At 36.6% G+C, this 144,179-nt stretch overlaps 3 protein-coding genes across 3 annotated transcripts; 2 read left to right on the top strand and 1 right to left on the bottom strand.

The window, feature by feature from the left end:
* Window positions 1-13,748: 13,748 nt before the first annotated feature.
* On the bottom strand, window positions 13,749-33,690 carry LOC143228846 (uncharacterized). Its single transcript, XM_076460237.1, has 7 exons — window positions 33,386-33,690; window positions 31,637-31,661; window positions 31,325-31,373; window positions 21,469-21,558; window positions 20,641-20,719; window positions 20,110-20,276; window positions 13,749-19,719 (listed from the first exon to the last, which is right to left on the bottom strand). Exons 1-7 carry the CDS (start codon window positions 33,447-33,449, stop codon window positions 19,612-19,614), a joined length of 582 nt encoding a protein of 193 aa, XP_076316352.1. The 5' UTR covers window positions 33,450-33,690; the 3' UTR covers window positions 13,749-19,611.
* Window positions 33,691-59,472: 25,782 nt separating this feature from the next.
* Window positions 59,473-123,652, top strand: LOC143227984 (cubilin-like). Its single transcript, XM_076459336.1, is given in 25 exon segments — window positions 59,473-60,873; window positions 64,759-64,876; window positions 78,578-78,787; window positions 79,127-79,255; window positions 80,433-80,678; window positions 82,851-82,967; window positions 83,713-83,964; window positions 84,840-85,142; window positions 91,521-91,766; window positions 94,516-94,890; window positions 102,564-102,938; window positions 103,496-103,873; window positions 106,578-106,952; window positions 109,132-109,263; window positions 111,237-111,476; window positions 112,092-112,211; window positions 114,630-114,923; window positions 116,418-116,867; window positions 118,082-118,234; window positions 119,925-120,066; window positions 120,068-120,174; window positions 120,973-121,106; window positions 121,298-121,300; window positions 121,303-121,546; window positions 123,217-123,652. Coding segments are annotated over 25 exon segments (6,828 nt in total). The 3' UTR covers window positions 123,501-123,652.
* Window positions 123,653-132,664: 9,012 nt separating this feature from the next.
* Ptpa (Phosphotyrosyl phosphatase activator) lies at window positions 132,665-134,917 on the top strand. The gene is made up of 2 exons (XM_076460236.1): window positions 132,665-132,800; window positions 133,199-134,917. The coding sequence occupies exon 2, from the start codon at window positions 133,276-133,278 to the stop codon at window positions 134,230-134,232; it is 957 nt and encodes a 318-aa protein (XP_076316351.1). The 5' UTR covers window positions 132,665-132,800; window positions 133,199-133,275; the 3' UTR covers window positions 134,233-134,917.
* Window positions 134,918-144,179: the final 9,262 nt, after the last annotated feature.

The following is a 144,179-nucleotide window of genomic DNA, read 5'->3' as shown; positions in this document are numbered from 1 at the left end:
AACCACAAATAGCAAGATGAGCGACTAAAAACATAAAATATTTAACAGGAAAATGTGGAATGACCAAGTGTGGTATACAACTGAACTGAGAAACGATCACGTTTATCGGTCTGTGGATTTCTGAAAAGATTACATTAATAATAAACCTTGAATTATAATTAATTTTCAGCTTACCTAACTCACTAACAGATGTCAGGAAGAAATGATTTTTGAGTCTTTCCTTATGGATGAAAATCGTGACTACCACGGGCTCGGAAAGGCTGTTCAGCAACAGCGGTCAAAACTCTGGTTTATATACTGGACTACACGAGGTCATTTTGAGATTCACTTCCGCATCGCTGAAAGTTGAGGTCAGCTAGAGTTCAGACTCAAGACCAGACTGTTGAATCACGTGCTTTTCATACAAACGTGCAACATTATGATGTGCTCTTAGATTCTCTCCCTTTCTCTTATAGCGGTGTTTTCTGAGAGGAAATAAATATAAATCAGATATTTGTGGTAGCTGTGCTCTCGTTCACTCTTCTCGCCCAAGTCTCTCTAACTTTTTGTTATTTTTTGTAGTTCATGCTTTCTATTAGAAGTAATACTTACAATCGTGTCTTTAAATTATAGAGCTGAACATTCTCAGCCAGTCGCTGAGAAAACACTCTCCGTACTTTGGGACTAGAAAACAAATGGTCAATTCTCAATATTCAGCAAGATGGTCTTATTTCTAGTGGATCGGTTTTAAAATGGCGACAAATATAAGCAGACACCTTTGTGTGGCAAAGACTCTGAAACAAACAATACAAACGTGTAAGTTTGTTTGTTGGGTACAACGTCTTTTAAGTCATTTAACAAAACCTATATAAGTCGGTTATGTCGATAAAACCTACTTGTAGAGTCGAAACGTTGTTAGCTCCTTTACATAGTGCTATCTCTATCCATACCATCCGTTTTTACATATACAAACCGATATTCACAGTTTCGAGATTAAATTATTCTGACCAATTCACCTTTACAGCACAAACCCTAAGTACGAGACACTGTTAACAAAATAAGACAATCTGCAAACATGATGAACCTTGGTGACATAGTTTAATACTGAGAGTATCGATGCCCCCAAAGTGCAGAGCACTGGCAGGTCATTTCGTAGCTTTGTGCCACTAGAGCCACTTGGGAGACAGAACATAAACAAGAGTCCAGTGATGACGAGAGAGCCCACTTGTAGAGAAATAAATATATATGTAAAAACGGCTGGTATGGGTAGAGAAAGCACCATGTAGAGGAGCGAACAAAGTTTTGACCTTCTCCGGTTATTGTCAGTTTCACAAAGAAAAAAAAGAAGTAACTGACTGAAAGCTGACCTCATGTTTGAAGGGGGTTGTGTAACTGAGTGTAGGAATGTAGAGGGCGTGCTTATATGTTTGATTATATGTTAATATAGGTATAAAGGTGTTCCTTTGTATTGGTTTATTTTGGGCTTCAGTTGTTTTATAAGTAAGGCTTCTTTAATTTTGCGTTTGTTTATGTTTGTTTTTTTATTTAGTGTTTGGGTGTTTTCTATGGTTATGTTGTGTTTATTTGATTTGCAGTGTTCAAAAACGTGTGAAGGTGACTTTCTGCGTTCTTTGAATCTGGTTTCCATTTTTCTACTTGTTTCTCCAATGTAGAAGTCGTGGCAGTTATGACATTGTATTTTATAAATAATGTTGGTGTGGTGTTTGTCAGTGTAGTTTTTACACAGTATAAACCTTAGTTTTGTGCCTGGTTTTTGAATAAATTTGGTATTAACTGGAATGTCATATTTTGTTACTAGTTTTTGCCAAATATTGGTTATTTTTCTGCTGATGTCAGGAATATATGGTATGCAGCAGTATATGGTTTCGTGATTTTTTAATTCGTGGGATATATTTACTTTTGTTGGTTGATTTTGCTTTCTGTCTAGGTGTGTGTGTATAATGTTTTCTACGGTTTGTTGAGGAAACTTATTGATGTTGATGAAGTATTGTTTTATTTTGTCTAATTCATCGTTAATTTTATCTGGTGAGCATAGTTTTATAGCTGTGCTTATTTGGTTTCTCAATATGTTGAGTTTTTGTTTTGTTTCATGTGCTGAGTTCCAAGAAATGTATAGTCCAGTATGGGTGATTTTTCGGTTGATGTCTGTTTTGAATTGTGTGTCGGTTCTTGTAATTTTGAGGTTAAGAAATGATATTTGATTGCTTTCTTCCTGTTCACATGTGGAGTTAATGTTCGAATGTATAGAGTTAATGTGATTGAAAAAATTAAGTGTGTGTTCTGTAGATTTGAATCCCGCAACCGTGTAATCTACATATCTGTACCAGTATAGTGGTGGATGTAATGCTGTGTTAATTGCTTGTGTTTCAACTTGTGTCATAAAAATATTGGCTAGAACTGGTGATACTGGGTTGCCCATGGTCAGGCCATTTGTTTGTATATAGTTGTGGTTGTTGAACATGAAGTTTGTCTTTATTGTGGTGAATTCTATGAGGGTTGCTTATTGGTTGCTGGGAATGTCTATAGATGGGTTAAGGTTTCGGATATAGAGTTGTAAGGCTATCTTGCAGGCTTCAGTGGTTGGAACTTCTGTAAAGAGGGATATAACATCGAAACTGGCCATTAATGCTTTATGATGAAGTTGATTTAGATTATACTTGAAATTAAAAGAATCTTTGATGAATGAGCTGGCTTATGTTACATATTTGGAGAATGCCCATGCTGTGTATTTACCAATATTGTAATTAAACGATTCATATGTGAACATTATTGGTCGTAATGGACAATCTGGTTTATAAGTTTGAATATATATTTTAATAAAACCGAATAGCACGCCTTACTGATACCATGTGGCAGCACTGTCATGAAACAAACTAAAGTTAATTTTAATGGTTTGTGGCTCTAATTGAAACGTTGAAAATAAAATCTGACAGGTTTGTTGTAACGGAACGTATTATCATTCTCATTGGACAGTTCTTGAATTTAATTTTTATCTGTTGTTTGTAAAGTAAAGCATCCATACTGATATTTGTAATTCTCTAATTATTTAATTTGTTCAGAAGCCAAATTCGTACTCATCTCCACAATAGCAATGTTCAACCTAACACTAATATTAACAAAATGTACAATAAAACGTGACACAAGCTAATCATGTACAAATCATTGCTAATCTCGTTCTATGGAGAAAACAAAAAAACTGTTTTGTTTTGTTTTCATCCTTTCACGTGCCACACGTGCTTCTAACCGCAAAATGTCGTATTTCAATAAATTTGAAAACAACGGTTCCTAGTTTTGATCAAAACAAAAATCTCAAGGTTAATGACACTTACAGGGTCAAAGGATGATGAACTCTACCTAAAAGCCAGCCCAGTCTTGCTGACCAAAGTTTCTAGAAACAGTGACCCCCAACTAACAGGTTGATCTCCAATGGAATTTCGCTTCTTAATATAAAGTGACTGTTGTCTTAAACGATTTTTTTTTTTTAGTTGTCAGTTTCCGAAGAAACATAAAGTTTTTATGTGCGTTTACAATAGAGTTTTATCTATAACTACGGATTATTTAGTGTTTTAGAAACATGTCTTATATTACATATATATTAAATAGTAAATACGTTACAATATATAAGATTAAAATCTGGGTTTCGATACCCGTGATGACAAGAACATCGATAGCCCATTGTGTAGGTTTGTGCTTAGCTTCGAACAAGAACATCGATAGTCCATTGTGTAGGTTTGTGCTTAGCTTCAAACAAAACCTTATGTGCAAACGGAAGAGAAACTTGTAGGCTTCTTCTCAACGATCAGCAAGACCTCTTTCCTTAAAAAGTTGTCTTGAACGTGTGTTTTTTATCACGACTCAAATCTCATTTCATAACTGACATTTTATAAAATCATGAAATATAAATATATATATAAATGATGTATAACACAAAGAGCAGAAGAGACACATACATTCCCATATTTTCAGTTACTTTAAATACACTATTAATAATTATGTTAGATAGGCTTAGCTCTAACTACCTCCTATCTATTCTACAACAAAGTTAGGCACTGTTAATGTAAATTAATAACCATCTTTTACAAGTGTGCTTCAAAATTGTTTGAAAGAAATGGACAGTTGGAAATCAGAATAGCATTTAGATCTTTAAGAACTTTTTACATTTCTTAGATTTTGTCAGTATTCGAATTCTTCAAATCTTACAATACCTAAGCTTCATAACTTTAAGAATTTGTTTGTTTGTTTTTGAAATTCGCACAAAGCTACTCGAGGGCTATCTGTGCTAGCCGTCCCTAATTTAGCAGTGTAAGACTATAGAGAAGGCAGCTAGTCATCACCACCCACCGCAAACTCTTGGGCTACTCTTTTACCAACGAATAGTGGGATTGACCGTCACATTATAACGCCCCCAAGGCTGAAAGGGCGAGCATGTTTTTGGTGCGACCTGGATTGGAACCCGCGATCCTCGGATTACGAGACGCACGCCTTAACACGCTTGGCCATGCCGGGCCAACTTTAAGAAGAGCACATATTATACTCGCACGATACTGAACGTCAGACTACATCGAGAATTATAGATCAGAATTGTTTACGAAGTACTTTGTTCATAAACCTCATAAGCAAGATTAGAAAAGAAGAAACGAAGAATTGCTTCTTATGAAAAACTTTTAATAGCTGGATATGAAAAGAAAAAATATATATTCAAGACTTAAGCCTAACTAGGATTACTGTGTGGAATATTGAAATCTAAGTAATATTTCGTTTGTTCTGAATCCACAACACATTGATCTGTTACAACAAAACCTTATATACTAACCAATACTATTCTAAGTCTTGGTCTGATAATAGTTATATAATTTCTGGACCACACAAAGTCATGTGACTTAATAATAACTGGAATATTTCTCATTAAGTTTAGTTTGTTTTGAATTTCGCGCAAAGCTACTCGAGGGCTATCTGTAGCCGTCCCTAATTTTGCAGTGTAAGACTAGAGGGAAGGCAGCTAGTCATCACCACCCACCGCCAATTCTTGAGCTACTCTTTTACCAACGAATAGTGGGATCGATCGTGACATTATAACGCCCCCACGGCTGAAAGGGAGAGCATGCTTGGTGTGACGCGGATTTGAACCCGCGGCCTTAGAGCAAATGCTGCAAGCCTTAAGGCAACAATATTTTGCCCTAACTGCACTAATGTTACAAAAGCAAAATAATACAAAAATGGTGGCGTAGTGATAAGTTGAACAGTTTTCTTTCCTCTTCTTGTGAGGTTAAGTTTCCAGGGCGACCCTTATGTTAAAGATAAAATTTTCGTTTGTTGTTTATATGTTATAGTACCTGAAAGCTGTGTTATTAGAGGCTAGACAAATTTCTACCCTTAAGGTTGATACAGATACTTGTATTTTTTAGCGCAAAGCTACACGTTAGGCCTTCTGTTCACCGTAGAGAATCGAATTACGAAGTTTATGTTGAACTTCCAAGAACTCACAAGCAGAGGAGAATATGTCATAGGTCAGCATCGCTACATTTGACATATCCATAAGTAGTAATAAGGCTCCATACTCGTTTCAAAGGAAATATAAAAACTTATTTCATTAAATTTACCTTTTTGTTCATACAAAGGAAAGGATGTTGACCTTTTTGTTCATACAAAGAGAAGGATGTTAACCTTTTTGTTCATACAAAGGGAAGGATGTTGACCTTTTTGTTCATACAAAAGGAAGGATGTTAACCTTTTTGTTCATACAAAGGGAAGGATGTTGACCTTTTTGTTCATACAAAGGAAAGGATGTTGACCTTTTTGTTCATACAAAGGGAAGGATGTTGACCTTTTTGTTCATACAAAGGGAAGGATGTTGACCTTTTTGTTCATACAAAGGGAAGGATGTTAACCTTTTTGTTCATACAAAGGGAAGGATGTTGACCTTTATGTTCATACAAAGGGAAGGATGTTGACCTTTTTGTTCATACAAAGGGAAGGATGTTGACCTTTTTGTTCATACAAAGGGAAGGATGTTGACCTTTTTGTTCATACAAAAGGAAGGATGTTAACCTTTTTGTTCATACAAAGGGAAGGATGTTGACCTTTATGTTCATACAAAGGGAAGGATGTTGACCTTTTTGTTCATAAAAAGGAAGGATGTTAACCTTTTTGTTCATACAAAGGGAAAGATGTTGACCTTTTTGTTCATACAAAGGGAAGGATGTTGACCTTTTTGTTCATACAAAGGGAAGGATGTTGACCTTTTTGTTCATACAAAAGGAAGGATGTTAACCTTTATGTTCATACAAAGGGAAGGATGTTAACCTTTTTGTTCATACAAAGGGAAGGATGTTGACCTTTTTGTTCATACAAAGGGAAGGATGTTGACCTTTTTGTTCATACAAAAGGAAGGATGTTAACCTTTATGTTCATACAAAGGGAAGGATGTTGACCTTTTTGTTCATAAAAAGGGAAGGATGTTAACCTTTTTGTTCATACAAAGGGAAGGATGTTGACCTTTTTGTTCATACAAAGGGAAGGATGTTGACCTTTTTGTTCATACAAAAGGAAGGATGTTAACCTTTTTGTTCATACAAAGGGAAGGATGTTGACCTTTTTGTTCATACAAAGGAAAGGATGTTGACCTTTTTGTTCATACAAAGGGAAGGATGTTAATAATGCAAGAAGTTTTGCCCCCTAGTGGCTCAGCGGTGTGTCTGTGGACTTACAACGCTAAAATCCGGGTTTCGATACCCGTGGTGGGCAGAGCACAGATATCCATGCTTAATTCAAAACAACAACAACAACAACAGCAAGAAGTTTTATTGTGACCGTATATAAATGAAGACGATCAAAAGCTGTGTCGGATCTGCACTGAGTTGTAACAACATAATCTGGTAGAAAATGAAAGTAAATTGAAGACTAGATAATTCAGACGTTCTAGAAAATAAAGTTCCAGATTGATTTGAAATTCTTTAAAACGCAGGTAGGGTTTATAAATATATGAGTTGCAATATATCAGAAAATTTGTAAGCATTGTAATAGAAGCAGATTATTGAATATTCACAAAGTTTGATTTATTTCTGGTTTGTTTTATAAAGTCTTATAGTTTGGTTTGGTTTGAATTTCGCGTGACGCTGTACAAGGGCTATCTGCGTTAACCGTCCTTAATTTAGCAGTGTAAGGCTAGAGGAAAGGCAGCTAGTCCTCACCACCTACCGCAAATTCTTGGGCTACTCTTTTACCAATGAATAGTGGGACTGACCTTCACTTTATAACGCCCCCACGGCTGAAAGGGCGAGCATATTTGGTGTGACTGGGATTCGAACCTGAGATCCTCGGATTATGAGTCGAGTGCCTTAACTACCTAGCTATGCCAGGCTAAAGTCTTATGTCGTGGTTAAACGTTCCCCCTTTGAGACAATGGCAGAAGACGAACTAACGAAGTTAAACTGTTCTGTCAGAGACGGTGAGTTCAGGCTGTTTGGGAACCGTTTTAAAATAAAGAGTTTAATTCTGTTGAACATGCCAACTTTCTGGTTTGTTTTTAAGAATCCTGGTATTCACGTTTCAATTTTTTTTTACAGAACTAAAATTCATTACCCTACGAAAATGTTTTTTGACGTATTTATAAAGTACTCATTGCTGAAATAAAGTCGTTAAAATCAACCATACTTTCCATTTTAAATTTGTATTGTGCTTAGTTTGAATTTCTTCCATTTTGTGTACCAAATAAAAACAACAAACAAGCATATGAAAATTCGACTGCCCCTGTAACTCCTGATAAACATATTACTTAAAACATCACAGATCGCTTAAATATAAGCTTAGAATTTTTTAAAATACTTTTAACCTCCACTAGAGGACGCTAACACGCATTTTACATTGAAATTATATGGTGATGCATAGTTAAGAGAACGTGTTTGAGATCTCTCTTATTTGGCAGTTGGAAGATCTTTGGAAGGGTAAACAACAAACCACATTTGTTTCGAATGAATAAAAACCCACAGACTGGAGAGGTCGATATAAATCATAAAAACTGGATTTAAAGTTCGACGACAGACTTCAAATACATTTAACTTTCGAACCTATTTTCCTTTTTTTGTAAATGATTAAAACAAACTGATACACTGTTTATTATTTTCAAAAAACAATTCTGTTATATTCACCGTATATGACTAACTTAACTTATTATATTATATATTCGAGATACAAGCTCTTGCTAATTAAAGCTGTATATTACTCGGTTTAATATAAGAGATAGTTTTTTTGCGTGGATCATAATATATTACCAGGTCTTGTCTTATCAGGTACCAGCTACAGAAAACGAATTTGTCAATAGAAGTAACGAGGTATTCACGTTCTTTCGTCTCGAGATTTTAAAAATCAGTAATTAAATTTAATGCTCTACTTTAAAGCCACCTTTGGGTTGGTCTAGGCGTTATAAACTACACACGAACTTCGTTTTATAAGCTCCTTGGTTATTTATTAATCTATGTTCTCCATGACTAGTATAATTACATAAAATGTTATGATGAAACTTTTCGATTGGCACTCATGACAAAAAAATGGTAAAATGAGAAAATAATTTCTTAAAAATGTATTTATAACTTTCTGTGACGACAACAACGACAGTATAAGAAAGCTATATTATAAAACAACAAGTCTTTGTGATGCTGCTAAAGTCGACATTCACGATGAGTGCACGTGGTCATAACTTGAAATCGTAAAGGGTGCGACTGGGTTTATGAGTTGTAAAAGAAACGATAAATACAATAAACTATGAAAAGGTGGGGCAAAGACGATAATATAAAAAAGATAAAGAAGATAACCTATGGAAAGGTAAGACAAGGACGATAAGATGAGCAGGATAATGATAATAAACTATGAAAAGGTAAGACAAGGACGATAAGATGAGCAGGATAATGATAATAAACTATGAAAAGGTAAGACAAGGACGATAAGATGAGCAGGATAATGATAATAAACTATGAAAATGTAAGACAAGGACGATAAGATGAGCAGGATAAAGATAATAAACTATGAAAAGGTAAAACAGGACGATAAGATAAAGCAGGATAATGATAATAAACTATGAAAAGGTAAGACAAGGACGATAAGATGAGCAGGATAAAGATAATAAACTATGAAAAGGTAAGACAAGGACGATAAGATGAGCAGGATAATGATAATAAACTATGAAAAGGTAAGACAAGGACGATAAGATGAGCAGGATAAAGATAATAAACTATGAAAAGGTAAGACAAGGACGATAAAATGAGCAGGATAATGATAATAAACTATGAAAAGGTAAGACAAGGACGATATGATGAGCAGGATAAAGATAATAAACTATGAAAAGGTAAGACAAGGACGATAAGATGAGCAGGATAAAGATAATAAACTATGAAAAGGTAAGACAAGGAAGATAAGATGAGCAGGATAAAGATAATAAACTATGAAAAAATAAGGGAAAGACAATAAGTTCTCGACAATTGGACGATAAAACTGGTGATATTTTGCTGAGATAAATATGTTGATTTAAGACAGACAAGGTGATAAGATTTTATGAGTAAAGTTCTAACGTCAAAATATTCAGGGAAAAATAAGGAAAAGAAAATAATTTTTAAAGTGAAAGATGAGAACTATATTAAGATAAACAAAGGTCGACACACTTGTGAAGGATGAAGAGAAAGGGATGTAAGATAAACAAAGGTCGACACACTTGTGAAGGATGAAGAGAAAGGGTTGGAAGATAAACAAAGGTCGACACACTTGTGAAGGATGAAGAAAAAGGGATGGAAGATAAACAAAGGTTGACACACCTGTGAAGAATGAAGAAAAAGGGATGGAAGATAAACAAAGGTCGACACACTTGTGAAGGATGAAGAAAAAGGGATGGAAGATAAACAAAGGTCGCCACACTTGTGAAGGATGAAGAAAAAGGGATGGAAGATAAACAAAGGTTGACACACTTGTGAAGAATGAAGAAAAAGGGATGGAAGATAAACAAAGGTTACACCTGTGAAGAATGAAAAAAGGGATGGAAGATAAACAAAGGTTAACACACCTTGTGAAGAATGAAGAAAAAAAGGGTTGGAAGATAAACAAAGGTTAACACACTCTAGAAGAATGAAGAAAAAAAGGATGGAAGATAAACAAAGGTCGACACACTTATGAAGAATGAAGAAAAAGGATTGAAGATAAACAAAGGTCGACACCTGTGAAGGATGAAGAAAAAAGGATGGAAGATAAACAAAGGTCGACACACTTGTGAAGAATGAAGAAAAAGGATTGGAAGATAAACAAAGGTCGACACACTTGTGAAGGATGAAGAAAAAGGGATGGAAGATAAACAAAGGTCGACACACTTGTGAAGAATGAAGAAAAAGGATTGGAAGATAAACAAAGGTCGACACACTTGTGAAGAATGAAGAAAAAGGATTGGAAGATAAACAAAGGTCGACACACCTGTGAAGGATGAAGAAAAAGGATTGGAAGATAAACAAAGGTCGACACACCTGTGAAGGATGAAGAAAAAGGGATGTAAGATAAACAAAGGTCGACACACTTGTGAAGAATGAAGAAAAGGATGGGAAGATAAACAAAGGTCGACACACCTGTGAAGGATGAAGAAAAGGATTGAAGATAAACAAAGGTCGACACACTTGTGAAGATGATGAAGAAAAAGGATGGAAGATAAACAAAGGTCGCCACACTTGTGAAGGATAAAGAAAAAGGGTTGGAAGATAAACAAAGGTCGACACACTTGTGAAGGATGAAGAAAAAGGGTTGGAAGATAAACAAAGGTCGCCACACTTGTGAAGGATAAAGAAAAAGGGTTGGAAGATAAACAAAGGTCGACACACTTGTGAAGGATGAAGAAAAAGGGATGGAAGATAAACAAAGGTCGACACACTTGTGAAGGATGAAGAAAAAGGGTTGGAAGATAAACAAAGGTCGCCACACTTGTGAAGGATAAAGAAAAGGGTTGGAAGATAAACAAAGGTCGACACACTTGTGAAGGATGAAGAAAAAAAGGGTTGGAAGATAAACAAAGGTCCACACTTGTGAAGGATAAAGAAAAAGGGTTGGAAGATAAACAAAGGTCGACACACTTGTGAAGGATGAAGAAAAAGGGATGGAAGATAAACAAAGGTCGACACACTTGTGAAGGATGAAGCAAAAGGGATGGAAGATAAACAAAGGTCGCCACACTTGTGAAGGATGAAGCAAAAGGGATGGAAGATAAACAAAGGTTGACACACTTGTGAAGGATGAAAAAAAAAGGGATGTAAGATAAACAAAGGTCGACACACTTGTGAAGGATGAAGCAAAAGGATGGAAGATAAACAAAGGTCGACACACTTGTGAAGGATGAAAAAAAGGATGGAAGATAAACAAAGGTCGCCACACTTGTGAAGGATGAAAAAAAAGGATGGAAAGATAAACAAAGGTTAACACACTTGTGAAGGATGAAAAAAGGATGTAAGATAAACAAAGGTCGCCACACCTGTGAAGGATGAAGCAAAAGGGATGGAAGATAAACAAAGGTCGACACACTTGTGAAGAATGAAGAAAAAGGGATGGAAGATAAACAAAGGTCGACACACTTGTGAAGAATGAAGAAAAAGGGATGGAAGATAAACAAAGGTCGACACACTTGTGAAGAATGAAGAAAAAGGATTGGAAGATAAACAAAGGTCGACACACTTGTGAAGAATGAAGAAAAAGGATTGGAAGATAAACAAAGGTCGACACACCTGTGAAGGATGAAGAAAAAGGGATGTAAGATAAACAAAGGTCGACACACTTGTGAAGAATGAAGAAAAAGGATTGGAAGATAAACAAAGGTCGACACACCTGTGAAGGATGAAGAAAAAGGATTGGAAGATAAACAAAGGTCGACACACCTGTGAAGGATGAAGAAAAAGGATTGGAAGATAAACAAAGGTTGACACACTTGTGAAGAATGAAGAAAAAGGATTGGAAGATAAACAAAGGTCGACACACTTGTGAAGGATGAAGCAAAAGGGATGGAAGATAAACAAAGGTCGACACACCTTGTGAAGAATGAAGAAAAAGGGTTGGAAGATAAACAAAGGTCGACACACTTGTGAAGGATAAGCAAAAAGGATGGAAGATAAACAAAGGTCGACACACTTGTGAAGGATGAAGAAAAAAGGATTGGAAATAAACAAAGGTCGACCACTTGTGAAGGATGAAGAAAAAAGGATGGAAGATAAACAAAGGTCGACACACACTGTGAAGGATGAAGAAAAAAGGGTTGGAAGATAAACAAAGGTCGCCACACTTGTGAAGGATAAAGAAAAAGGGTTGGAAGATAAACAAAGGTCGACACACTTGTGAAGGATGAAGAAAAAGGGTTGGAAGATAAACAAAGGTCGCCACACTTGTGAAGGATAAAGAAAAAGGGTTGGAAGATAAACAAAGGTCGACACACTGTGAAGGATGAAGAAAAAAAGGATGGAGAAGATAAACAAAGGTCGACACACTTGTGAAGGATGAAGCAAAAGGATGGAAGATAAACAAAGGTCGCCACACTTGTGAAGGATGAAACAAAAAGGATGGAAGATAAACAAAGGTTAACACCTGTGAAGGATGAAGAAAAGGGATGTAAGATAAACAAAGGTCGACACACTTGTGAAGGATGAAGCAAAAGGGATGGAAGATAAACAAAGGTCGACACACTTGTGAAGGATGAAGCAAAAGGGATGGAAGATAAACAAAGGTCGCCACACTTGTGAAGGATGAAGCAAAAGGGATGGAAGATAAACAAAGGTTGACACACTTGTGAAGGATGAAGAAAAAGGGATGTAAGATAAACAAAGGTCGACACACTTGTGAAGGATGAAGCAAAAGGGATGGAAGATAAACAAAGTCGACACACCTGTGAAGGATGAAGCAAAAAGGATGGAAGATAAACAAAGGTCGACACACTTGTGAAGGATGAAAAAAAAGGGATGGAAGATAAACAAAGGTCGACACACTTGTGAAGGATGAAACAAAAGGATGGAAGATAAACAAAGGTCGACACACACCTGTGAAGGATGAAGAAAAAGGATGGAAGATAAACAAAGGTCGACACACTTGTGAAGGATGAAGAAAAAGGGATGTAAGATAAACAAAGGTCGACACACTTGTGAAGGATGAAGCAAAAGGGATGGAAGATAAACAAAGGTCGACACACTTGTGAAGGATGAAGAAAAAGGGATGGAAGATAAACAAAGGTCGACACACTTGTGAAGGATGAAGCAAAAGGGATGGAAGATAAACAAAGGTCGACACACTTGTGAAGGATGAAGAAAAAGGGATGGAAGATAAACAAAGGTCGACATTCTTGTAAAGGATGATAAGGACGGAAATGTTAAAAAGTAAGGAAATTAACATCGTTATAAAAGTGACAGTTTGTGAACAGTAAATATATAAAAATGCTATAAATTATAGTAAAGTAAGACCAAAGACAAGTTAGTTTTAGATAAGAGAACTTTAATATATACTTTAATTAAAGACAACACTTGTTTTAGGCCTTGTCGTAAGTCTCGTGGTAAGTTCCTGAACAACATGAACTTTTGTATACAGTAAATAAAGAAATACTTAAATTGTTCGAATCATCTTTAACACTAGTTTTGTGTAATGGTATGTTTAATTGAGATTACCTGGATTAAATGTTAATTATTTTCTTTAAAAAGATATATTCAGAACCAGCAGTCAGTATTTAGCTTAAATGAAATAAAAACACATTTAAATTGAAAACAAAATTTGAATTTTTTATTGAGTTGTTTTGCAAACATGAAAGATACTTTTCGGAAAAGTTACAAATTACATCATTTTCTAACTTACTCCTAACTATGTGTCTTAAACCTTCTTTATGGAATAAATGATAAAAGAAAAACATTTTCAAAAGCGTAACTTTCAGTTCCTCTAAAGAAAGTTAGGTTTACTTTAAATTCGAAATTTATGCAATTATTGAACAGTTATAATAACAGTTATATTTTATTTTAAAACTACAGACTTCAATGCTTCTCGACTAGCGTCGAATGGCTATGTGTGCTGTGGTTGGTCAGACCGTCAGGTTAACAATACGAGTTTAAAATAATATTGGTGTTAAATCTTTTAAAGTTATTTTATCTATTTTTCAACTCTAGAAAAAATGAATAGATAATTATAAACGATTAATGAAGCAACTGGATACTTTTTAGCAAGCTACGACACATAAAACACACACGCTGACAAATACTGATGTTAAACGTTTTGCCTTAAGGTAAGATAAAAAATAAAGGCTGGATGCATTTCCTTTATCAGCAGACACTGTGACACATACAACATACACTGTGTCAAGGAACGTTGTTCAAGATGTTGCTCTGAGGTTGGAGAGAAAACGACGTGTAAATTTGATTTTTATCCAATTAAAAATTATAAAAAAACATATAATTATAAAATAATTATAAATTACTGTTTACATCACAGGTTCAAAACTTCCTTATATGCTAAAAAAGCAGTTGATTTTGTTTCCTCTCTGAGTGGAAGTGGTGACACATAAAACTTACATACTACCAAAGAATAATGTTATTCAAAATCTCTCCATAAGCTAACAAACAAAACAAATCTATAATTTCCTTCATATAGAATAACTAAACCTTACAAATCAACAACAGGTATTTAGTTTAGCTAGTTAAATATTCACCTAACAATAATAATAACAAAAAACAGTATATTCATCAGTTTGACTTATCAAACAGACGTCCGATGCCCATAAAGAACCACTATATAATAACATTTATTCTCGTATCATAATAAAGCTAACGCTCGAATTTCCTATAAATAAGAAATATTTAGTTCTGAATCATGAATATTTTATACCTAATATGTGTGTGAATCACATTATGTAACAACTTGAAATACAGACGTATATATTCTCTCAAATACTTTTTTACTTCCACTGTTTTCTTGAAGATTTAAAGATATAAAAAAATGCAATCAAAAACGAAAGAAAACAATATTTAACGTAAGTTAAACGTCTACACTTGAAGAACAAATAATCATATAAAGTGTACTACAATGAAACGTGGACTGTTTTTTTTAAGATATCGTGAACACTCCCTAATGTCACAGTTGTTTGTTGCAGAATTATAAGGCAAGAAATGGAGTTTCGATATCCGCGGTATGGCAGAGAACAGGTAGTCTATTTCGTAGCACAAACAAACGAAATAAAATTATAAACGTTTCGTGTTAGTATTTCGTTGACGTAAGCAGGCGTAGTTAGAAAAGTCGATAGTACCCTTAGGACTATGGAATTTACAGGGTGCCAAATTTATATCCATTAAGCTACTCGTAAAAATAAGACACGTGAAACTGGAGCAGTGTTATGTAGCTACTGGTATCGTCTGTACTGTCTTACTCAACCTAGCAATCCAAATATGGCAGTGGTTAGCAGAGAGCTTGGTAATGAGGATGGAGAACACGTAGAAACAACAGAGAGATTGCTAGTGAGCATGGAGAACACGTAGAAACAGAGAGCTTGGTAGTGAGCATGGTAAACACGTAGAAGCAACAGAGAGCTTGGTAATGAGCATAGAAAACACGTAGAAGCAACAGAGAGCTTGGTAATGAGCATGGAGAACACGTAGAAGCAACAGAGAGCTTTGTAATGAGCATGGTAAACACGTAGAAACAACAGAGAGCTTGGTAATGAGCATAGAAAACATGTGGAAACAGAGAGCTTGGTAATGAGCATAGAAAACACGTAGAAGCAACAGAGAGCTTGGTAATGAGCATGGAGAACACGTAGAAGCAACAGAGAGCTTTGTAATGAGCATGGTAAACACGTAGAAACAACAGAGAGCTTGGTAATGAGCATAGAAAACATGTAAAACACAGAGAGCTTGGTAATGAGCATAGAAAACACGTAGAAGCAACAGAGAGCTTTGTAATGAGCATGGAGAACACGTAGAAGCAACAGAGAGCTTTGTAATGAGCATGGTAAACACGTAGAAACAACAGAGAGCTTGGTAATGAGCATAGAAAACATGTGGAAACAGAGAGCTTGGTAGTGAGCATGGTAAACACGTAGAAACAACAGAGAGCTTGGTAATGAGCATAGAAAACATGTGGAAACAGAGAGCTTGGTAGTGAGCATGGTAAACACGTAGAAACAACAGAGAGCTTGGTAGTGAGCATGGAAAACATGTGGAAACAGAGAGCTTGGTAGTGAGCATGGAGAACACGTAGAAGCAACAGAGAGCTTGGTAATGAGCATGGTAAACACGTAGAAACAACAGAGAGCTTGGTAATGAGCATAGAAAACATGTGGAAACAGAGAGCTTGGTAGTGAGCATGGTAAACACGTAGAAGCAACAGAGAGCTTGGTAATGAGCATAGAAAACATGTGGAAACAGAGAGCTTGGTAGTGAGCATGGTAAACATGTGGAAACAGAGTGCTTGGTAATGAACATGGTAAACATGTGGAAACAGAGATCTGATTACACATGTCACATCAACAGTGGACAACGTCAGAATCGGAATCGGGTGGTTCAGCTCTTGTTCAAAAACGTTTGTTCCATTTTTAAGAGTAAGTAGAATTTTATGAAATCTGAAATCTTTTAGCAAAAACAAAAGACAAAGAAAAAGGTCTCAGTATGTAAACAGGTATCGTAATGTGTGTGTACACAGAAGTAATAATATTTCCAATACCTTTGTACCCTCAGAGAGACACTATCAGAATCAAACACATGGAACTGTCTTAGACAATTCGCGGTAAGCAAAGTAAATAAATGCTTTGGGAGTCTTTGTAGGTCAAAGGTCAAGGCAGCTGATGGCCCATGTACCATAAAATGCATTTTGAGAATTTTTGACAGCTATGCTTCACGATCCAAATGTTAAGCGACGATTGGCTGGTTTGTAACAAATGTTAAGCGACGATTGGCTGGCTTGTAACAAACGTTAAACGATGATTGGCTGGCTTGTAACAAACGTTAAACGATGATTGGCTGGTTTGTAACATGAAGAAGCTGTTTCTCATTCGAAAAAAAAAAATTTAAATCGTTTCACGTAGGAACTGGTTTATAGGTTAATAAAGTATAGTAACGAAGAACTCGCCAAGTTATGAGCAGGTCAAGTTAATTTTTTGAGCTCAAACACGAAAATGAAGGTAAAATCTTTTCCGTGGAGCTACTCATGACAAGACACTACATAGTATGCTATCAAATACTATGATGCACGAATGTAAGCATCAACAGTACTCCACCACACTCAGTAGAATTGATGAATAGCTAAACCAATGTCAGTGCAGTCTACGTAACAAGGCGCTGACATACAGAAAATTATGACAAAAGGAAGGCGTGATGAGAGAGAAATCTATCATATGTAAAAGAGGCATCTCTTAACAAGCAAACGGCGGATCGTGAAAACCTAGACTGTCTGCTTTTAGTAGTTTAAGAGCTACTTTTGATATCTTAAAACTAAAACCTTCATATACACCAGCGAAGAGTGGTAAATTCATTTTGAAATTTTTAACTAAAAAGTCCATAAAAAAAATCTGCCTGTGTAAGGCATGATGGCAACACTCACTCCGGGAACGAAACATACAATGTTTCTGTCCATTGAGTTTCACACGAAACCACTTTAAGGTTACATGCACTGGTCGTCCTGAACTTAAAAGTAAGAGACCAGAGGGAAAGCAGCTGGTCAATACCACTCACTGCCAACTCTTGGGCCACTCTTTACCAACGAAAGGTGGGATTTGCCATCGCTTTTTAACGTCCCCACAGCTGAAATGGCAACCATGATCGGTTAAAGGGATTCGAACCCTCGACCCACATATCGCGAGTCGAATACATTCACCACCAGGTTGTACCAAACATGGGTTTAATGAAACTGCATATTAATTACATAACGACACGCACATATTCACACACGGTCCCCGAAACGTTGCAATCTCACACGATCAAGGTGCTGACCCACGTCATATGTTTTTGTAGGTGGCTTACCTGTTTGCCCACTTGCGATACCAGGTCGTAATATCAATAATATTAAGTGCGTTACTTATGAATTTGATCAACTGCTCTTTTTTGTTTCTCACTGAAATCACGCGTTTTCTCGAAAAAAATGAAAATTCACAAATAAATTTCTACCTAGTCCGCTAGATGGCTACAAATAATTAATTGTCGCGGTACAGTTGTTTAGGTAATTAACAACAGGTAAAGGGCTTTATGTTATAGCCTAAGTTACATACATGTTGTTATTTTTTCGTGTGTGTGTGTCATCATTTCCTGGGTGACCCATTTGATGGCAGTCCAGTCAAAAGCCCATGAATTAATGGTCTAATGCTTGCTTTAACTGTACTTACTGTGCCAAGGAAAAAACGTAAAAACAGGCATACTTTCCTAAAGATAGAATTAAATCAAAATTTGTAGTAGGAATTTAGGTTTAATACTTTTCAAGCCTACAAAAAAAATTGGGTGCCTCAGAAACACCTCTAGGGAGCTCAGAAACACCCCCAGAAAGTTCAGAAACACCTCCATGGAGCTCCGAAACTTGTGTTTCTCTTCATCCTCTGAAGTTATGCTAATCAAAGCAAAATTCTTAGCAGTAAGATACAAGCAGCCTGATTCGTGTTATATAACACAGCTTCTAACTACTATACTGCATAAACCTAGTTTTAAGTGCCCATAGAAGACAGTTTGGAGCAAGTACAGTACTTCTATTTTGTTATTTTTACTAACAACTGTTAAAATTTCGAAATAAGATTAATACGAACCAGTTCATCTACATTTTGCGTCGTAAAATTAACAACAGTTTTAGAGATAGTGAAGTAAACACGTTGTTACTGGAAAACAAAGTTATTCCAAATATTAACCTAAGCATCTATGATCTCATGTTTCGTACATTTTTCTTTTATTTTTTACCTTTATAAACAAACACATTGTTGTTATCCAAGTTAAAAGTGACCAACATAAACCAACACAGTGAAAATGTTTGAATGATTTCTAATGTATAGCTCGGAGGGGGAAGAAAAAGTATACAATTTATAAATTCGATGTCATAAATGTTGACTATCTCAAACCAATTCAATAAAAGTAAATATTAACCATTCTCAGGCTGTTATGAATTAACTGATGCTAGAATTTTGATAATCGAAACTATCCGAGTCGTGAGTTGGCTGAAGTGTCACGTGACAAGAATGATTAATCACGTGTTGTTGTTTTTGTTTGTTTGTTTGTTTCTTAAATATCTGGAACGAAAGCTTTCAGAATCACCTGGTAGTTTTTGAAACCATTACACAACTCTGAAGGGCCGGCATGACCAGGTGGGTTAAAGCGTTCGACTCGTAATCCGAGGGTCGCGGGTTCGCATCCCTTTCGCACCAAATATGTTCGCCTTTTCAGCCGTGGGGGCGTATAATGTGACGGTCAATCCCACTATTCGTTGGTAAAAGAGTAGCCCAAGAGTTGGCTGTAAGTGGTAATGACTAGCTGTCTTCCCTCTAGTCTTACACTGCTGAATTAGGGACGACTAGCACAGATAGCCCTCGTGTAGCTTTGCGCGAAATTAAAAACAAACCAAACCACAACTCTGCTCTGAAAAAAGGTTAAGACGTGACGTAGCCGGTCGTTACGAAACACTTTCACTTGTATCCTGTGGTTTTAGCGCCCTTACGATTGCAGGATCGTTCTTAAAACCTTTGCAAAACTCTTCGCAAGTAATTTTTCCGTCTTTGTCCTAAGGAAGAAAACAAATATGTACACTACGCCTCAGGTTAAGAATTTCAATCATGATAAGCAACCACCCTATAAAACTGTAAATGTTCAGAATTATTCCATAAAGTTACTTGTACGTAAATATTGTTATGTAAATTAAAATTCAAATCCACAAACACACACACACATACAAGAAAACATCAAGAAGAAATTGATAAATAAGTTAATTCATTTTAGTTAATTTTGAAACATAGTTTTGAAAAACTATATTATATAGAAGTTTTAATGAAGTTACATCTTATTAAAAACATTAAACCTGCAACCCGTATAATAATTAATTAATTTAAAACACACATTATTTTATTTTTGTTACATAAATAAATTTATGATGCGTTTAGAGTTTTAAAACTACCTTGTCTAATTTGTCAAAAAGTTGGTTCACTCGCCATTCTGGTTCATCGTTCTCTCCCAGTGAGCGATCAAATTTGCCGTGTAGCCGATAGATGGCGGTAACAATGTCGAGCATCTCACTGCGGCAGACGTACCCATCACTGTCTATATCATAAAGCCTGAAAGCCCCTATTAATGACAAACATAAATTAGATACGTTTTGAAACCAAATCTTACTCACCTGAAACATTCGATAAAGGATATTAACCAAAAACTTTAACAGCTCATAATTATAGAGAATTTGCACTGACGTAGAGAAGCCTATTTTGACAAATAAGGGTCTTGCTAATAGTAATTTTTCGAATTATTATGCACCGGTTTAATTTCTCATCAACTGATATGAAGGCGGCGAATTATTCGATATTTGGTCAACAATATTAGCTGGGAACGTTAACAGCCCATACTTATATACATTTTCACCCGACACAGCTAAGCCTATTTTGACGAATATGGAATAAATATATGTGAATAATTTTCGAATTATCTTACTTACAACTCAGTTTCTCGTCAATGGAACCGTGGGTTGTAACTGATAAGGCAGTGATGAATTCTTTAAACGTCACCACTCCATCCTGGATAACACCAAATCATAAAGAATTTACTAACATAGGACACCAACAGATAATGCTAAATATCACAGTTTTCAATTTCAACTTCTAGATGGCGCTAAACATAATGAAATGTTTATGGTTAACTCAACAGGAATTACTATTTTAATCTGTGCTCCTTTCTGGAGCACTAGTTTTTTGAGGGGTAAGACTTACAACACGTAAATACTCAGTAATTATTCCAAATATTTTAAATGTTATAATATCAGTATACATAATATATTCAAATAAAGATATAACTGTGCAGTGAGAGAAGAAAAAAAAAACATATATCATACATGCATTTATAAGTTAGATGTTGGATATACACAAATCTTTCACGTATTACGGGGCAATTAGTGACAAATATAAAAGAGGTAACACTTTTCTTTCCTCTGTCGATGTTTCTAACAATTATTACAGGGGTTTTCAAATGAGGAGAGAGCGAACACAAAAGTTTTCGGGGGCGTAGCAAAAATTCATTACTGTCACTGTATTCAGTGTCTTTCAGTGAGTTTCGGGACCTCAGTGAATAAGTGTTTCTGGGGGGCATTCTGTTGAGTAAGTTTGACAGCCCCTGCATTGAATAACACAAAATAATATTTCTAGAAATATAAAAACTTGCAAGATACTGACACCACAAAATTCCACAAAAAAATCATTAAAATAGAAGACTAGTTGTGTATATATATATATGTATATTATTTTCTTTTTTTTCTAGTTTGATAACTTACCTTGTTGACATCCAACACATTAAAAATATAGTCAACAAAACGGGACGGATTTCCAGTGGGAAAAAACTGACCATAAATTTTCTCAAAAATCTGAAAATAAAGTGTTTTCATCAAGAGATTTTCAAATACTTCATAAAGAAATGATTTTTACAAGAAATCTTGAACAAAAATCGATTTTGTACATTGCATCTCACTAGTTATTACTACAGGTTTTTATATGTAGTTTATCACAAAGACCAAGTATTAATTAATAATTGTATTTTCCTTTTTGAAAACATAGGTTTGGCATGGCCGAGTGATTAAGTTAGGTCGTTCGATTCACAATTTATGGGTCGTGGGTTTGAATCCCCATCACTGAACATGCTTGCCCTTTCAGCCGTAGGGACGTTATAAATGTATCGTTCAGTTCCACTATTCGTTGCAAAAAGAGCATCCCAAGAGTTGGCGGAGAGTGGTGCTGACTAGCTGCCTTTCTTCCCGTCTTCACTTCTAAATTAGGGACATCTAGCGCAAATAGCTTTCGTGTAGCTTTGAGCGAAACATAAAACACACAAATCAAACTTTGAAAATAATATAATGAACTTACGAACTTAAGGAGTGAAATAGAGGTAATTGTTGCATCATTTACCTCTAAAGGAAGCGATGAAAGAAATTACACATGAGTTACTTAGACACAAAATAAACCCATCTACAGCTAACAGGGCTTAAACCTAAAGAATATCTTGAAACTTCACAGAAACAAGAGGTTTTCTATGAAAACAAGGTTCCGATTTTGATGATAAAATACGACTAGCTTAACGTTTGTTCTCCTCGAATTATCTACCAATAAATAAATCTTCGAAAACCCAAGTAAAAATTAATAATTCACGCGTTAAAGTCAACAGACAAACAGAGAATTGTTGCGCACTGTATGTTCAAATGGGCCGTTTCTTACTCTAAACGCACATGTAGTATATTTCTTTATTTACACTGTGGCACTCTTTGCGAAACGTTATCCACTAGTAAACCTCTCGTGTTTCTTTTAATTTCGCACAAAGCTACTCGAGGGCTATCTGTGCTAGCCGTCCCTAATTTAGCAGTGTAAGACTAGAGGGAAGGCAGCTAGTCATCACCACCCACCGCCAACTCTTGGGCTACTCTTTTACCAACGAATAGTGGGATTGACCGTCACATTATAACGCACCCAGGCTGAAAGAGCGAGTATGTTTAGTGCGACGGAGATTAGAACCCGCGACCCTCAGATTGTGAGTCGTACGTCTTAACTCACTTGGCCATGCCGGGTCCCACTAGTAAGTAAACCTCTCGTTTTTGAAACACTTCCTAAAAAAGAATAGAGTTTTTATTCTTAATTTAGATGTACAATATTGTAATTATATATGTAAAAACGGCTGGTATGGGTAGATAAAGCTCTTTGTACAGGAGCAAACATTAAAAAAGGTTGAAACGTTGTTCACTCCTCTACATAATCAGTGATATCGAGAAAACCCACTTGTAGAGAAATATATGTGTAAACACGGCTCGTTTGGGTTGAGAAAATTTTTTTTTACGTATAGGAGTGAACAACGTTTCGACCTTCTCCGGTCATCGTCAGGTTCACAAAGAAAGAAAGAGGTAACTGACCGGAAGCTGACCACAAGAAAAAAAAAATTTTCTCAATCCAAAGGAGCCGTTTTTACATATATATTTCTTTACAAGTGGGTATGATATAATCGTAACAATAACAGCTCTTAAAATGTGCATTTTAAGTAAGCTAACATTAAGGTAAGGCTGTTTCCAAAGAATATTTTGATCCCAGTAAGAATGTTTTAGATTTTCGATGCTTAAATTTTGGTGTTTTTAAGCGCCTTTGCAATTTTGTTTCAACTCATGAAAGTGTGTCAATTCAATTGTACTCCCATTACACCGACAGGGCAATGACCGAAAGCTTCAAACGTAGCTATTTGTAATTGATGGCGGGGGGCCGGGGAGGGTTGAGCAACTTCTCATGAGCATTCGCCAAACACAAACACGTGATCATTGGGGCAGTTGTAACCCTCTTATGTAATATTTTTAGTGATATATAGCGACTCGAACCTTGGATCCATCAGTAAGCGGCCCGACATGTAAATGATTAGGTCATGCCCTGTTCTAGTTATATTCGCTAAAACTTCTAAGGAATTTGTAGGCAATCGGACATGAAATCAAACTAATACAGTTTGTAGAATATCACACGTCTGAAATTTTATTAGAATATTCAAACAAAATTTGTTTGGATCAAAATACCATTTCATTATTTAATAGGCCCCCCGCTAGTAAAGCGGTATGTCTCCGGATTTACAACGCTAAAATCAGGGGTTCGATTCCCCTCGGTGGGCTGAGCAGATAGCCCGATGTGGCTTTGCTATAAGAAAAACACACATTATTTAATAGTTACCAATATTTAATACAAAAAATCAGTGAAAATAATAGTTTGAAAGTATGAGGAAAGAGAACATTGAAAGAAACAAACTGTTATTCAAACTTTAATTGGCTTCAAGATTGGCATAAATTATTAAACAAATGAAATGTAATAATGTAAGAAACATAAATTGAAGGTATCTTAAAGTTCCCGTAAATCACAAAAAGGAAACTATGAAAATATGCATTGTTTATGAACGTAAAACTCATCAAACCCTTAACTCACCCCACCCCCCTACACTTTCTCCAGTTTAGGATATTATTTAGTCAAATGTAAGGTTTATACATTTGGAACTTTATAATTGCTACTGTGTCACTTTCCACTAGTCGTTTAATGCGTGTATTGTGTTATTCTAAGACGCTGTGATTATCCTGGCCCGGCATGGTGAGGTGGTTAAGGCACTCAACCCCTAATCCGAGGGTCACGGGTTCGAATCCCCGTCGCACCCCACGTGCTCGCCCTTTCAGCCCTGGGTACTTTATAATGTGATGATCAATCCTACTATTAGTTGGTTAAAAGAGTTGGCGGTGTATTGTGATGACTATCTGCCATCCCTCTGGTCTTACGTTACTAAATTAGGGATGGCTAGCACAGATAGCGCTCGTGTAGCTTTGCGCGAAATTCGAAACTAGCAAATAGAAACTGATTATCCTACCGATAAGAACAGTACTAAAACAGTAAGGAAATAAATGTAATTTGGATTAAATTCTGTATTATATTTTTATCTATTCCCCTGTTATTTTAGTTACTTTTCTTATCGGTAGCACCTTAGAATAACACAATATTCTCTTTCCTCTGCTCGGCAAGGAAGGAAAGTTTTACAGAAAAATTAAAATGTTTTACTTCATTTGTATAAAACAGGGATATTTTCTGTAGGCGTAAAAAGAAATACAAGGCATGGGAATTTTTGGAACAGAATGTGAGAGTTTAGCATTACGAAGAAAAAACAGTGTTATCTCTCCCGGAATTCATTTATTATTATGTCATCGAAGGTTATTCCACGGGTAGGCATAGGTTTTACAAATACTCGATGTGTTATTAAATCTCAACACAATATGGTACTCAACAACACATTTTTTGCAACACCTCCGTAAAAGAAATTTTATTATTATCAAAGGGTTTGTTTTAAATTTCGCGCAAAGCTACACGAGGGCTATCTGCGCTAGCCGTCCCTAATTTAGCAGTGTAATACTAGAGGGAAGGCAGCTAGTCATCACCACCCACCGCCAACTCTTGGGCTACTCTTTTACCAACGAATAGTGGGATTGACCGTCACATTATAACGCACCCAGGCTGAAAGAGCGAGTATGTTTGGTGCGACGGAGATTCGAACCAGCGACCCTCAGATTGTGAGTCGTACGCCTTAACTCACCTGGCCAGGTATCAAAGGGAAGTGACGTATTATAACGAGTGTTTCGAACGCTAGCAACTTAGCCCCATACCATAATTATTTTCATTATTGTAAAACCTATGTGCACGGTCACACACATGGTTCATGTGAAACCTTTCAAAAATCCGTGGTGTATATAAAATGTTAACTTATCTAAAAAGGAAAGGAAAAAGACACGTGTTAGGCTTAGCCTTCAGCTCACAACTTTTTCTTAAGTCTTATCACACACATACATGCACACACACGCATGAAAAAACATTACAATAGAGCTATAATCAAATTTAAAATACTTTTTCATTATTAGGACTAGTTGTTAACGTTAAGTCACAACGGATAATCTCTGTGTTCATAGCGACAAAATATTCCATCTATCCGACAAAATCTCGACGCTGATCCAATAACTAGCCAGCAGCTGTTGAAATTCGGTTAAGGATTAGGTGTCGTGTGCTTGTACCCACAACGTCTCAACTTTCACTGCCTTTTGCTCTCTGCAGTCGGATATAACTTTAAATTAAACAGCCCTAGAAATTCTAAAAAGTAAAACTACCAGCCGCCTCCAGCTTGCTTAAAAAATGTACGTATAACTGAGAAAACCCCAGCTACCTAAAGTTAGTCCTAGCTAGTACGCCAAATGAAAAGTCCAAGAAAATTATAGTAAGTGTAAGCGAAGGATAACCTTGAGTAACTAGCGACCTCTAAGTTCTCCACGAAGTAGTTTCCACAATCTAGAATTTACTTTTTAAAAAAATTTCAAATTTGTTATTAAGAAACGTGTTCAAAATAATTTTATATACTAATCTTGCTAACCATTAACGTTCAATTTATTTACTAATAATATAACAGTATTTATAAAGAATAATACTGTTGTTGCAAACTGTTAAAAGTCTTTTTTTCATTTAGCGTACGTACAAGTATCAGGCTTTTAGTTGTGTCTCTGTTTTCTTTTAACAAAGCCACATCGGGCTGTCTGCTCAGTCCACCGAGGGGTATCGAACCCCTGATTTTAGCGTTGTAACTCCGAAGACTTACCGCTGTCATGTGGTTAAGCTAGTCTTAATGGCGTGTTTTTAGACTAGAGTGGGTATTGTGTGGTTACAATACACTGGGCGTTCGTGTGGACTATGTATCATGTGGTTAAACTTGGCTGGGTGTTGTCTGATTAAACTATATTGAACGTCCTGTTGTTATAGTAAACTTTGTTTCGTGTGGCTAGAGTAGAAAGGGTGTCATCTCGCTAAAGTAAACTGGATGTTCGTGTGATTAGACTAAACTAGAAGTCGTGTGGTTAGATTGTACTGAGTGTCCAGTACTTAGAGTAGACTGGTTGTTTGTGTGGTTAGACTAGACTAGTTGTCGTGAGGCTATACTAGACTGATTGTCGTGTGGTTAGAGAAGACTAGTTGTCGTGTGGTTAGACTAGACTAGTTGTCGTGAGGCTATACTAGACTGATTGTCGTGTGGTTAGAGAAGACTAGTTGTCGTGTGGTTAGACTAGACTAGTTGTCGTGAGGCTATACTAGACTGATTGTCGTATGGTTAGAGAAGACTAGTTGTCGTATGGTTAGACTAGACTAGTTGTCGTGAGGCTAGACTAGACTGATTGTCGTGTGGTTAGAGAAGACTAGTTGTCGTGTGGTTAGACTAGACTAGTTGTCGTGAGGTTAGACTAGACTGATTGTCGTGTTGTCAGAGAAGACTAGTTGTCGTGTGGTTAGACTAGACTAGGTTCGTGTGGTTTAGAAGTTGCTGAGATCTAATCCTCTTTGATCTAAAGAAATGAGGGAAAGAAACGGTCTATAAGTGGTCAAGTTGGTCTGGCAATCAACCAGTAAGGGCTAGTATCATATACTGATGAGTCGTAGAATCATGGAATAAATTATGTTAAACACTTTTGGAAAAGTTGAGATAATATTATAATTTCTCCGGTCTACATTAACCACGCCCTTTCAGATCCAAGAATTTGGTTTATTGGTGAACCACAGGCAAGAGTTGCCCCAGAAAGAAGTTAAAAAAGCCAGTGATTGTTGATCTTTAGGGCTCAGCCATAAGAAAAAAAATACGGTTGTGTTATACGATCGTTACTTTCGTAAACTTTCTTATGTCATAAAATTTCTTTATATCATAAAACCTCTTTATGTCATAAAACTTCCTTATGTCACCGACATGTATTTTTACTTGAAGTCCATATATTTCATTCCTATGTTTCAACCTGTTGTAAGACTCAGTGTGAAAACATGACCAAAGAACTGTCTGAAGTTCAATATATCCATTTACGGTTTTTTTGTGTTATTCATTCAATATTAAAGAGCTGGTAACCAACAATTTCGGACCCACAACCGCTATAAATAGTTTATAAATGTGTTTTAAAAACCCATCGGTAGTTCTGGGGTTGATATGACCCGTCTGTTATTTCATAGCAAACATATATTGTGTGTCAAGTACCCTAACCACCTGGCCACGCTGAGCCCCTACCAAACTTAACTCTCTGAAATACGAGTGAAAGAAATTCTTTTTTGATCATGTGATCATCACAGATCTTACGTTTGGTACAACAGAAACTAGAAGTAACATTCAAGTTATTTTTATTAAGACATGAAACACACACCGTGCATTCGAAACAAGTCAATTTCAGTTATGGTTTCGCACGAATCGATATCTTGTGTTTCGTGGTACTGATACAAGCTCGTGTTCACGACGGTCACGTGCTAAGTACATGCGTTGTGAAACAATATACATATAGTCATTGGGAAATTTAATTTCTTAAACCAAATGCATGAATAAGCAAATTCATACATACATGTTGTACATACACACTTACATTTATATATAAGCGACTATATGTAGAGGGCAAACGCGACGCGAATTTTTAATAAAACGATAGCAAATCTACCGAGCGTCGTATTTTATCAGCACTTGATTTAACTCGCTGTTGGGAAACACGGAGATTAATAATATTTGCCGGAAATAATAAATCTTACGCATGATTCTCGATCTTCAGAGCTGCAGAAGGTGCCACAAGGCGCTAAAAATAGTCCCGTAACTCAAGTGTTTATAGTTCGTAATACGTCGCATTAAACTGACAAGTCTCGATACACGTGTTACACTAGCACAAAATCCGCGAATTTACAGCAATTGTACTGGTACTTATCACAAACTTGACAACCTTGAAAGAGTAACAGAAAAAAAAAAAGAATTATATTTGGAAATCTCGTTGTTTAGTTCTCGGTGAACGACATTTTAAAACCAATTGTAGATTCGTTCTCATCTAAATTCTTATCAGGTATTTTGGATTTGGAACGTAATAAGACAGGGGAGAAGAAACATCCTTCATTACTAGTGCCACTTAAGAATGTGGAAGATAATATGATTAGCTCAATTTCGCTTAAAACAGTGACTTACAACAAGAAAGAGTCATTCTGATTAAATCATCACTTCATCTTAAAACAGTGACTTACAATAAGACAGAGTCATTCTGATTAAATCATTTTATCTTAAAACAGTGACAAAGAGTAAGACAAAATCAATCTGATTTAATTACTTTATCTTAAAATAGTGAAGTACAATAATTTTGAATCAGTTTATCTTAAAATAGTAAATGACAAAAATATTGAGTCAATCTGATTGAATCAACTTATTATAAAATAATGTTATATAATAGGAGAAAAACAATATAATAAGCTAAATTTAACCTAAAATAATGCAATAAAGTCATGAGAGAATTGTAACAATAAAGTCACGAAAGAGTTGTAACAATAAAGTCACGAAAGAGTTGTAACAATAAAGTTATGAGAGAATTGCAACAATAAAGTCACAAAAGAGTTGTAACAATAAAGTCATGAGAGAGTTGTAACAATAAAGTCACGAAAGAGTTGTAACAATAAAATCATGAAAGAGTTGTAACAATAAGGTCATGAGAGAGTTGTAACAATAAAGTCACGAAAGAGTTGTAACAATAAAGTCACGAAAGAGTTGTAACAATAAAGTCACGAAAGAGTTGTAACAATAAAGTCATGAGAGAATTGTAACAATAAAGTCATGAAAGAGTTGTAACAATAAAGTCATGTAACTTTAAGAAAGATGACTGATGCAAATAGTGAAAGAACCATATCTCAGAAAACCAAGCAAAGTTTTGATAATATTACACATAAATAAAAGTTTCAGAAAGTCAGGCCACACATTCATTTTTAAACTAACTAATAAGTGTGCTGAACATCGAAACCACCAAAGTACAGAACGAAAGTGCTAACAAAATGTTGTGGTGGTTGTTTTTTATTAACTGAAAGCTCTCTCCGTTCTCTGTCCAGCACTGGTATAGAAACCCGGTTTCTAGCAATATAAGTCCTGCATGATAGAGAGATTGTGTTCGCAATATTAGAAAAATAAAAGTTAGGGCTAAAATACGTTCAAAACAAACGACTGTATGTTAGTCCAAGTATTTATAAGGTAATGAAGGATACAGAGAGGACTTTATGAATTACATATTCACAGCAACCATTAACGTCAACCACGAAGCCTAACATGTCGTCCTGTTTTGATACTGGACGTTGACATAAACAACAGTGCATTACGAAATAAATTATTAATATATTTTTATGACCGTCGTTGTGAAAGCGGCTCCAGAAGGAATAAATTCAACGACAATTGAAAAAAAAAAATCCGAGGAAAATAAACATGTTTTATAGTTTCAGTTTTGTTTTCCCAACAAGCCATCTCGTTTGAAGATATATTTGTATATAGATCCACATTCGGTCTGCTCCATTTTGCCTGATCAATATCTTTCCTTGTGGCCTGAAAGACGCTTTACAGAATGGGTACACAGAACGGCGACAGTCATGTTTTTTTTATATATAATAACGCAGGCAGAGTCTTGCGATGTTCGGTCCCAAGCTGGCGATTACCCTCTTAGCATCAAACAAGCATGCGTGATTCTCTTGTAGCTCTTTCGAATTATTACCCTTTTTAAATTACAGACTTCGGTGAATTGAGTACCGAGAATGTCGTCAAGATCGTCCTAGGCCGAATGACAGACTTTAGAACATCGAGATTGGACTCGAGAATCTCTGGTGACGTCACAGATGTAACTTCACAAGCTTGGCGAGTCAGCGTAAAACCACATGCTCAAAGAATTCACTAGTAATTGATGACGATTATAGACGTTCTAAAAGATTCTCTAAAGCGTGTAGAAGAGCACGCGGTGACCTTTTCTCTTTCAAAATCCTGTCATATATTCTACTGACTTCATATCAGTGCTCTCTATTTTCAGATTTGTACAACTATAGAGAAACGTGTTCATCGGCTCTCTCATTAAAAACTTTCAGCAGTACGAAAACATTAATAAAAATAGCCAAGAGATAAACCACTTATTACGTTAGGGCCCGGCATGGCCAACCGTGTTAAGGCGTTCGACTCGTAATCCGAGGGTCGCGGGTTCGAATCCCGCTCGCACCAAACATGCTCGCCCTTTCAGCCGTTGGGACTTTATAATGTGACGGTCAATCCCACTATTCGTTGGTAAAAGAGTAGCCCAAGAGTTGGCGGTGGGTGGTGATGACTAGCTGCTTTCCCTCTAGTCTTACACTGCTAAATTAGGGACGGCCAGCGCAGATAGCCATCGAGTAGCTTTTCGCGAAATTCAAAACAAACAAAATTATGTTAATATGGTAATTAAGATGTCCTGTGTAAGCTTTAAAGAGGAAACCCGTATAGAAATATCTGCACAGTAAGTTTACCAAAATTATTGTCTTTTCTTTAACGTCAAAAGCACGCCTATAACACACAACAACAACACTGAAGAACATTAATCGATAGAACCTTCAACAACTGAATAATGTATCTGCGAACGTAAAAGCATCAGGCATGAATCACATTTAGTATTATCGTTTTGTCTGAAATTTTGTATCACGTTTAGGCTTAACTTTTCTTTAACACGAATGTATTTTACTTATGTATTCTCTGCCTTGTGTTTCAATACATTTCTTTAATATCCAAGCTTTTTGATCATTTCATGAGTTAAGCCAATAGGAGCTTACCTCTTTCGTCATGTGACCATCTGGGCAATCTTTGACGAAGTCTTTATACCTGGAGTATGAAAGTGTGGCATGTCATTGGAATATTAAAAAAATTTACAAACCAAATCTTACACACAACATTTCTGACAAGTTATATGGACTTTTATTTCAAAACAACTGAGTCATCTTAAAATTAATCTCCTGAAATTACAGTTATAATAACAACATCAACAACGTGAAATAAATAAGTATATGTGCGTAGCTCTATAATGTGTATACGGCAAACTGTTGTTAAAATATATCACTTTTAAGAAAAGTCCGATGTCAACTTACCATTTCCGAAGTTGATTTGCTTTAACTGGAAAAAAACACAAAAAAACAACAGATTATTAAAACATTCGCATTGGTCAAAGTGCCAAATATGCTTCACAAAATATGTATGTGTGTTTTTATAGCAAAGCCACAACCGCCTATCTGCTGAGTCCACCGAGGGGAATCGAACCCCTTATTTTAGCGTTGTAAATCCGTAGACATACCGTTATACGAGCGAGGGACTTCCACAAAATAAAAGCTATACACTTGATCTCAGGCTGTTTGTTTGTTTGTTTGTTTTTGAATTTCGCGCAAATCTACACGAGGGCTATCTGCGCTAGCCGTCCCTAATTCAGCAGTGTAAGGCTTACAGGGAAGGCAGTTAGTTATCACCATCCACCGCCAACTCTTCGGTTACTCTTTTACCAATGAATAGTGTGGTTGACCGTCAGATTATAACGTTCCAATGGCTGAAAGGGCGAGCATGTTTAATGCGATGGGGATTCGAACCCGCGACTTTCAGGTAACGAATCGAGCGCCCTAACCACCTGGCTATTTGTTCATTACCTTTAATCTTCGCCACGCCAAAAAAAAAAAAAAGAACAGATTTAAAATGCTTTGATAAATAACTCTGAATTTGTGTAATACATTCACATCAACCAGCTAGGTCTTCCATTTTTAAAATGGTAACCACTTAATTAACTTAAATATTCCTATCTTCCAGTAGGTCTATTAGTGTATGACTCTAAAAAACGGCTTTAGATACCCATCGTGGGCACTGCACAGTTAGCACATTGGGTTACTTTCTGCTTAAGGCCCGCCATGATTCTTAATCTTGGGGTCGCGGGTTCGAATCCCCGTCACACCAAACATGTTCGCCCTTTCAGCCGTGGGGGCGTGATAATGTTACAGTCAATCCTACTATTCGTTTTTAAAAGAGTAGCCAAAGAGTTGGCGGTGGGTGGTGATGACAAGCTGCCTTTCCTCTAGTCTTACACTGCGAAATTAGGGACGGCTAGCGCAGATAGCCTTTGCGTAGCTTTGAGCGAAATTCAAAAATAAACAAACAAAAAACGTATATAACAACAAACAAACACTTGTACTGCTTACAGAGACGTCGATTTCAAGACAAACAATTTAAACGCAAAAAAGGAATATTACTGTCTCGAACAATAAATTTTAAAATTAATTTTTTTAACTATGAAATTGTGCCTAATTGTGAAGCTAATAATATATAATGTGTGAAGGAGTTATATAAATGTTCAATAGTTTTGTTTTTTTTTCCAGAGTGAGCAGTTAATGAAACCTTGCAATCAGAAGCAGAATATGTATTTGAACATTGATCTATAATGGACCAGTCAAGAATAAAGTGCTAAAAAAATAGTTGTTAGCTCATGGAAATAATACATCGTATTATTGAAAGAGAAAAAAACATTTATTATGAACCTAATCTACTTCACCTATAGTCTAAACTTTTTAAATTAAACTACTTTATAATTCTCTTCTAGAATAGTTTTTTTTTAATGCAGAGGGGGTGAGCATAATCGTTAATTTTGATTTGAATATCCAGAAATTATAATTTTTCAGAACTACAACATCTTATAGTTGTTTAACTTAAATTATTATTTTTCAATCATATAACACAACAGAGGTATAAACTATCGAATTCAAACCAAGATTAACGTAGTTTAAAATTCACAAAAATTCCGGTGGTCCTAATATCCATCAAAGGTACCAGTTGATTGGTAGAGAGACCGAGAGAGTACTTACAATGTGTAGACGATTCTAATTCCCGGAGGTCGTTTTTGTTTAGCTTACTCGAAGTTTTCCCCATGCTGTTGAAAATATACAAAATTTCCGCCCACGTAATGTTCACGTTACCATGTTGATTGATTCATTTAGGACTAATTAATATTTCACTTGATGACACCTCGCAATTAAACCTTACTCTTAGTGTTTGGAAAACAAACGCAATATAACTTATTGACAAGTTTTCATCGGCTCCACGCTGATCGAAGTTCTCTCAACGCCCTCTGTCACAAATCTATAAACACTCCGTTGCCGTGGTAACTCACCACTGTACGAGGTTTGTTGCGAAACTAATAATTCTAGTTAAAGAAACATTACCGTGTAGCTCGGTTTGTTGTTAAGCGCAAAGATACACCGTGAACTATCTGTGTTTTGCCCACCGCGATAATCGAAACCTAATTTTTAGTGTTATAAATACCCACGCTTTCTGCTGAACCTCTGGTGGTGGGGACATAACAGTCAAGTCAATTGCACAACAATTATATGAATATATTTTTCACGTTCTAATTGAACGAGCTACGAACTAAACACTTGGGATTTTGTGTGATTAAATTTGTTTGTACAATGTGGAATCGATCTTTAAGATGACAACCTTCTAGCTGAAAAAAATTAAGTTTATTGTACTGACATAAATTAGAACTTTTATTTGTGTTTTCTTTTTTTGTGTCACTTTTAGTGTATTGTTTGTTTGTTTGTTTTTGAATTTCGCACAAAGCTACTCGAGGGCTATCTATACTAGCCGTCCCTAATTTAGCAGTGTAATACTAGAGGGAAGGCAGCTAGTCATCACCACCCACCGCCAACTCTTGGGCTACTCTTTTACCAACGAATAGTGGGATTGACCGTCACATTATAACGTCCCAACGGCTGAATGGGCGAGCATGTTTGGTGCAATGGGGATCCGAACCCGCGACTATCAGGTAACGAGTCGAGCGTCCTAACCACCTGGCCATGCTGGGCCGCACACTTTTGTGTAAAAACCGGACCATTTGCAAGAAAGATCTAGTCATTAACAAACAAATGAAACAAAATATCAGTTATGGCTCTCACTTCGAATCTGAGCATCGCAAATTCGAATTCCATCACTGAGCAAGCTCACCCTTTTAGTTGTGGAAACGTTATAATGTGAGGGTTAATTTCACTTTTTATTGTTAAAACAGAAATCCAAGAGTTGTGGTGGGTTGTGTTGACTGGCTGCTTTCCTCTAGTCTGTCGTTTCTAAATTACACTCCACCCCAGTGGCACAGCGGTACGTCTGTAGACTCACACCGTTAGAAACCGGTTTTCGATACCCGTGGTGGGCAGAACACAGATAGCCCTTTGTGAAGCTTTGTGTTTAGTTACAACAAAACAATCTAAATTACGGACAACCCTCGAATAGCTTAGCTCGAAAGTTAAAAACAAACCCACAGATCCAATATTGAATATTTTGAAATTCTTCTTGGGAAATCGTGTAAATCAGTGGAAATAATTTGATTTAGAGACATTTATATATGCCCCCTAGTAGCTCACCGGTATGTCTGCGGACTTACAACGCTCAAATTCGAGTTTCGATACCCGTAGTGGGCAGAGCACCGATAGCCCATTGTGTAGCTTTATGCTTAATTCAAAACAACAACACCATTTATCTACACTTCCTAAATTAATGCTCTCGTCAAAAAATTAACTTTGTTTACTTATCACGAACTTGAGTAAGATAAAATTATTTTATTGTAAATAAACTAAATTACCGAAATATTCCTTTTAATAAAACAAATAAACAGGAATGTTTGTCAAAAAAATATATTTACACGATATCTAAAGATAGCATTTCGACTTTTAAGGTGAATTTTACAGAAAAAAGAAACCTTTGCAATCAAAAGAACTACTCATACTGATTAATTTTGCAGGTTCACATTTTTTTATAAAAAATATGTGCTAATAAATGAAACATAGAACTTGGTGCAGAAAGAGCCCTTTCTGAACGGCAATCTGAACGTTTTAGTTTTTACGTTTGCCGCTAGGAAAAGTACTGTGACGTAATAGTTGCCAAACAAACCGCCAATGCCAGCGCGTTGAATGTAAATAAACATGGCCAGTGTATACAGAGAAACAGAGGCGGAGTCTGTTTTGAATTTGTGTTCTGAACAGTGTTGAGTAGCTCCATATCAATTCGAACTTACTCTGAACGAACATAGAACAGTTACTTTTGACACAGATGTGACGCGTTCTAGTGATGAGGACAGTTCCACGAGCGAGAGCAGCGGAACTGTGAGTGATACTGATAGCGCCCAGGCCGGTTGCGAGTCGGTCATACCTCCAGTGGAAGAATGGTAAGCCTAAGTCATGACAACAAATATGGTCTGTATTATTTCACGTGCAATTTTAAGCATCTCGAAACCTGTCTGGTGTTTATAAATTATTGGTATCAAAGACTGGGTTTTATTTGTTTATACTTTGCCGACTATGGAAACTAATACTCGGCCCTTCCACAATCATTGTACCGGGTACTATGACTCGTAAAAAAATGAATTTCAATTATACGTCATAATTCTGTCTATAAAATCGAACTAGATGTAGCAATCTGAATAGTTAATTTAATATTTACTATAAATGTATAATTTATAGTAAATATTCCGTTTTTACAACCATAAGCAACGCAGTAAACCATGTTATCATAAAACAAACATAAAGTAGCAAATCAAGACAAAAAATAGTCTCACAAAGTATGTAATCCGAAAAAAGCACCGATAGATTTACATAAAATACCAGCACTGAAAGGAACAAAATGGTCGGCGCGCAACGAAGCGTGTTTGGCAACTATTACGTTATAGTTGTAAAACGTCACGGAAACAGCCGAACGACCGAGAGGAACTTGAGTTCGAGGAACCGCATATATTCTTTCATTTTTTGCTCAAAAATTAAAGTGTTTAAAATATGGCAACCACACAGGAATTATATCTAACCAACGTACAGTTTCTAAGGCAATTGTTAAACTTTTGAAAATTCACCTTTTACGAATAACTCGAGTCTTAAGCATGACGTATTCAAATCGCGTTGGTCGTAATTGAAAACACCAAAATGGATAATAGGTTAGGCTAAATAGTCCGAGAGGGAAAAATAAAAACTGTTTTTATGGCTATAGTGACATCGTATAGTTTCTGAAATTGGGCCGTGTTGCGCTCACTCATGCAGAACGGTAGTTAATAACACGAAATGTTCTAATTTCTGACGGATTTAACTTATTCGCTTCCTCTTCGATTGAAATACTTTCCTTCACCAAAATAGTCTCGTTAAATCACGTTCTGGGTGTGGCTAGCAGTGGGACTGATGCAAGTCATGTAAACTGTCATGTAAGCCGGATATTTTATATTTCAAAAAACTTTAAACAAAAAGATATACGTGATATATGAATAAAAGCCTGTGTTTTCTAGTTCGTCCAGGTTTTGTTATAACTTTTTAAATTTTTTTCTTTACAGTTTCCACGTGCAGCGGGTTACACTTCGTGCCTAAACAATACATGACCTTCGATTACTCTGGATATCCGGTAATGTTTCATGTCAGGTGGCGCTTGTGAATTTATTTACCTTTTCTTTTCCCTGCATCGTAATCTATATAAATACTTCTAATTAAGTTACGGTCAAACAGACGTTCACCTGAAATCACCTTTAAAATCTTTCAAATATTTATCTATATGTGTACCTAACTACCTATCTATCGATATATCTATCTTCATTTCTACCTGTTTATCTACCAACTTATCTATCCATGTTCCTGTTTACCTATCTATCCAGCTTGTTTACAAATGCACTTATCTCTCTATTTAGCTGTTTAGTTATGTACCTATCTATCTAAGCAAATACCTATCTATATACATGTGTATATATACCTATCTACCTTATATACATGCCTACCTACCTGTCTATTAAAACTGTGTACGGTTGACATTACTTTTTGTTGTTGTTGTGATTTTCTGTGAATGAAAACATTTGTTTTAAGATCCATTAACCGACATGTTTAAAGTTTAGAAGCAAGTAATAAAAGTCCGACATGGGCAAGTGGTTAGGGCACTCGACTCGCAATCTGAGGGTCGCGGATTCGAATGCATGTCACACCAAACATGCCTGTCCTTTCAGTCATTGGAGCGATGTAATATTACGGTCAATCTCACTATTTCTTGGTCAACGAGTCGCCTTTCCTCTGGTCTTACACTGCTAAATTAGGGACGGCTAAAGCAGATAGTCCTCGTGCAGCTTCGCGTGAAATTCAAAACAGAGAAGCACTAACTTGACTTAAATTTTAAATACGTTGAACGTATTATTTATTTCATCGGATCCTGAGACAGATCTTCAGGTCTCTCAGCATCATTAATATGCACATTAGAATGTTAAAAACGTGTTAATTCATCAGTATTAGACTCAGGTATTCCTCATCTGAAATCATTCCAAATAAAAATCATAGTGTGCAACAAATGTTTGATAAACGTCGTTTGGTGTTCAAAATTGTCGTTACTAGAAGCAATGAATACATTACTCTGGTGCAAATCCCATTTGTCAGATAAGATCTTAAAACAACATGAATTGTTTGTCTGTTTTGGAATTTCGCACAAAGTTACTCGAGGGCTATCTGTGCTAGCCGTCCCTAATTAAGCAGTGTAAAACTAGAGGGAAGGCAGCTAGTCATCACCACCCACCGCCAACTCTTGGGCTACTCTTTTACCAACGAATAGTGGGATTGACCGTCACATTATACACCCCCACGGCTGGGAGGGCGAGCATGTTTAACGCGACGCGGGCGCGAACCCGCGACCCTCAGATTACGAGTCGCACGCCTTAACACGCTTGGCCATGCCAGGCCCGAAAACAACCTGAAACAAGCAGTGTTGTATTCAGAGTACTGAACATTCAGTAGTGCTACGTTCTATTGAATTTCTCGAAGCAGAGCAGTGTGGCACCTGAAGGGTCAAAATACTGAAAAACCAATACGTGTCACTGTTTCCGCGAATAAGCTTCTTGTGAACACAATCATCTGGTAAACAGCCAGAGCAGTTTAAAGAGCGTCACTCCACTGACTGTAGACGAACGTAGACGTTTCATGGTGTGGGCCCGGCATGGCTAGGAGGTTAAGGCACTCGACTCGTAATCCGAGGCTCGCGGGTTCGAATCCCCATCACGACAAACATGTTTGCTCTTTCAGCCCAAGAGTTGGTTGTAGGTGGTGATGACTAGTTGCCTTCCCTCTAGTCTTACAGTGCTAAATTAGGGCTATCTTCGCTAGCCCTCGTGTAGTTTTGCGCGAAATTCAAAACAAATCAAACGTTTCATTATTTGTTTCTGAGTTCCACTTAAAATCGAAAAATTCAAGGTCACATGAGAAATCTGACAACGCGCGTTCTAACAGAAAGACATCGAAAATCCTTTCCTTTTATGAAGAAAAACACAGCACAAACAACGAGAAGTTCTGCTGAACAAATAACATCTAAAACATTTAGCCAAACAATCAGAACAAACATCTTTTTCTCTTCCTCAGTGATACAGTGATCTGTGGAAAAAAAACAACAGAGCTTTTATAAAGAAAATCGAAACTATATAAGAATGGTAAGTATCATAAGTTGTAATGGTATCTAGCAACTAAAATATCTCCTCTGATAGGCCCGGCATGGCCAAGCGTGTTAAGGCGTGCGACTCGTAATCTGAGGATCGCGGGTTCGCATCCCGGTGCACCAAACATGCTCGCCCTTTTAGCCGTGGGGCGTTATAATGTGACGGTCAATCCTACTATTTGTTGACAAGCTGCCTTCCCTTTAGTCTTACACTACTAAATTAGGGACGGCTAGCGCAGATAGCCCTCGAGTAGCTTTGCAAAAGCAAACAAAGAAACAAAATCTCTAATATCCTGCAAGAGGTAATATGGTACGTATGTAGTGGAAGTTGTACCGATATACAATTGAGATAAGTCGGTAGATATAGAGGGAGTTGCGATGATATGCAAATATCTGTGAATTAAGGTGTGGCTATCTGAGTAAAATATTGTTTTAAAAAATGTAGTTAAAACAATTATATTCATTGGTGAACTTACCTCATTTCACTTGAGGCCCCGAGATCGGGCCATGAACCTAGAACCTCTGGCGAGAAGGGCCAGTGTTATGGCACTGCTTTATCAAAGAGTGTTAGCCGTTTTCATCACTATTCAGTCAAAAAACATCTTGTAATGAGTATTGACCACACTACGTTAAGATCAGCCAGTTTATGTGCTGAATTATATAAAAATGTTAAATTTAGCTCTCGTGTTTGTTTTGTTTTTACGCTTCATATTCTGGGTACGCACGTGTTTAAACTGACGTTCCGAACATCAGTATCATGTTTGCTTTAAAGGTCGATGCTATTTTTGTCCTCCTAGAGGGTCCCGATTGAAACTGCTGGAGGATGTCCGTGTTACCGAGATAGTCATGGATAATCTATAATGCTATAAATGATCTTCAAAAATAACACGAGACTCAGAAAAAAGATAGTAAAACAATCACGAGCCATGATGTGAGAAAACACAAACAAGAAAACTATCCATGATGTGAGAAAACACAAACAAGAAAACTATCCATGATGTGAGAAAACACACACAAGAAAACTATCCATGGTGTAAGAAAACACACACAAGAAAACTATCCATGATGTAGGAAAACACAAACAAGAAAACTATCCATGATGTAGGAAAACACAAACAAGAAAACTATCCATGATGTGAGAAAACACAAACAAGAAAACTATCCATGATGTAAGAAAACACAAACAAGAAAACTACCCATGGTGTAAGAAAACACAAACAAGAAAACTACCTATGATGTAAGAAAACACAAACAAGAAAACTATCCATGATGTGAGAAAACACAAACAAGAAAACTATCCATGGTGTAAGAAAACACACACAAGAAAACTATCCATGATGTAGGAAAACACACACAAGAAAACTATCCATGATGTAGGAAAACACAAACAAGAAAACTATCCATGATGTAGGAAAACACAAACAAGAAAACTATCCATGATGTAGGAAAACACAAACAAGAAAACTATCCATGATGTAAGAAAACACAAACAAGAAAACTATCCATGATGTAAGAAAACACACACAAAAAAACTATCCATGATGTAAGAAAACACAAACAAGAAAACTATCCATGATGTAGGAAAACACAAACAAGAAAACTATCCATGATGTAAGAAAACACAAACAAGAAAACTATCCATGATGTAAGAAAACACACACAAGAAAACTATCCATGATGTAAGAAAACACAAACAAGAAAACTATCCATGATGTAGGAAAACACAAACAAGAAAACTATCCATGATGTAGGAAAACACAAACAAGAAAACTATCCATGATGTAAGAAAACACAAACAAGAAAACTATCCATGATGTAAGAAAACACACACAAGAAAACTATCCATGATGTAAGAAAACACAAACAAGAAAACTATCCATGATGTAGGAAAACACAAACAAGAAAACTATCCATGGTGTAAGAAAACACAAACAAGAAAACTATCCATGGTGTAAGAAAACACAAACAAGAAAACTATCCATGATGTAGGAAAACACACACAAGAAAACTATCCATGATGTAGGAAAACACAAACAAGAAAACTATCCATGATGTAAGAAAACACACACAAGAAAACTATCCATGATGTAGGAAAACACAAACAAGAAAACTATCCATGATGTAGGAAAACACAAACAAGAAAACTATCCATGATGTAAGAAAACACAAACAAGAAAACTATCCATGATGTAAGAAAACACACACAAGAAAACTATCCATGATGTAAGAAAACACAAACAAGAAAACTATCCATGATGTAGGAAAACACAAACAAGAAAACTATCCATGGTGTAAGAAAACACAAACAAGAAAACTACCTATGATGTAAGAAAACACAAACAAGAAAACTATCCATGATGTGAGAAAACACAAACAAGAAAACTATCCATGATGTAAGAAAACACAAACAAGAAAACTATCCATGATGTAGGAAAACACAAACAAGAAAACTATCCATGATGTAAGAAAACACAAACAAGAAAACTATCCATGATGTAAGAAAAAACACACAAGAAAACTATCCATGATGTAAGAAAACACAAACAAGAAAACTATCCATGATGTAGGAAAACACAAACAAGAAAACTATCCATGGTGTAAGAAAACACAAACAAGAAAACTACCTATGATGTAAGAAAACACAAACAAGAAAACTATCCATGATGTGAGAAAACACAAACAAGAAAACTATCCATGATGTAAGAAAACACAAACAAGAAAACTATCCATGATGTAGGAAAACACAAACAAGAAAACTATCCATGATGTAAGAAAACACAAACAAGAAAACTACCTATGATGTAAGAAAACACAAACAAGAAAACTACCTATGATGTAAGAAAACACAAACAAGAAAACTATCCATGATGTGAGAAAACACAAACAAGAAAACTATCCATGGTGTAAAAAACACAAACAAGAAAACTATCCATGATGTGAGAAAACACAAACAAGAAAACTATCCATGATGTGAGAAAACACAAACAAGAAAACTATCCACGATGTAGGAAAACACAAACAAGAAAACTATCTATGGTGTAGGAAAACACATACAAGAAAACTATCCATGATGTAGGAAAACACAAACGAGAAAACTATCCATGATGTAAGAAAACACACACAAGAAAACTATCCATGATGTAAGAAAACACAAACAAGAAAACTATCCATGATGTAGGAAAACACAAACAAGAAAACTATCCATGGTGTAAGAAAACACAAACGAGAAAACTACCTATGATGTAAGAAAACACAAACAAGAAAACTATCCATGATGTGAGAAAATACAAACAAGAAAACTATCCATGATGTAAGAAAACGCAAACAAGAAAACTATCCATGATGTGAGAAAATACAAACAAGAAAACTATCCATGATGTAAGAAAACGCAAACAAGAAAACTATCCATGCTGTGAGAAAACACAAGCGAGAAAACTATCCATGATGTGAGAAAACACAAACAAGAAAACTATCCATGATGTAAGAAAACACAAACAAGAAAACGATCCATGCTGTGAGAAAACACAAACGAGAAAACTACCTATGATGTAAGAAAACACAAGCGAGAAAACTATCCATGATGTGAGAAAACACAAACAAGAAAACTATCCATGATGTGAGAAAACACAAACAAGAAAACTATCCATGCTGTGAGAAAACACAAACGAGAAAACTATCCATGATGTGAGAAAACACAAACAAGAAAACTATCCATGATGTAAGATTATCACTCATACCCAAAACATTCGAACTACAGATGTTTACCCGTTCATTATATTATCTGATAGGGTCCGGCATGACCAAGTGTGTTAAGGCGTTCGACTCGTAATCCGAGGATCGCGGGTTCGCATCCCGGTCGCACCAAACATGCTCGCTCTTTCAGCTGTAGGGGCGTTATAATGTGACGGTCAATCTCACTATTCGTTGGCAAAAGTGTAGCCCAAGAGTTGTCGGTGGGTGGTGATGACTAGCTGCCTTCCCTCTAGTCTTACACTGCTAAATTAGGGACGGCTAGCGCAGATAGCCCTCGAGTAGCTTTGTGCGAAATTAAAAAACATATGATAATGTAAAAGTCAATATCATTATAAGGTTGATTGAAAGTAAGTTCGTTTGGTATCCAGTGTCCACTAATAAAACGTAAAAAATGTGGTGTCCACTAACCTCGCCTCCGTGGAATCTACAACATGGACCTGATACACTGTCAAAAGTCCAACAAAATAACGAGAGTTTCATGGACTGTTCAGTTGCTGCTTCAGTCAATTCACTGCTGGTTTGCTTGTTTTGAATTTCGCGCAAAGCTACACGAGGACTATCTGCGCTGGCCATCCTTAATTTAGCAGTGTTAGACTAGAGCGTAGGTAGTTAGTAATCACCACCCACCACCAAATTTAGGGTTACTCATTTACCAACGAATAGTGGGATTGATCGAACCACATAACGCCCCGACGGCTGAAAGGGTGAGTTTATTTGGTACGACGGGGATTTGAACCCGCGACTCTCAGATTACGAGTTGAGCGTTTTAATCAACTGGCCGTGCTGGGTCTGCTCGTTTCAAAGGCCTTCACCAGATATTGTGGTCAGTATGTGTGGTACTGGTGTTCGAGTATATTAGCCATAAAAAGCACTAGTCTAAACATATACTTTGAGTGTGATTTAAGCAATACTCATCAACCACAAGGAACGTTTGTTTCCTTTCACTGTCCGCCATGCACCGAAAAGAATTAGGCAGATGTTTAGATCCAATTATCCAACAGAAGGATAATGTTCCTTAGATGTTCTTCCACCATGTAATGAGATCCATATTGAGAGACTACATGCCTGCTGTGAAGCGAATCTGATCTTGAAACCACGTATGCATTCACCACAATAATACTGGGAATAGTATAGCAACTTTATATTTTTATAGACATTATAATGTTATGGTATTCTTGATTGGGTGTGATGGCTGTGGTGATAGCGCCCAAATTCGTTGTCATCAATTAGACAATATCCAAACTATATGATAAACTAGCCAGTTTCTATAAAATATCCATTCCTACTACAGCTAGTTGTGGGAAAGTAGTTAACCTTAAAGTGAAACTCTGTACGTAAGAACTATTAAGATAGGATTTATAGTTTTCTTTAGTTTTGTTCTACGGCGAAGGCTAGGAAGTTTCACACACAATAAATTTCACGTTTGTTTCATTGCTAATTTAAAACAATTAAGAGTAATGGGTGAATGATAAAAGTTACAGATGATTAAGAACCACAGATGAAAACAGGACGATAAAAATATGGTAGTATGATAGAACCACAGATAATGGTAGGATGATAAAAATATGAATTATGATGATAGAAGTAAAGATTATAGTAAGATGACAGAATTAAAGATCTAGAATAAAATGCAATTAATCATAGTGATGGTAAGATGATAAAAACTGAAGATAATGGTAGGATGATAAAAACTGAAAATGATGGTGAGATGATAAACTACAGATGATGATAAGATGATAAAACTACAGATGATGATAAGATGATAAAACTACAGATGATGATAAGATGATAAACTATAGATGATAGTAAGACGAAAAACTACAGATGATGGTAAGATAATAAACTATAGATGACGATATGAAGATAAAATACAAATAATGGTAGGATGATAAAAACTGAAAATTGCACTGTAAGATAGTTTGTGCAGATGATACGACAGGCTTATAGTAAAAGTAAACATTAAATCCTTGAAAGTCTAGAAGGGCGAAAAGCGTCATGAACATTACATTTAAGGCAGCTGAAGAGTGTGTCACGTATGGTACTGTATATTTGAAGTTAATCTCGGGTTCTCAGCTTAACTGAACGAATCTCGTCCCGACTGGTCATAAAGAAATCACAAGAGCTCCAATCGATGCTTTCCAGTTTCTAATTCTTATTCAAGGAGTAGTTCCTAAGGGATATATTTCCCATCCGTCTCACAGTAGTTATACACTCTAATTCTTGGCAAGAGTCACCGTGACTGTAAATCCAAATAACAACTTGAATATAATCTCTTCGAATTTAAACAGCCAACGGACACCATTTAGCAGAGAAATAAAGTAAGTGTGGTCCCACTTCAAGTTGTATAACACATCCTTATTACGTTATAAACGAATGAATACTTCTATAAAAAAATCAAACTCTTATTTAACATTCATTGTTTTTCGCTATTATCAAGTTGGTTTATGTGGTTTAAGCCCAAACCTACAAAATGGGTTTTCTGTCTTGTGTCCACCACAGAACTAGAGCCACACATGTTAGCATTATAAGCCCTGATGACTCTAACGGGTGAGCCACCAGCGTGAAGCAGTTTGTTTGTTTTTTGTAGTTAAGCACAAAGCTACACAATGGGCTATCTGTGCTCTGCTCACCGTGGGTATCGAAACCTGGTTTCTGGTTACTGTTGTACTGGGGGTATCAATGTTACAAGTTAATGAGTGACGTCAAGAAAACCCACTTGTAGAGAAAAATATATATGTAGAAACCATATACTGCTGCATACCATATATTCCTGACATCAGCAGAAAAATAACCAACATTTGGCAAAAACTAGAAACAAAATATGACATTCCAGTTAATGCCAAATTTATTAAAAAACCAGGTACAAAACTGAGGTCTATACTATGTAAAAACTACACTGACAAACACCACACCAACATTATTTATAAAATACAATGTGATAACTGCCACGACTTCTGTATTGGAGAAACAAGTAGAAAAATGGAAACCAGATTCAAAGAACATAAAAAGTCACCTTCACATATTTTCGAACACTGCAAGTCAAATAAACACAACATAACCATAGAAAGCACCCAAATACTAAATAAAGAAACAAACATAAACAAACGTGAAATTTAAGAAGCCTTACTTATACAACAACTCAAGCCCAAAATAAACCAATACAAAGGAACACCTATATACCTATATTAATAAATATAATCAAACATCTAAGCACGCCCTCTACATTCCTACACTCAGTTACACAACCCCCTTCAAACATGTGATCAGCTATCGGTCAGTTACCTCTTTCTTTCTTTGTGAACCTGACGATGACCGAAGAAGGTCGAAACGTTGTTCGCTCCTTTACGTAAAAAATTTTTTTCAACCCAAACGAGCCGTTTCTACATATATAAGGTTACAAGTTGTTATTTATCTTTTCGCAATAATTATTTTTATATATTTTTTTTATTTTCTTTGTTTTAGAGCAAAATCACATTGGGCTATTTGCTTGGGATCGAAACCTGAATTTTAGCATTATAAGTCCGTAATGTTACCGCTGTACCACCAGGTGTCTTTTATTTTATAATTATGGGAAAAATATCATGATATGATATTGAAAAGGTAAATTGAAGAAAGTGATGCGAAGTTTATTAGAAGTGTCATCTCTGGTCTTTCCTTTTTCTTCCGAAATAATAGAAATGAAGTAGAAACCCCATAACCCGAGCGCTTCTGAAAGGTGGACCTTTCTTCTTCAGGGACAAACTGGTCTACCTTTAGAAAGTGCTCGGGTTATAGGGTTTCTATTTCATTTCTATCGAGGCTTTAAAACCTACTTGTTTATCTAACATCATGAACCTGCAGAAATGAATAATTACACGATGTAACAAAATGTTTACTGTTTCTTGTTCCTGGACAGAAAGTGTTATTTCACAATTGCTTACGTCTAAAGTAAATGGAAAAGACCTATTTTTCTCTTCAAACTTTACCTTTGTTACCTGGGTAATGAAATTTTCAAATTTACCCATTTTCCAAGACATTTCAGGTAGATTCAGGGCTGAGTAGCTGATAGAGAATCTTTTCGTACTTGCAAATGTTTTCAAGAACCTTTTAGAATTTTCTAGTACTTTCCATGGTAATATATATACAGGAGCTCACCACTTCAGTTTACTTCTGACTGCCTAAGTGAACACATAGACCTATCTGATTTTATCAGAGATGGCATCAAAAAAGCTGCAAGCATTCTCCAGACGCATCCAGAAGCATCAAAGCAGTGCTGATCCATAACAGGAATAAGTATCCGTCTCTTCCCCTGGCTCATTCGGTGCACCTCAAAGAGGAATACAACAATTCAAGATCTTGATAGAAACCTTGAAGTATAATGAGTATGGCTGGGAGGTTATTGGATACTTCAAAATGGTGACATTCCTGATGGGTCTACAAGGAAGCTTTACCAAGTTTCCATGTTATCTTTACCTTTGGGATAGCAGGGACACCGCAGCGCGCTACAACAGGAAGAACTGACGATAACGGACCAAGTTCTCTGAGGAGAGGCACAATGTCAAGTGTGAGTCACTAGTGGACCTCCAGAAGATGTTTTTCCCACTTTGCACATAAAATTGGGTCTTATGAAACAATTTGTCACAGTTCTTAATGAGGATTCTGCAGCCTTCAAGTATATTCGAGACTTCTTCCCTAAGCTGTCTGAGGCAAAGGTCAAAGCTTGTGTCTTTGTTGGACCACAAATAAAAAATTCCCCAAGACGCTCAGTAGGAAAGGAAGCAAAGCTTGGGGCAGCGTTGTCGCAGTGGTTTGGAACTTCTTGAGCAACCACAAGGCCGAAAATTATGTGGAACTGGTTAAGGCTCTGGTGAAGAACTACGGCAAAATGAGCTGAAAGTCCATAAGTTTGTCGCTCATCTCAATAAATTCAAGGAGAACATGAGAACATACTCAGAGGAGCAAGGCGAGCGCTTCCACCAAGATATCCTGGTCTTTGAACGCCGCTACCAAGGAGCGTATGATGAAAACATGATGGGAGACTATATTTTGGGGCTCATACGTGAAAGTGATTTACATTAAAGTCGAAAATCTCGAAAAACCACTCACTTGTGAACATTTTTGTATAACTTTAGTATAAATCTTGATTCATATGTTGTTTTATTCAGACCTTATGTAAATGAAAATGTGCAAATTTGCCCGTTTTTACATAGAAAATAGGTTAACTTCTAAATTTCATTATCCAGGTCACAAAAACAAAGTTTGAAGAGAATAATGGCCATTTTCTGCACTTGTTTGTTTGGAATTTCGCGCAAAGCTACACGAGAGCTATCTGCGCTAGCCGTCCCTAATTTAGCAGTGTAAGACTAGAGGGAAGGCAGCTGGTCATCACCACCCACCGCCAACTCTTGAGCTACTCTTTTACCAACGAATAGTGGGATTGACCGTCACATTATAACGCCCCTACGGCTGAAAGAGCAAGCCTGTTTGATGCGAGCGGGATTCAAATCCGCGATCCTCGGCTTACAAGACAAACGCCTTAACACACTCGGCCATGCCGGGCCCTTTTACAGCATAACCAATTAAGAAATAACACATACTATCCAGGAACAAAATTTGTGTTACATAGTGTTATTCAAGTTAACATCTTACTCATTCTTGTGATGCTGTCCAACTATTTCTGTCTTTGTTTTTTCCCTATGAAATACAAGATCTGCTTTACCTACTAAATTAGTCCTAAACCCTTCAAGTATTTTCCCGTAACATATGCGTTTTAAAGGCGAAATTTATAATTTATAAACAAATTAGATTAATTTCACAACATTGGAAAATACTCTTATTTCAGAAGAATCTTCAACCTTACCTTTAATTATCAGAACATTAGGTTATCGGCAGAAGTGACGAACCTTCCACATTAAGGGGGCTCTAATATGGAGTGATATGTCGTTGAATGGGGTTTATAACAAGACATATCTTTTCACGTTTTCGCTGTGAGCTAAATGAAGTAACTTACTTTATGATTTACTTTATCGTCAGAGAACAAACACAACTGTGAACAAGTTTATCAGAGGCGTGTCTTACACGTTATCAGAACCGTTATCGTTGAAAAGAGAGCCTAATAAAATAGTTTTAGTGTAAGAGCAGTTTCAGTGCATATGCATGACACTTTGTAAGAAAAAATGTAGCAAAAACACTAAGGTTCCTCCAGGTCTTGTGGTAAAAGTTCCTATCACGGTTTGCACATGGCTTGGCATAGCCAGGTGGTTAAGGCGTTCGACTCGTACTCCGAGGGTCGCGCGTTCGAATTCCCGTCACAACAAATATTCTCGCCCATTCAGCCGTGGGAGCGTTATGATGTTACAGTCACTCCCACTATTAGTTGGTAAAAGGGTGGCCCAAGAGTTGGAGGTAGATGGTGATGACTATCTGCCTTCCCTCTATCTAATTTTACACTGCTAAATTAGGGACGGCTAGCACAGATAGCCCTCGTGTAGCTTTGCGCGAAATGCAAAAACGAACAAACAAAACACACTATGCACATTTTTACTTAATATTTAAAATCGTATTCCTGTTGAACCTTTCACAGTCGACTGTCCCGTCGAGTGGAAACTCCAAACACTAATTAAACTTCAACAGATGATTTTCATAGTCGACGTGATCGCCTACCTGGAAGTGATTCATTTTACAACTTAATTACCTCACATTATGGGAAATCTTAGGCTTAAGCTTAGTTTGTAGCGATAAAAAATTACATATATATTTCAGTAACTACCTGTTACGTTTTTATGACACACGTAAAAATAATACTGGACAAAAATCCAAGAACATGTAACAATTAATGAAATCAGTATGAACTTAAGATTTTGATATTTGTCATGTTGTTCCAGTTTAGCGACAGTTGTTTTTATTTCTGTGAAGACTAGTTCCTTGGTGTGGAAAATTTAATTGAGTGTGTTTTCACAATGTCTTTGGTCATTTAATGTCACTAAAGTGGAGGTTACTTTAAAAATTACGTCATCGAGAAGCAAAGCAAATAAAGGGGATGCTGTTTAGTGCTGCTATCTGTTGACAACAACATGAATAAAGTTTCGCTTATTCAGATTTTTTCATGCCAATTTGGCTCATTGACCAAACATTTCATTAGACATTTTTAGACGTCAAAGAAACGCGTTGTTTACAAAAATGACACATAATGAAGGTTGTTTGTGCTTTATTTTAAAAACTTGTTAATTGTTAATGTATATTTTACACTACATTTCTTCACAGTTTTTCCCTATAACTCAACAGGCAGTTTGAAAATCAATATTTCTAAAAATCTACGCATGTAATAAACACAGAGCAGATAAACCGTTGTCCAGGTTTTCGCTTATAAAAACAAACAAACAAATCATATACGGCTAGTGCTTGCAGAAATATTAAACGTTAGCTGTCTGTCTCAGCACAAAGCAACACAGGTCTAGCATGGCCAAGCGTGTTAAGGCGTGCGACTCGTAATCTGAGGGTCGCAGGTTTGCATCCCTGTCGCGCCAAAAATGCTCGCCCTTTCAGCCGTGGGGGCGTTATAACGTGACAGTCAATCCCCCTATTCGTTGGTAAAAGAATAGCCCAAGAGTTGGCGGTGGGTGGTGATGACCAGCTGCCTTCCCTCTAGTCTTACACTGCTAAATTAGGGACGGCTAGCACAGATAGCCCTCGAGTAGCTTTGCGCGAAATTCAAAAACAAACAAACAAAGCAACACAATGGGCCATCCAAGCGCTGTCCACGGTGGGGAAAAAAGCACCGGATTTCAGAATTGGACCTGCTACAGAGGTCCGATAAAAACTGTTTTTACTAATTAATTATGTTTTACAAAGTTTTATATCAATTTTATGATTTACAAGTCATATTTAGGAAGTGGAGAAATCACCGTATATCAGATTCCCTTGCATAATTGAATTTAAAAACCTTCAGTGTTACCGTCGATATTTGAGATTCGGCTATAATGCTAGAAGTGTCTTATTTGTAATAAATTCGAGCTTAATTCCGATATACGATCATAGTTCTTAGGTTGCAACGAACTGTTTTTGTTGGGTTTGGTTTTTTCGCTTATACGCGAACATCAGAGTGGTTCTTGTTCAGGTGCGACAAGCGACTTTAAAGTGATTTTATTTTAGAACAACCCATATTTAAGCCATAAAAGCAAAAATAAACCAGTAAATTGGATTATAAAGTTAGAGTTTGTTTTGAATTTCGCGCAAAGTTCTACGTGACTAGAAGGTAAGGCTAGAGACAACAAGAAAGGCAGCTAGCTAGTCATCACCGCTTGGGCTACTCTTTAACCAATGAATAGTAAGATTGTCCGTCACATTATATTGCCCAAACGGCTTTCCGAGAAGGCGAGCATGTTTGATGTGACGGGTATTCGAACTTGCGACCCTCAGGTTACAAGTTAAGTGCACTAACCACCTGACCATGCTGGGCCTTGTTAGGGTAGAGAACATTAAGTATATTGAAAACCAAACTGTATTTTTATCAAAATCTAAGAATTATTAAAGATTCGAATGCAACAGTTAAGGACATCTTGATAACTTTGAGGTTGTTTTTAAGAAGGAAATACAATTATTATAATTCAATGTGAACTTAGTGATTCTAAAGTGGACACAACTTAACTATTCTAAGGTGGATTATTTCAATCTAATCGTGAAGAGACTTTCATAATAGAATATTAAACATTATACCCATTAAGTGACTTTAATAATAAGTTGTTAAACTTATTACACAGATGAGAAGACTTTAACAATGAGATGATACACTTGTTACAGAGATGAGAGGGCTCTCATTATTATGAGGTGTTAAACTTATTACACAGATGAGAAGACTTTAACAATGAGATGATACACTTGTTACAGAGATGAGAGGGCTCTCATTATTATGAGGTGTTAAACTTATTACACAGATGAGAAGACTTTAACAATGAGATGATACACTTGTTACAGAGATGAGAGGGCTCTCATTATTATGAGATGTTAAACTTATTACAAAGATGAGAAGACTTTAACAATGAGATGATACACTTGTTACAGAGATGAGAGGGCTCTCATTATTATGAGGTGTTAAACTTATTACACAGATGAGAAGACTTTAACAATGAGATGATACACTTGTTACAGAGATGAGAGGGCTCTCATTATTATGAGATGTTAAACTTATTACAAAGATGAGAAGACTTTAACAATGAGATGATACACTTGTTACAGAGATGAGAGGGCTCTCATTATTATGAGGTGTTAAACTTATTACACAGATGAGAAGACTTTAACAATGAGATGCTACACTTGTTACAGAGATGAGAGGGCTCTCATTATTATGAGATGTTAAACTTATTACAGAGATGAGAGGACTTTAACAATGAGATGCTAAACTTGCTACAGAGATGAGAGGACTTAAAAATAAGATGTTAAACTTATTACACAGATGAGAGGACTTTAATTATGAGATGCTAAACTTGTTACAGAGGTTAGGGGGCTCTCACTATTATGAGATTCTGAAGTCATTACACAAATGAGAAAACTTTAATAATGAGATGTTAATTTTAACCATTTGGTTTTACAGGATTATGTTTATTTATCATGAATATTTCTTGGAAATTCAGGCTAAACACGTCACTCTTTTAATCATGTTTTTTAAACTGTAGTTTTGTTTTTTAAAATAATAAACTTTCCAAGGCTTGTCAAAAACTATTTAAACTGATTCTTACTTAAACTTCTAATGCTCTCGCAGAGTGTGTGTTTGTATGTTTTCTTATAACAAAGCCACATCCGGCTATCTGCTGAGCCCAACGAGGGATGTCGAACCCCTAATTATAGCGTTGTATACCCGTAGACTTACAGCTGCAGCAGCGAGATACAGTTACGTGTTGGCTGAGATTGTTTACTGAATTTAACTCCAATTATTTTACTAATAAAAGAGTATGTCGAATAATTCAGTATTCTAATGTGGCGGGAAATTTTATATCGTAAAAACGCTGGAGATAAAACGGTAAAGTAATGAAACCAGTATCTGGAATTTCATAACTTTAGGCCTAAAAATATATTGAACATGGGAATTCGTAGTTAACAAAACTGAAACCAGGTAGCGCTAAGAGTGATTTGATGAAAGCTTGCTAGTTACGATCTTATAATTACAAGTGTAGTCGGAGAAATAATCACCCATAATGTCTTAGTTTGTAATCTAAGAGTCGCGGGTTCAAATCTCTGCCGCATCAAACGTGCTTGCCCTTTCAACCGTGGGGGCATTATAATGTTTCAGTCTATCCCACTATTCGTTAATAAAAGAGTAGCCCAGTAGTTGGCAGAGGGTGGTGACGACTACCTGCTTTTTTTCTAGTCTTCCACTGGACGGCTAAATTAGGGATGGCTAACACAGCCCTCGTGTAGTTTTACGCGAAACATCCGATAAACAAACTCTAAGAGACTGTATGACTGTTTCTTGAATCTTTTTAAATACACACTTGAATATTTTGACGGAACTTCCAAAACAACAACGACAAAAATAGATAGAAAAATGGTTTCACATCCAATGGAACGTAACAGAATTTGAAGTACAACATTACTAAAACTGATGAATCATTGAAGCTTTTACTTGTTAGGCCTTATGCTTCTTGCAGGATGTGAAAGTGTGGTTCACTGCGCGAGCTCCGTGACCTTGAAGATTAGTGATGATGTCACTTCCTGTGGTAGTCCATATCCTGCTCAAAAATTCGACTATTGTCTGTGCGCAGGTTCACTAAAACAACAACGAGTTAACAGCCACCTACTCCAAATCTAGTCTTTTCGTTTCTCATGGACCATGACATATAAATAATTGTTTAAACATATTTTTAAAGGAATACTCGATGTCAAAACATGCAAACAAAACACGTGTTTCCATATTAGTCATTATTCTCCATGTAAACAGTTATTTCGTGCACGCCTATGCTTTGTTATGAAGTGGGATCTTTTCTTTGTGTTTGACATTCCTACTACTGCCACCTATGGAATTCAAAACCTACTACTTCTACCACGTTTAATTATCTGTATTTAACAATACAAAAGATAACGATATGACAAATAAGTGGAAATTATATTAGTTATCACAATTCAATTTCATAAATGTTTGAGATTCGAGCGCACGAGGGAGATAGTGGACAGGCGACTACATCAACGCTTCCCGTGCATATCGGTGTATGCAGGAAAACTTAGGGTGCGGTGAATAGTTCATATATGACATCATTTCAGTGACACAGGTCGAGAGGGGACCGGCATGGCCAGGTAGTTAAGGTACTCGACTCGTAATCTGAAAGTCGCGGGTTCGAATCTTCATCACACCAAATATGCTCGCCCTTTCAGCCGTGGGGGCGTTATAATGTAACGATCAATCCCACTATTCGTTGGTAAAAGAGCAGCCCAAGATTTGGCGGTGGGTGATGATGACTAGCTGCCTTCCCTCTAGTCTTACACTGCTAAATTAGGGACGGATAGCGCAGGTAGCCCTTGTGTTGCTTTGAGCGAAATTTAAAACAAACAAATTAGAGTCGTGGAAATGCCAAACACGCTTCGGACTTTCAACTGTATGCCGTTATGAGAGTGAGCGTCAGTCCCGCTATTCGGTCAACCTTCATCAGTACACCTGAGAACCATATGGACCCCGACGATAAATAGTTTTTTCATTGACCAGTTATATTTTTATGTAATTGTTACATTGTCATTCTCTGACACAAAAATAGTAAAACATTCGATGTTATCCAGTCAAATACTCTTTGTGAATAAAAAGTTGCATAGGGTCCGTGCGAACCTCAAGTAATATACAGATCTGGATCTCTGCGTCTTCATCAGGTATTTTGCGTGTATAGACTCTCAGAGGTTATCCATTGTGATAAACATTGATTATATATTTAGATCACTTCTGAAGTGAAGTAATGCTCATAACCTACTTCAGAGACGTCTTCAGAATCCCCGTGCAATGTCGAAAGACGTCAAATCTGCCTTTGTGGATCTAGGATTGCTTGACACAGGACAACATGCTTGTCAAGGTGTACCAGCAACAGAAAAAAAAAAACGATGCTATCTTTGCCCAAGAATGGCGGACAGAAAAATCCGTCAAACATGTACAGCATGTGGACACCATGTCTGCGCTGATCACTCCACACCCTGTGTTCGGTGTGACAAGTGTTTGTAATATGACTGGTAAAAGACACGAGAAACGCTTTATGTTCACTCAGAATAAGTTTTGCTTACGTGTTGCCTAAAATTTGGCATTAGTTTAGCTCTGAAACAAAGTTTGATGTAGTTCGATCCTCCTGAGTCCGTTCGGACCCCAAGCACGTTTTCGTTCAATTTTGTGTTTTATTTGTTACATATTCGAGAAATCTGTTTCTTCATTCGGTATGTTATTAGTTTTAATTTTGAGATGTTGATTAGAGATGGAGTCTCGCTATATTATTAAAATATATGTCAATGATGACAATTTTTGTCTAAATTTTAGAAAATTAATATAAATACATTTTATGTTTTGTAATAATAAATCACGTAGTTTACACTTACGGTACAAAGCCTATCTCACAGTTTATCTGCAGAATGTTATGAGAAACCAGTATGCTAGCTTTTCAACATCTAAATCATAGCTTCAACATTATGACAATTGAATACATGCGGAGTCCATATGGACCCCAGGTGTACTGAAAGGTGGATATTTTAACGCGTAGTCATGAAGGTTAATAATGACCACTTTAGACAGTCAAATTGTTGCCCTCCTACAGTCCACAATTCAAAAGTAAGGACAACCACGCTTTTACCAAAAGAGAGCATTAAGCCTAATATGTACGTTTAACCTTATTGAGTTATGTGAGGCTCAGTTGGGTATACAGTTCTTAACACATGTTTCACGTACCATTTCCATCCTTCTTGAAATTATACCGATAAATTTGTCATTCTTTAAAAATTACAAATCTTTGTTCTCTGAACACTGTTTCACTAATTCAGTTTTTAATTTTCCAATTTCAGGTACCGTAATAACAATTTAAAAAAAAATTGTAATTTAACTAAAGCCATGTATTTCGTTTTTTAACTGACACCATTACATGGACGTTCGCTAGTTAGTTAAAGCATCCACAGCAAAGTATTGTGTTACTCTTGTATACACGAAAAGTTAGAATTTACTGCTACTCTTCTAACGCACCAACGACCGCAAAGTGCAAAACGCACTCTAATTTTTCTTTTTGCTACAAGGGGCTGCGAACCAGGAATCTTCAGATTTATAGTCGGAGCATGCTAACTACACGTCACGATTATCTGCGCTTACATGCTATTGTTAAATCGTGGCCTTAATGACGTACGTTAAAGAAACAAAATCTTCTGCTAAACCCTTCAAATCCTGTCAAATCCAAATCCTTGAGTGACCTTCAGATAGCTGAGGAAAAACAACCAAAACAAATAAATGAATTTTAGCTTGAGCTAAACAAACTGTTCCTAATGACAGTATCGTTTATATCTTCTCGTGTGCAGTCCGCCAATAGCAGCTTTGAAACACACTCTACAGAACCTCCAATCAATATGGTGCGTGTACTATTATGTAAAAACATCTTGGTTTTTAAAACGATCTTCACATCCGAAGGCCGATGACTCGCGTGTTTTTTGGACAAACAGAAGTATATGATTAAATTTGAGACGCGCCAACTAATGAGTCACAAGTGTCGTTAGCCCCTACCGTAAGTGCGATGACTCGCTAGCCACTACCTGATCACTAGTAGCTCTTTTGTGGTATGGGAGGTCATAAAACCGACTCTGACGTGTCCTTCACGGCAAGGATCTTAGAAGACGGCGAACCAACTCTTCCCACCGGCTCCTCTCAGCTCATGTAGTTTGTTTGCTCGTAGTTAAACGCAAAGCTACACAATGAGATACCTATGTTACAAATCCAAAGACTTAAGGTTGTGCCACTTGGAGGCATAAACTGTGACAGAGACATTTCTCTTTCAATACGATATACGAGTAGAATTTGTTCGTTTTTGTAATTAAGCTCAAAGCTACACAATGAGCTATCTATGTTCTGTCCAGCACGGGTATCGAAACCCGGTTTCTAGCGTTGTAAGTCCGCAGACACACCGCTGTGTCACTGGGAGGGACATCTGTCTTAGAGTTCAGTGAAACCCCGCTAGCCCCGACCATAAGTACGATGACTCGATACCCACTACCTGATAACTAGTGGCTCAATAAGGGTTTCATTCCAAACTAGAACTCGTGAGTTGATTGGATGAGCTGTCTATGTTCTGTCCAGCACGGGTATCGTAACCCGGTTTCTAGCGTTGTAAGTCCGCAGACACACCGCTGTAACACTAGGAGGAACATCTGTCTTAGAGCTCAGTGTTTAACATAAAAATTCCAAATAAACTATTTCGTACTTTTAAAGCTAAAATTGGGATCTATTTCATTCTTTGTTGAAGTTCAAAGTTATGTAACTATGACAGAACATATTTTTATTTCAAAACAATGATACATGCGTTAAAAAAACTCTTTCGAAAAGCCAGTACAATACTAAAAAAACCAAGTTGCTAAAAATTGTCGCAAAAACAAAATGATTGCACGTGATTTTCTGTCCTATTACTATCGACTATCCATAACGCGGGGCCCGGCATGGCCAAGCGTGTTAAGGCGTGCGACTTGTAATCTGAGGGTCACGGGTTCGCATCCCCATGGCGCCAAACATGCTCGCCCTTTCAGCCGTGGGGGCGTTATAATGTGACGGTCAATCCCACTATTCGTTGGTAAAAGAGTAGCTCCAGAGTTGATGGTGGGTGGTGATGACTAGCTGCCTTCCCTCTAGTCTTACACTGCTAAATTAGGGGCGGCTAGCACAGATAGCCCTCGAATAGCTTTGCGCGAAATTCAAAAACAAACAAACAATCCATAGCTTATCAAAATCGCACGTGTGTATAAAAAAATAGCACTTCAGATCTACATTTGTTCACAATAAGGGTTTCATTCAAAACTAGAACACGTGAGTTGATTGGATAAGGATATACGTAGGACTCTAAGTAAAATGTAAGATCAGCACAATATTGAAAAACCAACAGGTCCATTGTTACCAAAACACCTTTGTCTTAACATGTCCATTGCTGTTCGAAATCATAACGTTAAAAAAAAGCATTTAGAAACCTCCCTTTTATCAAGTCACTGCCCAATAAGCGCTTCGTTCAATACTAGAACTGAATCATGACAATTTTTAGGCCTATGGATTTTGTAACACTTCTCAGGCTTTTGACGTTTGAATCATAACTGAAGATTTAACTGTATATTTTCATATGGCTTCCTTCAAGTACATTCTAGATATCTGGCGATATTTGTCAATTCTGTGTTAGAAGTGTTCTCGTCTCATTAAGACGCTCTGGGTATTTTTGTTCAGTTGTTTGTTTAAATTGCTTCTTTCTAACGACTAAGAGATACTATCAAGACTTACAAGAGTCATTCCACGCTTTGTGAAACTGAAATTAAATTGGAAAGACTTCAAGACGGAAGACTTCTCTTCCACTGTATCACAATTAAAAAAATTTAAAAGAAGCATTTGCAACGTTTCAGTGATTAGTTATCATAATAGAAAATTTTAAGTTGTTTCTATGCTACAGAGTTGAGAGGAAATAAAGTAGGCCATCCACGCCTTGGTGCGAGGAAGAATACACTTCGAAGCTCCAATTGCATTTTTATTAGCAGAGATTACAATAACCGAAACTTTTGCAAGTTGTTCGGTTGTTAATTGCTCAATTTTGTCTCCAACTTGCCACAGTTAAGAGATATCGCGCTCACGAAGTCACATATTTATAAACATCGAAGTCTGTCACGGATGAAAAAATATTGCTTTCAACAGACACAAAGAGGATCATATTGTGTCCCCCGCAGTGTGCTCCTAGACTGGTCAAGCCCTGTTTTTATCTTGGCAGACTCGCTTTAACGATCACGTGATATGGGACAATGTATCTGCACCAGGCGAGCAGAAAGTTACCACGAAGAGTGAATAATTAAATCTTTTTGTTACGTCTGCAACCATCCCGTCCTGTCCCTTCAACCATAACACTCGTCACTTTATTTGGTTTCGCTCTTCTGACCTCTCGGCTTGTCGACCTACAATTTCACCATTGTAGAGGGCGTTGTCGTTTTCTCGTGTCCTTGTGACGTTTTCTCTTAAAGTTCAATAGTGGCTGTGATTGTGCCAAGAAAAAAGCAGACTCTTCTCCTAACAGCGAAGAGATTTAAACACGTGACGCTTGTGAGAAACTGGCCAAACCAAATACAGTTGTCATCCACGAAGAATTCTGTGTGTCCTTCAAGTTGAAGCAACCGTTCTCTTCAATAGTCGTCCAAACAAATAATTCTGTTTGTCCTTCTAGCTGAAGCAATCTTCATTTTTACCCTTCAGATTGAAACATCAATTTTTTTTAACAGTCATATATAAAAATTCTGTTTTCCTCTCTGACTGAGAAATCTGTCTTAGTAAATATTCTCCCACTATTAGACTTGCGACATGCAAGTTAAATTTGCATAAAGGTTTAGGATTATCAACCAGCATGCAAATACGAACAATCCATTTATATTAATCTTATAAATTCATCTTTCATCTTCTACAATGTTGCTGACTGTCTTGTGTGAAACGCTTAGGCTTAAGGTTACATTTCTTAAAAGAAATGCAAATGTATTTATAACGACAGTACTTCTGTTAATGGTAGCTACCATGCATGTAGTACCATATGCTACTGGACAAAATTTAAGGACATCCCAACAGGAGAGGACAACCGAAGCAGCCTTCTCCAATAAAGCCACTCTTTTCGATATATCAACAAAAAGGGAATCGCAGGATGTTACCACATCAAAAAGTGCATTCGCAAGTGATACACAACCTCTTGACGAAGATAATTTGAACACCCAAAATTATGCACGAAATTACCCCTTTAACACAAGTACCACAAAAGTAAGCTTACGAATTAATAGACAGACTTCTGTTTCAGTTCAAGTGGCTGATGACGAAAAGCATTTTAACCCAGAGGAAGGTTTTGATATTACACCAACAGCAAAATCATTACTACCTGATGAAATAGGAACTCCTGTTATTACCTTAGGAACAGATGATTTTTCAAAGCATTTCAATAGAAAAATTACAACGACAACAACAACAGAAATAGTTCCCGATAATTCTACTGCTGTCTTAACAACTTTAGATTATTTCAGACAGACTGCTGTGGAAGTTACTGCACAAACTTTAACAACTACAGGAAGTCCTACCGAGATTACTTCTGCTGGTACCGTTGTTACCATGGAGACAACATATTCTTCAACTGAGACCGACGAGAAAAAAACTCCAGTAACTTTTACAACAACGACTAAACAATCAGCAAGAAATAACGAAAGTTATAATGTTACCTTGGCAACAACTAAAGGTTTGTTCGAGAACACCAATGAAGACACCCAATCAACCTTACCAATAATTAATGAAAGTTATAATGTTACCTTGACAACAACAAAAGGTTTGTTCGAGAACACCAATGAAGACACCCAATCAACCTTACCAATAACTAATGAAAGTTATAATGTTACCTTGACAACAACAAAAGGTTTGTCCGAGAACACCAATGAAGACACCCAATCAACCTTACCAATAACTAATGAAAATTATAGTGTTACCTTGACAACAACAAAAGGTTTGTCCGAGAACACCAATGAAGACACCCAAACAACCTTACCAATAATTAATGAAAATTATAGTGTTACCTTGACAACAACAAAAGGTTTGTCCGAGAACACCAATGAAGACACCCAAACAACCTTACCAATAACTAATGAAAGTTATAGTGTTACCTTGACAACAACAAAAGGTTTGTCCGAGAACACCAATGAAGACACTCAAACAATATTACCAAAACCTAACAAATCAAAACAAAATACTGAAGACTCTGGTACCACCTTAGCTAATGAGCATTCTTCAGGACAGATCGTAACAGGTTTTGAGAGAACACTAAAAAGCGACCTCTTGCTTAAAATCCCGCCAAAATCCATAAGTTTTGGTGATTCCAACTTTATAACGAAAGGAGAAATTTCGAACGTGGGTTCTCTACAAGGAACAGCATCTGATATTAAGGTAGGTAAACTACATATATAAACTAATTTCACATGAAAAATATTAAATGTAGAAGGTAAGTTGGCTTTAAAAAATATGTCGGTGAAAATCTATTTTTCCTAATGAAGAAACCCAACTGTACATAAGACGCCTGAAAACAGTTTACAACATCTACGCATCAAACTATGTCACTAAACCTTTTTGGTTTATATTTGTTTGTTGTTAAACAAAGAACTTGAAAAGTACGGCCCGAAAACCTCAAATTCTGCAAATATTACCGCTCAGCACGTGCGCACGTAAGTTGTCTTTCTGGGTGTAAACTATCACTGGTATTTTTAATTTTTAGAGTTTAACTGCTAATGGCTGTGATTTCTAAAACACCTAAAGACAGCTCAGAAAATTGTGACTGAATGGTTATAAATTAAAAAAAAAAATGAAACTGGTGAGAAAACTCGTTTTATGTATCAAAGTAAATGTTTGAAAATATTTGCTTCCCTTATACAGTTTGGGTACTTCAATGTTTGTTTAGTTTGGTACCACTGCATTTAGGATTTTCTAACAAATTTATCTAAACAATAACAAATTTCGCCACCTACAGCGATATCTTGGTTTTGTTAATTATTCTCATTGGAATTAGCCGGTCGTGGCTGATTGTTAGTGTCCTCAGACTGTGAATACGAGGGCTCGTGATGTACATTTTGAATGCACGAGGAATGTTCTTGATTAATTACATTTCCTCGAATCTGTGAGCTCAAATTCAGGAATGGCTATATACAAATATGTAGTTCTGCGCGAAAATTCTCAAACAAATAACCACACTATGAAACAGTTAATTTAAACAGATGTTTATCTGTGGTGGTATCAAGTCAAACAATACCGTGTTTGTCGGATGATGAGTAGTTTTGAAGAACTGAGAAGGACCTATGACAGTCCCTGGTTTTATGAATCTGAAATACGACCACAGTGAAGAACAAAGAAGGACCTGTGACAGTCCCTGGTTTTATGAATCTGAAATACGACCACAGTGAAGAACAAAGAAGGACCTATGACAGTCCCTGGTTTTATGAATCTGAAATACGACCACAGTGAAGAACAAAGAAGGACCTGTGACAGTCCCTGGTTTTATGAATCTGAAATACGACCACAGTGAAGAACAAAGAAGGACCTATGACAGTCCCTGGTTTTATGAATCTGAAATACGACCACAGTGAAGAACAAAGAAGGACCTGTGACAGTCCCTGGTTTTATGAATCTGAAATACGACCACAGTGAAGAACAAAGAAGGACCTATGACAGTCCCTGGTTTTATGAATCTGAAATACGACCACAGTGAAGAACAAAGAAGGACCTGTGACAGTCCCTGGTTTTATGAATCTGAAATACGACCACAGTGAAGAACAAAGAAGGACCTGTGACAGTCCCTGGTTTTATGAATCTGAAATACGACCACAGTGAAGAACAAAGAAGGACCTATGACAGTCCCTGGTTTTATGAATCTGAAATACGACCACAGTGAAGAACAAAGAAGGACCTGTGACAGTCCCTGGTTTTATGAATCTGAAATACGACCACAGTGAAGAACAAAGAAGGACCTATGACAGTCCCTGGTTTTATGAATCTGAAATACGACCACAGTGAAGAACAAAGAAGGACCTGTGACAGTCCCTGGTTTTATGAATCTGAAATACGACCACAGTGAAGAACAAAGAAGGACCTATGACAGTCTCTGGTTTTATGAATCTGAAATACGACCACAGTGAAGAACAAAGAAGGACCTGTGACAGTCCCTGGTTTTATGAATCTGAAATACGACCACAGTGAAGAACAAAGAAGGACCTATGACAGTCCCTGGTTTTATGAATCTGAAATACGACCACAGTGAAGAACAAAGAAGGACCTGTGACAGTCCCTGGTTTTATGAACCTGAAATACGACCACAGTGAAGAACAAAGAAGGACCTATGATAGCCCCTGGTTTTATGAATCTGAAATACGATCACAGTGAAGAACTGAAAAGGAACTGTGATAGTCCCTGATTTTACGAAACTGAATTACGACTACAGTTCTTTTGTTTTTCCCAGCATGCCCCTTCCCAGTGAAACAGCGCTAAGCCTGCGGACTTATAAGGCTAAAAACCGGGTTTCGATACTCGTGATAACACAACATAGATAGCCAATTGAGTAGCTTTGTGATTAACTCCAAACAAATACATTTTCCAGCATGAATTAAATAACACTTTACTGCACGTTAAGTGTTAATACATTAAAGGTTAAAATGCATGGTGTTATTGTCCTTTCCAGTGGCACAGCGATGAGTCCGGGTTTCGATACCCGTGTTGGACACAGCACAAGTAGTAGTCCACTGCGTAGCTTTAGTGCTTATCGATAAATAAACAAATAATACTGTTTTGCTTACAAACTCAAAGGCTTGTACACAACATTACTAGGGTTTTGAAGGCTTTCGTTTTTACAAAAATTCCTAAAATGCTCTCTATTTTTTATTTAAAAATATTTGGTCAACATATATATGTAAAAACGGCTCGTTTGGATTGAGAAAAAAAAATTACGTGGAGGAGCGGACAACGTTTCGACCTTCTTTAATCAACATGTTTTATTTAAAAATTTGGTGCCATCGTATGAAGGTTATGGTGACGAAACCTTTCTTTTGATAGTCGGAAGTTTGTGATTTTGAAAGTGAAATTACTGTTGTACCTGGCACAGCTCCAAGGGCAACTATTACTTATATAGCCACGATCTATACAGATCTCAAGGTTAAGGCTTAACAATACGTTGATAAGACATTATATAAACACGTTACCCTGGAAGAATCCTGTCGAACGCGAAGTATCAAGTTTACTTTAGGTTAAGCAAGCCTCGTAAGTTTTTGCACTCGCAGCTTCGTACGATCGATTGTAGAGGGCGTGTCACCCTCTTCGGCTTCTCGATCCTGGAATGGTGAAAATTCATGGAATACTTTCGAGACAACACAACCTTAAATTCGTTTGAATTCTGCAATAACTGAGTGTTAACATATCTATCTGAGAGATGTATTCGTTCGTGATTTTCATAACACTAGTAAGTTGTCGTATTTCTTTCTAAACTTTACAGAGAATTTTCACAAATATAAGTGGATTCTTTGACGTTCTTTAACACCTGATATAAAATGTTTCCTTATACCGGTTGTTCTATTTTAAATTAAGAAAGCAAACTTATTATACAAATCTAAAACCCGACCCCAAAATCTGAGCGCTTTGGAAGACTGGACTCTTATTCAAAAAGAAAAAAAGTGACAAATTCATTTTAGAAACGTGACACAACTGGAGGAGGAAGGCTTGATAGACAAAACAAAAATCTGACAAAAAAACATTAAATACTCTGTGTTGAATGACGTTAGAGAATCTTTTATGTTGTTGTTCTCTGTCTCTCTGTTACTAACAGAAATATGTTATTGTGTATCAGGCAAAATACTTTATTTTAATAAACAAAAAATTGATGTGAAAATATTTATAAAACGGCTCGTTTGATTGAGAAAATTTTTTTACGTAGAGGAGCGAACAACGTTTCGACCTTCTTCGGTCATCGTCAGGTCGAAACGTTGTTCGCTCTTCTACGTAAAAAAAAATTATCTCAACCCAAACGAGCCGTTTTTACATAAATATTTTTTCTCTACAAGTGGTTTTCTCGACATCACTGAAAAAAATTGATGTCCTAATTATGGTCTCCAAATAAGTTCAGAATTCTTCAGTTTATTCCAGTTAATACATCGATTACCTATTATTAAACTTTTTTTCTAAAAGAAAACTTGTCGAAAATAACTTATGCGCATATGAAACCTCAATATGTAGTTAATAATTTTCGGTTTCTGAACGTTTGTCTGTTTAATACTTGGTTTACGTGTATCATTGAAGGAGATATTCACCAGTGCAACGACGCCCGTTCGCCAAACCCTTCCACTGTTCGAAGAGATAGATAGAGACATTTACAGTATCCACACTAACAGGACTTTATTACTTCACCAGACAGATGGTAAGATTTTTTTGTTGTTGTTATTTGGATTTTATTACTCATAAGTTTTCATCAATGTAGATAGATTTAATTTCATATAATAAGCAAACAAGAAATTCACGAGAATTTTAGGAAGCACTTAAATATCCACCCTGTAAAACGTAAAAAAAAAAAAGAATTATATTAAAAAATTCCATGAAAATTAGATACGAAATAAGACGAGTGAACACGACATTGAAGTCCTCGAAACTCAACAATTTCTTTAAAAAGCATCTCAAGTTCGATCATCTCATCTCTTCTTTGAAACGTAATATGTCCATCGCTGGTGATGTAATATTTATTCCATGATATATAAATTGCAAACGAAAACTTGGAGGCTCTCATTTTAATATCCATTAGACGATTCTCCATGATGGCGAGAAAGCCACTGGAAGTAAAAATGTGTTCTCAGCCATCTAGAGAATACGTTAGACAATTCTCGTATTTTATGTCGCCATAACATGATATTAGAAGAACAAGATACGGTGACCATTATTTATAGTTTTGTTTGAAGTTACTTTGAAAAGTTAGCTTGTTCCTCTTTCTCCTGGTTGGTTTCCTTGGAACAGCTTTTAGAGTTTGTTTGATTTCAATGAAAGGCTGAATTTTTCATGAAGTTTCACTATTTACGTTCTAATAGCTTTGTTTAGTTTTGTAATTGTAACATTGGAACGTTGATGTTTAAATGAATAGGTAATTGAATCTAAGAATGACCAAATATAACGATTCTCTGAGGAGTTGGGTGGTTGTAACATTGGGTGATGATATTTTCTGAGGAGTAGGGTGGTTGTAACATTGGGTGATGACATTCTCTGAGGAGTTGGGTGGTTGTAACATTGGGTGATGATATTCTCTGAGGAGTTAGGTGGTTGTAACATTGGGTGACGATATTCTCTGAGGAGTAGGGTGGTTGTAACATTGGGTGACGATATTCTCTGAGGAGTTGGGTGGTTGTAACATTGGGTGATGATATTCTCTGAGGAGTAGGGTGGTTGTAACATTGGGTGATGATATTTTCTGAGGAGTTGTGTGGTTGTAACATTGGGTAATGATATTCTCTTAGGAGTTAGGTGCTTGTAACACTAAGTGACGATATTTTCTGAGGAGTTAGGTGATTGTAACATTGGGTGATGATATTTTCTGAAAAGTTGGGTGGTTGTAACATTGGGTGATGATATTCTCTGAGGAGTTAGGTGGTTGCAACATTGGGTGACGATATTTTCTGAAGAGTTGTGTGGTTGTAACATTGGGTTACGATATTCTCTGAAGAGTTGTGTGGTTGTAAAATTGGGTGATGATATTCTCTGAGGAGTTAGGTGGTTATAACATTGGGTGACGATATTCTCTGTGGAGTTAGGTGATTGTAACATTGGGTGATGATATTTTCTGTGGAGTTAGATGGTTATAACATTGGGTGATGATATTTTTTTTTAGTTAGGTGGTTATAACATTGGGTGATGATATTCTCTGTGGAGTTAGGTGATTGTAACATTGAGTGATGATATTTTCTGTAGAGTTAGATGGTTATAACATTGGGTGATGATATTTTAACGTAATGAACAGAATATCTTGATCTGAAGAATTAACTGAGAAAATAAATCTCATATGAAACGTGTTTGTTTTGATTGCTTTGTTTAAACATTACATAAATAATAAAACCTTTTGCAACAGTAAGTGACTTTGTAGTTTTCACGGGTAACCTTCAACAAAACAACACAATTTATTATGAATTTGTAAGAGAACCTTTGTTACATAAGAGCCTGCTTATGTTCGCGTGGAACCACACAACCGTAAGAAAGGGCGGACATTCTTGTTGTCTTTCGAAAGTAAGCTATGTACAGTAACCCTGAGGAAGCCACAAGGGTGAAACGTTGTTCAAAATAAAATAATATATATCTGGAGTATAAAGGAAAGGTCGTTTTTGTAAACTTTTGTGTACAGTAACCTTGAGGAAGCCACAAGGGTGAAACGTTGTTCAAAATAAAATAATATATATCTGGAGTATAAAGGAAAGGTCGTTTTTGTAAACTTTTGTGTACAGTAACCTTGAGGAAGCCACAAGGGTGAAACGTTGTTCAAAATAAAATAATATATATCTGGAGTATAAAGGAAAGGTCGTTTTTGTAAACTTTTATGTACAGTAACCCTGAGGAAGCCACAAGGGTGAAACGTTGTTCAAAATAAAAATGTATATATATCTGGAGTATAAAGGAAAGGTCGTTTTTGTAAACTTTTGTGTACATTAACCCTGAGAGTCGCAAAGGTGAAACGTTTGGTAAAATAAAGTAATCTATATCTGGAGTATAAAGGTCGTTTTGGCTAAACCTTTTCACCAGGACATTATTGTTGTTTTAACATTATGAATCCAATGGTTGAACATGTAATGTACGATACCCATTATAATCTGACGAAAGCAAAATCTTCATGATTACGTCTTAAGCATTCTCATTATTAATGTTTGTTTAATCATTTCCCCAAATCAAGTTTAATACACTAATAAAACATTGTGAGGGTCTCTGGTCCTATTAACATTGTGAGAACCTCTTTATGATTCTTTAAACATCGTGAGGACCACTTCATAATATTATAAACACTGTGAGGGTCTCTTCGTAGAATTTCAAAAATTGCAAGGGTATTTTTGTGATATTATAAACATTGCTGAGGTATCTTCATGGTTTTCTAAACATTACTTTGGTCTTTTCGTGGTATTTTAAACGCTACCTGTAGGATGAAAATGATAACCTTAGAATCTACTCGTATTTCCAATATCCTGTCCTTTGACTGTCAGTGGAACTCAGTCTCTGACACTTTGTACTTAAAATCTATAAAATAAGAGAAGATCTTTACTGTTGATATTTGTGGCAGTATGACAGTTTTGCAATGTTTCAGATGTTATTAGACCAATGCTGTAAAATCTTTAGAATTACACAGAGGGTTAATCGCATTTACTGAAAACGGTACGTTTGGCACTTATATGTTTGGTTCACTGCGTAATAATGGTCATTTGGCAGTGTAACACTGTCACAGAGAAACTTGTAACTGAATAAATGTGTCACTGCCCTTTGCAAGAAAAAAAATATTCAATTTCAGAGTTTAAAACAAGAAGGAAGAATTTTTCATTGTTCTAGAAAGCAGATAAACTCTCACAGCATAGACTTTCAAAAAATAAACGAACGCCAAACGCCACTTGAAGTAAACCCATAATGTTATCAGTGGATAGGTAAATTTGGTAACTAAAAGAAACCTCCAACCCGCCCTATTCCCTCAAAAATACTGCGAGGAAACTAAATGTCTCCTGCCTTGAGTAACATAATAATTACCAATATTACAGAGTTGATGAAGGCTTCCAAGCTCACGTTTTTTTAATTTCTAAAAGCTGTTTCCATGGGAAGGATGGCCAAAGCAACTGAACTCGCAAAAATATTGTTAGCTACGTATTTGTAAAGTTACTCTAATGATCCTTGGGTTTGTTTGTGTGTGGTCTGGAACCCACCGTAAAAGTAAAGCACTGCGTAAAGTTTGTCAAGATGAGCTGACCAAAAACGGTCACTCCGTCTTTCACAGAAACTACACTGTTACGTAATACCGGTCATCATGTCCAGCACAATTAACGATGGACGAAAACATTGCAATAGTAACATGAACTTGGAAGGTCGTTGTTAATAAATTAAATTAATTTAGTGTTTTGTACATCTGTGGGATGTGAAATGTAATCGTAATTCAGGTTTACAAAGATATATGACAAGAACACTTGTACTGTTAAGACTTGAAATATTAAAACTATGACAAAAGAATTTCGGTATTTAATCATTGTATAAAAACATGTTTTTTATATAAAACAATACTTTGCTTAAGCTTACGTACAAATTAGACTCGTAATGCATCACGCTCTCCTTAAAAGTCCGAATTAACTGTTCATCTAACCGTTGGAATATGGCTAAAATGATCTGTTTGTTTGTTTTCGAATTTCGCGCAAAGCTACTCGAGGGCTATCTGCACTAGCCGTCCATAATTTTGCAGTGTAAGACTAGAGGGAAGGCAGCTAGTCATCACCACCCACCGCCAACTCTTGGGCTACTCTTTTATCAACGAATAGTGGGATTGACCGTCACATTATAACACCCTCACGGCTGAAAGGGTGATCATGCTTGATGCGACGGGTATTCGAACCCGCGCCCCTCAGAATATGAGTCGAGTGCCTTAACCACCTGGCCATGTCAGGTCGGTTAAGACGAAACAATGAGTTCGTTAATACTGACCTACTAATAAAAATGACGTTTATAAACCGAAAGAAATTTTTTTAGTATTGTTCGGATAAGGTGAGATTGCATTGACTACACCTAAGTAAACTGACTAGGTCACCTGTGGGTGTTATCTTATACCAGACAATCCATTGTTCTATAATATGTATTGTTCACTGTCTCTAGTTTCAGCCAGCTCTGATTAGTGAAAATAATAATTACGGATGGTATTAATTATTTTGGTTTATATATCTGCTTGTTTGAAGTTAAGCACAAAGCTATGCAATGAGCTATCTGTCGTCTACCAACCACAGCTATCAAAACCCTGTTTCTAGCATTGTAAGTCTACAGACATACTCCTGTGTCACTTGGGAAGGGAAGTCTTGTTTTGTTGTGAACTATTGACGTATGACAAACGTGTGTGTTTACCATTCTGTTACTGGTTGAGCTAAATGTATATATTCCTAAGCTTTTATGAAAAATGTTTTTGATTCTCCTAACAGACATTTCGAATTTAAGCAGCGTCCTTGAGCATGCGTGTTTAGTATAGATCTTATTCCTGTCTAACTGGGAGTTAAAATGGTACAAACATTGCTAACCTAAACATCGACAACAAGTCAAATTCATCTGAGATGAGGACAAGTGAATTCACAAGGTTATTTGAACGCTAGAATATATCCTGCTGCTCTATATACACTTTTGACCAGCTAGTATTTCGGCTAATTTTATAGTGTTCACATTTTCGCTATTAAATACTAAAAAAAAGTTGTTGTTTTTTATTTTCCCTTTTCGTATTTTCTTCTTTCGAAGCTCTACTCAAATAAGTGGTTGAGTCTAACAACGCAAAATGCTTATTTTTTTTCTTTATGTTCATTGGACCTTAAGATTTTGGTCTTTGTTTGTTTTGAATTTTCGCACAAAGCTACTCGAGGGCTATCTGTGCTAGCCGTCCCTAATTTTGCAGTGTAAGACTAGAGGGAAGGCAGCTAGTCATCACCACCCACCGCCAACTCTTGGGCTACTCTTTTACCAACGAAAAGTGGGATTGACCGTCACATTATAACGCCCCCACGGCTGGGAGGGCGAGCATGTTTAGTGCGACTCGGATGCGAACCCGCGACCCTCAGATTACGAGCGCATGCCTTAACGCGCTCGGCCATGCCGGGCCAAGATTTTGGTCAGCAGTGTGTCTATATACTAGCTGGTACACACGTCTCCTGGATAAAACTTGTGTAAGTTCGTGATTAATGAAATGTTATCTTAGGACTTTAAAATTTGCCCCCTTTATGTGCGATTATGGCCTGACATGGCCAAGCGCGTAAGGCGTGCGACTCGTAATCCGAGGGTCGCTGGTTCGCGCCCGCGTCGCGCCAAACATGCTCGCCCTCCCAGCCGTGGGGGCGTTATAATGTTACGGTCAATCCCACTATTCGTTGGTAAAAGAGTAGCCCAAGAGTTGGCGGTGGGTGGTGATGACTAGCTGCCTTCCCTCTAGTCTTACACTACTAAATTAGGGACGGCTCGGTGCAGTGGGCCAACAACCTACTCGCTTAAATACTTGTTAAGTATTTAACAAGTATTTAATCGCAAGCGATTGCGGCCCTATGTTCCTATGGAATCTCATGGTGATAACTAACTATGTGCGATTATAAAAAACAGCAAAACGCACTTAAAAAATGCTAAACACAAAATGTGAAATCACGTTTTCGCATGTATTACCATACTGAACCGACAAACCTTTATGCCAAATTTGAAGGTCTAAAAACCGGGGGCGAGGTAACGGGGCAAAACGACCATAAAATCTGCGAAATGCGAAACTGAAAATTTGTATGTGTCTCTCCATGGTCTCAGTGAACGTCCATACCAAATTTCGTGAACGTGCATCTATAGGGAAAGAAGTTGTGCTAACATACGCAAGAAAGTCCATAAAAAACGCAAAATGCAAAGCTAAAAATATGCATGTTCCAAATGAACTTTCATATCAATCTCGGTGAAGATCCATCCACACCATGCGAACTAGCTACATGGACTTACAACAGACAGTGTTGTTATATTTATATAGATTTATCTGAAATAATCAAAGATGGAGGATATATTGAGGAACCACAATTACATTATCACATTGCTATACTTGACCAGAATATTCCAAAGATGGTCATAGTTCCTTGAACTGTGACATATTAACGTTTCCACTCGTAATCTGAGGGTCGCAGGTTCGAATCCCCGTCACTTTATAAGTGACGATGAACCCACTATTCATTGGTGAAAGAGTAGTCCAAGAGTTGGCGGTTGGTGGTGATGACTAGCTGCCTTCCCTCTAGTTTTACACCGCTAAATTAGGGACGGCTATCACACATAGCCCTCGTGTAGCTTTGCGCGAAATTGGAAACTAAACAAACAAACAATTAATGTTTCCTAGAAATAGTATAAAACATTTAATACTATTGTAATTTGAATAAACTCAAGTATACGTGTTAAAGTCTACTATATAGACTTGGCCATTACATAGAGTTCAAATACCACTACGAGGCCACACCTGGTCAGTACATTCTAACTGGACTTTAATGCTTTATCCTGGGTTATTTTTTAACGTAATTAACTACGTCAATTCCTTTAATTTTAAAACTGATATCACAAATATAAACATAACTATATAACTTTATCAGAAGGCATATTTTTGTATAATTTCATGTGAATATAAACACAATAGTTTTCGTTCTTACTTCGTTCCAATCACATTTTACTATTGTGTATTAAGGGTGGAAAAGTCTAAAAATCGACGTGCTTTTTTTTGTTTGGTCTTTTGACACAGTGAAAGATAAATTATATGCTAGCTGATTCAGTTGACTAGTTTTGACCACAACTACCATAATCAGGATTTCTAACACAGTGTTAGTCTATCTCCAGGGTTCATTCTTCATTGTCTCCAAAAGAAACTTCGTCTTTCGTTTGTGTTTTTTTTTTATATTCTTATTATAACTTTGTTTTATTCATAACAGATTTTTTTATTATTAAAGCTATCACAGACTACGTTTTATACTTTGTACGTTATAATAGATAAGAATTTGTTGTTCTTACTGAAGTCTATAGTTCTTGGTTTCTGGAACAGGGTTTAATTTCCAGTGACCCGTAACAGGTATTTTTGCTACTAACCTGGGTTAGAGAGTGTAACAAGTTCACTTTCAGGCCTACGAGTAATGATACAGCTCATTATATTACGTCTCGATACCGGATAGTATATGTAAGTATTGCTTGTTGCGGTTGAATAGAGAAGCACGAAGGGACAGTGGGTGTGCACGTGAGTCGTTCCACAGAGGAAATGGCTTTTTTTATAGGACTTTCGCTGAAGTTGACTTCACTTTGGCGAGAAGGGCATTGTTAAATAAGAGTCAAAGAAAAATGCAGAGTAGTCGAGAGCCAATGAGATTGAAGAACTTGATAGTTCAAAAAATAAAGATTTTTTTATATACAAAGAACAAAGAAACTAAAGTAATGATGAATTTAAAATATATTATTATTATAAATGACGACAGAGAGGAGAGAAACTGACGGACTTAGTTAGGAACAGAAACGGGAGGTTTTTCTGTGATGTATCATAAACTAACCGGTATTAAAAACTGTATATTGGCCATTTTGAATTATATTCCAAACTACACTTTATTCATTCTTGAAGTTTTGTTGAAAACTACCTAGTACCAGAAATTATATTATTACACTGATCATTGATACTGTTTGTTTGTTTTTTGAATTAAACGTCAAAAGCCTGAGAAATATTACAAAATCCACAGGCCTAAAAATTGTCATGATTCAATTCTAGTATTGAATGAAACGCTTATTGGGCAGTGACTTGATAAAAGGGAGGTTTCTAAATGCTTTTTTTAACGTTATGATTTCGAACAGCAATGGACATGTTAAGACAAAGGTGTTTTGGTAACAATGGACCTGTTGGTTTTTCAATACTGTGCTGATCTTACATTTTACTTAAGACTCCTACGTATATCCGCATCCAATCAACTCACGAGTTCTAGTTTTGAATGAAACCCTTATTGTGAACAAATGTAGATCTGAAGTGCTGATTTTGATAAGTTATGGATTGTTCGTTTGTTTGTTTGTTTTCGAATTTCGCGCAAAGCTACACGAGGGCTATCTGTGCTAGCCGTCCCTAATTTTGTAGTGTAAGACTAGAGGGAAGGCAGCTAGTCATCATCACCCACCGCCAACTCTTGGGCTACTCTTTTACCAACGAATAGTGAGATTGACCGTAACACTATAATGCGCCTACGGCTGAAAGGGCGAGCATGTTTGGTGCGACGGGGATTCGAACCCGCGACCCTCAGATTACGAGTCGCACACCTTAACATAACTGGCCATGCCGGGCTTGATTGATACTAACGCACACTAGTTACACAGTGGTATGTATGTGGACTTATACTACTAAAAACCGGGTTTCGATACCCGTGGTGGGCAGAACACAGATAGCCCTTTGAACTGATATATATAATACAGATTTTTTCCCATATGTTTTTCTACCAATTTTTAAACTGATCTACAACCATCTCGAGGGACATTGTGTTCCTTCTTATTATATATTTATTTTTCTCCCGTTCGTGCAACAAAAACGTTACCTCGTTGTAGTCGTAAATGTTTCTAAATATCGAATAAAGAAAGTTGAAAACCAAACCTGACCCCACCAAAACACGTTCCATTTCAGTCCTTTGCGTCATGATAGGCCCGTAAGTAAAATACAACTCAGGTTAATTAATAAGCATGACTAATAGATATAACGTTTTCGTTTTCTTTGTGAAATTTTCTAAGAGCGCATGCGTGCAAACAGCTATTTCATAAGATGTTCAAACTGAAATATGAGCCTGTTTTAGAATTTATTTCAATAATAGGACAATGTACGGATCTTTACCTCAGAAGAACAATAGAATGTTTACAACAGAACATGGATCAAACTACAGAAAAATAATAGAATGTTTACAACAGGGCATAAATCAAACTACAGAAGAAAAATAGAATGTTTACAACAGGGCATAAATCAAACTACAGAAGAAAAATAGAATGTTTACAACAGGGCATGGATCAAACTACAGAAGAAAAATAGAATGTTTACAACAGGGCATAAATCAAACTACAGAAGAAAAATAGAATGTTTACAACAGGGCATAAATCAAACTACAGAAGAAAAATAGAATGTTTACAACAGGGCATGGATCAAACTACAGAAGAAAAATAGAATGTTTACAACAGAACATGGATCAAACTACAGAAGAAAAATAGAATGTTTACAACAGGGCATGGATCAAACTACAGAAGAAAAATAGAATGTTTACAACAGGGCATGGATCAAACTACAGAAGAAAAATAGAATATTTATAACAGGACATGGATCAAACTATAGGAGAACAATAGCATGTTTACAACATGGCATGGATCATACATCAGAAGAACAATAGAATGTTTACAACAGAACATGGATCCATGGAACAGTCTGTACAATATAGTACACATTGTATGCTACAAACTTAGTGTTAGGTGATTAATATATAACTTGGATCATGGCTAGTTTGTAGAACATTGTTGGGTTGGTTTGAGTATTAAATCCTCTTTAATGAATAGGTAGAAAACAGAAAGGATATTTTTAAAGGCATTATAGATATAAAATTAGGATTTATTTGGTTATTTTTGAAGTATCTTTTATATCAAGTTTATTGAAATTACCTCACTCTATACTGAACTTTACTATAATACGCTACATAGAACTATAATACAACGTATTTTACTAAGCTACACTACATTAACTTAGGCTAATTTGTAACTTACTACACTATACTTTGTGTAGCTACTTGATACTTAAATTAGCCAATCCGATGAAATTATATTTTGAAATCTTAAAAACTATTCACTATATTACAGAATATTATACTACACTGTTATTACATTATACACTACGTTACTGCACTATGATATACTACAATAGAGTATATAATATTACACTACACTGAACAATAATACACTATTTTATTATACTATACTATACTACACTATATTATACTATATTATTGTTACTACACTTATTTATACTACATTGTTGTTTACTACACTTATTTATACTACATTGTTGTTTACTACACTATATTATACTACATTGTTGTTTACTACACTATATTATACTACATTGTTGTTTACTACACTTATTTATACTACATTGTTGTTTACTACACTTATTTATGCTACGTTGTTGTTTACTACACTTATTTATACTACATTGTTGTTTACTACACTACCTTATATGCTACGTTGTTGTTTTACTACACTTATTTATACTACGTTGTTGTTTACTACACTATATTATACTACGTTGTTGTTTACTACGCTATGTTAATGCTACGTTGTTGTTTTACTACACTTATTTATACTACGTTGTTGTTTACTACGCTTATTTATACTACGTTGTTGGTTTACTACACTTATTTATGCTACGTTGTTGTTTACTACACTTATTTATACTACGTTGTTGTTTACTACGCTATATATTATACTACGTTGTTTGTTTTTACTACACTTATTTATACTACGTTGTTGTTTTACTACACTTATTTATGCTACGTTGTTTGTTTGCTACACTTATTTATGCTACGTTGTTGTTTTACTACACTTATTTATACTACGTTGTTGTTTACTACACTACCTTATATGCTACGTTGTTGTTTACTACACTTATTTATACTACATTGTTGTTTACTACACTATATTATACTACGTTGTTGTTTACTACACTTATTTTATACTACGTTGTTGTTTGCTACACTTATTTTATGCTACGTTGTTTGTTTTACTACTGCTTATTTATACTACGTTGTTTGTTTACTACGCTATATTATACTACATTGTTGTTTACTACACTTATTTTATACTACATTGTTGTTTACTACGCTATGTTATACTACGTTGTTGTTTACTACACTTATTTATACTACGTTGTTGTTTACTACACTATGTTATACTACGTTGTTGTTTACTACACTTATTTATACTACGTTGTTGTTTACTACACTTATTTATGCTACGTTGTTGTTTACTACACTTATTTATACTACATTGTTGTTTACTACACTATGTTATACTACGTTGTTTGTTTACTACACTTATTTATACTACGTTGTTGTTTACTACACTTATTTATACTACGTTGTTGTTTACTACACTTATTTATACTACATTGTTTGTTTGCTACACTTATTTTATACTACGTTGTTGGTTTGCTACGCTATATTATACAACGTTGTTTGTTTACTACACTACCTTATACTACGTTGTTGTTTTACTACACTTATTTATACTACATTGTTGTTTACTACACTTATTTATACTACGTTGTTTGTTTTACTACACTTATTTATGCTACGTTGTTGTTTACTACACTATATTATGCTACGTTGTTGTTTACTACACTTATTTATACTACATTGTTGTTTACTACACTTATTTATACTACATTGTTGTTTACTACACTTATTTATACTACATTGTTGTTTACTACACTTATTTATACTACATTGTTGTTTACTACACTTATTTATACTACATTGTTGTTTACTACACTATATTATACTACATTGTTGTTTACTACACTTATTTATACTACATTGTTGTTTACTACACTTATTTATACTACATTGTTGTTTACTACACTATATTATACTACATTGTTGTTTACTACACTTATTTATACTACATTGTTGTTTACTACACTATATTATACTATATTGTTTTTTGCTATACTACATTATACAACATTGTGCTATACTACATCATACAACATTGTTCTGTAGTACACTTTATTATACTTTACCGTATTATTAAAGCTGTCCAATCTATAATCTACGACCATCTCAAGAGTCCTTTTATTCCCTCTTGTTATATATTTATTTCTCTTTACATCCTGAAAAAAATCCGTTCTTGCAGTTGTAAATGTTTCTAAATATCAAGCCTGGCATGGGCAGGTGGGTTAAAGCGTTCGACTCGTAATCTGACGTTGGCGGGTTCGAATCCCCGTCGCACCACACAAAATTTCCTCAATATGAATTTCTTTCGGAGGTTTATTTTTGCCCCCTGCAAGTAGAGCGGTATGTCTCCAGATTTACAACGCTAAAATCAGGGGTTCGATTCCCCTCGGTGGGCTGAGCAGATAGCCCGATGTGGCTTTGCTATAAGAAAAAAAACACACACACACACAGTTTGCACCCCGCTAGTACAGCGGTATGTCTCCGGATTTACAAAGCTAAAATCAGGGGTTCGATTACCCTCGGTGGGCTGAGCAGATAGCCCGATGTGGCTTTGCAATAAGAAAAACACACCTTCTAAATATCAGCTAAAAATAGTTGAAACCTGACCCACTTAAACACGTTCCATTTCGATTCTTAGCGTCATGAAAGATCTCTAAGTGAAATCCAGCTTAAGTTAATTAATAATCGTGACTAATAGAAATAACGCTTCCGTTTTCTTTGGGAAAAAAATTCGAATAGCACCTACTCCACTGTTCTTAAATATATTATAATTTCTTTCACTATACTACATTGTTGTTACTACATTCGACTTTACTATATCACGTAACACTACACTATACTTGTCTGTACCACACTGTAGTGTACTACATTATACCGTTTTGAACAAATTACACTACATTTTAATAATCTTTATGTTAAAAACAATTAAAATACAACGCGAAACAAAGTTGGAAACGTAAATCAGAAGTTAAATCAACACTTTGAAACCAATAATTAGGCTTAACTTTTTTGTTACCACTTTACTCATTCAGAACATACGAGAAGAGGCAGTTGAGTCAGATTATTTTATTAGAGGGCCCGGCATGGCCTAGCGCGTGAGGCGTGCGACTCGTAATCCAAGGGTCGCGGGTTCGAGCCCGCGTCGAGCTAAACATGCTCGCCCTCCCAGCCGTGGGGGTATATAATGTGACGGTCAATCCCACTATTCGTTGGTAAAGAGTAGCCCAAGAGTTGGCGGTGGGTGGTGATGACTAGCTGCCTTCCCTCTAGTCTTACACTGCTAAATTAGGGACGGCTAGCACAGATAGCCCTCGAGTAGCTTTGTGCGAAATTCCCAAACAAACAAACAAAATTTTTATTAGAATAGGCTATTCTGTGAAAATAAAAACTACGGATTGTCTTTCGAAAGTTATTAGATATCACGTACAAAAAGTAGTTGCACGAATTACACGTTATTCGCAATTACTTACCGTATTTAAGAAATTAATTTCAACTCATAATTGTATATACTAAATATCTCATTGGCTTATATTTAAGAATTACCACTCTTCTCGAATCTTAGCCACTCCCCTTCTAATCTTTTTTCTAATTTTCTTATAGGTACCGCCATCGATATTTCAAACGGAGTCTGTGATTTTGTCTTTACGAAGGTGAGGGTAATTTTAGTAGCTACGGCTACCCGCCCCTATCGGGTAACTTGGAATGCACTTATCGGATTAAACGAGTTGATGACTCCTGCGAGCTCGAGGTGACATTTCACGACTTTGACCTCACGAGTTACGACACTGGTACATGCAACGAAGATTACCTTCTGGTGGATGAACGTCGTTTCTGTGGCAACAGCTGGAGAGGAAAGTCCAGTAAGTCCATCACCAAACTTTCATCAATCAGTACAAACTATCAACGAGATGGCGCACACTTTTAATAATTATCTAAGTAATTATCCTATATATTTACTGTTTAAATATACAAATATTCCCTCGCTCATAAAGCATAATAATTTTAACCAGATATTTTCATAAAATTTTTGTTGTTATTGTTAATTGACTAAGTCTAGTTAAATTTGGCAAACTGGAAATACTTTTCTATTAGGTAAGAAGATTTCTTTTTTTCCTTATCGTGTTGGATTAGATATGTAAAATGTAAAGACGAAATAAAATGCTGTTGTCACTATATTTTGTTTTGTTTTTCTAACTTAGCGACGATTAATTTTCCAAGACAACTTAAAGAGTTGACGTTTTATTTCCATTCCAACAATATCATATCCGGGGGAGGATTCTGGATAGAGGTGAAGAGAAAACCTGGAACATGTACTGGAATATCTGCTAGTAAGTACTGCTTGCAGATAAAACAAACAACCAAACAAAAAAAAACTATATATATATATACAATGAAATTAGGCTGAAGTATTACTTTAAATACAAGTACGAAAATAATTTGATCGTAGTTTAAATTATTCAGCGTGACAATATCGTTCATGTACCTACTAATTGGACATTTAAAGCCATCAAAATAGAAAAGGTAAAATATACGAGTTGTAAATTAAGGATGGTTATAACTCAGCTGGTATTTGGAATTCATAAACTGGAGGAAACATAAATGGTAAACATGGCCACCACTAACATTTCGACTTCTGTTCTTCTGACCGAAGGTTGGATTTCACCAACACTCTTATAAAACATCCAAACCCCATTTAAGAAGCAATGGGACGTGGACCACAAATGAACGCTAATGACTTGACCATGACGAGGCATGATATCATTTGTAGCAGCTTCTATGAGAGTAAAATTTGGTGTTTGATTCCTGCATTGCCATGACTCAAATTGTCTATTCTGCAGCTTTCACACTCGCAAAAATTAATGTTTCTTATCTAACTGGTGGAAGCTACCCATACACTCTAAGAAATATATATATATATATACATATATACGCGAAAAACTGACAGGAAATGGTTTCATTCATTGAAGATATTATAACGACCCCTTTTTGGATTGCGAAATTGAGTTACTACGTGTTAAAAATACACTTAAAATGTTAAGTCAGAACTATGATTAATTAAACCTGTAACTGATTTAGTCTTTGATTTTTCCAAACGGGTGATTTAACTTTATGGAAGATTGGGTCCTTTTAAACTCACCTTATAGTAACCTGAATAAACTTAGATGTGTGAATAATGTTATAGCACTTCGTTTAAAAAAATATTCGATATTATACAGCAATCCAACTGTTTAATAATTGTATATATATCTATCAATATATATATATATATATGTTACAGAGTTGTTTTATTTTTATTAAAGGTAAAATTGAAAATATAATATGTGACGTAGAGGTGTGATTCATTCTTTGGACAAACCAAAGAATGCATTAGGCCTCTACATCAAGGATTCCATGTTCAGTTTTAACTTTGTTATACTTTAAAAGAGCTAGATGTATTTCGAATAATTGTTTTGGTATTGTTCATCTGATATTTAACAGTTGCGTGTTAAACTTGTATTTTAACAGGATTGCTGCCATCATGTGACCGTACTTTTCTCAAAGAAAATTTCTTTCTCAGAAGCCCAAACTACCCAGATAATTATCCTACCCTCACGGTATGTCATTATGAAGTTGGGCGCGTTAACAGCGACATCTGTGGACTAGAGATGAAATTTTTAAAGTTTGATATTGAACCAAGCGACAGTTGTGTTTACGACTTCTTGAAAGTGGACGATAAAAAGCTATGTGGCGTGGTTACTCCAGAAGCAGTTAGTGAGTAGAACTAATTATCCGATGATTCTTTACTGGTCATCAAATGAAAATACCGTATTGGTCCGATTAAAAGGCGATATTTGGTTATTAATAATTGTAAAATTCACAGTTACCTTATAATCGCGACCGACCCCAGTTCCTTTACTTCTACTCTCGCCTTTCACATTCTTGAAAGTTCAGATAGAATCCGTATACGCATGCGCGCCAGCTGTTCGGTCAAAATTATTACAACTAATCCACCTGCAATCTGTTCAGTAATAGTAGTGACTTTTGAAAACCTAAAAAAGGATGTTATAACATTCGAGTTTTTTTTTTCTTTCCCATGGTTTCTGAAAACATGGATCGTCTTATATTCGAGATCGCCCTATAATCGGGTCATTACAGGACATTAAAAAAAAACAATTTTTTTTCTTATGCCACATATCTGGGATATGAGCGATAAATAAACAGCATGTACTAAAGTCTTGGACTAGATATATTTTACTGATATTAATTATTTTAAAACGTATGAAAATTCACAATTTTCAAACGTACGAAAAACAAATGAAAACATCTTAACATGTGAATTTTCCTTTCAGCGCACTTATTTCCTACCGAATATTAAGATTCTGTTCTTTTCCTGTTCACGAGTTATGTGTCAATTTTATATGTATTTTATACTGATGTTAATGGTACGTAGTCTCTCTAATTTTGAAACAGAAAGATTTGTTATAATTTACTTTAAAAAAACTCAACCGAAACAAATATACAGTATAAGTTGTGTGAAAACTGTTGTTTAACACAGTTTTCCCCTTTTTAAATCTCTTTCCACACATCATAAATTGTGCAAATGCAGTTGTTTTACCTTTTGATTTTCACTTTAGAAGTCTGTTTCAACATATGATAAATATAGATAACATTTTCTAAAGTTTCTGTTTAACAGTTTTCCACTTTATAAACCTGTTTCAACACCTCAAAAACATAGCATAAAATAAACGTAGAGAGGCGATTTAACAGAAATTTCGGTCTTATGTCAATTACAGCACGTGATAAACGTATAGAATAAGATGTTAAGTTAATGGCACCAGAACTGCTCGCCCTGTTACGGGTCTGTTTTTATACGTGTGTGTAATTCACGTTGTTTGTTTTTACGGATCTTTTTTAAACGTGTGTGTAATTCACGTAGTTTATTTTTACGGTTCTGTTTTTATACGTGTGTGTAATTCACGTTGTTTGTTTTTACGGATCTTTTTTTAAACGTGTGTGTAATTCACGTAGTTTATTTTTACGGTTCTGTTTTTATACGTGTGTGTAATTCACGTAGTTTATTTTTACGGTTCTGTTTTTATACGTGTGTAATTCACGTAGTTTGTTTTTACGGTTCTCTTTTTTTCGTGTGTGTAATTCACGTAGTTTATTTTTAAGGTTCTCTTTTTATACGTGTGTGTAATTCACGTAGTTTGTTTTTACGGATCTGTTTTTATACGTGTGTGTAATTCACGTAGTTTGTTTTTACGGTTCTCTTTTTATACGTGTGTGTAATTCACGTAGTTTATTTTTACGGTTCTGTTTTTATACGTGTGTGTAATTCACGTAGTTTGTTTTTACGGTTCTGTTTTTATACGCGTGTGTAATTCACGTAATTTGTTTTTACGGATCTGTTTTTATACGTGTGTGTAATTCACGTAGTTTGTTTTTACGGTTCTGTTTTTACACGTATGTGTAATTCACGTAGTTTGTTTTTACGGTTCTGTTTTTACACGTGTGTGTAATTCACGTAGTTTGTTTTTACGGTTATGTTTTTATACGCGTGTGTAATTCACGTAGTTTATTTTTACGGTTTTCTTTTTATACGTGTGTGTAATTCACGTAGTTTATTTTTACGGATCTGTTTTTACACGTGTGTGTAATTCACGTAGTTTGTTTTTACGAATCTGTTTTTACACGTGTGTGTAATTCACGTAGTTTGTTTTTACGAATCTGTTTTTACACGTGTGTGTAATTCACGTTGTTTGTTTTTACGAATCTGTTTTTACACGTGTGTGTAATTCACATTGTTTGTTTTTACTTTGTTGTTCTTGTTACTGAAAACCTCATTACAGCTGTTAGTTTAAAGATGTTTGCAATGGCTTATCTGGTTTCGAAAATATCGATATGTTTCACTCATTAATTAGTTTTATTCTGTTTTTCCAGGAGTTTTTATGTTCCAAGAAGAACGAAAGACCATCACTTTCCTCAGTGATGGACAGGCAACAAGACCGGGATTTAATATAGAAGTCCGACAAATTAAAGACTGCTATCCTGAAAACGGTAAATGACAGTAATTATCTTTCCTAAATCTACTTAGCTTCTGTTTCTCGTGGTATGTGTGTGTTTTTAAATTTCCTCTGCGTTAATTCATACCGAACAGTTTGAGCTTTATTTCTATTTAGTGGTTAGGCTAAACAAAATGCATGTAAGAATGTCCTAGGTTCGAGCCGTGATATACTCACATATTATTTCCTCTTTTCCCATTCCTACCCCAGTAGCACAGCGGTATATCTGCAAATTTACAACGCTAGAATCTGGGTTTTGATACCCGAAATGATACCCATTGTTTTGCTTTGTGCTTAACTTCATAGAGACAAACAAAATTTTTTACTTGCTCGTTCATGAGGTCAAGGCACTCGACTCGTAATTAGAGGGTCACGGGTTCGAATCCCTATCACACAAAAAATCAAATCCTCGCCCTTTAAACGTTATAATGTTACGGTCAATCCCTCTATTCGTTGCTAAAAGAATAGCCCAAGAATTGGCGGTGAATGGTGATGATGCTGCCCTCTCCCTAGTCTCACACAACTAAATTAGGGACTGCTAGCGCAGATAGCCCTCGTGTAACTTGACGTGAAATTCAAACTAAACCAAACACTCGTTCATGTGTCGCACGAGATGATAACCGAGCTCAGGATAACTCTAGTCGACATTACTTCTTGTAATACTACTCTTGGGAAGCACCCATCACTCTAAACACCAGAATGACGTAGTGATGACGTTTATCTTCTTTAAATTCCTGTAGTTCTTCCGCCTCCTCCAAGCTGTGACGTGTGCATCGACTCCGTAAAGGGAGAAATTAACAGTTACGGATATCCGAACGTGTACCGAAACAATCTGCAGTGTAAGTACAGTATCGAAGAACACAACGACACCTTCTGCTCGGTAACCTTTAACGTTGTTGATTTTGATGTGGATTACACTCCAAGCTGTATTGGAGATTATCTGGAGTTAGAAGAGCGACGGTATTGTGGGAATGAGCTACGAGGACACTCACGTAAGAAAGCTTATATTATATCTGTCTATCCAATACGGTGCAAAATAATGTATAATGAGGACTTATATTGAAACAATACTAGTATAGATCTGTGGTATTTTCCTCAGTGTTTTATTGCTACAATTACCTATATGATGGTCTGGCGTGGTGGCCAGGTGGTTAAGACACTCGGCCCGTAATCTGAAGATCGCGGGTTTGAATCCTCGTCACGCCAAAAATGCTCGCCCTTTCGCCCGTGGGAGCATTATTATGTGACGCTCAATACCACTATTCGTTGGTAAAAGAGTAGCCCTAGAGTTGGCGGTTGGTGGTGATGGCTAGCTGCCTTCCCTCTAATCTTATACTGCTAAATTAGGGACGGCTAGCGCAGATAGCTCTCGTGTAGCTTTGCGCGAAATTCAAAACGAATCAAATACCAATATGATAACTTCTACAGATTTAGTTTAGTACTGATGTAATTATCTGTATGGTAGTTCTCACAGTTTTGTGTTGCTACAATTATCTGTACGATAATTTCCACAGTTTTGTACTGACAGTACCTCAGTCTGTATTTTTAATTAGCATAGTTTCAAATTGCTACAATAACAGTGGCATATTTAAGTGAGGGCCAGATGGGGCTCAGCCCCAGGACCCATGGTCCTAATGGAGGCCTATTGATAATTTTGTTTTATGTCCTTGGGCTCACACAACCTTAAATCTGTCACTGTAATATGTGTTAATTCCCACAGCTTTGTATTACTAATACACCGATTTACTTTATAATGTGAGAATATATCAAAACTATTCAAGAAATGTTGTTCAAGATATTTCTGTAGTTGTTTTTTCCAGAATATTTTCACAGGTCATTTACTGGTATAATCCTGTACTTCTTCCAGGCACAGTATCATTCCGCGACAGGAAAAGCATTACGCTTATGTTTCAAACCGACTCCGTTTCTGTTAAAAGAGGGTTCAAAATAAACTTTCAACAGCATCGATGTTCGGGGGTCAGAGCCCCTTTCACCACCGTATCAAACACTCAGAACAATAAGGATCCATCGGAGGTCTCTGACTCATTCAGTCCATTTGAAAGATTTAGTGAAGATCCTGACAGAGAGTTCGAAGTATTTGGATCAGTACCGCCACCTGTAGTACCAGAATCAACTTCACTGCGCGATGCTGCAGAAGGTTTAAGTGAAAGTAAGAGAATAGTATCGTTAAGATTTTAAGTGTATGTATATATATATGTATGTGTAGAAAACAAAAACGGTACAATGAAACTAAAATCCAAATTTATGTCTCCTTTATCGTTCCCCGTTCTCATTCTTAACTTAAGCCAGAGTGGACAATGGCTGTGGTCATATGACCCAAACCCATTGAGAATATTCCATATATCAAATAAAATCCTCATGCCGATGTCAAACTCACCAGAAACTAAGGAGAATCAGTTAAATGTTGAGCATTGTGAGTTCAAGCACTCAACTCTTATTGCCTTTCGTTGGGACCCGGCATGGTTCGAATCCCGGTCGCACCAAACATGCTCGCCCTCCCAGCCGTGGGGCGTTATAAGGCGACGGTCAATCCCACTATTCGTTGGTGAAAGAGTAGACCAAGAGTTGGCGGTGGGTGGTGATGATTAGCTGCCTTTCCTCTAGTCTTACACTGCTAAATTAGAGACGGCTAGCGCAGATAACCCTCGTGTAGCTTTGCGCGAAATTCAAAACAAACAAAACAAGTCTTTCGCTGTTCGCAGCCAGTTTTGTGAAAGTACTTAAAAATAACCTTAACGTAGAATTAAACCATCTTAAAATTTATTCAATGTAAAATTCCCAACGTCCACTCTTTTATTATTATTATTATTATTATTAGTGGTGTTGTACAGAACTAAAAACTCTTGCCTTAATATTTCTTTATCTTGCGCCCCTAGTGGTGGGAAAATCACAGATAGATCTTTTTGTAGCTTTATGCTTAATAAAAAACAAACAAACTTAATTTTGTAAAATTTATTCAGTCACAAACTAGGTGAGCTGAGATAAAACCAACCACCTGAAGTTGGTGATTCAACATAATATTCAAGCTAACTACTTAAACTAAGGATAACCTTGCGTAACTAACGCCCTCTATGCTCTCCACAAGATAGTTTCTGTGAACAAGAGTTCCTGAAGAAATTTTTCAAAACAAAGAACTATCAGGGTACATGATTTTAGTTCTGTTTAACACCACTAATAATTGTTTGTTAGTTGTAAGTCCGCAGACATACCTCTGAGCCGCTGGGGGAACCCTAATAATTAAATGAAAGAAAGGAAGTTTTTACATTGTAGAGGTTTTTGGGTGGTTTAATTCTACTTTAGGATTGTACAGGGTGTTCGGAAAGTCACTGTGGAGTTTTGTAATCAGCATTCATTCAGTATATTTCAAGCCAGCAACTGATAGCAGTGTTTAGAAACAAAATAAGAAGGATCCAGGCCTGTATTGATGTCAACTGGGGTCACTTTCAACATTGTTTATAATTGTCATTCATATTTATCTCCTGTATTCCACATTGAAAGATGTCTGTTAATAAATATATAAGTGCACAGTGACTTTCCGAACACCCTGTATATAATTATTAAAATTTCCCAAAACTAGCTAGCTGCAGGCAGTGAAAGACAGATAAAGTTGAGTTGTTGTGGGTTCAAGTGTTCAACTTCCAACTTGTGACTTATTCTCCTCAGTTTCTGGCGAGCTTGTTTCTTTATCAGCGTTTGGATTTTGTCTTATAGATGGAATATTCCCAACGCGTTTGAGTGCTATGACCACAGGCATTGTCCATTGTGACTTAAGTTAAGCATAACAACATGAATAGCAATGGATGAGTTAGTTTGAATTTTGGTTTCATTATATTGTGATTGTTTTTAACACTTACATATATATATACATACAGGATGAATAAAACTAGACATAACCAAATATCATACCAAATAAACTCTTTACTTAGAGGACAGATGCTCTAAAGTCTCTAATTTTAAGAACAGTTGCAGCAAATAAAGTGTTTGTAGGTTATATGTGATTAAAGAGTCATGTACATTTTTCTTCTCACATCGGAGGAAGAGGGGTCTGATGATTTCATCGAACACCACACATTGTAAAGAAGGTGTCTTCAAAAATAGCACCAATTACAACAACTTTATACGTTGCTTAAAAATGCATTCTTCGAAACTGTAATAAATATTTTGAAATCCACCATCTGCAACCATCCAGTTCCTGTTTAGATTGGAAGCCGTTGTGATTTCTATCGCAAATGTTAGGCCTATTGGTTTCTAATACTCTTCAGCTTTTGGTGTATTAACCTTAACTTCTCATTTTACGCTATACATTTATTCTAGTCTTAAACCTAATAAAATAAGTATCAGATCATAATCCGTTTTTTATTAATTTTTCAAGTAATTTTAATATTCAGAATACACTGGTACCTCGGATCCCGAACCAATCTGTCGTGGCCCGAACCCCCTAAATAACCCGACTGATGACCCGAACTACCCTTCGACCATTTTGGGCCCATGTCAAGCTTGCCCAAAACATTTTACCTGCACCTGTCGCTCAGTCCACACCCCCGCTAAAATCTGATGTGAACGTTCTCGTTCTTCTTTTTGTTTTTTGTTGTTTTTCTAAATATTCTGATTAAATAAGCCACCATGGGGTCAAAGAAGGATAATGAAAGCAGCAAACCAAAAATAAAAGTTGTTAGAGCCACAATAGAGGTGAAAAAAGATCTCATATAGTGGTGTTCGCGTGTCTGACCTTGGTACACAGTTTGGTATGGTGAAGTCTACAGTCTGCACCATACTGAAAAATAAAGAGGTCATCAAAGGAGCTGATGTTGCAAAAGGAGTGACAGTGCTTACGAAACAAAGATCACAAACAATGGAAGAGGTAGATAAACTGTTATTGATTTGGGTAAACGAAAACCAGTTAGCTGGTGATAGCATTTCTGAGACCTTCATTTGTGAGAAAGCAAAGCAGTTGCATGCTGATCTCCTGAAAAACACCCCTGGAATGAGTGCTGATACAAGTGATGCCTTTAAAGCTAGTAAGGGGTGGTTTGAAAAAGTTAGGAAGAGAAGTGGCATACATAGTGTGGTGACACATGGGGAGGGTGCCAGTTCTAACAAAGATGCTGCTGATATATTTGTTAGGGAATTTAAGGACTATGTAGAAGCTGAGGGTTTTATTCCCCAACAAGTGTTCACCTGTGATGAGACAAGCCTATTTTGGAAGAAAATGTCAAAGAGAACCTACATCACCATGGAGGAAAAGTCACTGCTAGGACACAAGATAATGAAGGACAGGCAAACTCTATTGTTATGTAGTAATGCAAGTGGGGACTTAAAACTTAAGCCTTTGCTTGTATACCATTCTGAGAACCCGAGTTTTTTAAGAAAAATAATATCCTGAAAAGTAAACTAAATGTCATGTGGAGGGCTAATAGTAAAGTATGGGTAACCAGGCAATTTTTTATGAAGTGAGTCCATAAAGTGTTTGCCCCAAGTGTAAAAAATTACCTCACGAAAAAACAGCTGCCACTCAAGGCCCTTCTTGTGATGGACAATGCACCTGCTCACCCACCAGGCTTGGAGGACGGGTTGGTGGAGGAGTACAGTTTCATTACGGTGAAGCTCTTGCCCCCTAACACGACTCCTCTCATTCAGCCCATGGACCAGCAGGTCATATCGAACTTTAAGAAACTCTACACCAAAGCACTATTTCAAAGGTGCTTAAAGTGATTTCTGACACAGAGTTAACGCTCAAAGAGTTCCGGAAAAATCACTTTAATATCCTCCATTGCTTGAGGATCACAGACAAAGCCTGAAGGGAAGTGTCTTTGAGGATCATGAACTCAGCCTGGAAGAAATTGTGGCCAGACTCAGTAGCAGATAGAGACTTTGAAGGCTTTGAGGCTGAGCCTGTTGTCGAGGATATTGTCTCACTAGACCAGGGTTGGATGTGAGTGGTGATGATGTGGAGGGGTTGGTAGAAGACCACAACACTGAGCTCACCATGGAAGAACTCCAAGACCTTCAGAAGGAGCAGCAACAGAAGGCAACTGAGAAAGTGTCTTCAGATGAGGAGGGAGGATGTTCCTAGTTTACTAATCAAAGAAATGTGTGGAAAATGGGGAGAGTTACAAAGTTTTGTGGAAAAATTTCACCCTAACAAAGCTGTAGCAAACCGCAGCACAAACCTTTTCAATGACAATGTCATGTCTAACTTCAAAAACATTTTAAAATGCAGGCAGAAACAAACCTCATTAGACAAGTTTTTAGTGAGAAATAGGTCCAGTGAGTCTCAAGCAGGTTGTAGCAGTGCAAAGAGATAGAAAAGAGAAAGAACCCCAGAAGGAGAGTTACCTGACGTTTTTACGGTAGGTGTCTCCCGTTACAAACAATAATAACCCTCCTACTCTCCATGTTCCTCACCACCTTTCACTTACGCCATCAGCTCTCCTCAGCACAGGTAAAGTGCAGTTAAATTTTCATTTATTGTTTTTATTGTGTTTATAGTTTTTGTGATTTACTTTATGCATGTAAGTATTATTATACAAGTATAAATATGCAATATTTTTACTTAAAATGCTTCATAATGCGTAATGTTTGGAGGTCTGTAACGGATTAATTTAATTTACAGTATTTCTTATGGGAAAAATTGATTCGGTTTTCGAACAGCCTTCTGGAACGGATTAAGTTCGAGAACCGAGGTACCATTGTACTTGCTTTGGTATTTTTACATTATACAAACCCCTGCAATTTTAATAACTGTTAAATATATTAATATATTTTTAAAAACTTGTTTCTTAATTTCGCGCAAAGCTACATGAAGACTATCTGCGCCAGCGAGCCGACCCTAATTCAGCAGTGTAAGACAAAAGGGAAGGCAGCTAGTCAGCACCAATTACCGCCAACTCTTGGGCTACTCTGTTACCAACAAATTATGGGATTGACCCCCACAGATGAAAGGGCGAGCGTGTTTGGTGTGACAGGGATTCGAACCTGTGGTTCGCAAATTGCAAGTCGAGCGTCCTGACAACCTGGTCTTAAAAATATATAAATATGCATTTATTCATGTGGTGAATGTTTATAATACATTTATAAAATATATTAGTAAGCATTTGTAGTAGTATGAAAAGTGTCTTTTCTTTGTTTTAACGGATAGGACTTTGTTTAACATTAATGGTTATTGAAATTTCTGACCTAAAGGATGCGTGTGTACAAACTTTCACGTGACTACTTCGAAGTCAGACTGATACTTAAATTTGTTATCTCTGTTTTCAACCAACAATGCTTCATCGCGGCCCGGCACATGACTGTTACAACAGCGTTTCTCAATCGTTCGGCCCGGCATGGCCAGATGGTTCAGGCACTCGACTCGTAATCCGAGGGTCGCGGGTTTGCATCCCAGTCGCGCTAAACATCCTCGCCCTTTCATACGTGGAGTCTTATAATGTAATGGTCAATCCCATTATTCGTTGTTAAAAGAGTAGCCCAAGAGTTGTCGATGGGTGGTGATGACTAGCTGCCTTCCTTCTAGTCTTATACTGCTAAGTTAGGGACGGCTAGCGCAGATAGCTTTCGAGTAGCTTTGCGCGAAATTCAAACCAAAACCAATGCTTCATCAGTGTTAGATTTAAATAATTTGTAGCTGCAAGTGATAGTTTGAGATAACTTTCAAAGCCCCTCCTTTTTTATAAACTTGTAATGTTTCAAAAGGAATAATTTTTAAATAAAGACAACCTGTTTCAACTTGTAATGCTCAGTCCGAAATTTTTCCATAAGAGAATTTATCTTACAGAACATTGTGAAAGCAAGATGCATTTTTACGTCCTGAATGAGTTAAGGTCCTCATAATATTTGTCTATGGCAGGTGACGCTTGACTTGCAGCCTGAGATTCATGGATTCGAATCTCCGTCCTACCAAACTTTCTCGTCCTTTCATCCGTTATCAATCCTAGTATTTGTTAGCAAAAGAGTAGCCCAAGAATTGGCGGTTGGTGATGATGACTAGCTGCCTTCCCTCTAGTCTTTCAGTGCTAAATTAGGGATAATTAGAGCAGATAGCCCTCGTGTGGCTCTGTGCAAAATTCAAAACAAGCTAAAAATATTTTTGTCTTTATGATGTTGTTTGAAATTGAGTAGACTTGAAGAATGGTAATTGTTTGTTTTTTTTAATTTCGCGCAAAGCTACACTAAGGTTATCTGCGTTAGCCGTCCCTAATTTAGCAGTGTTAGACTAGAGGGAAGGAAGCTAGTCATCACCACCCACCGCCAACTCTTGGGCTACTCTTTTACCAACGAATAGTAGGATTAACCATTACATTAGAACGCCCCCACGGCTGAAAGGGCGAGTATGTTTGGTGCGACCAGGATTCGAACCCGTGACCCTCAGATTGCGAGTCGAACGCCTTAACCCACCTGGCCATGCTGGGTCGAGGAATGGTGCAATAAGTACTGTTTACTTCTGTCGCGATACATCTGGTATTAACATGGTTTTCGTTACATCGATAACAGCTTTAAATAAAAGCTCTTTTTTTCTTCTCTTTTCCAGTAAAACCTACTGGACCATGTGTTTATGTGTTTGCTGAATATGACTTCATCATTCAGAGCAAGAACTATCCAGATAACTATGAAAATAATCTCGACTGCCAATATGTTATCAGACGCCAGGGCAACGTCTGTAGGCTAGAGCTGATTTTTGTATCGTTCGAAGTGGAATCCAGCAGGAACTGTGAATATGATTACTTGGAGATAGATGGAGAGAAACTCTGTGGATCCTTACCAGCTGATTTGATCCGTAAGTCAATGAAGACGTGGATCTGTACTAGAAATTCTGGTTCATTAGTAAATGAGCATGCTAGTAGGATGTGGATCTTTACTAATAACTTCGTTAGTAAGTGAGCTTACTAGCAAGATGTGGATCTTTACTAATAACTTCGTTAGTAAGTGAGCTTACTAGCAAGATGTGGATCTTTACTAATAACTTCGTTAGTAAGTGAGCTTACCAGCAAGATGTGGATCTTTACTAATAACTTCGTTAGTAAGTGAGCTTGCTAGCAAGATGTGGATCTTTACTAATAACTTCGTTAGTAAGTGAGCTTACCAGCAAGATGTGGATCTTTACTAATAACTTCGTTAGTAAGTGAGCTTACCAGCAAGATGTGGATCTTTACTAATAACTTCGTTAGTAAGTGAGCTTGCTAGCAAGATGTGGATCTTTACTAATAACTTCGTTAGTAAGTGAGCTTACTAGCAAGATGTGGATTTTTACTAATAACTTCGTTAGTAAGTGAGCTTGTTAGCAAGATGTGGATCTTTACTAATAACTTCGTTAGTAAGTGAGCATGCTAGCAAGATGTGGATCTTTACTAATAACTTCGTTAGTAAGTGAGCTTACTAGCAAGATGTGGATTTTTACTAATAACTTCGTTAGTAAGTGAGCTTGTTAGCAAGATGTGGATCTTTACTAATAACTTCGTTAGTAAGTGAGCTTACTAGCAAGATGTGGATTTTTACTAATAACTTCGTTAGTAAGTGAGCTTGTTAGCAAGATGTGGATCTTTACTAATAACTTCGTTAGTAAGTGAGCTTACTAGCAAGATGTGGATTTTTACTAATAACTTCGTTAGTAAGTGAGCTTGTTAGCAAGATGTGGATCTTTACTAATAACTTCGTTAGTAAGTGAGCTTGCTAGCAAGATGTGGATCTTTACTAATAACTTCGTTAGTAAGTGAGCTTACCAGCAAGATGTGGATCTTTACTAACAACTTCGTTAGTAAGTGAGCTTACCAGCAAGATGTGGATCTTTACTAATAACTTCGTTAGTAAGTGAGCTTACCAGCAAGATGTGGATCTTTACTAATAACTTCGTTAGTAAGTGAGCTTGCTAGCAAGATGTGGATCTTTACTAGAAATTCTGGTTCATTAGTAAGTGAGCATGTTAGTAGGATGTGAATTCTTACTAGAAAATTAGGTTAATTAGTAAGCGAGCAAGCTAGCAGGATATGGATGTTTACTTGCAAGATATGGGTTCTTAGAGGTACATTTGGTTCGAAGGAATGTGAACGCGGTCGTAAGATAAGACTCTTTTTCAGCGGATCTGATTTGCAATTACATGAAGGTAATCGTAAGATGCAAACTCTTACCGAGAAACTGATGGGCAAGTACCTGGTTGTCACGGTCACGCTGATATTTGTTGTTGTATACAATGTTGCACAATGGGTCTTTTTTTTCCTGTTCCCACCGTAAGTATCGAAACTTGGATTTTAACTTTAGCAATACCATTGAGCAATATCAAGAAATTGTATTATAACGATTGTCACATGAACAATCTTTTACTTCTAATAAGTAAAACGTTAAAAATAGGTGATATGTTACCTATCGCTTATAACCGTATTACCTTTTAAAAATGCATTCGTGGTTTTCAGGTCTTACAAAATTTTAATTTCAAAATCAGCATTCATGAAAAACTATGTAATTCTCAACATCTCGAATCTTCAATTTTATATTTCTTTAGGGTGTATACACACACACACACATACGCGCATTAAAATAGGCATTTGGTAATTCGAACACTCGCACTATTCACGCATAAAGGTAAAAGCTCAGTTGCTATACCCCCCCCGAGCCTCAAATATATCCCTCAATAATTTTGGAGAAAAAAAGAACCAGTCGATAGTGCCCTCCGCCTCAAAGGTTTGGATTGGATTGACTTTTATTCATTTCAAGGTACACAGTTAGGCCTAATTTAATTCATCAAACAGATCATCTGATTTTTCTAATAATGCTCTCGACATGACTACTAAGATATAGTAACTACCCGTAAATTAATATGTTTGTTTGTTTGGTTGACAGTGCCCTCTGCCTCAAAGATTTGGATTGGATTAACTGTTATTCATTTTAAGGTACACAGTTAGGCCTAATTTAATTCATCAAACAGATAATCCGAATTTTCTAATACTTAATTAAGATGTCGCCATGACTACTAAGATATAGTAACTACCCGTAAATTAATATGTTTGTTTGTTTGTTTGACACTGCCCTCTGCCTCAAAGATTTGGATTGGATTAACTGTTATTCATTTTAAGGTACACAGTTAGGCCTAATTTAATTCATCAAACAGATAATCCGAATTTTCTAATAATTAATTAAGATGTCGCCATGACTACTAAGATATAGTAACTACCCGTAAATTAATATGTTTGTTTGGTTGATTGTGCCCTCTGCCTCAAAGGTTCGGATTGGATTAACTGTTATTCATTTTAAGGTACACGGCTAGGCCTAATTTAATTCATCAAACGGATCATCTGATTTTTCCAACACTTAATTAACTGGCGCCATAACAACTGAGATATAAAACTACCCGTAAATTAATTTATTTGTTGGTTTCTAGTTAGGCACAAAGATACGCAAAGGGCTTTCAGTACTCCACCCATCACGTGTTTCGAAATCCGGTTTCTAATATTATAATCCACAGGCATAGCGCTCTGCCACTGGTTTGTTTGTTTTCTTCGTGTGACTAAATACCTATCTTTATCGTTACGCAGGTAATATCGACTTTAAAACAGAAGAAAAAATTGTTCACTTTCATTCCGATGGAGCTAATCCCAGGCCAGGATTTTTCATTCAAGCTCATGAAAGAGAGTGTGAAACTGGAACAGAAAGGCCGTTGCTTCCCAGAAGACGAACCTGTGATCAGGATTTCAGTGACCGAGTGTTCGAGCTGACTTCAGTGAACTATCCTGGAGACTACGAAAACCTGCTGAGCTGTCACTACAATATTAAAAAGTACAGTGATGACGTTTGTTCTTTGGAACTTACGTTTTTAGATTTCTCTCTTCAGGACGGACCAGACTGTCTTCACGATTCACTTCAAGTTAATAACGAGTTAATCTGTGGAGATGTCAGGCGTGGAACTGTTCGTAAGTACCTGCATTTCCTGTTAAACTATCATATTAAATTTATCTAAGTAGCTCGCAGTTTAACCGAAATATATGTGAACAAAGGCATATGCAAAATGTGCATTTTCGCTTTCCATTAATACCGGATTACGTATACTGACATATGAATGTTATACCAAAACACTTTATGACATCGTTTTCGGCCTGGCATGGCCAAGCGGGTAAGTCGTGCGACTCGTAATCCGAGGGTCGCGGGTTACGCGCCCGCGTCGCGCTAAACATGCTCGCCCTCCCAGCCGTGGGGGCGTATAATGTGACGGTCAATCCCACTATTCGTTGGTAAAAGAGTAGCCCAAGAGTTGGCGGTGGGTGGTGATGACTAGCTGCCTTCCCTCTAGTCTTACACTGCTAAATTAGGGACGGCTAGCACAGATAGCCCTCGAGTAGCTTTGTGTGAAATTCCAAACAACAACGACATCGTTTTCACCACAGACATGTACTTCCTCACGTGGTCAATGTGTATTATCGTGTTCACTTTTCACCGTAATGCACGAAATGAACGACGGAAGCACCAATGAACGTTTGACACGTGTGTCTACGGTTACAAACATTTAGTTCTTGTACGTTTCGGAATATATATATTATACTACGTCTTCGGCAAGCTGTATTGAACATGGTGAATTATTAAGTACAGAAACTTAGAAAGTTAATAACTTTATTAAAAAGTAATTAGACTACAGAATAATATAATAAAGTAAACCAAAACACAGGCAAATAAACAAAGAAGTGGATAATGAATCAATATTATACAAGTGTTAAGAACAGATTCGATTGTAGTGAAGTTGTGTTATTATTTAAAGTTGGGAGTACATTTGTAATAGATACACTTTCTGTAATTAAAAGTTCAGAGCATAAGGATGAGGTTAGTTTGATCTTTGTTTGGTATTTATGGATTGTGGGTATGGTATTGTTTATCAGCTCTATTTGATAGTCCCACATGTTTGTAATTGTAATTACACATGTGTAATTGGCGTAAAATTTTGTGAATGTGAATGCTACCACGTGTGTATCTGTATACGATTCTAGATCGTGTATAAATACACATGCGGCTGCTGCAATGCCGCTTACATTAGCAAAACTATAATGATATATCTCAGGACGGCTGGTACAAGTATTGACACTTTTTACTGATAAAGCAGAAAACAATGTTTCGACCTCGTTGGGTTAACTTTTTTCTCAACCTGAAGATGACCTAAGAAACGTTGTTCTCTGCTTTATCAGTGTTGATACCCATACCAGCCGTCCTGAGATTATTTTCACTTCAAATGGGTTTCTCGTCATTCCAAAAAAACTATAAGCAATTTTATAGAATGTTTAGATTTATAATTGTTTGTACCTATAAATTCACCCTGTTCAATATAGCTTGCTAAAGATGGAATATTTATATTCTGAAACGCCTCCAGTGGCACAGCGTCATGTCTGCAGACTTACAACGTTAAGAACCGGGTTTCGATACCTGTAGTGAGCAGATCACAGATAGGCCATTGTGCAGCTTTGTGCTCAATTACAAAAAAACAACAATATTTTCTGAAACGTTCAAAAATTAAATGTTTCTTACTGAACACACACGTGTCAAATGTTTCTTACTGAACACACACGTGTCAAGTGTTTATTACTGAACACTCGCGTACCAAATATTTGTTACTGAACACTCGCGTACGAAATACACTGCACAACAATTTTTTGAAACGTTTTGCTTCCTGAAAAGTTTTTGCTGATTGTAACAGGTACCTGGTGGGTATGTACAAATATAGTTTTGGTTTTGCTTCATCACGTAGGAACTATGAGAAATAGACAGTTAACTGTTTACCGGCAATAACGTATTTAATTGCGTTTATGTTTCTAATACACTATTAAGTTCAACATAATTAAAAGTGTTTTGCTCCTGATTTTCGTTTGTATTCAATGTCCGGTGCATCACGTTGCAGTGTCCAACAGTAGTCAGCAAACATTGACGGATTCCAGTTGCCCTGATATCGTTTTTTCCATTGTAGCAATGTCCTGGTGAAACCTTCACCGTGTTCGTTACTGACAGCACCGAGATTTGCGGGGAAGAAGTCTAAGTGTGAGTGGAGGAAATGAATCTTTAGTGACATGTTGCACTTCATTGTTTTGTATGCTTTGAGAAGTTTGTCTACCAGCCGAATGTAATGTGGGGCTTTGTAATTGCCAAAAAAAATTGTAAGCAACATCTTTGAAGGTTTTCCAGTCAATCTTTTCCGGCCCAACTAACAGATCTTCGAACCGCTTGTCACTCATAACATATCTGATTTGAGGGCCAACAAAAATGCCCTCTTTAATCTTGGCCTCAGTTATCCTTGGGAACATCTGTCTTAAATAATGAAAACCTTTGCCTTCTTTGTTCATTGCTTTCACGAAATTCTTCATAAGTCCCAATTTTATGTGAAGAGGAGGCAAAAAATTCTTTGCCGGGTCGACAAGCGGTTCATGCGCCACATTTTTCTGTCCTGGAACTAACTTTTTACGGAGTGGCCAGCTCTGTCTAGAACAATGTGACTCTTTGGCACGACTGTCCCAGTAACAGAGCAATGACTTTCAGATTTCCACAGATATTCCAGTTGTACTTGCTGTACTTGATGTGCTTCAGCAACATTTCCATGTTCTCGTAGGTTTCTTTCATGTGTACTGCATAGCCAACAGGTATTGAAGGGTGAACTTTGTCATTATGTAACATAACAGCTTTGAGGCTTAACATTGATGAATCAATAAAGAGACGCCACTCTTGCGGGTCATGGTCACAACCCGAAGCAGAGAACAATCCTTCGATGTCAACTTGTGCAAAGAATTTGGTTATATCATTCTGGCGGCTTCTAAAAACAGAAATTTTTATACCTGGTGACAGCAAACACCATCCCTGTAGTCTCGAACCCAGCAATTCGGCTTTTGCTTTTGACAGACCCAAATCTCTGACCAGATCGTTTAATTCCGGCTGTGTTATGAGATGTGGATCACCTAAGGAGCACGTTTCAAAACCCGGATCAATGTCACTGCCAGTTCCCGACATTGCAGTTTCTTCATGTGGTTCGTCTGAGGTCCATTCCTCTGGTGGTTTCGGAATTGGAAGACTATCGTCATGTGGCACGGGTCTCATTGCTGAAGGCAGATTAGGGTATTCAATTGACTTCTTGTTTGTGGCAGAGAAACCAGACACATTAGTCAAACGGACTTTCTGTTTTCGCCATTTTATCAGGACAGCAAACGGCATTGTCTCTCGAGTGCCTCTGAGCCAAGCTCTCAGACAGACAGCACATGTCGCACAACAAATGTGAGGCATCCATTCCTGATCTTGATCACCAATTTTACAGCCCAAGTACAGATGATATGCTTTCTTCACAAGAGCAGTCATTGAGCGTCTCTGATGAACAAGCGTATACTCGCCACAAATATAGCAGAATGTATCGCGGCTGTTACGACATTGACGAGACATATTGACCGACACCAATAGTCCTGTAAAACGTCTATAACATCTAACATACTTGTTACAGTGCTACTGAGACAATGCTATATTCTGAAACAATACATACACGCCATAAGGTCTATATTAATCCAATGAGCAGCATCTGTGTATGCAAGCCACTTTTGTAGCCTGCTGATACAGTGTTAAGCTGGCTTCGGCCTGCTCAGGCATGCCCGGGCTGCATACTTCCACAGAACAGCTTCCAACCTGGCCTGATTTCATGCCTGGACATGCCCAGACTGTACAAAACGTTGTTCATAGGTCTCTCACAGAAACGAAAATTTGTGGACACAAATATAAGAAAAAAATGACAAAACTGAAGATTTCAGTGAAATGGTACGTGATGGGCAAATTTGGATGTGATTTTTGTGATCAGCAGCAAAGAATCTATAATGAACACTCAACAGTGTTCAAGAAACAAAAACTTTGTTGTGCGGTGATATTTGTTACTGAACACACACGTGTCAAGTGTTTGTTCTCGTTGTGATATTTGTTACTGATGTTTATTATTAAACTTCGATTCTCGTCAAATGAATGTGTTACGTGTAATGATGTGCAACCCTAATAACGATCTCTTTCTTTCCAGTAAGAGCCGTCACAACATAACATCTTCACATCAGTAGTTGATACCTATAACACTGTTATAAACACTATTCTTCAACTCATCTAATTTACATCACATATTAACTCATCCTACAGTTTTTCACTCAACAATATTTAACCAATTACATACTATGGTGCGTTTGTAACAGTGGTTGCAAGAGTATTTCATAACCTTGTGTTTCACATGTTACATGCAGTCATGTGAAAAAGTTAAGACACCCTATGAAAGCCTGTGTATTTTTGTAACATTTTCGGATATATAGATATTTAATCTCAATTTTAACAATACTGAGAGATTATAGGAACATAACTAAACAATTAAACTGAAGAAAAGACTTTTCAAGATCTTCTGTAAATGTAATTCTACAAAAATGTATATTCTAACTGAGGAAAAAGTAAGGACACCCCCACATTTATTCCCACTTAAAATGGCTCAACTCATACACTGATGTATCACACCAGGTGCACATGATTAGAAGATCGTACATTTTGAATGAGGCTTGCCCTATTTAAACCTCAGATATTTAGTTTGGTGTGCTCCTGACTGCTGAAGTGAGAGTGAGCACCATGGTGAGAGCAAAAGAGCTGTCTGAGGCCTTCAGAAAGAAAACTGTAGCAGCTTATGAGTCTGGTAAGGGATTTAAAAAGATCCCAAAAGATTTTGAAATCAGCCATTCCACTGTCCGGAAAACAGTCAACAAGTGGAGGGCTTTTAAAACAACTGCCAACATGCTCAGGTCTGTTCGTCCGAGCAAGTTCACCCCGAGAGCAGACCGCAAGATGCTAAAAGAGGTCTCCAAACACCCTAACATGTCATCATGGGACCTGCAACAGGCTCTGGGTACTGTTGATGTGAATGTGCATGTCTCTACAATCAGAAAGAGACTGCACAAGTTTAACTTGCATGGGAGGTGTACAAGGAGGAAACCTTTGCTCTCCAAGAGAAACATCAAGGCCGGACTGAAATTTGCCGGAGAGAATGTAGACAAAGACCAGAACTTCTGGAATAATGTTCTTTGGACAAATGGGTCCAAATCTGAATTATTTGGACACCAGAACAGAGGACATGTTTGGCGTAAACCAAATACAGCATTCCAGGAAAAGAACATCATACCAACTGTGAAGCATGGAGGTGGAAGTGTCATGGTTTGGGGCTACTTTGCTGCATAAGGACCTAAACAGCTCACAATCATAGAATCCACCATGAATTCTACTGTGTATCAGAGGGTGCTTGAAGATCATGTGAGACCATCTGTAAGAAAATTAAAGCTGAAGCGGAACTGGACCCTGCAACACGACAATGACCCAAAACATACCAGTAAGTCCACCAAGGACTGGCTGAAAACTAAGAAATGGAGAGTCCTGGAATGGCCGAGTCAAAGCCCAGATCTTAATCCCATTGAGATGCTGTGGGGTGACTTGAAACTGGCTGTACATGCAGGAAACCCCTCAAACATCTCACAACTGAAAGAATTTTGTATTGAGGAATGGGGCAAACTTTCTTCAGACCGATATCAGAGACTGGTAGATGGCTACAAGGAGCGTGTCACTGCAGTTATTTCAGCCAAAGGGGGGTAACACTGGCTATTAGGGGGTAGGGTGTCCTAACTTTTTCCTCAGTTAGAATATGCATTTTTGTAGAATTACATTTACCGAAGATCTTGAAAAGTCTTTTCTTCAGTTTTAATTGTTTAGTTATATTCCTATAATCTCTCACTATTGTTAAAATTGAGATTAAATATCTATATATCCAAAAATGTTACAAAAATACACAGGCTTTCACAGGGTATCCTAACTTTTTCACATGACTGTACAACGTGTCTAGCAGTGATAGCTGGGGTCTTTGATAACCTATAGTTTCATACACATGTTACATGAATAATAATGGTAAGCTACAGTTTCATACATATGTCACATGAATAATAATAATGAGGTACGGTCTCATACATATGCCACATGAATAATAATGGTGAGCTACAGTTTCATACATATGTCACATGAATAATAATAATGAGGTACGGTTTCATACATATGCCACATGAATAATAATGGTGAGCTACAGTTTCATACATATGTCACATGAATAATAATAATGAGGTACGGTTTCATACATATGCCACATGAATAATAATGGTGAGCTACAGTTTAGTACATATGCCACATGAATGATAATGGTGAGCTACAGTTTAGTACATGTCCCACATGAATGATAATGGTAAGCTACAGTTTAGTACATGTCCCACATGAATAATAATGGTGAGCTACAGTTTAGTACATGTCCCACATGAATGATAATGGTGAGCTACAGTTTAGTACATGTCCCACATGAATAATAATTGTGAGCTACAGTTTAGTACATGTCCCACATGAATGATAATGGTGAGTTACAGTTTAGTACATGTCCCACATGAATGATAATGGTGAGCTACAGTTTAGTACATATGCCACATGAATGATAATAGTGAGCTACAGTTTAGTACATGTCCCACATGAATGATAATGGTGAGCTACAGTTTAGTACTTGTCCCACATGAATGATAATGGTGAGCTACAGTTTAGTACATGTCCCACATGAATGATAATGGTGAGCTACAGTTTAGTACATGTCCAACATGAATGATAATGGTGAGCTACAGTTTAGTACATGTCCCACATGCATATGAATGACGTCTAAAGCATTTCATAATCTTCGGTTTCTTACACATTTCTTCTAGAAATTGATTAGATAGAATCTAACTGGTTTATCATCCGACATAGAAGTTGTAAAACAAATCATTTTCAGATAAAAAACAACGGATTCTTCAAGAGATACATTAAAAAAACGATTTTCAGAAAAATGTACTTTAATAACCTCTGAAACATATATAAAATAATATCCAAGTTCTCTTTTAGTTTCACTCAAGTGGCGTGTAAAAAAATCGTCGTATCTTTTCACCATTAACTTAAACTGTTACTACAAGTCATTAGCATGCTTCAACCAATCACAAGCTCACAACAAACCTGTAAGAACTTAGCTTCGTATTCCGGTTTCTATGGTGTAAAATGTAACTGGACACGTGCTTAAATAATCGATAGAACCGTTCGTCATATTTGAAGAATCTCAAACACGTCTAATAGAACTTTTTTTATCTTTTCTATTACAAAAATACCAAATCGACCTATATCGCAAGCATGGTGCGTTTTATATTCAGAAATAAATAATATATTCATGGAAACCTAGTGAAATATAAGTGTACTATAATTTTTAAAACGTTTTTAATGGTGAAATACAATTCACTTGTACCAAGAAACAACAGTAAGTCATGGTACATAATGTAGATGCTAATTAATTTGTCAAACCCATCATATATGTTGTTCTACGTACCTGGATGTTTGAGTTCCCAAAGTCTGTGTATCTCCATTTTGAAATCGGTACAGATGAAACGACATTAAGAAGTTATATATATATATATTTAGTAATTATCTACGGAAGTAAAAACAAAACAAAACGGGTTGGTATCCAGAATATTCTAATATTTTGAATTTGTAATTTTTTTATTTTGTTTTTTATCAGGAACTTTCGAGTTTCGAGGTCGGCGCACCTTAATTCATTTTTATAGTGACGCTTTAGTTAGAAGTCGTGGCTTTCATATCCGGGTAACTCAGAAGGAGTGCATTCCCACAGCAACGTCTCCTCCCTTTGTGGGTCCAACATTTTGTAACGAAAGGTTTACAGCCCTGGAATTTGAAATAACTAGCGTGAACTACCCAAACAACTACAATGACAACTTGAACTGTCGCTACACCGTAGTGAAATATAACGGCCTCGTCTGTAGACTGGAACTGACGTTCGTAGACTTTAACATTCAGCAAAGTCCTGACTGTTCTGATGATTATCTGGAAGTGAACGGAGATAGACTGTGTGGCAAGCTGAGAGAAAACACCAGACGTAAGTTGGAGCATTTTAAAGTTTTAGTCTGTTTGTTATAGAGCAAAACCACGTTTGTATTTCTTTGCTGTGTTCACCGAGGGAAATCAAGCCCCGAATTTTAGAGTTGTAAGTCCATAAAGTTAACGAAGTTCTATCAGGGGAAAGATAAAAAAGTAGTTTTTTTAGTTCTTGTTGTTAAGCGCAAAGTTACATAAAGGGCTATCTGTGCTATGCCCACCACGGGTATCAAAACCCGGTTTCTAGTAGGATAAATCCGAAGACATACCATTGTGCCCCTGTGGAGTAATTAAAAGTAATGCCCCTCGCTAGTACAGCGGTATGTCTCCGGATTTACAACGCTAAAATCATAGGTTCGATTCCCCTCGGTGGGCTGAGTAGATAGCCCGATGTGGCTTTGCTATAAGAAAAAACACACACAAACATACATTAAAAGTAATATTAACAAAAATATGATAACCTTGTTGTTGAAAGTAATTGAGTTATACGATAGCTTTGCGTCTTTCGGTGGTAATTTTTTGTATCTATCTTTAATCAAAGTATGTTTGTGTTTCCAGAGACTATTGAATTTTTCGAAGCAGCGAAGGTGTTGTCATTTCACTCTAATGATCGTCGCAATGACAAGGGCTACAAAATCCACGTGCTACAAAGAGAGTGTGAGACTTTTACAACCAGGACACCATTTCTACCCGACAACAGTTTCTGTAGCGACGTGTACACCCGAAAAGAATTCTATCTGAGCAGTGTAAACTACCCCCAAAACTATGACAACAATCTGGACTGCAGCTACGTTATCCGTCGTTACGACAGCAACGTGTGCTCTTTGAGGCTACAGTTTCTGGACTTCGATGTTGAATCCAGCACCGACTGTGAATACGACTACCTAGATGTAGATGGGCAAAAACTTTGTGGAACCTTACCAGCTGGAACTTCTAGTAAGTGTTGTAAAGAAACCCTACGATATAAAATGTTATCCAATAAAAAGTAACATGCGTTTAATAGTTGTTGTAATTTGGTCTTCCGGTGGGTCAATAACAAGTTTACAAAATTAAAACGCTAAATCCGGAGTTCGATCCCTAGCAGTGCAGTGAACAGAGCTCAAGTAGTCCATTGTGCGGCTTGGACCTAAAAAAATAACCCACGCACAGACACTCCTGTAAATTAATAGATTGTTATTGTATTTGAGTCACCATATGTGTTATTATAATAAACCAATTCATGAAATTTATCACGATTTTTATCATAAGTGTATTTTACTTCCTGCTTAAAAACCTAAAAATAATTTCGGGGATTCAGTGTAGTTTCAACGTTTCTGTCACTAAAGATAAACTTTCCTCTAGATGGCGAATATTAAAACAAAGAATTTGTTACCCGTTCGGCCTGGCATGGCCGAGCGCGTAAGGCGTGCGACTCGTAATCCGAGGGTCGCGGGTTCGCGCCCGCGTCGCGCTAAACATGCTCGCCCTCCCAGCCGTGGGGGCGTTATAATGTGACGGTCAATCCCACTAGTCGTTGGTAAAAGAGTAGCCCAAGAGTTGGCGGTGGGTGGTGATGACTAGCTGCCTTCCCTCTAGTCTTACACTACTAAATTAGGGACGGCTAGCACAGATAGCCCTCGAGTAGCTTTGTGAGAAATTCCAAAAACAAACAAACAAACTTTGTTACCCGTTCAGAGCATTGCTTGTAATACTTTTAAGCCGCGGCATAACGGCTCTCAGTTTGTTTGTTGTTGTTGTTTTCCCAAGTACAAACGTTTAACTCATAGCTCCGTTATCTATTGTCTAATTTATAACACAATTACAGTTTTGGAGTTAGAAGATTAATTTCTTTCGATTGGTGTATTTGACCACGCCCAAGGTGTCATAGATTTATTCTAATTCCGCCTGAAGGAATTTCAAATTCCGCGACTAGTTACGATTCTCTTTTGACATTATGAAGAATATCTGATCATTAGAAACATGGTTTGTCTCCCTCTGCTGCTACAGTACACGTGTAACACTGATAATATTATTTTGTCATCATAAACAACTGACCTGCTAAACACTGTTACCGGCATCACATTATTGTCAGAGCGTAATTTTTGTTTGATTTTCATCATGTGCACCTGATGACAAAAGGACTGGCCAGTGATGTCCACAAGTAGCTCAGCATTTGAATTAAACTAGCTCTGGCCTAATTCAGCTTTAACAACTCCTGTTATTCAATTAATATATCTTTTTGTGTGATAACAAAAACTATATACTCGAAATTATTTGTAGTGCTGTGCAAAAGTGTCAGAACAAAGACAAAAATTAAATTTCAGGCTACTTTCAAAGCACAATGGAAGATAAATCACAGGTGAAACCACGTGTAGTTTTGCGCGAAATTAAAAAAAACAACAAAGAAACAATTACGTTTTTTGGACCAATGCATGACACAAAAATCTTAATATATAGTGTTATTTTTTTATACGTTTAAGGTTTATTTGTGGATTGCTATTTAACTGATTTTTTCTGGCATATACCGGTACCATATTCTAGCTTATTTCTATATAGTTATGATACCGCATGATGACAGCTATTTCAGACACTAAGTTTGATCAGTATGTTCATTCAGGTAGAGTCCTTATGACACGTCCTTGGTACAAGTGTGTTAAGACGTTCGACTCGTAATCCGAGGGTCGCGGGTTCAAATCCCGGTCGCACCAAACATGCTCGCCCTTCCACCCGTGAAGCGTTATAATGTGACGGTCAATCCCACTATTCGTTGCTAAAAGAGTAGCCCAAGAGTTGGCGGTGGGTGGTGATGACTAGCTGCCTTCCCTCTCGTCTTACACTGCTAAATTAGGGACAGCTAGCACAGATAGCTCTCGAGTAGCCCTGTGTGAAATTCAAAACAAACAAACAATACAAGTATATGGGAATTCTGAATTACGATAATTGGTAAAAGAGTAGCCCAAGAGTTGGCGGTGGGTGGTGATGACTAGCTGCCTTCCCTCTCGTCTTACACTGCTAAATTAGGGACAGCTAGCACAGATAGCTCTCGAGTAGCTCTGTGTGAAATTCAAAACAAACAAACAATACAAGTATATGGGAATTCTGAATTATGATAAGTATTCTCACCCTGGTTCTTTCAGTTGTCAACAGGGGGCGGTGAAGCATAACCATAGTGTTTGAATTTACATTCTGTTATGGCATGAAAGATTGATAACATATTATCTTGTCTTAACACGTTTGTACAGCACTGTAGACAGTTTATGGTTAATGTTTGCTTAGATTTACCGCAATACAATAGCAAAAAATTGTGTTGTGTTGTTGTGAAAACACCACACTAGAGGTAATTAGAAGTAATTAAAGTAACAGTTAACGTGACTTGTACCCATTAAAACCATGATGACGGCTGAAAAACCTTTGTTCATTCAGCATGTGTGTATTTATGTTAGCTGATATTAAGTAGTTCATAACATATTCTTTAGTGGTTAAGGATTTAGAGGTTTTTACTTAACTTTTATACCCACCATAGAAACTGAGTTGTCCTGGAATACCTTTCCAGTCTTAGGAAATAATAATAGAAAAGCAGAAAGCATAAATATTCAAATAGAAAGGAATGTAGCAGATACTTTCAGTTTTATTACTTGTTGCTTTTGACTTCGTTTTCTAGGAACTTACGATTTCCAGTCGTTTGAGAAAGTGATCCAGTTTCGGACTGACTCTGCCAGCTCCCGTCCTGGATTTCGAATGAGAATAACTCAGGAAGAATGTTCTCAAACCTCCGCCCCGACCCTTACAACACCGTTGTCTAGAGACTGCCATGAAAATTTCAGAGAGTTGGAATTTGACATCACGAGCGAAGAGTATCCTCGCGAATATCCCAACAACCGTGACTGCCGTTACGTCATCTACCGTCAGAATAATATATGTCAGCTCGAACTGACGTTTCTCATTTTTGATGTTGAGGGTAACGAAGATTGTCGGTACGACTATCTGCGTGTGGATGGCGAAACATTGTGTGGAGCGCTCCCTGTTGGAGAATCGAGTAAATAACCAAGTTCCTTTATTTCTTTACATGTTTCTGGGATAATCAGGACCTATAATAAAACGTATAATCTCGCTGGAGCCAGCCCATGAACGAGAAATAATGTAATGGCAACAGAAAGGTGATAATTACATAAACAGTAAACTGTTCTAAACTCGTTTTGTGGACAGCCTTTTACAATGATCTTATGTTTACATAAATGTAAGTTTAACAAAAACGTAAACATATCCAAAAGTGCCAAATAGTACCATAATTAAAGACTTCCTAATAATAACGTAATTATTTCTGTATGTCTACTTATAGGATTATTTGTTGAGAGGAAAACAAATTGTTTATTTACTAGATCGTATATTCACAAAATTAACGAATATTTGAGTATGTATATTTACAAGACATCCCAGAAGGAAATTTTTGTCTTTTTTTTCTCAAAATATTCCATTTCAGAATTGAGTATTGGGTGACAATTCCAACGATTGTGTTCACAGATGGTGACCCTCACGTAGAAGCAGATATTTTCGCGGGAGACAGAAACATGTTTCTTTACTCATGATATAAGAGAAGTGTCTGTTGTATACTGTGATTACTTTTCTCTTGTTTTACCAAGCTAAATCATAAGGTACTTGGTTTCTTAAAGACTCGTTTCATCTGGATGTCTGTAAAGAATTCTTTCATGTCTTACTAACGCAGTATATTTGTTCTGTATTTAACAAACGGGTTCCTTTTGCAAGTTCTTCGTAATCTTTGTTTAACTTTAATTCCACTTGGAATTAAAACGATGTGATGGTATTACCATGAAGTTAATCTGTTTTCTACCTTTCACCTGGAGAACAATCACTCCGAAAGCAGCCAAAGATATTACGTTTATATATGGTTCATTGCTTTCAGCCCACAAAAAGGCTGTCTTTATGACTGTCATCTCCATACTTTTTTTGCTCGTGGAAAAATTAAATGCTCCATTAGTCTTATCAGAATGTTATTGTTCCGTGAGACAATGAATGCCGAACCAGTTTCCTCGTCATCTGTGGTGTAAGAATCATTTGTGGCCATGATGACAGGTGACCGTCCAACATAGTTTAAAACAAGGTGTTTATAGGCTTTATTTTGCTTCACTCCTTGCTTATCTTCTACCTTTTTTTGTATAAGTTGACTTTAATAGACCCAAGTTTTGCCAGACATTTGTTCAACATGTGAGAATTTGAGATGAAGTGGTGACTTTATGGCGCTTGCCCATCCACGACTGTCTTCTGATGTATATTTTAGGAAAAACTTTGCTTGTTTGGTATTTCCAGTGTTATTGTGCATCTGGAATGCCCTGACTAAAAAAGGCCAGTGTATCAGTAATGAAATGACACTCCTTAAAATAGAAGACTCAAATGAAAATTTTGCTCATAATCTTATTTATCTATGTAGTATTCATAATGATCGTAGGTAATGTATAATTCAAGATGGAGTGGATAAGATTTCGGTATAATATTAGCATCTAATGATCTCATGATCTCTTTATTGTTGTAACTTTAAGTGTAGTGATGTCTTTGATAGCTCAGGTCATCATGATGTTATTAGTTGTAAAAGGTTTATTGGCAACCAATGGTTATACCTGGTACTCCATTCTTATTTGAGAAGGATAACAGTATACACAAAGAATGGTGATGATCTGTCCTGGTGGAAGACTGATGACCATTCCTGTATCATTTGCTCATCTCACTTGAGACTGATTGTATCCTGCTTTCGATTTCAGTTTTGCTAGAGCCTTTATCTTGCACAAAATGTCAGCAAATAGCAAAACACAAGATCTAATTGGACTATTATAGCGGACTAGATCCATTCTATAGATATTGAAAAGGACTAGCGATAGTGATGATGCTTGAGGCAGATTGGATATCCAGTCTTATTGTTAGCTTCCATGTTTCATGACGCATCTGCTGGCGATTAGTTCAGTTACGACCCATCTTATACACGTTACATTGAAGTCTATTCTAGGACTTTAAGCAAGAATAGGCTTAGATGCACTTATAAAGGATATTGAGGGACGTACCTGTGAATAAACAAAGTCTTTAGAGCATCTAAAGATATTACTTTATTTAATTTACACTTTTTAAATATCCCATAGATACTTCTGTTAAAATATCTAATCAACCACATTATATCTTAAATACAATATCATTTTCTTTGTCACTAGGAATATTGGATTTCAAAACCTCGAAGAAAGTGATTGAGTTTCACTCAGACTCGGCCACCACTCGGCAAGGATTCCACATTCGTGCAAGACAGATTCCTTGCTCCACTGACCGCTTTCCATCAGGAAATTCAGGTAAATTAGGCTTAAGTGCCAGTTTGTTTTTGTTTTACTTACAGTTGTTTTCTAATTGGATATTCAGGTAATTTTGGGTTAGCGATAATATTTTATGGTCTTCTGACTGTTTGATAGTTTCTTCTACATTTTCGAGTAAAGTTAGGGTTAGTCTATATGTTAATTAGTTGGGCCCGGCATGGCCAAGTGGATTAAGGCGTTCGACTCGTAATCTTGAGGGTAGTGGGTTCGAATCCCGGTTGCACCAAACATTCTCGATCTTTCAGCCGTGGAGGCATTCTTATGTGACGATCAATCCCACTATTCGTTGGTAAAAGAGTAGCCCAAGAGTTGGCGGTGGGTGGTGATGACTAACTGCCTTCCCTCTAGTCTTACACTGCTAAATTAGGGACGGCTAGCGCAGATAGCCCTCGAGTAGCTTTGCGCGAAATTCTAAAACAAACAAATAAACAATTAATTAGTTTCTCAAATACTTTTTTTTTTTACATATTCAAGTGTATGAGCGTTAGGCTTAAGATGCGTCATTCCTCAAACTTTTCGCTCTATATATATTCAAATTATTTACTTCCCAAAACACTTTTTATTTTATATTTAGTTGTAGATAATACAATGGGTTATTCAACCCTATAACTGTATTTCATTTAATTGTTCAAACACCAAAAGTAGAGAGACGATGACAAGCACTTTGCTTTCTCTTCTATTTTTCTACTGAAATGGGCTACTGAATGTTTGCCCTTTCAGTCTATTGTTAAAGTTATGGTTGTTTACTTAGCTATAGTAGGATTAAACGCTATGCCGTTTATTTCTCCAGCTATTTCCTTCTTATCGTTTGAGATAAGTCAGAGAGTAAATTTTGTATTTCAGATGATTAAAAGTAGACGATAGATTCTTTCTCGTCCCAAATTCGTGGTTATGGAAACAGCTTTTCAAGTGGAGTTTTATAGAGTTTAAACGTTTAGTATTTCTTCTTAAAATAACTTTTTCTATGCGTTATTTTTTTAAATTTATATCATGTTTCAAATTGAAGTAGCTCATAAACACAAGTTATTATACACAGTATTTCGAAAGTTTCTTTTACATTATATATAAACAATATATGTTTATACTGCATTTCTCTGTTATATACAAATAGTTTCTCAAGTCCTCTGTCAAAATATCCTTTTTTTCAGCGTGTGTTTGTAAAATGGACGAATCTATCGTGTCCTGACTGTGGCGTGGCCTGAATCTTAGCGTTCTTTGATTGTGGATCAGAGGATGCATAATTTCTCTCCCCACAGACTTCTACTTTGGAGCTGTAGGTGTACAATAAGAGTGACAGTCATTCAGTAGTTGGTGGGTGTCGTTGACTGGCTATATTTTCTCTAGTCTCTCACTTCAAAATTAGGAACATCTATCTATGCGCAGAAAAGAGTGGCCCAAGAGTTGGCGGCGGGTGGTGATGACCAGCCGACTTCTCTCTATTTTTCACTGCTAAATTAGGGTCGGCTAGCGCAGATTGCTCTCTTGTAGATTTGCGCAAAATTCAAAACAAACAAACTATGCGCAAAAGGTTTTTGTAACTTTATGCGTAACGTCTAAAGCAAACAACCAAACCTTTGGTCGTGATCATGAAACCCTTTTCTAAGCATGTGCAACCTTGACACCTTAGAATCTAGAAATTTAACTAAATAGTATAGGCGCGTAAGTCTTTCATTTGGAAAGGCTATTCTTTCACGTACACGGTATACTATTTTTGAGTTGATGAAGACAATGCTTGGTAAGGAATATTTTGTTTGGAAAAGCTGTTCGTTTCTCCACGACGGGTGTTCAAAGGTCACCCTCGAGTGGTCAGAGATTTCAGTATTTCTCTTTGTCCGCACGGAAAAGCTAAACCTACTCCAGTTTTCTATAGATGTCGCCCTTACTAAACATCTGACTCTAATAAAATGTCTTGATCATGTTTTATTAACAATATTACCTTCTATTTGATTCAGGAGAATCGTGTGACGAGACTTATGACGATCTTGAAGGAGTTATACAGAGTTATGGGTACCCTAGAAACTATCCCAGCAATCTTTTGTGCACTTATCGTTTGAGACTTCGACCAGGGTATTGCCATGCGGTGCTTAAATTCTCAGACTTTCAACTACAATCCTCCAGAGGTCGCTGCGAAGAAGACTATCTTCAAATCCACGAAGATCGTTACTGTGGGAGACAGCTAATTGGACAGACAAGTATGACAACGCTTGTGTTACACTCTGAATTTGTACATGTTAACTTGTGGCTACATTCTGAGACCTTAGTGTTGGCGTTTAAAGTGTCACACTACGTAGATTCCAAACACTTTGTTACAAAAAAAGAATTTGCGGACATTTCTTGAGTAAATACACACAGAAATTACTGTTTAAAATATTACATAAATACAACATAACAGATAAAATATCTGTTGGTATTCGGAGGTTTATTGTTTATGCTTATAGTCACTAGGTGTGTAGATACTCAGCGCATTAATACAAAAGTAAAAAGAACAAGCACAAAGAAATAGGACCAGGTATTCAGTTTGGTTAATAAAAACACATATGACTTGTTATATTCTTTATTGTGTGTCATTCACCTAATTATTCGTGTACGTTGAAAATCGCTAATGTATATGCATGTGTGTGTGTGTATGAACGTGTATTTTCTGTTCATATATAAATAAATATATATATATAACTCTCACGTTATTTTTAGTTTGTTGGAAACTACTCACATATACACATATAATTGATAATATTTTCTTCAATTTAAGTTTGCTCAATATTTCCCTCTTTTCTTTTCATGAACAATTTAATGGTTTATTATTACAGAAACATTAAAAATTTCCAGAGGGCGTGATCAAGCTGTCGTCAGGTTTATCACGGATGACAACTTCGAAGGTCGTGGATTTAGGGCCACGTTCCGCCAAGTTCCTTGCTCTGGAGACAGACGTACGTATAGTCTTTGAACAAATATTTTTATAACTCGGTGAAAAATCTTTTTCTTCAAAGTCTCGAACCAGCTAATATTAGCTTTTCAAAGTGGCCAGAAACTGACTACTTATCTCAACGTCAAAATACGTATTTTCTAAATCATAAGAAAACAGTTGTAAAAATGTTATTAACATAATCATAATGATAATTACAATGTAGCAATTACAATATGAAAAGATTAACTTGTTTTACTCTTTGAGTTTCTTCCTCGAAAATATACAGTATTATTGTATCTAGTTGACTATAGCTACACACTATAACCGCAGGAAAAAATATAACACATTAAACCTATGTATCATAAAAACTTCCCGAATTCCATGTAAAAATGTCAAACATTAGTAAAAAAAGGTACTTTATTTTGTCACTAAAGGAAGTTTTGATCAAAGCAAAATTTAATATCCAATCTTGTCACTAGAGGCGCCATAATTAATGGTTATTGATAAAAACAAAATTTAGTACCTTATATTGTCACTCGAGGCGCTATAATCAGTATTTTTTTATCAGTTGAAGGTTTAGTGTCTTATCTTGTCACTAGTGGTGCCATTACCAGTGGTTGTTGATTAAGACAAAATGTAGTACATTTTCTTATCACTAGAGGCGCCATAATCAGTAGTTGTTTCAATTGGTGATCCTCTGTCATTTCTTGCTTGTTTATATATATATATATATATACTCAAACATTCTTGTAAATAGCTTTATTTAGGCTTTAACGTCAAATACTGATAATGTTTAACCTAACGTTTTAGCTTATTGCATTTAAAAACATTAATACATGACCGTTTTCTCGGTTATTGCCTCATTCATTTGTTCGAATCATAACTAAGCATTAAACAAATGCTTTTGCTCTCTCATCTAAATGAGTCATTCTTGAGTCATCGTGACTTTTTCGGCGTCATGAAAAATGTTCTTTTCCAGTGTCAAATGTGTAATACAAATGGGATTCGATAACGTAACAATACAAAATAATAAATTCTAATAGGTGAATAAAAACTGCAAAATCAACGTCCTCTTGTGCTTCTAAAATAATGTTCCTAGTGTATTCATTGTTGCACAAATATTTATTTCAAGAACAAAATGTAGAAATAAGAATGAAATATGAGTGATTATCCAACGTAATTTAGGCCCGGCATGGCCTGGTGTGTTAAGGCGTTCGAATAGTATTCTGAGGGTTGCGGGTTCGAATCTCCGTCGCACCAAACATGCTCGCCCTTTCAGCTATGGGGGTGTTATAATGTGATGATCATTCCCACTATTCATTGTTAAAAGAGTAGCCCAAGAGTTGTCGATGAGTGATGATGACTAGCTGCCTTCCTTCTAGTATTACACTGCTAAATTAGGGATGGCTAGCGCAGATAGATTCGAGTAGCTTTGCGCGAAATTCAAAAAAACAAACAAACGTAATTTTTTCAAGATAATTTTTAAATTTCAAACATTCATTAAAGTTCTTAGTCTCATTGGCAAATTGAATTTTTGAATTTACTCTAAAAGGTTTAGTTTGTTTCGAATTTCGCGCAAAGCTACTCGAGGGCTATCTGAGCTAGCCGTCCCTAGTTTAGCAGTGTAAGATTAGAGGGAAGGCAGCTAGTCATCATCACCAATCGACAACTCTTGGGCTACTCTTCATAATGCGTAATTTTTGGAGGTCTGTAACGGATTAATTTAATTTACAGTATTTCTTATGGGAAAAATTGATTCGGTTTTCGAACAGCCTTCTGGAACGGATTAAGTTCGAGAACCGAGGTACCATTGTACTTGCTTTGGTATTTTTACATTATACAAACCCCTGCAATTTTAATAACTGTTAAATATATTAATATATTTTTAAAAACTTGTTTCTTAATTTCGCGCAAAGCTACATGAAGACCATCTGCGCTAGCTAGCCGACCCTAATTCAGCAGTGTAAGACAAAAGGGAAAGCAGCTAGTCATCACCACCCACCGACAACTCTTGGGCTACTCTTTTACCAACGAATAGTGGGATTGACCGTCACATTATAACGCTTCACGGCTGGAAGGGCGAGCATGTTTGGTGCGAACGGGATTCGAACCCGCGACCCTCGGATTACGTGTCGAACGCCTTAACTCGCTTGGCCATGCCGGGTCCTACCTCAAAAAGTATTGCCTTAGTAAGCTTGTGTACGTTGTAATAACTATTTTAATCACAGAGCTGCGCAAAAAAGTCATCTGTGCTGTTCTTAGCATAGGGTCAAACCCTGAATTTTAGTGTTATAAGCGCCTCTCATACTTACTGGACGTAGAAGTGTTTATAGGTTTTGTACTTCAAACTTTGTTTACGAAATGATTTTGTTGTTATTTCTTATTTCTGTTTTATTTTGTTTTTCTAAGCACAAGATACAATTCATGATTTCTTTTTCAGCATTTCCCACTACGCGCCCTCCGCGTCCTCCACGCCCTCCTTTTATACCATCGATTGTTTCCTGTGATCGCTTGTATGCCTCGGTGGAATTTGATATAACGAGTCCAAATTTTCCAGATAATTACCAAAACAAGCTCGACTGTCGCTACACGATCCTTCGAATAAGTAATCGCATATGTAGTCTTCGGATGACGTTTGAATCTTTCAATGTTGAGTCGACTGACAAGTGCGAATATGACTATCTAGAAATTGATGGTCAACGTGTGTGTGGTATCTTACCAAGAAATTCTGTTAGTAAGTTCCGTATTTAACCTTTGAACTTTGTAAAGAGTTTGATCTAAGTTATTACTTTTTTGCTGTTGTTGAGTGAGTTTCGTACGACGGATGGTATTTAACCTTAATAAAGATTTTAATAAATATTATTATTTTTTTATTGTTGAGTGAGTTTTGTACCGTGAATGGTATTTAATCTTAATAAAGATTTTAATAAAACTTTTTTTAAATTGTTTTGTAAGTTTTATACAGCGGGTTTGTTTGTTTTGAATTTCGCGCAAAGCTACTCGAGGGCTACCTGCACTAGCCGTCCCTAATTTAGCAGTGTAAGACTAGAGGGAAGGCAGCTAATCATCACCACCCACCGCCAACTCTTGGGCTACTCTTTTACCAACGAATAGTGGGACTGACCGTCACATTATAACGCCCCCACGGCTGAAAGGGCGATCATGTTTGGTGCGAGCGGGATTCGAATCCGCGACCCTCGGATTACGTGTCGAACGCCTTAACTCGCTTGGCCATGCCGGGCCCTTATACAGTGGGATAGTATTTATTCTTGGTAAACATGAATAGAAATTATTAAATCTTTATTGTTGACTGAGCTTCGTACCGCGGATGGTATTTAACCTTTGTAGAGATTTGATCGAAATCGCTGCTTTTCCTATTTCTTAATGAAAATACGTAAAAATTTACTAACTTTTTAATTACGTTATTTTTACAGTATGTCTAATACTTTAAAGCTTGATTTAAAATGAAATAAGAAAATTCTACAAGTCATTACTATAAAGAAATATTTGCCTCAAATTTAACAACTTTGTTCGTTTGTTTTGAATTTCGCGCAAAGCTATTCGAGGGTTATCTGCGCTAGCCGTCCCTAATTTAGCAGTGTAAGACTAGAGGGAAGGCAGCTAATCATCACCACCCACCGCCAACTCTTGGGCTACTCTTTTACCAAAGAATAGTGGGATTAGCCGTCCCACGGCTAAAAGGGAAAGCATGTTTGGTGCGACGGGGATTCGAACCCGCGACCTCGAATTACGAGTCGAACGCCTTAACCACCTGGCCATGCCGGGTCCACAACTTCGTAATTTCCTGTAATAATTTGATGCTTTTGGTTAGTTACAAATGTCATTCCTCTGCAGTGGATAAACAAAAAAACATGGATAGATTTTTGTTTTGATTCGCATCGGGGATAAACTGGATAAGTTCATAGATGTATAATACATGTAACAAACAGTTTATGTTACAACTGTAGATGCAGTACCATTTTTCTTTTCAGTATTTGATGCTCATGAGAAAGGTGAGCAGCGTATGCACATCGGATTGGATATTGACAAAAAAAACGTGAGAAACATGTGTACATCTGCTTTGATGATAATAAAATTCGAAAAAAACATTTATACATCTGTATTTCAATAATGTTAATTTTATTTAATAACATGCTGCAGTACGACAAACATTTTTGTCAATTCTTTTAGGATAAGCTCTTTGGTAACTTTTTTTGTAATATTTCAGGGGAATACGAGTTCCGGAATTTCGAGTTTATAATGAGATTCCACTCCGATTCAGTCGAATCCAAACCAGGATTTAAGATACACGTTCAACAGACGGATTGTCGTAAATATTTTCCTCCTCCATACCCTAAACCATCAGGTCCTGACAGGCCATTACCCCCGCGCCCAGTTCCTCCTGCTAGAAGACCTCCTTTCGGTCCACCAATCCTACCAACTACTTGCGACGAAGTTATTAATCGCCCAGTGTTTGAACTACAGAGTGTCAACTTTCCCGATCCATATCCGAATAACCTTAACTGTCGCTACACTATCAAACGTTTCAGCGAGAGTGTCTGCCAGCTAGAACTCGAACTGGTTCGCTTTGATTTGGAACCCAGCCCTGACTGTCAGTTCGATTATCTGGCTGTTGGCGATGAGCGGTTGTGTGGAAGTTTACCAGGAAACAGTGTCAGTAAGTTTGTTTGTATAGTTATTATAACCCGTAAAACATTGGTTGCTCAATGCTAAAGCGCAAATAAATTCTAGGTACCTCAAAGATGGTAGGCGTGTGCAAATAATAATAATATAGAAAAAAGAGGGCGCTGTAAACTAATCTTCAAACTTTCAACTGACACATCTTTAAAGATTTTCAAATTGCAAACGAACTATGTAATTTTGATCACATTTTAGTCTTAAGTACGTTCCATTTAAATCGCTTTCCATTATTCAATTAGAAATTATTTAATTGATTATCTTGTAATAAGAATAAAAGAGAGGGAGTTTGATTAATTGTTTGAAATTAAGCACAAAGTTACACCAGGGGCTATCTGTGCTCTGTCCACCACGAATATCGAAACCCGGTTGCCACTGGGGGACAAGAGAGAGAGAGAGAATATATTTTATTTCTTCAATTTATAACAAACAGGGATAAAAAAAATTATTAAACGAGCTGGTCTTCCATAAGGTTTTATGATACATTGAGTCGAAGTAATATTTAAGAATTCCATGACGTTTAACATAAAATAGAGTAAAATATAAGTGTTTTAAACTTCCTCTCCCTACTTGCTATATTTTGCTAAATTTTGATTTGTTTATCGTATTTATTAATTGCAAAAAAAGTTTCGGATTTAAATGTTATGAAATCTGATAATTTTACAAGATTATTTGATATTATGATGTTTTCGAGTGTTAAGAGGGTTAAATATGTGTTTTTATTTGTATTACCAAGCCGAGAAAATTGTGAATTTGCTGTGACGCAGACGTATCGAGAAACTAGGCTTACATCGTTCTCACTGTTTTGGTATAAAAATAATAGTATCAAATAATCTGTTGTTTTTCATATTTTTGTAGTTCATACTAGAAAGAGTTAGAGAAGCCAGCAATAAAGTGATAATAAAAATAACTAGCTTTACTTTCCATATAATAATTTTATTTCGACCAATGGTTTACTATTGCGGATGCGTTAGGGTTAGTGATACAAGAACTATTGGGCTTGCTGCCTCTTATTTGAAACAGTAATATATCTACCAGTCTTAGAATAGTGAAACAAATATATTACGTTAACGAAAGGACAAACAAATTTAAGGACATTTATTATGTCTCAAAGTAATATTAATGTTACTTCATGAGTCTGGTTTTGCATAATAATTCTAGCATGCAAGTTTATTAATTAAACGTTTTATAAAGGGATATTTGACTTCCAAAACTTCGAAAAGAAAATTTACTTTCGATCTGACGAAAGAGCGCCAGGAACAGGTTTTCTCATCAAAGGGCGCCAAATAGACTGTTCAAGGCTTCCCCCCAGATCTCGACCAAGGCCTCGTCCACCTGTTATTCCCTGCAAGTATATTTTTTATTCGAATACTTTTTAATACCTAATTAATTCATTAATCCATCAATAACCAATATTTGAAAAGAGATTATTTCAAAATATTTTTAACCATAAATAGTTACTAGAAGTTAGACCACGAAATTTAGATTAGCATTTGTGTTAATAGGCAACGTTTCAGATAACGCCTTTCTCGAGGGTTTAAGCACCTACTGTTCTAGTGCCTCCATTTCAAGTACTACGTAATAAGAAATAACCTAGTACAAGGTTGTACTTCTAGGCTCCCCAGAAGTGTTCTATTTAACAAGTTCTATTTGAAAAGTAAACAAAACCAAAATTAAGAATAAAAAAAATATTTTATTGATTGATTTTGGAGTTCATGTGTCATTCTGTGTTATAGCCTAAATAGTGTATGATTGTCTGCGTACGTTTTACTGACGTCACAACGATACAAGTTGCAAGGTAAAGCGTCCCTTATGTGACATCATTTTGGTTATCAACAGACTGACAATATACTTTCTATAGTGAGGCCCGGCATGGCCAAGCGTGTAAAGGCGTTCGACTTGTAATCCGAAGGTCGCGGGTTCGAATCCCGATCGCACCAAACATGCTCGCCCTTTCAGCCGTGAGGGCGTTATAATGTTACGGTCAATCCCACTATTCGTTGGTAAAAGAGTAGTACAAGAGTTGGCGGTGAGTGGTGATGACTAGCTGCTTTCCCTCTAGTCTTACACTGCTTAATTAGGGACGGCTAGCGCAGATAGCTCTCGAGTAGCATTGGGCAAGGTATTCGAACCCGTTATATTTAGTTATATAGTTACATACTACACAGTGTTATGTGAAGTAACAATACTAAACATGAACAATTGGTTTAGTAAATATATGTATTTAAAACAACAACAACAAATCAGTGGCAAAGAAACAGAATCAAAGCATAAATAAAACAATTTAAATATATTAACAGATAATTAAACAGTTTTGTGATTGTCCTTTAGAATGACTTCAAAAGATCTGTTTAAGGCTGCTGTTCTCCTTATGCCGATTGATTTTCTGCGCTTGAAAAATTTCAAAATTCTCCCCAGTAAATACCTTATAAAAGTTATGTCCAACAATGTTTTTTGTATCCTGTACTATTATCAAGTGTCTGGTGTATTTAAATATTTTCTTAACTCCAGTTATACAGTCAATGACAGTTTGTTTTGACCCCAACAATGCAGTTCACTGTTAATATAGAACTTAATCTACATGCACAATACACATAAGAACTTAGCAGTATCACCTTAACAAGTGAGCAAAGAAACTCCAAGGCGCAGGATCCCATTGCGCAGCCTACTTGCATAGGATTGGAGGAAAAATATACATCGCATCCAATAGGATTGGAGAAAATTACACATCACATCTAACTCGACATTCGCACACCATGAGTCGGTCGCCTTATTAACATAATTAGTAACTTATGTTACACTGTAAAATTATGTATTTCGTAATATTTATGTTGTGCTACGTTATTTTATGCAACGTATTGTGTGATACGACAACAGTAAAGGCTTAACCCTTTGAGAAAGAAAGAAACTAAATTATGGATCCTATGGACATTCTTCTTCTGAATTTTGTTGTCATGACTTTTATAGAAACCTATAAAATTACCAATATTTCCTAATGATTTAGCTATATAGATCACTTGATTTTGCATTTATCCAGCTGATCCTCGGGAATTATGCGACGATGAATTTTCCTCTGAAACATTTGTTCTAAGGAGTCCAGGATACCCTCAAAGTTATCCAAACAACATCAACTGTCATTATATGATCCGAAAAAAACAGTCCAGACGTGTGCGCTCTTGACTTTACTGTGCAAAGTTTTCACTTGGAAGAAAGCCAAAGCTGTGAATACGATTATCTCGACATTACAGGACATCGATTTTGTGGTCAAGTACCAGTCGGTTCCATAAGTAAGTTATCCTGGTAAAACAAATTATTATTATTTTGTTATTGTCGTCGTTGTTTTCAATTTAGCACAAAGCTGCACAACAGGCAATCTGTGCTCTGCTAACCACGGGTATCGAAACCCAGTTTTAGCGTTGTAAGTCCGCAGATATAACGCTGTGCCACCGGTGGGTAGCTTATTATTTGATATAATAATAGTTCACATTAATATATATCTTTAATACTCGTGTAAGTAATATCTTTCGACAACCTTCAAGGCTATTTGTTTGTTATTAAGCGCAAAACTACACAGTGAGTTATCTGTATGCTCTGTCTATTCTCTAAGCCCAGCGTGGCTAGGTGGTTAAGGCAATCGACTCGTAATGTGAGGGTCGCGATTTCGAATCCCCGTCACAACAAACATGTTCGCCACTTTCAGCTACGAGGGCGCTATATAATGTGACGGTCAACACAACTATTCGTTGGTAAAAGAGTAGCCCAAGAGTTAGTGGTGGGTGGTGATAATTAGCTCCCTTCCTTGTGATCTTACACTGCTAAATTAGGGACAGATAATGCAGATGGCTCTCGTGTATCTTTGCGCGAAATTCAAAATTAACGTTTTAATCTTTCAACGTTTTGATGTGTTCTTATTTATTTACTTTCACCTAATAAACTTTCTATCTCTATACGAGTTTGTTTTTAAACGGCACACGTGTTTGTCCTATAACAGCAAATAATTCATCTTACTATATATACTAGTGTAAATAAAAACTAAAATTGTTGTACGATTCATGTTTGTTTGTTGTTGTTGTTTTTTCACGCAGGAAGAATTTATTTTGAGGAACAAGATGTTCTGCGTATTTACTTTTATTCAGACAAAGCAACGAACCGTCCTGGTTTCTCTATAGACGTTCAGCAAGTAACGCATTGTCAAAACGAAAACCAATATGGCGACCTGGTAAGAAGATAGTTCACAACTTTGTACGTTATCTTTAAACGTAGAAAAGGCATTGTTCTCTTAATAACGATGTTATTTTGCAAACATTTATTTAAAAAAAGAGTGTCAAAACGAAGAACCAATATGGCGACGAACGTTTTAATTTAAGTCATTATTTTCTTATCTATTCTTGGTTATCTGACCTCATGCAGCATCACCTCCACCGACACTTTGTGATTATTGCCAGCGACAGGAAAATGGACATTACACGAGTCCTAATTTTCCCGAGAATTACAACAATGGAGTACGTTGTTCTTACCGGATTGAACCAGTGCCAGGATTTTGTGGGGTCGAGATCTACTTCCACGAGTTTGATGTGGAATTCTCTTCAGGTTGTAGAAAAGACTTTCTTCTGATCGAAGGCAAGCGTTACTGTGGCACAGAGATAACAAGAGAAATTTGTAAGTTTGGACTTGATAATTATTTGTTTGAGCCACTTTAGGTTATCTGATGGGTTCACCGCAGGGAATCGAACCCCGTATTTTAGCACTGTAAACTGGTAAACTTACCGCTGTACCGTCCAGGAATTGTTTTGTTTGTTTTTGAACTTCATGCAAAGCTATACGAGGTCTATCTCCGCTATCCGTCTCTAATTTAGTAGTGAAATATCACAGGAAAAGCAGCTATTCATCACCATCCACCGCCAACTATTGGACTAGTCTCTTACCAACTATCACTTATAACGCCCCCACGACTGAAAGAGTGAGCTTGTTTGGTGAGGTGGGGATTCGTGTGTGTATTCTCTTATAGTAAAGTTGCATCAGGCTATCTGTTATGTACACAGAGGGTAATCGAACCCCTGATTTTAGCATTGTAAATCCGAAAATTTACAATGGGGGGAGGGCGACGTGGATTCGAGCCCACGACCCTAGATTACGAGTCGAAACAGTTTTGGCCTAACCTCACCCACCCTCCGAGTGACCAGATATGTGGTTATCTTTATAATGAAACTCGTTTTATATGTGACAGTTTAAACAAGTAGCGGTTAATGTATTCAAATTAAAAACAACGGTACGTTACACTTTCTTGCACGATGATAGGTTGGCAAATTTAACATTTTGTATAGGTATTCTCGGTCTGCTCGTTTAAGAAGAAAATGTACCAGTTAGGCCCGGAATGGCCAGGTGGGCTAAGGCGTTCGACTCATAATTCGAGGGTCGCGGGTTTGCATCCCGGTCGCACCAAACATGCTCGCCCTTTCAGCCGTGGAGGCGTTGTAATGTGACGGCCACTATTCGTTGGTAGAAGAGTAGCCCAATAGTTGGTTGTAGGTGGTGATGACTACCTGCCTTCCCTCTGGTCGTACACTGCTAAATAAGGGATGGCTAGTGCAGATAGCCCATTGTTCTGCTTTGGGCTTAACTTCAAAGAATCAATTAACCACATACATGGACATACGCAGTGGGCTCTCAGCTGAATCCCCTATTTTTTTGTGATGAAAATATTGTGCTTATATAGTTGTAGCACAGCTGGTTAGGCTATTTAACACTTTCTGCATAGTCTACATTCTTTCTGATGAAGTATTAGCATTTTTTAACTTCAAAGAGTCACATGACCCAATACCCCCGCAGCATTAACACGATTTAGTGCTGATTTTGCTCACCACAACATGTGTTAGCTTTTGATTTCACAAATTAGACTCCCCCCTTGCGATTTTTTTTGTCACCTTTTTATTTTCTTTTGTATTAATTGTATCACAGCGACCTCTATGTGACTTTAGAAATACCATTAGCTTATTATAATAATGTGAACTTGATTAATAAAATCGGTGAAAAAAATCAACGTAAAAAGTAGCAAATTGTGTAAGAGTGAAAAAATTTTGAACTTTTGTGTACGAAAGAGGGCGCACTTAAACGTTTTAATACTACGTTTTGATCTTTTAACTAAGATGATATTAAGTCAATAAACAATTTCAACAATATCCATTTTAATACAAGATAATTATAACTTATTATGCAATTATTTATCTCAGTCGTAAATTAATATATTATATGCGTGTGTGTGTGTGTATCTATGTGTTTATAATAGCATTCATAAGTAACGGAAAAAAAATTATTTTTCTTTCCGATAGTTTACCTAGGTTTCAGAGATGGCCCACTGCCGGAAATACAGTTAAAGTTCGAGAGTGACGACTTTTCCAGTGGCCGAGGCTTTCATCTGGAATATCGACAAATGCCTTGTCGTAATATGCATCCTTTTAGAGCGCTAAGTCTCTCTGACGATAGCTCAAATATTTCTTTCAACTTCACAAAACACGAAAGTAACTCCAACATTGAGAAACATGGTGTACCTGTTGGAACCTCGTCCAAGAACGCGACAAGTTTCCCAGCCCGCGAAAGGTTTACAAATGTGTAGTCAGCTATTGTTCCAGTGTCAGATAGAGAATATTAAATACCCTTTTTTGTGGACAGAGTTCATACAGCAGTTTATTCAAGACTTTTCTTTCAATCGTGTTTGAAATTGTAATCTTACTAGTAAAGTTTATTTGTTTACATTACTTAACAATAGATGGCAGTCACGTAGCTTCACTTTTTTTTTTTTTTTCAAGCATTTATGATCGAGAATTGCTAAAATTATGTGTTCTGAATTCAAAAAACAGTATCGGTGCTACTGTTTCTCTTTCAACTTCGTTTTTTAACAAGCCCCTCAGGAACCAAAGGGTGTCTTTACACTACACTCGTTCAATATTAAAAGTATTGTTTGTTTGTTTTTTGAATTTCGCACAAAGCTACTCGCGGGCTATCTGCGCTAGCCGTCCCTAATTTAGCAGTGTAAGACAAAAGGTGAAGATAGCTATTCATCACCACCCACCGCCAACTCTTGGGCTACTTTTTTACCAACGAATAGTGGGATTGACCGTAACTTTATAACGCCCCCACGACTGAAAGGGCGAGCATGTTTTGTGCGACCGGGATTCGAACCCGCGACCTTCGAATTACGAGTCGAACGCCTTAACACGCTTGGCCATGCCGGGCCTTATTAAAAGTAAGTTCAATCCTAAAGCTCCCAAAGATGGTGGTTTTGGACGTATTTTTTTACTCGTACATTTTTATGTGAAATACAGTCTCCATACTAGCTAGTACTGTGGTACTGAGGTCCACCCGCTAGGACTAAATTCAGTTTATATATCAATAAAGCCACATACTCAGCACCATTTATTCATTATTCTTGTGTTATCACTTTTTTATGATTAGCTTTCAATTTAGATACCCGGTCGCACCAAACATGTTTGCCCTTTCATTGTAATGGTACGGCCAATCCCACTATTCGTTGGTAAAAGAGTAGCCCAAGAGTTGGCGGTGGGTTGTGATGACTAGCTGCCTTCCCTCTAGTCTTACACTGCTAAATTAGGGACGGCTAGCACGGATAGCCCTCGAATAGCTTTGTGCGAAATTTAAAAACCAAAACAAACAATTGAGATACGAACGATTTCACCTGCGATTCAGTAAGGAAGATCGAAGTATCACGATAGTCAGGAGTAGGATGAGCAGAGACAAGAACACTTTGAAACCAGCTGTACACATAATATTGTACAAGGCTTGCTGCATAGTTCCTGGACCTCTCATTTGAAGACTTCAATGCTTACCATTTGTGCTGACCATTAAGCTCGTGATGTGCTGATGAATTTCATTTACTTTACCATTTCCAATCACTTTTAGTAACCCCAACGCTTAAAAAAAAAAAAAAAAAAAAAAAAGCTGAAAACGTCTTCTTTTCAGTTAATAAAAATGGCCCCAAATTAAGAAAAGCTGGATTGGGTAGTTGTTGTTATCGAACAAAAATATCTCCCACTGGCTCGTGAGGGACCTGTTAATAGTAAAAATCATCTAAAGCACCAAATAACCGTCCAACAAGCTCGTGCTGTTGTCTGGGTTTTCTTAAACTTTACTTTTTAAAATATATTATATTACTTCGTATCTTGATAACAGTTTCTGGTAAAGGGCTATTTATATACGTATAAAGTTATAGGTATTGTTAGGTTGACGGTTTATATTGTACATAATGTGGGTTAAACCTGGAATCTTATAACTTGTGTCTTCATTAGGAGTGCTGTAAATCCAACAATAGTTTTCAAAAGCCATGTGTCCCAGAAATAAAGTAAATCATACTTTGCCTTCACTTTGTCCGCCTTCGTCTGTTCGTCAACAACCATGTAGCATAACACATATCAAAAACAATTAAATAGTCCCGCTATATTAAATAACTCCACACCACATGCGGGCATGAGGAAGTTCAAATAACATTCGAACACCTCCGGACGTTAATTTGTACGAGCTGTTTTGCAACCCGGACTATTTTCCATCCGAATAGCTGCCTAACTGTTTGTGTATTAATCCGCTTCCGAGCAAATGTATTACTCACGACGTGACCTAGAACTGCGTGGTTAATGTTTAATAGCCGTTATTACTAAACTTTAACTTAAAAAGAGATCTGATTAAAATAGTTAATAAATGACAAGCATATGACTCAAAACAAATATTGTGACTAAATTAGCGCATTAATTAAACAAGCAGGGGCTTGACAAACTGATAAGTTCATGATAACAAAGTAAGCATTGCTGTGTTGGACATTTAACACTAGTGTACTACGGAAGCTCAAACAGATATAACAATCACAAATAATTCGGATACATTTTGTGGTTATTATATATATTTAGCCTCTAGATATAACGTGCATAAGATAAGAGTTCTGATGCTGTCATATGATAAATCATATGCAATTTATAACATTATAACTAAAACGATTACGGGCTGGATAAATATACATTTTCAAGCAAACGCTGTCCCCCAGTGGCTCAGCGGTGTGTCTGTGGACTTACAACGCTAAAATTCGGGTTTCGATACCCGTGGTGGGCAGAGCACAGATAGCCCATTGTGTAGCTTTGTGCTTAATTCAAAACAACGGGTCATTTTTTACACTGATCTTTTTGTTAAAATTACAGATGAGAAGTCAGTATATTTGTTGTCGTAAAGATTTAAAAAACAGTTATTTGTTGTAGGACGCACTTGGATGAAGAATATTTTATTATTTGTATATTAAACAATTTGTTCATTTACAGATCACTAACTTGACACAAATAGGCTTAAGAAATTATCAAAAATAAAACTTTTAAGTATTAATTTTTATTTCTTTTAATGAACAAGGGCACTTCTACTTTTATTAATATATTTTACAAATGTAAGGAATGTCCTATTTACACGTGTTAACAGTAGTATATGGGGGGAGTACCTTATCTGAAAAACTCTAACGTTTTCGAAGGATTTATCTGTTTTCCCCTAAAGCAAAGAATGCACATAGCAAGAAAGTTTATAGAAACGAAAACAAACAAGAATTAATATAAACTTCTGATCAAAACTAAGTAGTTAAACTTGGACTAAAAATCAACCCAGAAAAAAAAGTTAATAAAGTGAATTGTTCTTGATATCTATGGTGATAAATGTTTTATCTCTTTGTTATTCTCCCTGTCAGCGAAATTATCGGCCATAATCCTAATAATATCTTAAGAGACTCGGCCAGTTATTAATCTATGGGATAACAATATTAAACAATCTAGTCAGTACTGTTTATAAATGTATGCGTGTGTTGTTGGTTTTTTAATAACAAAGCCACATCGGGATATCTACGGAATCCACTAAAGGGAATCGAACCCCCTGATTTTAGCGTTATAACTCCGTCGACTTACCGCTATACTATCGGGGGACTTATAAATGTAACGTTAAAGAACTAATATATCTTACTTGAGGAACGCACAAACACTGGATATAAACTTGAAATGGCCAGATGGGTTAAGGCGTTCGACTCGTAATCTGAGGGTCGCGGGTTCGAATCCCCGTCGCACCAAACATGCTCGCCCTTTCAGCCGTAGGTGCGTTATAATGTGACAGTCGAGCTTTAAATACATTTACAAAATATGTACAAATACCACGTGTTAAAACCTTGACACCTGTAGAATATATCACAACTTTTGCCAAATACGTACAGAAGCGAAACAACTAGTGATGATGTGAACTTAAGCTAGGTCAATATCCAATCAACGCCACCAATCGTTTCTTTTGATCCAATAAAATATGACCTAAAACTACCTCCAACAAACTAAACAATAAGCCCACATATCCTGTACATTTGAACGCTGAAAAAAAAACTATAGTTTCTCGAGTAGGGCTACAGAAGGAACATAACCCTAAAAATGATGTCCAAACACGTGAACTAATTGAACATTTGTAGTTACCGTATGGTACCAAAGAAGTTAGTCTAAATTATAGTATTGATAACCGACAAAAGGATCAAAATACCCCTTCCAAAGAGACGGCCAGTCGATATCAGATACAATGTCTCTCCAAAACTGATGTGGTTCGTGTGGATGAAACTTATTCTGCAACCCATAAAAATGTCCTTCTCAAAGAGATTGTGAAATATCGTAAAATCCAAACCATTATTGTTTAAAATACAAAACACACATAGGAGAACGCGCACACCAATCAAACGTAAGTAAAGATATCCAACTTGAGAGCAACGCCCGGTAAAATTCATAGAAACGTTTAGTAACAAGCTCCACAGGCAGCGCACTATTAACTGTTAGAGAAAGCCAAGTCAATAACAGACGATTTCCGGAGAAAACGGGGTATATCTTCATACTGTGAATTTTGCAGTCGGTGACTTCCGAAGAAACAAATTCAGAAAAAATATAACGTCCGTCTACAAGATTAGGGTTAAGAAACAAAGGTTTCTTAATATCAAATGTTCCAAAATATCAAAAAGCTATCAGTTGTTAGGTGATGAAGCCCACCCAAACAAAGTTCCCATCCTTTAAAGATTTCAGCAACATATGGAGGTAATAGTATCGTGAAACGTATGACTTCTTGATGAGATAAAACTTTAACCCTAAGCTGCATGTGACCATACAGTCCAAAATAAAAGTCCAACTACGACCATTGTACCACATGACATTATTCTGAGAAACAGTTTTGAAGCAGTTTCAGTCTATAAACATATTTCCGAAGCCTAATATATACAAAATGGAGCCTACCCTCACAAACTGATTTAACCATCATCTCGTAACGAACACTATGAATACCACCATCACAAAGAAACTTCCAAAAAATCTCTCTGTAATAAACCAAGAGTAGACTCTTCCATATGCAGAATGTGAAGAGGATACCATAATATAGAGGTCATTAGCCATCAGCACCCTATCCTTCAAATATAAATCTCTTTGTCGCCAGGATGTTAAAATGTGAGTGACTCATTGACAAATATCGTACCAATTTATACGATACATCACATACTATCAAGAATGAAACTGGATACCAAGGGTTGGAAAATACTCAAGAATGAAACTGGATACCAAGGGTTGGAAAATACTGTTATCTTTACTCCTTGAGAGACCCGAACCTGTAGCCACAGTCCCTTATTCTTATCATAATTAACCAGCATACCTGACGCTCTATCATTAAGTTCACAAATTTGTGTAACTGCAACTACAGCGTTGATACACCAGGCTGGAACCAGATGAAAATGGAAAACCAGAAATACCATTATGCTGAATAATCATATTATGGAAAGGTTCCAAACAAATAATGTACAAAAAAGCCACCAGAGGACAACCTCGTGAGTCTCTAGAAATAATTATAGAGTTGGTAAAATATCCATTGTATTTTACAATACCAGGAACTCCAGAATGTCAGATTCACCTGATGAAGTTATCCCTAAACTCACATTGTTTAAGTAACAAGAACAAGTAGCCATTTTTACCACAATCAAAGCATTTATTTGACCAATTTTTATTAAAATAATAATAGTTCCAACACAAACGAAATCATTTAACAAAAGATTATTGAAGTGCCAGAATCAATGATCACAAAACTGTTAAATTGAATAACCAACTCTCAATAGAACAAGATCTGCCTGGGGAAAACAAAATATATGAAAAGGCAATACATTTGGACAAACCAGAATTTTATCAATCCAAGATTGAACCAACAATCATTTCATAAACTTCCTCCAAGTAAAACTATGTATATTTCCATAAAGAAATCTAAACATATCTGACAAATAGAGAGCACTTAGTAAGATATTATAACTCGTGCAGAGATGTTGGAGATAAGTTAAAAGGAGAAGGGCAATATTTATTTGACATAGCGAAATGAAAGAATGCTCCACACAAGAGCACCAATTACGGCTAGGATCCAAGGCTCACTTTAGGGCTGTGAAAATTATTGGGCTCCGGATTAACTTTTATGGATTCTATTGCTTCTCCTGAAAACAATTTTCTTAAATTTGTATTTATTTTTAACTGGATCTGTATATGCTTGTGAAATCAAAAGTAATATTGTTTATTTATTTGGGACCCAGCATGGCCAAGCGTGTTTAGGCGTTTGACTTGTAATCCGACGGTCGGGGGTTTGAATCCCGGTCGCACCAGACATGCTCGCCCTCCCAGCCGTGGGGGCATTATAATGTGACGATCAATCCCACTATTCGTTGGTAAAAGAGTAACCCAAGAGTTGGCGGTGGGTGATGATGACTAGCTGCCTTTCTTCTAGTCTTACTCTGCTAAATTAGGGATGGCTAGCGCAGATAGTCCTCGAGTAGCTTTGCACGAAATTAAAAAATATATATATTATTTATTTGGATTATATTTAATTTGTGGCAAAAGACGAACTGGGTTTTTGAACTGATTGGCTACGAAAACGTTAATGTTAGGAGCTCTCTTGTAAACTAGTTGGCTTAAATTAGTTCAAAAAAATAATATATCCCCATGATTCTGAATTCTGTTTCTGAACCATCCTGCTCTCCAAAGCGGCATCTGGTGAGAAGTCACACAAAATAATTATGAACCATGCCAATGAATTGAGCTTTGTAATGCAAATAAAAATGTTATTCATTTGTTCAAACGTGTCTTTTGATTTTCTTTCCTGTCTGTAATCATTTTATTAACTGTAACAACATTTATGAAACCTGTCATCGATGTACCTGAAGACCACAGCTTATTCTGTCTCCTAATCCTTAATCTGTTATTCTTTACGCGTTAAGGACTGCATTTCAATTTATCCTTCGCTGGGTATGGAAACGATTTGAAACATTTGTGATACTGTACTCCGTGGTATTTTCGGTACAAATGAAGGAAACAACTGGTGGTAAATGGCGTAGCAATAACAGGCAGCACAAAGAACTCGTAAGGAGTAGTTAATTAAGCCAAACTTGGTCAAAAAGAAAGTTTGGTTTGTTTTGAATTTCGAGCAAAGCTACACGAGGGCTATCTGCGCTAGCCGTCTCTAATTTAGCAGTGTACTACTAAAGGGAAGGCAGCTAGTCATCACCACTCATCAGCAGCTCTTGGGCTACTCTTTTACCAATGAATGGTGGGATTAATCGTCACATTATAACGCCCCCACGGCTGAAAAGGGCGAACATGTTTAGTGTGATGGAGATTCGAACCTCAGATTACGAGTCGAGCGTCTTAACCACCTGGCCATGCTGAAGGCTTATAATACTAATAACTAAGTTTGGATATGGACGGAATGCTTTTACATATGTGTCTATGAATTGTTGGCAATAAATTCGTTTTTACTCTATTATCACAATATAATTAGTAATAAGATCCCTTGTGTTAGTTCATGTATTACTACAATTGTATATAGTTCATGTATTACTACAATTATTTATCTACTTTAAAGTCCAACTAACGAGACGAATTACTTGTTTTCTTCTCTTTTATCACAACCTGCAATAAATTCATTTGCGAGGTCTGATCAAAAGTCGTTTCTCCAGACCTTATACCCGTTTTGCGAAAAACGTGTTCAGAGACAGATGTATATTGTCCCTGTGGTACGTCCCTGTAATTAAAATGGACAGAAATGAAGAACAAGGTGTTTACGTCATGTTTTGTGTGAAAAATTGTGAAGGAGGAACCCAAATCCTCGAAGTGTTAAGAACTGCCTTTAGTGATGACTGCTTAAGTAAAGATGTCGTTTATCAGTGGATAAAACGCTTCCAAGATGGCCAAAAATCGGTCAAAGATGACCCACGTTCTGGGCGACCGTCATCTGGGGGACCGTCAACGTCGTCCGCTGATGAAACGATCGCTAAGGTGAAAAAAAAAATCGAAGTGGTTAACAATTAACTATCTACGAAACTACTGATGAACTAAACGTTTCATCTAGATCGTGTCAGTCTATTTTAACTTTAAAACTCTGCATGCATTTTTATCATGATAAAGCACCTTCACACATACTGCTGTGTCTATTCAAAACTTTTTGACAAAAAAAAACATTCCTGTGATATCATACACCCCGTATTCTCCCGATCTTGCTCCGTGTGATTTTTTTCTGTTCCCAAAATTCAAAATTAAGTTGAAAGGAAAGAGATTTGATGACATTCCATCCATAATAATGTGAAAGCAGAATTTAGTCACATAACAGCTGAAAACTTCCATCATTGCTTCCAAAAATGGCAGGAACATTGGAACAAGTGTGTATCAGCTGGGACAGCATGTAATACTGATGTATGTACATTATTCTTCGAAATTAAAAGCAACGTCTTAGATCTTTTTTTATCACACCTAGTATATTATCTCGTGGGTTACCACAGTTGTATCCAGAACTTTAAATATTTGTTTCATTTTGGTGAAAGTCTGCACATTGGGGTCCATTTATTTTAGAACACCCTTTGACAAGATAAATTCTCTTTATTTCTGTTAAACTAAGAATCTCACTTTAGAAATGCCACCCGTTATGACTAAACTAACAAGCCCCCGCTGGTACAGCAGTAAGTCTACGGACTTAAAACGCTAAAGTCAGAGGTTCGATTCCCCTCGGTGGACTCAGCAGATAGCCGATGTGGCTTTGCTGTAAGAAAACACACACTAAACTAACAACCGCAGTCTAACTTCACTTTCAAAAACTTACCTTTTTACTAACTTCTTTGAAAATCTCCCGTCATGGCTAAACTGCCAATCACCGAAGCTTAGTCTGTCTGATAGCTTCTCACTTTATTAATATTATTATTGTTGTTGTTTGACGTTTATTTATAAATATTCCGACTAAGACCTGGAACTTTCTAGCCCTCTAGCGACAACACTATTACACACAACAAGGAAGCTTAGAAACTTACGTCAACAATATTACAAAAGCATTGTGCAACAATTAAACTACATGTATAACATAGGACTCATACTATGTCACATTACGGAGCTTGTCATAAATATCGCTTTTAAATTAATTCAATTTTAACATTTGTTACAAAACTAACTAATCATTAAATACTGAATCGCTAAATAAACTAAATTATAACTATCATACTGAACGGTCTTGTATATCCACCACTGTGAGTACATTACATTTATAAGCCCATCATGTAGCTTTGCGCCTAACCACAAATAAAAATAGTCTTTTATTGAAATTTTTTATTTTTTTATCTTTGTTTGTAGTTAAGCACAAAACTACTTAAAGGGCTATCTGCTCCATGATCCACTGTTAATACTAAATCAGGTTTTTAAATGTATCAGTTTTATTATCTATCGCTGAGCCACTAATTTTATTGGATTTTCTCACTTCAATCTATATATTCATAAGGCTAGATGACGCTGCAGTCATATACATGATACGGTTTAGGCAATTTGTATCGACAACAATCATCTTTCAGAATTTAGGATATGTATGTTAATTTATGATATATTTAACTTAAAATATCATATTTTGTAAATGTATATGATTCAAGAAATATTTTAAAACATTTCCTTAACCTTTGTAACTAATAATAACTTCCGATTAGAGTAAGTTACATAAATTAAATTACTTACAGTTGAGTAATATAGTTGTATGTCGTAACTGCGAAACTCGGTAGATATTAAGATAGTATTTCTGTTACTTACGTTAGTATTTTGTAAAGTATAATTTTCACAGATCCCAAAAGCCGAATTCTGTGTCTTGTACAAATTATTTAAACTCATTTACGTTGATCAGTTTCATGTACATATGCTCGTTAATGACATTAACGAGAGACACTGAGATTTGTTAGTGTTACACTATTTAATACTTTGTTCGTTTTTCTAGCCTTTCTTGGCGTCATAATTTGGATATTTTACTTCTTAGAAGAAAAGTTCATAAAATACTCGCAAAAACTTGTGAACATGGCGTCAGAATGCAACGTTCACATTGAGGAAGAATTTTGTAGTCCCAAAGTATTTGTCAAGCCAAAGAAAGAAATTACTTCATTTGAATTCATGCAGACATGGAATCAGTCTGAAGCATACAAAGAATACATAGGGTTTATTATTGCTATGAATGAAGCTGTCAGAGGGAAAAAACTTACAGATAAATGCTTTGTGTCTCCTGTTACTTCTGCTTTGATTGATGTTCTTAATACATTAGATGGATGGATAGATGAAATTCCTCCCATTGATCAGCCACAAAGATTTGGAAACAAAGCTTTTCGCCAGTGGCACCAAAAACTAGTGGATGAGGCTGAAATTCTGCTTAAAATCGCGATTCCTGAGCATGCCTATGCTGCTATTATTGAACTTGGCCCATACCTAATAGACAGTTTTGGAAATCCCACCAGAATCGATTATGGTACTGGTCATGAAATGGCTTTTGCTATGTTTCTTTGTTGCTTGTTTAAAATTGGAGTAATGACAAAGGATGATTCCGAAGCTGTTGTTAACAGAATATTTGATTGTTATATGAAGATGGTTAGAAAGCTACAGCTTACCTATCGAATGGAACCAGCGGGAAGCCACGGAGTGTGGAGTCTGGATGACTATCAGTTCATTCCATTTATTTGGGGGAGTTCTCAGCTTGTTGGACATCCTCGATTGGAACCTAAGTCATTTACTAATGAAGAAACCGTTGAGATTTATGCCAAAGATTATATGTTTATGAGTTGCATACAGTTCATTTATAAAGTGAAGTCAGGCCCTTTTGCTGAACATTCAAATCAACTTTGGAACATCAGTGGTGTTCCTAGCTGGACTAAAGTGAATGGTGGATTGTTGAAAATGTATAAGGCTGAAGTTCTTGGAAAATTCCCTGTTGTGCAACACACTTTATTTGGATCCATTCTTTCATTTAGCAAAGCTAAAACATAACCTAAATCTTCATGTGTTATGAAAAGTTTTTTTTCATGTAAAGAATTTAGTATTAGTAAAATGTATACTTAAATGTTTGTGTATTACATTAGGTTATTTAACAGCTATTGCTGGAGTAGTCAACGTTCAAGTTGTAAAACTTGTTACACTGACTTACTTTACGTAGCATGCATTTGTTAATTTTTTATTTTTTCCAGTGCATTAGTAAACGAAAATTATAAATACATGTTTATAATCTTGTATATTTAAAGCGTATCACATGCTGCCTGTTTAATAAATACATTGATAAAAATGCACAGCCTGATACTGCTACTGAACTTATTTTGTTCTTGTTTTTTAAATGGTAAAATTCTAAAATGTGCTAATATTGATAACGTTTTACACAGTGTAGGAAATTGTATTGTTTCACATGTTGTACATGAAGTAAAAATATCAACACTCAATCATTTTGTTGATTATAAACAGTGACTTGTGACCATTTGAAGACTAACTTGAATATGTAACGAAATAAAATAAAAATCTTATCGTGTTTTAGCAATATTAGCATATATTTTCCACTTAGTTTAAAATGACATTTTTATGTTTCTAAAGATTCTTCATTATTACATAACCTTTAGAAGAAAAAATCACTAATTTTACAGTGAAAATGATAATTTCTGAATAAAATATGATCACAACAAAAAAAGATGTTTTATTAAGTTTGTGTTTTCTGTTTTTTTGGTTCTTTTAAATATCTAATGGGATGTGGAGTTTCAGATGAGTATGCTCAAAATCACATTTATCTACTAACCTTCCTGAATTATATTGATTAGGAAAGTATAGTGCGTCAAGATGTTTAAAGGTATTACAGATCTCATCGATTGAGTAGTTGAACCTTAATCTTTGGCCTAGGGCTTTTGTGTTTAGCTTGGGTACAGTAGAAGGCACTGTTAAGTCTGAAATTAGTATATATACATGTATGTGCACAACATCAGATATTTTAAATAACACTTTTCATTAGATGTCTTAACACTTCAAGAAAGAAAAGTAACGATTCTCTTCCTGTTGGAGAAAACAAGACGATTACGTTGAGAAACAGTTTGGAAGTTTAAAAGATTATGATACTCCTGGATAATGTTTACCCAAAATTTTAAAGGTGGTTAAGGATTGGATATGTGAGCTGCTTGATACTGTTGTTTGGAAGCCCTTTTAATAGTGAGCAGATGTCAGAAGATTGAAATTTGGTTAATTTGTCACAAGGGGGTATGAAAACTGACTTGGTCCCCGGGTGCTGAAAACCCTAGCTATGCCACTGTGGCCAATAAGCTATTTAAATTTGCAGGTGATGATAAGGTTTTGGGTGTTAAATGCTGTGAGAAGGATGCTGTTGATTTATAAAAGGGTGTGGATTATTTGGTAAGTTGAGCATTTAAATGGCATGTGACTTTTAATTTTGATAAATGCAAGGTGTAAGGTCCTCGTACAAAGATAGATTAAGATTTCTGAAATTGTTTCCTCTTCAGGTATGAAGAGTTAGAGGAGATTTTCTTGAAGTGTTTAGGATATTTGAGAGAACTAATAGTTCTCATACTGATGAAAACGATAGAAATAGAAGACAAAAGTATAAATTTTGGCATTGTACGAGTCATCTTCAACTAAGTGCATGAGCGGTATCACAGTTTGAATTATGACTATAATTTTGATGGGAATAACCATAATAGTGTCATGGAAGGAAAGGACCTCAGTGTTCAAAGTGATGTCATAAGCCATTCAAGTAACGTGTTGTTGCTAGTGGTAGGGCAAATTGGATTTTAGGTTGTATCTACAGAAATATTGCATACAAATCTAAACAGGTTATAATTCTATAATACAGGTTAAGCAACACTAGCATTATTTTCAGTTTTGGGCTCCCTACCTTTGGAAGGGCATTAAGTTGTTGTAAAGGGTTCAGAGGGGGACAACTAGGGTGGTATGTGGGATGGAAAGGTTACCATATGAGGACAGGTTGTTGTAAAGAGTTCAGAGGGAGACTACTAGGGTGGTATGTGGGATGGAAAGGTTGCAATACGAGGACATGTTAAAGTTGTAAAGAGTTCAGAGGGGGACTACTAGGATGGTATGTGGGATGGAAAGGTTGCCATATGAGGACAGGTTAAAGTTGTTGTAAAGAGTTCAGAGGGGGACTACTAGGATGGTATGTGGGATGGAAAGGTTACCATATGAGGACAGGTTGTTGTAAAGAGTTCAGAGGGAGACTACTAGGATGGTATGTGGGATGGAAAGGTTGCCATATGAGGACAGGTTAAAGTTGTTGTAAAGAGTTCAGAGGGGGACTACTAGGATGGTATGTGGGATGGAAAGGTTACCATATGAGGACAGGTTGTTGTAAAGAGTTCAGAGGGAGACTACTAGGGTGGTATGTGGGATGGAAAGGTTGCAAATCTGAGGACATGTTAAAGTTGTTGTAAAGAGTTCAGAGGGGGACTACTAGGATGGTATGTGGGATGGAAAGGTTGCCATATGAGGACAGGTTAAAGTTGTTGGAAAGGGTTCAGAGGGGGACTACTAGGATGGTATGTGGGATGGAAAGGTTGCCATATGAGGACAGGTTAAAGTTGTTGTAAAGAGTTCAGAGGGGGACTACTAGGATGGTATGTGGGATGGAAAGGTTACCATATGAGGACAGGTTGTTGTAAAGAGTTCAGAGGGAGACTACTAGGATGGTATGTGGGATGGAAAGGTTGCCATATGAGGACAGATTAAAGTTGTTGTAAAGAGTTCAGAGGGGGACTACTAAGATGGTATGTAGGATGGAAAGGTTACCATATGAGGACAGGTTGTTGTAAAGAGTTCAGAGGGAGACAACTAGGATGGTATGTGGGATGGAAAGGTTGCCATATAAGGACAGGTTAAAGTTGTTGTAAAGAGTTCAGATGTGGACTACTAGGATGGTATGTGGGATGGAAAGGTTGCAATATGAGGACATGTTAAAGTTGTTGTAAAGAGTTCAGATGTGGACTACTAGGATGGTATGTGGGATGGAAAGGTTGCCATATAAGGACAGGTTAAAGTTGTTGTAAAGAGTTCAGATGTGGACTACTAGGATGGTATGTGGGATGGAAAGGTTGCAATACGAGGACATGTTAAAGTTGTTGTAAAGAGTTCAGATGTGGACTACTAGGATGGTATGTGGGATGGAAAGGTTGCCATATGAGGACAGGTTAAAGTTGTTGGAAAGGGTTCAGATGTAGACTATTAGGATGGTATGTGGGATGGAAAGGTTGCAATACGAGGACATGTTAAAGTTGTTGTAAAGAGTTCAGATGTGGACTACTAGGATGGTATGTGGGATGGAAAGGTTGCCATATGAGGACAGGTTAAAGTTGTTGTAAAAGAGTTCAGAGGGGACTACTAGGATGGTATGTAGGATGGAAAAGGTTACACATCGAGACATGTTAAAGTTGTTGTAAAGAGTTCAGAGGGGGACTACTAGGATGGTATGTGGGATGGAAAGGTTACCATATAGGACAGGTTAAAGTTGTTGTAAAGAGTTCAGAGAGACTACTAGGGTGGTATGTAGGATGGAAAAGGTTGCAATCCGAGGACATGTTAAAGTTGTTGTAAAGAGTTCAGAGGGGGACTACTAGGATGGTATGTGGGATGGAAAGGTTGCCATATGAGGACAGGTTAAAGTTGTTGGAAAGGGTTCAGAGGGGGACTACTAGGATGGTATGTGGGATGGAAAGGTTACCATATGAGGACAGGTTGTTGTAAAGAGTTCAGAGGGAGACAACTAGGATGGTATGTGGGATGGAAAATTTACCATATAGGACAGGTTAAAGTTGTTGTAAAGAGTTCAGATGTGGACTACTAGGATGGTATGTGGGATGGAAAGGTTGCAATATGAGGACATGTTAAAGTTGTTGTAAAGAGTTCAGATGTGGACTACTAGGATGGTATGTGGGATGGAAAGGTTGCCATATAAGGACAGGTTAAAGTTGTTGTAAAGAGTTCAGATGTGGACTACTAGGATGGTATGTGGGATGGAAAGGTTGCCATATAAGGACAGGTTAAAGTTGTTGTAAAGAGTTCAGATGTGGACTACTAGGATGGTATGTGGGATGGAAAGGCCGCATCATGAGGACATGTTAAAGTTGTTGTAAAGAGTTCAGATGTGGACTACTAGGATGGTATGTAGGATGGAAAGGTTACCATATAGGACAGGTTAAAGTTGTTGTAAAGAGTTCAGAGGGGACTACTAGGGTGGTATGTAGGATGGAAAGGCCGCAACATCTGAGGACATGTTAAAGTTGTTGTAAAGAGTTCAGAGGGGGACTACTAGGATGGTATGTGGGATGGAAAGGTTGCCATATAAGGACAGGTTAAAGTTGTTGCAAAAGAGTTCAGAGGAGACTACTAGGGTGGTATGTGGGATGGAAAAGGTTACAATCTGAGGACATGTTAAAGTTGTTGTAAAGAGTTCAGAGGGGGACTACTAGGATGGTATGTGGGATGGAAAGGTTGCCATATGAGGACAGGTTAAAGTTGTTGGAAAGGGTTCAGAGGGGGACTACTAGGATGGTATGTGGGATGGAAAGGTTGCCATATGAGGACAGGTTAAAGTTGTTGGAAAGGGTTCAGAGGGGGACTACTAGGATGGTATGTGGGATGGAAAGGTTGCCATATGAGGACAGGTTAAAGTTGTTGTAAAGAGTTCAGAGGGGGACTACTAGGATGGTATGTGGGATGGAAAGGTTACCATATGAGGACAGGTTGTTGTAAAGAGTTCAGAGGGAGACTACTAGGATGGTATGTGGGATGGAAAGGTTGCCATATAAGGACAGGTTAAAGTTGTTGTAAAGAGTTCAGATGTGGACTACTAGGATGGTATGGAGGATGGAAAAGGTTATATCTGAGACATGTTAAAGTTGTTGTAAAGAGTTCAGATGGGACTACTAGGATGGTATGTGGGATGGAAAGGTTGCCATATAAGGACAGGTTAAAGTTGTTGTAAAGAGTTCAGAGGGAGACTACTAGGGTGGTATGTGGGATGGAAAGGTTGCAATATGAGGACATGTTAAAGTTGTTGTAAAGAGTTCAGATGTGGACTACTAGGATGGTATGTGGGATGGAAAGGTTGCCATATTAGGACAGGTTAAAGTTGTTGTAAAGAGTTCAGAGGGGGACTACTAGGGTGGTATGTAGGATGGAAAAGGCCGCAACATCTGAGGACATGTTAAAGTTGTTGTAAAGAGTTCAGAGGGGACTACTAGGATGGTATGTAGGATGGAAAGGTTAGCCATATAAGGACAGGTTAAAGTTGTTGTAAAGAGTTCAGAGGGAGACTACTAGGGTGGTATGTGGGATGGAAAGGTTGCAATACGAGGACATGTTAAAGTTGTTGTAAAGAGTTCAGAGGGGGACTACTAGGATGGTATGTGGGATGGAAAGGTTGCCATATGAGGACAGGTTAAAGTTGTTGGAAAGGGTTCAGAGGGGGACTACTAGGATGGTATGTGGGATGGAAAGGTTGCCATATGAGAACAGGTTAAAGTTGTTGGAAAGGGTTCAGAGGGGGACTACTAGGATGGTATGTGGGATGGAAAGGTTACCATATGAGGACAGGTTAAAGTTGTTGTAAAGGGTTCAGAGGGAGACTACTAGGATGGTATGTGGGATGGAAAGGTTACCATATGAGGACAGGTTAAAGTTGTTGTAAAGGGTTCAGAGGGAGACTACTAGGATGGTATGTGGGATGGAAAGGTTGCCATATAAGGACAGGTTAAAGTTGTTGTAAAGAGTTCAGAGGGGGACTACTAAGGTGGTATGTGGGATGGAAAGGTTGCAATAAGAGGACATGTTAAAGTTGTTGTAAAGAGTTCAGAGGGGGACTACTAAGGTGGTATGTGGGATGGAAAGGTTGCAATACGAGGACATGTTAAATTTGTTGTAAAGAGTTCAGAGGGAGACTACTAGGATGGTATGTGGGATGGAAAGGTTGCAATACGAGGACATGTTAAAGTTGTAAAGAGTTCACAGGGAGACTACTAGGATGGTATGTGGGATGGAAAGGTTGCAATACGAGGACAGGTTAAAGTTGTAAAGAGTTCACAGGGAGACTACTAGGATGGTATATGGAATGGAAAGGTTGTTATACGAGGACAGGTTGTAAAGAGTTCAGAGGGGAACAACTGGGATGGAATATGGAATGGAAAGGTTGTTATATGAGGACAGGTTAAGGTCTCAGAAATTGTTTCCTCTTTACGTATGAAAAGCTAGAGGAGATTTTCTTGAGGTGTTCAGGATTTTTGAGGAAACTAATAATGTTTATGCATCATCTTTTCTCGTACATAATGATGAAAATGATGCAAATAGAAGATAAAAGTATAAATTTAGGCATTGTATGAGTCGTCTTCAACCAAGGAAGCTATATTTTACTGACAGATTGTTAAGCCCTTGGGATATGTCTGCATTGTATGAGTCGTCTTCAACCAAGACAGCTATATTTTACTGACAGATTGTTAAGCCCTTGGGATATGTCTGCATTGTATGAGTCATCTTCAACCAAGGCAGCTACATTATACTGACAGATTGTTAAGCCCTTGGGATATGTCTGCATTTATTTGTAGTGGATACAGTTAATATAAGGGACTTTAATTGAAGGCTTGATAAATACTTGAATAACAAAGGGCTGACTTTGTGTGTTATATTTTAAGGCTTAGTGGATAGGACAGTCTAGATGAACTGGCAGATCCCCTGTTGTCTTTAAATTGTATGTATATTTAAGTTTGTTATTAGTTATGTGCACATATATGTGAGTATTGGTGAATAGAGGATGTCTAGATACTGAAATTTGCACTAAAGTTGGTTTTGGTTTTGCATAATCTTTCTACTGATTACTTATTCAACCCTGCAGTGGTTTTATTGTTCTGAAATATATACGTGTTCTACAGTAATTCCTGTGTGCTGAATCCAGAAAGATCCATTTTGCTTCTTCACGTACAGACTTTTCACAAAATGTCATGTACTCTTACATAATCGAATCATTTTCGTTGAAATTGGGGCACATTTAGTTATGTTTAAAGTGTTGACATTCATTAGCTGTAGATTTCTCTAGACCAATCACCACCTGAGAGTCTTAGTAATCGCTCTAGAACCCAAACATTATAATTAATGTTCATTGTGGTGAATGAAATAATAACTTAATCAAAGTAAGTTTCTTTTCTTTACAATTTGTAAAAAAAAAAAATCATTACACAATAGGAAAAAAACAATTGTTTTCAAAATCCGTGAAGCTGAATTATGGAAAATGTTATTAAAATCAAAACAACTTTTATGAAGCTTATATTTGCAGGCCTGTGTAATATTTTCAGCACTTGTGAACTGTAGTGAACGGGGACATGAAAGATTGTTTTATAAAACACAATCTTCTATAGTTGAGTTTCAGAGAGTGCTTTCTTGCGTATTAGTTTGTGTCACAAAATCTCTTTGAAAGTAATATGTTTATGAGTTATTATAACCCCCTGAGTCTGAACTGTGGAGCAGTATTCCTGTGTAACATACAAAAATACATTAAAAATGTTAGTAAGTTGTATAAAAAAGAACATTTTTAATTAATGCATTATGATTTTAGGTGCATTTCCCTAATTTAACATTAAGGTGTAAAAATTAAATTGGAAATACTTGAAACTCTTGTGATTTAACAACTTCAGAAAAGGCCCTAATGACTAATAAATAATGTCCACATTTTATGTTTATTCATGAAAGTAGGATAATTCATGTTTCTCTGTTTTGCTGGTATGGCAAACATAATTTTTAGTATTATATGTGGGTGTTTACCTAATCTATATTATGGAGGATGGGTGGGTAATATTTAAATAAAAGATACTGTGAAGCCAGAGACTTTTGAAACCTCTTTTAGTGACGTTGAGCAGATTTGAAATTTTTCAGAATGCTGTAAACTGTTACTTAGCTCAAAATGCCCTACAATATAAGCCAGTAAAGAGTGATAGTGAATTTATGAAAATGTAACTCCAGTAGGAATAATGTTATAAGAGACACATAATTGTGTGCATTTTAGAGTTGTTTTTTGTTACATGGTAAATATTATAAAACTGGACAAGGTTTCCTGAGTGGTAGGACATCTAATTACCCTAGATATGCATTCACTATGTATGCACTGTTATGTAAATTCTGGCTCACAATATTGGATAAATTTAAGGTTCATAGTACATGGCTTTAAGTAGATGCATTTCAATGGTATTTTGAGATATGTAGTTTAACATATTTTTTGATATTATTTATATCTTATTACAATTCCAATAATGTCAGTTTTCTATGCCAAAAACACTAGCATTTAGAAACTGCATGTGTAAATATTACGGTTCTGAAAAGGAAAGTAATATAGTGCATGTTAGACCAACGTAAAAGTTATATTAAAGAAAGTAAAAAGGTTCTGTAAAAAAATTATTAATTGTTTTGAAGGTTTGAATATAAAATAATTATAAACACGATTTTCACAGGGTTTCTTGGATGGTAAATACATAGGCCAGTGCCCTTTAGTGGGCTTTGTTTTAAAGGATATTCATACAGATTTCCTCTTTGTCTTTTAAATATTGCTGAAAATTGCTCAGTTTGTAAGCTACAAAACTGATAGAAATAAATGTTTTAAAAAGACTATACTACAATTAATTATATATATGTGTGTGCATGTACATGTTGATATAAGGTATGACATGTACTAAAGTTTCCAATCATGTGGTCCTTCATAATATTCTACTTTAACTAATCTGGTTGCAGTAGTAATGTTGAGATGTCTTATTTAGCTTTAACCTGTTCAGTGTCATGGACGAGTTAATTCGTTCTCAATAATACCTAACTTCAACGCTAGATGTCAGCACCATACACGCATTTGACCTACTTAACAATTGTTTCACTTTCGATCCAAAATGGCGTCACGAAAAAGTTACAAAATGAAGAAACATTAGAGTCGTATTGTAGCAGCTGAAATACTTGGCAGTCAACAGGTTAAAGACATACTAAACAGGTCACATGGACTAAGTAAGTATAGAAGCTAAAGTGAAAAAAAAATTTCAATAACAAAATATAAACACAAAAGTATACACTCATTTTTTTATTTTTTTGTGCTGATAGTACATAGCTTTAGTTGGTTTGAATAGTAAATTACAATCAAATGTGTAGTATGTTTGATAAATTAACTAATGAAGCTTATTGTTGAAACAATAAACTGCTCTCTGTAGTAAGAAGAGTTCAATCTGAATCAAAAGATGATAATTATAGGTGGTGTACTCTGTCCCTCTGTATTCGTAGTTGTTCAATGATAAGAGCTTCTTTAAATTTTCTCTTAGTGTACTTGGCTTTGGTGATGAGTTGGTTAGAGATTTGTGGATTCATGCCAAGAGGTTGTTTGTCCAGTTTTGGTTTGTGGTTTAGTGGAAGAAACCTTAAGGGAAAGGTTGATTGTTCAAGTGAAGAAAAATAATAAATTTCTTCCTTTAAAAGATTGTTCATTACTAATAGTAAAATGTCTCCTACACTCCAGTATGCTAGTAAAATGTCTCCTACACTCCAGTATGCACAAGGGGATTAAATAATGAGTAGTATCCAAGAGATTTTTCTTAACTCGAGCTAATATGACTGTCAAGCTTGTGTTTTATCAGATGGTAATTAAAAATAAGCATGCCGTATGGCATTTAGCAGTGCAGAGTTAAGACCACTGAAAATCAGAAGAAAGTTTAATGACTGTGTTAACACTTAAGGGCAATTTGTTATTTCGATTTTTAAGCAGCTTTTGTGCTGTCCTTTTTCCTAATCTGTTAGTGCAGTATTATGTCTGTACACTTGTGGAGAAGGTAGAATGTAAATTAAAAAAACTGCAAGAGGATATTAAAACATTTGTAGATTCAAGTACGGGGTGTTTGGAAAGTCACTGTGCACTTATATATTTA

Source organism: Tachypleus tridentatus, chromosome 10, assembly GCF_004210375.1.
Source record: "Tachypleus tridentatus isolate NWPU-2018 chromosome 10, ASM421037v1, whole genome shotgun sequence".
In the NCBI taxonomy this organism is placed as follows: domain Eukaryota; kingdom Metazoa; phylum Arthropoda; class Merostomata; order Xiphosura; family Limulidae; genus Tachypleus; species Tachypleus tridentatus.
This window is presented reverse-complemented; position numbering and strand designations above follow the sequence as displayed.

Bases quoted from the DNA above. Each gene is read 5' to 3' on its own strand.
- LOC143228846 (XM_076460237.1), bottom strand. From the start codon at position 33,449: ATGGGGAAAACTTCGAGTAAGCTAAACAAAAACGACCTCCGGGAATTA. The intron at 21,559-31,324 runs GTAAGCTCCTAT...CTTTATTTTCAG, and splicing joins ATGGTCACATGACGAAAGAG to ATTTTTGAGAAAATTTATGG. The intron at 20,720-21,468 runs GTAAGTTATCAA...GGTGTTATCCAG, and splicing joins ATGTGTTGGATGTCAACAAG to GATGGAGTGGTGACGTTTAA.
- Ptpa (XM_076460236.1), top strand. From the start codon at position 133,276: ATGGCGTCAGAATGCAACGTTCACATTGAGGAAGAATTTTGTAGTCCC.